Source organism: Solanum dulcamara, chromosome 11 (genome assembly GCF_947179165.1).
Source record: "Solanum dulcamara chromosome 11, daSolDulc1.2, whole genome shotgun sequence".
NCBI lineage: Eukaryota > Viridiplantae > Streptophyta > Magnoliopsida > Solanales > Solanaceae > Solanum > Solanum dulcamara.
The window spans coordinates 58,092,282-58,209,159 of NC_077247.1; the positions used below are offsets into that span (position 1 = coordinate 58,092,282).

Here is a 116,878-nt window from a genome sequence, read left to right on the forward strand (position 1 = left end):
AATTTGGTTGAGTTAGCTGATAGCCAAGATGATACGGAGCTGTTACGGCTTCACGAAATTTCGATTGGATGAGTAAAACTCCCGAAATTAAATTCCGCGTGAAGGGTACGATTTAAGATCTCATGGGATGGGAGTGTGTTGTGAAATGGGGTCTGGAGCTCAAGTTTTGAGCTCTCTGTTTCTGTGCAACCCGCTAGAGCGGGATTTCTCCCGCCAAAGCGGGATGGTCCCATCAGAGCGGGACAATCGCGACTTAAAAACGAAAAAAAAAACTAAAACGATTATTTTGACTCCTACTTCGTTCTTAAGAGACCAAAAATAACCTAAGGCGAATTCTTGCTAATTTCCATCATATTTTACGTCCAAGATAAGTAAATCAATCCCTTAGTTCATAATTTGATTCCTAGAACCTAAAAACTATGGTTGGTAATCATTGGGGAGTGTTCTAGACGAAAACTAATAGTGGGAAATAGTCCTACGGTGGGGTTAGGATTATGGGTTTTGTCCTAGGAGGGGAATTATTTTATAATTCATGTGAATTAGGCCATTGTATTGATCCTTTGTATATATATGACTTGTTTTACACCAAGAACAAGTAGAACGAACACGAAAGGGGAAAGCTCTTGCATCTTAAAGTGGTTGAAGGTCGAATTCGAGGTAGGTGATGGTTTTGTTTCTTATATGGGTTTCATGTACTTGCTAAATTACTTCATGGTATGCATATGTGTATACGAATAGGGAAACATGTTAAAAATTATGTGAAATGATCATTTACTGGCTTGTTTTGTGATGAACCTATTCTTGATGACATAATGTTGATTCCTAAATGTAATTGTGGCTGCTTACATGTTGGATCGAATGTTACGTTTCGACACATAATTAGAACGAGTGTCACCTTCCAACATACATTTGGATTGAGTGTCACGTTTTGATACAAATTAAGTGTTTGCAAGTCATATCATGAGTGGAACCTCACATGAAATTTCATGATACTGGATTGATGAACTGTGATCTAGTTGAGTATTATTTAAGATGAAAATGGCTAAGTTATTCTGTATATATGTACTTGTTATGTTGGGTTTACTTGTCCATAACTTGCTTACTGGCTAGCCGCGTGATCCTACCAGTACACTGTTGATTTTGTATACTGATACTACACTTGCTCTGTCTTTATTGAGTACATGACATATTCAGCAGGCTTCGGAGAGACATCACTTAGAAGAGTGAGAATTTATTCGAGTTCAAGGGTGAGCTAAATCTTTTAGGCTGTCGTGAACTTTCTATTATTTCTAGTCTTTCTTCCGGAACTTGGATGTTCAGACACTGATTATTTCTTTAATGGTTTTTTTGTGGGAATTTTTCTCCCTTTCTAGACTTGTTGGTTTTAGAGTTTTGGTACAGATGCCTTTCAGTTTCTAGGACGTTTTCCGCATTTTAAGTTTGTTAACTAGATGGTTTTCTGAGTTTATGGGAACTCAGTATTAATTATTGATTAAACCTGCTTTCGCATATTTAAATTGTTTATATCTTGCAAGTATTATTAACTTGGACTGTAAAAATGGTTCTTCCACTGAAGAGTTAGTGTGGGTGTCAGTCACAACAGGTTGAGATCGTGACAGTTTCAGTAAATACTGAAAAAAAATAAAAAAATTAAAGAACCTATTTCTCAAACTTGTTCACAAATAGTAAGATCTTGATAGGAAATGCTCACATAAATACAAAATGTTTGAAACTTTTAGGCACCTAAGTGGCAAAAACATAAAATTCTGCAACACCTTTCACAAATGACTTATTATTTTCAACATAAGTTTACAACTTTAGTTATATAACGACTATAATGTAATTGAGATTTAAATTTGGAATTGTACTTTTATAATTTAAAATTTTCTATTTTAGATATATATAAAAGCACAAATTTCTACTCTAAATTTAATAAATTGCATGAATGCTTACCATCCGAATAATTCCCACTTGTTGAGCTGAGAACTTCTAATATTACAATTACTGTGTTTTATTTTTGGCAGCTTTTTCTGTAGTAGGATTTGCACTTGGTAATCAATTATCGTTTTACTATTAGGGATCGTTTGGTTTGAATAAAAGTTATGATGAGATTAATTATGACAGAATAAGTTATAATGGGATTAGTTATGATGAAATTATTTTTTATCGAGTGTTTGTTTGTTGCATTCAAAATAATATGCATTATATAAATTTTAAGAATAAATTATTTGTTTACAAAAATACTCTTTATGAATGTGAAAAGTGATGTATAAAAAGAATTTAAAGGGATACTTTTGTTATTTACCTACTTTATCCCGGGATAAATTATCCCGGAATTACTATACCACTTAAGGAGAAGGATAATTTATCTCAAGCATAATTATTAATCCTGGAATAAGTTATCCACATTTTGTAACCAAACAAACAATTGAGGGTTACTAAAAATCTATCCCAAAATTATTTTGCCTAATCCACCACACCAAACGACTCCTTAGAGTTATACTATTTATTTTTTAAAAACATATAACGTGTATTAGTATTGACAAACTTTAGGTAAAAATGTATTTACTCCTTCACTGCTTCTACATCTTTTTCTCCTCCTTTTTCCTACTTGTATATCTTCCAATAATGGTCGTCGAGCTGTAACATTTCAATTACTATAATTTTTATTTTCTTGATAGAGTGAATATAAATTCCATCACAATTAATTGGTTAATTAAACTAGAAAGTACAATACGAACAAAATTAATAAGTCTTTCTCTTTCTCTGTTGTACTTCTATCCACTAAACTTGGTAGAAATGATGATTTGTAAGATCAATTTGTAGCAGTAATTATCATATATAATATCTAGAAGATCGTAACAACAAAATATACTTTAAATTATTATTATTTTCCTAAAATGCATTGGAAAACAATTCACATCTAGTTTTGAATGTAATATTATTCAAACTTCATACCCATATATGTCTGAAGTTGTAAGTTCACCCCCAATTTTTCAATTTCAATCAAACACAATTTTTTGTTGATTGTATGTACAATGCATGTATATCAGGGGGAAAACAATTGATGTGTGTATACCTATTGTTACATGTAAGGCTACAATCGTCAATATTAGTGGGATAACCTGTTTTCAACAAAAAAAAAAAAAAAAAAAAAACTACTCACAATTTTCATAGTAAATGACCCTTTTAATTAATGAAGTCTTCTGGAAAACATTGTTAAATATACTAAAACAGCATCTTCTAAAAGGTGTGGGGGTGGGGAGGGGGGAGAGGGGGAGAGAGAGATCAATTGAAAAATCGACAATACCGCGTTGCACAAAAAATTTTGAACGTGGAAGGATATTGACATTTCAAATGCAGCACGAGGCTGTGAGTGAAAAATTAAACACTTGAGCAGTGGAGTTACCGGTAGGCCGTAGGAGCTTTCTAGGAAGCTTCCAAATGCATCGGTGGCCCCCAATTTCTCTCTTCTTTTTTTTTTTTTTTTTTTTTTTAGGATTTTCATTAGATTTTGATTTTAATTTTTTCTCATAATTATAATTGTTGGATCTAAAGAAAAGAAAGGAGAAGATGATGATAGTGGGTGCGATTTTCAACTTTGAAAAAAATTAAAATTAATTTTGATAAAATTAATGACGATGGTAAGAAAAAAAGAGTGAGAAGAAGAAATAAAAAGAGAAAAAATATAAAATAGGGTGTTGGTATCCATTTTTCCGACGAAAAAAGTGAAGGGAGACTGGTAGATTTAGAAAAATAATACAATAAAAAAAAGGCTTAAAAAAGAATTTGAATAAAAAATTCGACCTCCATTGAAGGAGTTTAAGCTTGAAAAAAAGGTGGGACATGGTAGCTTGAGAAATGGAGAAGAAGAAGAAAAAATAAAATAAAAAATGGTTAAATAAAACCTTTCACGCGCTATTATTGAGTGTATCACACTCACTTTGCCATATCAGCAAAAAGTGTCAAAATGATACAGCGAGATCCTACTGAGGTGTCTAAAGTGAACATCGCTATTTAAGATGTCTAATTGAAACTTGATGCCAACTTTAAAGGCCACCAATGGGTTTGGCCTTTAGAAATGAGAAGAAAAGTTGCACAAATAGTTCAACAAACTGAGTAATATAAACCTTCCCAAAAAAGTAGCCAATTTGAGTACTATTGGATTTAACAAGCATTTCACTTACTCAAAAATTTAGCGTAATCTTAAATCGTTAGCATCGATAGGTTCAGATTATATAATAATTAAAAGCAATGTTAATTGTTTCTTGTTCAAGTTTTAACATTCAAATTCTGTAACTTTCAAATAAATAGATTGCTTATTGTAGTTTTAACTATATTGTCGCCGTGTGTTTGGAATTTTGGAGGACTAGAATATTAATTCAAAAAGACGTAATTTTAGGCATGACGTTTTTTGGAGTAGTAGGTGCTTGGAAAGTTTCCTTTTTATACGAACCTTCATTAGATCCTTCTCAATCACTTACCATCACATTATCTGATTCTACAAGTACATGATCATACTCATCACAAAAAAGTACTTTCCTAGTATTTTATACTAAATCCAAAAAAAAAAACAAAAAACTAGCTAGTGTGCTCGTACGTACGGCGATAGTACTGATCAGATCAAAGGCCAGGCAAGTATATTATAGCTAGGATGATGGAGGTGGATCATGAAGGTAATGGATCAGAAATTCACGACATTGAAGCTCAGGGGAGTTCGCCGCTGTTAATGAATGGTAAATCTAGTTTGATCATGAGGAGGTCGGTGCTCATTTTCCGATCTACTTACAAGTTCATTGAAGCTGGAGCAAGAATAGCATCTCTTTCTCGAGTGTCGTCGTCCTCCTCATCCTCCAACACAACCTTTTATACTCCTCTTCCCAGCTTTAATCATAAACATGGAGTACGTATATAAACAAAAAGACATACATTATCTCTCCTTCTTTATCAGTACTATATATACGTAAGTAGTTATTAATTATATATACTCGATCTCTGTCTAATTAGGATGCGGAAGGTAGTGAAGATGAAATCCAGCTTGTTGAAATTGTGGCAGCTTCACCTGATATTATTACTTTAGAATCAAACAATGATCTGAGTACTCATCAGCAATGCTTACAAATTAGTGAAGAGATTGTGAAGGAGAAGAAGTTGGATTCGCTTCACAATTTTGGAGGAGTCGAGGGGAGTATTCATGATGCTGACAAAGGAAATGACGTTTCTAGTCGTCACAGGCTGATCTTCACAGAGTATGGCCAAAACATGATTCGACAATTCGTATGCAAGGAACCAACTATTTTGCTCCTTGCAATTGCTGCAATATTGTCTTTTATCTTTGGAATCAAAGAAGAAGGTATGCAGAATGGTTGGTTTGAAGGAGCACTTTTGGTTGTGATCATATTTGTGATTGTTTTGTTTAAGTTTGCACGAAATTGGTACGAAAGACGCCTTTGGAAGAGGCAAAATGATCGGAAAGCAAGGAAGAATTACCAGCTGTTGATTTCTGAAACGGACTCCATTTTTTGTGCCTACATTGATAAGTTGAACAATTACATACATATTAGTGGGCTGTTGATTGGCATTTTGATCTCTGTGGTGGTGTTTGTTCGCTTTAAATTGGGCCAAAAAGATGATGAAAACGGATACAGATTGGAAATCAAGGAAGAACCAGCTGAAATTGCACGGATAATGAATGCCGTGAAGAAGGTTTTAACAGAATCAAAGGGAACCGTAAGAGTTCTGATAACTTTACTTGGTGTCACACTGGTAGGGATGACTGAAGGAATACCATTTCTTATTTCACTTGCAATGGCATATTGGTATCCGAATTTTGATGTTAAGATGGAATCAGTCAGCACCATCTGTATAGAAAATGTTAGCTGGTTGAAAGAGCCAAAATTGAAAGTTACCCAATTTTTTCTTGACAAAAAAGATGTTACCAAGATACCCTCGCGTGTCTGCAGAGTTCTCTCTGATGGAATTGGTTTGTCCGCTCTTTCTCAAACACCCTACCACAGAGTAGAAGAGCCAATACTCTGTTGGGCAGAGAAGAACACGGGTATGCAGAGAGACACTTTGGATCAGCAGTTCAACATAGTGAAGGACAATGATAATGAGATGAATCCTTTTGAAGGAACTTGTGGAGTCGTCATAGAGAAAAATGGAGATAATAGGAAGGAGTACTATTCACATTTCAAGGGCCCGGCTGATTCAATATTGTCAATGTGTTCAAGTTACTATGACATGAATGGTGAAGTGCAGGATTTGGATAACGAAACAAAGAGTGACATTGCTCAAGCTCACAACAACAACGTGAACGTAGTTGCATTTGCCTGCAAACGTACTCAGGTTGTTGAACTTGATAAAAATGGCCTAACATTCATTGGTATGTTTGTCTTAGAAGATACTTTCAATCTAGACAACATGAGGCAAGGAATTGCGATTCTGAAAGAAGGTGGAGTGAAGATGATATTTGCCTCGGAAGAAGATGTTGAAGTGCTCCGTTCCATTGGTGATGAAATAGGATTGCTCAACTCACATGATGCTCTAGTAGTTAGGGGCGAAGATGCTACCAAGGAAAATGTTGAGAAAATTTGCATTACGGGAAATTCCTCTCCCGCAGACAAGCTTCATTTAATAGAGGGGTTAAAGAAAAGGGGTGAAGTGGTGGCTGTGGTGGGAGAACAAGCATCTGAAAGTAATGTGGTTCTTGAAGCAGCTCATTTTGGCCTGCCCGTGGTGACTAACTGGCCTGAAACTATGACTTACGTGATTAACAGCATCAAGGGAGGAAGAATTGTTTGTGAGAATCTGAGGCAATTCATCCAAGTTGAGGTAATCTTGGCTATCAGTAGCTTATCAATAAACTTCATACTGGTTATAGTAGACGGAGATGCCCCGTTAACAATCATCCAGCTGGTATGGGTTAACCTTCTTGTTACATTTATTGGAGGGCCAGCTTTGCTAATTACTCAACAGTCCACAAGACAACTAAGGGATGAGGTTTCTATCAGACCAAGAAAACCGCCAATTACCAAGGTTATGTGGAGAAACATATTTTTTCAAGCTTCTTATCAGACTGGCATTTTTGTATTCCTTCAATACAGAGGAAATGCACTACTGGACATCACTCCAAAAGCTAACAGATCTACAGTCTTTAACGGGTTCGCTTTATGCCAGCTTTTTAACATATTCAGTGCAAGGGATTTGGAGCAGAAGAATTTCTTCAAAGGTCTTGGTCAAAATTACTTGTTTTGGGCATTGTCTGGGCTCTATCTTGTGTTGCAGTTGGGATTCATTGAAGTAGAGGTTGTCATTGTCTTTACCAACACAGCACGACTGAATTGGAAACAATGGGCTGAATCCATTATAATTGGAGCTGTTACATGGTTGCTAGATGTGATAGTAAAATGGGCATCACAATACATAAAGATGAAGAAATATTGTGACCGTGAAGTTCTTCACCTAGCTAGAAACTGGTTACAGTATTGGTTTATCAGAATCAATTGCTGTAACTGTGGACCAAGAAGTACACCAAACCCAACTCTTGCTTCCTTGGATTCTTCAAGATCCACTTGTGGAAAGGTACAATAAAAATTTATCCATACTGCCTAATTGTAGTAAAGTTCAAATAAAAGTCTTTCCTAACATTTTGGATTCAAGATCTAGTTGTTGTTCTTTTGCAGGGCTGGATAACAAATATCACACGTCGTGTGAAACCAACCAAACATAGAGCTAGTATTTTGATAAATTAATCAAATGTTGCAGGAGCTTCAATGTTTAGTACATATTTTCCACTGCTTTTTAGAAGGGTTAGATACAGCAACTGTAAAGTTGTCCCATATTACAGATTCGAACAGTACTGAAATCAGCTTTTGATGCATCAAGGTAGATCGCCTACATCACACCATTTATGGGTGTCAGGCCCCTTCCCAGATCTATGTAAATACGGGATGATTAGTGCACTAGGCTGCCATTTTTAGTCCGTAGGGCTAGTTAATTTATTTCATCAAGTTTTTCGGTTATTGTTCTTGCTATTTGCCCTTTTAACTAAATTCAAGACTGCAAACTTATTATATAGTTCTACTAATATATACAGAAAGCAAGAATTTTATGAATTTCAAACACACAGAAATTTGCTCAAAATCATTAATAATAATTATTAAAAAAAAACTAGTCAGTACACATTCTACTAATTGGCTGGTACAAGAAGATAAATATCATACATATTGGCTGGTACAAGAAGACAAATATCATACATATGCAAAAATTTAGCTTAATTACCTCGAACTAGTTTTTCTCAAACTTGGTGTAATGTATTAGGCAAAGCTCTTGTTGAGACAGCAAAGTCAACTGCCAGTGGTCGTTTCTTTACTATATAAAATAAAATATATGGTCCTCACAAATATCCCAACATGGATTTTGTAAGATTATTTTTCTTTAATTTTGGACACATTTGTCTTTTATCCAACACGTCTTTAATAAATATTCATGTGTGAGTAGGTAATTTAGAAAATATTAATTACCATAAGTAACTTGTTACTCAGCTATTTCAATTTATGATAGTACTTTTCTATAGATATTTTGAAATAATTTAACTTATAAAAAAATCTCTTTTTATTTTTAGTGAGATGATTTATAGTCATAAAAATATTTATGATTAATTTTAAACTGTAAGTTTCAAAAGTCATTTGAACAATATTTTAGTCATTTGAACAATAATTTAGTTGAAGATGAAGAAAAAATTATGTGAACTTAAAACGTACAATTTAGAGGTTAGAAGTTGTAGTTAATTAAACATGAACTCAAATTGAGAACAAGTCTTGCGGAAATTGAAGATATGAAACTTCGTTTGCTTCAATTACATATTCAAAATCGCTATTTCAACTTAAAATAATATTTCACTTGAAATTAATGTAAAATTTCATAGCCAAATTTCAAGTTGAAAATTACCATTTCATTATTTGCATGACCCAAATTGGGTCGTCCATATAAAAAGAATTTTTTTTCAAAACAACAACATTTTAATAGGACTTTTTAGCTACACTTTCACTATTCATTAAAAAAAGCTATACTTTGATTTGTTATGTGCCTTATATATGTATTTTTTTTGGCTGGTATTGAGGAAAAAAATACAAATACAAACTAACTGTAACGACCCATTAGGTCGTTTTGAGTATTAAAAATTTTTAGTTCATAAAAGACTCATCCCGTAAATTTTTAATTAGGTATTTTGGACTTTTCTATAAGTATGGTTATTTAATTGAGGGGTAAATTTAAATAACTAATTTAATTAATGGGCTAAAGTGGTAATTTATTTAATGCCCTATACCACTTGTTCAATACATATAAAAATATATTAATGGAATTTAATTTTTATTTATTTATTAATTTATGATTAGTTGCCCTAAAAGATTAGAAAGGAAAAGAAACTGGGGAAGAACTTACCGACAGCGTCAACAAAGCGATTGCACAGGTAAGCGTTTCAGAATTTCCAATCCCTTGAATACATAAAAAAAAATAAAAAATTGTTAGGTTCACAATTCATTGATGCAATATTACTTGAGGATAAGGATAGGGAATACTATATATATATATATTATAACTGTAGATGTTAGGCACAAATCTAGTGTCAATGTGTGTATTAAATAAGAAGACATGTGCAAATAGTCCATGTGTATGATTCAGCTTTTTGTTTCCACACGGTGTATGATGCTTTTGTACTTTCTGACTAAAAGGTATAGTTCCATAAGTAATATTGATTTTCGTGTTTAACTACAATTTAGTATAACTTTTAGAATTGTAAACTAGAGCATTGCAATTGGATGCTTGGTTGGAGATTGAGGCTAAGGATTGAGAGCAAATCATTGGCAGTAATGAGAGAGTTATTAACAAATGATAGAATATTTATTAGGATGGATGGTTAATGGCTTTTGTCTAGTTCAAGTTACTGTCATGTAACTTGAGGATAATTGACAGTTTTTTTTTGTTTTTTTTATTTTTTTATTTTATGGGTACTCTATAAAATTAAGTTTTTGGTGTATTAAAATAGGTAATTAAATGTTAGGTATATTATATTATATTATATTATATTATATTATATTATATTATATTATATTATATTATATTATATTATATTATATTATATTATATTATATTATATTATATTATATTATATGAATACCATTAAAGTTATGTTATTTGAATGAATTAAGACCTAACCCTAGACTTGAGATATTAATTGGTATCAAAATTTAAGAATTGATTATAGAGTTGGGGTGAGTTGTTGGGTCTAGGTTAAACATGAATAATATTGGTGTCTACGGACTAGTTTATTTATAAATATTATATATTTGGTAGATTGGAAACGGTCTGAGGCATTGAAGAAAGGAAGGACATTGGTGGATTAGCTTGCTTTACTTCGGTTCTTCGGTTGAGGTAGATTATGATTTTTATTCTATATCATAAATAGACTCTTAATAGTGATTGATATTCATTGGGTAATATGTGTGAAGTTTACTACGCATTTAATTGTTGTGGTTTGGATGATTGATATGTTGTTGTGATTGGCCTAAAATCCCGAGGCCATGAAATCCATAATCTTGAACTTGCCCTATCAAAAATGATGCCTTGAATAAAGAAGGCTTGGTGAAATATTGTTAATGAAGTAGAATGTAATCATGAAGAATGATAAATTAATTATATTTGAATCGGATGTCACATTCCGACACGGTATATTTGGATCGGGTGTCACGTTCCGACACGATATATTTGGATCGGGTGTCACGTTCCGGAACGGTAATATTAAAAAAAAAAAAAATTAAAATGACTTAATACTACCCAATCTCCATAACTCATTTTCCAAAAGAGTGTGATGTGGAGGCTTGAGTCCTCATGTGTGATTTTGACATTGTTGACTGGTTATGTAATTGTTCATTGGTTGCCTCCTGTTAAGTGTTGTTGTTGATTTCCCGCTATTACTTTATGTATATTGATTTCTATTTTGAGTCGGCCGATAATACCTACTCAGTACATGTTGTCCTGTACTGACCCCCTACTTGTATCTTTTCTTGTTTTATTTTATGGAGTGCAGCGAATGTTCCACCGACTTCGACTCGACCTCAGCTCAAGTCAGTCTCAAGATCATCGGATTTCAGGGTGAGCTATCCTTCTAGCTCGTGATAGATTTTCTCGGTTACGGCATAGTGTCTTTAGTTTTCGGACACATATTGTTATTTGTTTATTTTAGTGTTTGATACTTCTAGACTTAGTTTTATAAATTAGATGTCGTTAATTGATGACTTTCAGATTTTGGGGAACGTTATGTAGTAAACTCTTGTGGATTGTTATTTCTTACTTTATAAGTTTGAGCTTCCGCGTTATTATTATACTTTATAAGTTGGGGTTCACATCGTTGGTTTTCCCACCTAGGAGGTTAAGTGTGGGTGCCACTCATGCCCAGTTTGGATCGTGACACTAACTAACTATAGTAGATCTCGGATGGAATCTCTTCCAATATGGTAAATTAGCTACAATTACTCCCTCAAATCTTTCTTCCCTTATGCATCTTTCTTCTTTTCTCCAAAAGCAATTGAAATCGATCCATCAATCTTATTCTCTTTTTTAATTTCATTCCATTTTTTTCTTCAAAAATCAGTCCAAAATCGTGTAATCCTCTTGCAAATCGAATATAGTTTTTAATGTGAATCTTCAACAAACTCAGAATTTCATATAATCAGGTAACTTTTTTTTAAAGGTTTGTGTTTTTGAGTTAATTCGTTATTATTTAGGTTTTGGCTTTGTATTTTTGTGTTAATCCCTATTTATTTTATATTTGAGTCTTTTGATTTCTACAATTTTAGTTAGGTTTAAGCAAAAGAAATCCTCAAAACTCATCATTTAATGACTGATCAAAAGATGTAAAATATTGTTTGCTCGAGAAAATTAGAAATAGATGATGAGGTAAATATTGTTTGTTTGAGAAAATTTTGGTTTATTATTATTTGCAGTTGTCTATATTGGTATTTCATTATATTTGTATTAACATACGTATTATGACTATTTCACTCATATGTATTCATACCTATTTTGTATTTGTATTTAGATTTAGACGAGCAAAGTAGTTTCATATGTGTTGTATTCAAAATCAAGTACCATTTCTATTTCAATTATATTAGTACATTGTATTTATTTATTTATTTTCAAAATAAAGTACCATTTGTGTTTTGCATTCAGTTCAATAGTAATTGCATTCAGTTAAGTAACAATCGTATTCAAATAAAGTATCATTTGTATGTTGTATCCAAGTAACCATATTGTATTCAGTTATATTCGCAATCAAACACCATTTGTATTTTGTATACAATTGAGCACATTGTATTCAGTTATATTCAAAATCAAATATCATTTTGTACTTTTTTTAATTTATTTAATTAAGCACATTGTATTAAGTTATATATTATATGTCTAGATCAAAGTTACATGTCAAGCTACCATATCTATTTAATAATATATATTTATTTTATATTTATTAATTTTTTATTTGTACGGATTACAAATCTTTTTATGATTGCCTATGCAGAGTATCTAACTTGTGGTAAAGACATTCCGACAGTTAATTTTGATGCTAAATTACTACGTTCCAGATATGTTGCACTTCTTTAAAATTATGGCCAACAAAAGATACAAGATGAGTACATCAGTGACAGTGAGATACCTCCAAAGATTAAAAACAAATATATATGGTGTTAAAAATAGAATAGATGAATTGAATACAACTTAAATTTGAATGCAAATTTGAGAAAAAATGATTACAAGAAAATTTTAGGGAGTAAATTTAGCTCATGTATCATATTATAAAAGATCCATCCGCGATTTAGTCCAATTAGTTAGTTTGTATTTTTATTTTTTTCTGAAAATCAATGACAAAATATAACGAATACAATACAATTATTGATTGAATATGAAGACAAATAAATATATTTATGCTTAACTGAAATATAACCTACAAAAAATATCTTGAATTCAAATATACATATAGTTAGTTTTGAAAATTTCTCCTTAATAAATTTCAATATAAAATACAAAAATGATAGTTTGAACACAAATAAATACATTTTTCTTAATTAAAATACAACACACAAATATACCTTGAATTTGAATACAAGTACAAATAATGATTTGAAAATAACATGTAAAATACGGTTTGTGATTTGACTTTGAATACAAATGAATATATTTTATTTACCTGGTTACATTTTTACTTTGAATACTAAACTAGTTAATTAATCACTTTGAATAAATATGAATATGTAATGCTTAAATGAATACAAATGTTATTTGTTTATGAAAATTCAAATCAAATGGGGACCATACGTATTAATACATATTAGTTAGGTATGTGTATGTAAATGAATTGCAATTACAAAAATATAATTAACATGCATAAATTGAAAATGAACACTGCATCAAATTTTTCGGAAACAAAAATGAATAACGAGATTAAACTCAAAAAATACATAATACAAAAATAAAATACAGAGGATTAAAAGTATACAATATGAATAAATATGCAAAATACAAAATAAAATTAAATAATACCAAGATTACCTCAATGAATACATGCACAAAAGAAAATTACCTGATTTAATGAGATTCTAATTTTGAACAATCAAAATCTAATTGAAACATTGAAAAGAAATTAAAATAAAAGGAGAGAGAAGTGTTTAATAAAAAAGAATCAATTAAGAAGCGAGAGTAAGTAAAAAAAAATTAGAAGAAAAGGAGAAACAGAAGCGGGAATAAGAGAGAAGCAAAAAGGAAGAGAGAGAGTGTGGGGTTGAGGGGGAGTGAAAATAAAATGTATTTTAGAAGAATAATTATAAATATATAATTTGCTATAAAATCTACATATAGTGATTTTATATAATATTTTTAAATTATAGCTATTTGCTATAAATAAGTTGAATTTTTTGCCTAATTCCATAATTTTCCCATATAAAAACTCTTCGAGGATACTTTAAAGAAGACCATAAATTTCACAAACATCATTCCAGAAGTGCCTTTGTAATATTAAACTGTAGAACTTTTAATTTTTAAAAAAATATAATTATCATGTTAATTTGTACCTCCATACAACTGAGTGTATATGTAGTGTATACTTCGACTATTTGATAAATTAGATGTATCGAATGATATGTGTTGATAACTATCCTTTTACTAATCCATTCATATTTAAACAGATTGGGTAAGTGATACTAACAGGGTCAAATATGGTATCAGCGCATATTCAATCACTTGGGTTTCAAGGGCCAAATTCCAAAATATGTCATCAAAACGAGCAACCATTGTTGTATAAATTAAGAATGATAAATACTTATCTGCATCGAATGTTTATATTAAAATAATATAATTTAGTATGATTTAATAATTTAATATAGTAAAAAATATGTATTAATTAATCATGGTCAAATGATAAAAAATGTATCTATCAATAAATGTCATGCATCTATTCATTTGGCGTAAACTGGCGTAAACAATCGTTCTGAATAATTGGTTGGCATTAAGAACTTCATGAATTAGTCTTTGAGATCCATTCAATTTAAAAATAAATCTCCATTATCTTTTCATACAGATTATATGATCCAAGTATCAAACAATTAAAAATTGTATTTTTTGATACGATTCATAATTTTATTTCTTACGGGGAGGGGTAAATTACGTTTTGTGTTCTCTTTTTTTTTTAAAAAAAATAATAATAATTTAGATTTCACATATAATTCTGTAAGAAATATGGAGAAAATTAGCCTATCTTATGACTTGTTCTATTCGTTTGTGTGTTTTTTCTAATAGAGAATACTCTTAAAATTAAAAAGTATATCACACACAAAATAATTGCTCACGAAAAATAGAATTTATGTTTCATGTCCAAATGGATCTACAGGATAAAATTAGAAAACTTTTAATAAATGAGAAATCAATAATATATGATACATAAACAAATGGGTTGGTTGATTTTATTTCTAAATATCTTGGATGAAATTAAGCTATACTAAAAGGTAATACAAGAACGAAGAAAGAAAAAAGCTAGATTCACAACATCGACTGCAAAGTTGTCGCTTGCAAGATAATTACAACATTTTAATTAATCAGTTTATAAAATATGTATAGAGTATATACATATAGGCGGATTGAATTTAAACTCATTTTTACTCAATTTATTTTTAATCTGTTCCAATTCAATTCAACCTAAATCATTTGCCAACGGTGTCCAACCGGTTTGGCAAAGTTACAAATCAAAGGCGTGCACCTTTCTTTGTTTGGAAATTGGCAGAATATAAGTGGTGGACAACTGGGGTGGCCTATCCCTTTCAATCTAGGGAGTTGGGTTCTTTTTATCTCTATGCATCTATCTATATATGAATTGTGCTCATAACTTGGGAAAAACTCACATGTAATTTCTGACATCTGTGTATTTTGTGGCCCAATTACCTATTCCCTTGGCTCAGAAGGTTTTCTAGTTTACCTAGACGGCAAAAAGTTGTACCCAACTTCAATACTTCCTTTCTTTTAAGTTAAGTGATAGTATGATTTTTCCTTTCTTTAAATATATAGAAAAAAAATCAAAATTACTTTTTAACTTTTCAAAATAAAAAACATATATTATTTATTTGTTTTTTTTTTAAAACTATTCTTTCCGTCTAACTAATGAATCACATATATTTTTTTTTGTTAATAAATTGCCACTACTCACTATGTGACGTCCGACGTATAAAAAAAAAGTGAAACACGACTGTCCACTAAAACATCCAAATGGACAGACCATCCACCCATTAAACGGAGGGAATATGTGCTCTAAAACTGACTAAATAAGAAAATACTAGTCAAAACTTTTGGTTGGTTGAGCTCCTCCAAACTCTAAAGTCTAATCAAAGAAGCATATGTTGGAGGAAACTTGGAATTTAGCCAAAGGATTTGGGCCTTTTGGCCTATCAAGGAACTGGATTTTAGTCATGACAACGTGGATTACATAAGCAGGCAATTATTCACTGCTTGATATTCATATTACTATAATCCAATTAAATTCAAAAAATCTAGCATTTAATTAAAAATACTTCCTCATGAAAATAACTCCATACCTAACCAAATTCAAACTCAAAACTTCTAATAACCTCATTCACTTTCTCCAAAATGAAGTTGTTTGCTAATATTATGGTACAAGATGTTTTACTCACAACCAGTTATTTGGTTGTCTGCATCCTGCAAGTGGTACATAGGGGGGTGGGGTTCAGCTGAATGATAAGTGGGACAGGTTTCTCTGTCATAGTTTACTGCTGCAATGTAATTTTGTTAATTAAGAAAGTGGTACTGCATCTCTTCTTTGGTCCTTATTATGGCAAGTGGTACTGCGTGGGGCTCATGGTATCCATAGTCAGCAATCAGATTCAACCGTCTATCCTTCCTGCTCTATTTATTTAAAATGGTTGTACAAATTTTAACATGATTAAAAAATAATTTTATAACTGAGATGTTATTATAACGAATAAAATCAGTGCCTGCCTATAAATAAATTTAAACTCAACTTTTTATTCGGGCGAACAATCTTAATTTTCTCAATATTACCACATAAGAATGAAAAAAGATGACAACAAATAAAAAATTGATTACACTCTTTTCACCATTCACCATATATTTAATACGATCCTAACTTAATGTGAAAGAATAAAAAGAAAAAAAATAATTAATTTTAGGGACCAACACTTTATTAATGAGAGTTAATTCATACTACTCCTTTGACCCACTTTTACTTGTCTATTTTTATTAAAATAGATGGTTGGTTCAAAATAATTATCATTTTATAAAATTAAAATATAATTGAGTATATTCTTTCCATTATGGTCTTATTATTAATTATTCTTAAAAGTAATAAATATTAATTAATTAGCATAGAAAGCCTACTGAAAAACATATACATATACATTTGCTTAGATTAACTCACATCCATTACTAATACAATTATAATAAATAATGATATAATAATTAAAACGCGTAAATAAAAAATGGGACAAGTAAATTGGACAGGAGGGACTAGTTGACAGCAGCTCAATCATTAGGACGGAAGTGAGAGTCCTAGTCCATATACTTTCTTTACACATTACCTAATTTGGAAAAGAAAATTCCTCCAATTAATTGCCTCTTCTATAGGAGGCAGCAAAATTCAGAAAGCGACATAAAATTCCCCCACCTATATACGTATACACATACGGTGGATTAAATTCCTTCAAAATAGAGAAACTTTTTCAGCTGAACCGTACCTGCATTTGATTTCGGTTTCATATATTAATAAGAAGATGCAGACCATGGCAAGTTCAGCCTCATCCAGAGGCATAGCCGCCATTGTGGGCGTTGGGCCTAAACTTGGACGCTCCATCGCTCGCAAGGTCGCCCACGAAGGCTATACAGTTGCTATACTCGCCCGTGACATGGGTAATTTGTCTTCTTTTCTATTTTGCTATCTACGATTAAATTTTTGTGAATTTCACAACTTTCCATATATATAAGTTCATCTTTCGAGGTTGCAAATTAGAATAGAGGGAAAATAGTTAGTGGAGCGGTTTCTCATTTTCTTGTGGGAGTGGTTTAGCACACTATAACAACTGTTTCTCCTTTCATAGTATACTAGTAGTGTGAGCAATATTCTCTAGTTTCTGCTAGTTCGTTTTCTATTACTACATGTTGCTTCGGTTATTTCGTTACTAACATTGTTTTAAATGGCAAGTAATGCTTTCTCAATAATATTTGTTTTGTGTTTTTTTAATCTTCGATACTTTGAGCTGAGGTGTTTCGAAAATAGTATATGTGATATTGAAATAAGGTTTTCGTATAGATTCCATTCGTGGCATTTCATTGATGAGTTTGTTGTTGTTGAATTGAAAATTCTATTGTCACTGTGTAAAAAATGACATGGGGGGTTATTGGAGATTTTTATATATATACTTTGTGTTATTTACAGATAGATTATCTAGATTTGCTGATGAGATAGCGAGAGAAGAAAAGTCGCAGGTATTTGCTATCCGAATAGATTGCTCCGATTTACGCAGCGTAAGAGAGGCATTTGAGGGAGTTCTATCACTGGGTTTTGTGGAAGTCTTGGTTTACAACGCATATCAGCCAGTATCTTGGAATTTCACAAATTTTACCGACATTAGAGTCGAACAATTTGAAAAATCTATTGCCGTCTCCTCCGTCGGTGCCTTCCACTGCGCTCAACAGGTCCCTAAACCTTACATTACATTGACCCGCGTAAATTTAGTTGTTGTAACGAATCTCTATTTCAATTTATTTATCCTACTTTTTCTATTAGTTCATTTTAAAAGGATTAAAAGGACATTTTTGAGTCAGGTCTTTTAAAAACAGTTTTTCAAGACTTCTTTGTGGGATTTCACTGAATTTGTTATTGTTGTTTGTATGTTCTATATCTCTTTAGTTTAAACTGCAAAATCCAAAATTATTCCTTACTTTTTGAAATTATGTGCCATATTAAAGTTAGACAAATAAATCAAAAAGGAAAGAGTAGTAGTCATAGTAATAAAAACTCTATGAATTGAAAGTTTGTGGTATGTGAATTTTTTATGCCAGGTACTACCAGGAATGGTGGAAAGAGGAAGAGGGACGATTCTCTTCAGTGGTTGCTCAGCTTCTCTTAATGGCATTGCCGGCTTCTCTGAATTATGTAAATCATTAACTTCTTTTTGCTTTTGAAATTTTCAGTTTTTGGTTTGAACTTTGATAATAATATTAATTAATGAACAGGCTGTGGGAAATTTGCAATGAGAGGCTTATCTGAATGTCTGGCAAAAGAGTTCCAGCCACTTGGAATACACGTGGCACATGTCATTATCCACGGCATCGTCGGCGCACCTCGGTACTAATCCACTTGTCCACTCATATAGACTTTTTCTCTGCTTACTCAAACTTCTCAATCTCTCTGTTTTTATACCTTTAAATAAATATATTCTCTTTTTATCCAAGAAGATGCAGGAATCTTTGTTGTATTTTGCCTAAGCAACAATGACAACTTAGTTCCAAATGATTAGTGCAATTATTAATGATCTAATCTTATAGCAAGAATATGAGTATAAATGAATCCATCAAGTGGTGGAAAAAAAAAGAAGTAAGCCTTTATAAAGATTGTGGACCAGAAAGATCTAGTGAAATTCTTTTGCAATAATGAGTAGAATGCTGATCCTACCTACTAAAAAGGCTTTAGATGCCCCATAAAGCAATTTTAGCCTAGTGGGGCATGGATATTAAAGGAACAGTTGAGATACGACTATTGGCAAATTTGGATTTGGACTCATTGACTGGTTATGTATGCAAGGGATCCAAAAGTGAATCCAGGATTTATGGTAGCCGGTTAGAGTTGGTGATATATGTATTAGTTATGAAAAAAATTATGTGTTATTTCATATATGAATTAGTTATGAATAGTTTAATTATTAGTTATTCCATCTTTTATTCTACATAAAATAGTTCAAAGATATCCTCGTATTACTTATATATGTATTAGTTATGCAAGATTCTAAATTGCATATTAAATATCGTATTAATTTTATACGTGAATAACTCATCTCCAAACCAGCTACCAAACGTGGTACTACCTATGCAGCATTTAGTACTTGAGAAGATTAATTTGATAGTTGATTAGAATCATGTAGGTATTAGTTATTTCATCATCTACTCACAAAAAATTCCCTCATAACATATACATGTATTAAAATTTCTAAAACTGCAAACCAACGTATGAATAAACAATAATGTTAGCATATGTGAAGGTGCTAGTTGTTGCAGATTAGCCAACTGTGGTGATTTGTGTATGCAGGGGGGCAATGTCATCGACTTCACAGCAAAGATTGTTGGTTGGGGAACAAAGCGAAGGAAAGGATGGTTCCACGATGGACCCGGACGCGCTGGCGCAGACCTACTGGTACTTGCACATTCAAGATAGATCTGCTTGGACCCATGAGATTGATCTTCATCCCTCCAATTAAAGATATTATATGTAGAAACAAGAAATGAACAACTAGAAATGGCCTGCTAATAAGTTAAGACATTTTCAATTTAGTGTGGTATTGTGTGATTGATTGGGATTTTATGTACATTTGATTTCGTTTGGAATTGCAACTAGTGAATTTGAAGGAATATTGTGAATCGGTGAATAACATCTTCGCATGAGTTTTTAGATCTTCAATGTTAGATCCCATGAAATAAGTGGGAAGGATATGGTGTGGCAGTCAGCTTTTCAGGTACCCAATTTTTGTCTAATTTTAAGTGGAAAATGATAAAATCTGTTGGCATTTAAATTCATATTCCATGAAATGATCTGATTGTTTCGGCAAATATTATCAAATTACATCCCCTCGAAATAACTATGAACTATGGATGAAATAATAAAATTATTGAATCATCAAAATTACTTCAATATATCTTTTATACTTCAATCTATTTAAGATCTAAAATATTACAATTCAAACAACAACAATAACAACATACCCAGTGAAATTTCATTAGTGGAGTATGGGGAGAGTAAAGTGTACGCAGACCTTATCACTACCTCGTGGAGGTAGAGATGTTGTTTTCGAAAGACCCTCGACTCGATTGTATCAGCTCCAAGCAAAACAAAACAATAGATTTAGCATAGCGTCTAAAACGAAGAGTAAAGTAAATACTACACCGCACAAACAATAGTAGTAGCAAAATAATGTGGTAATCGAACATCAACAACACAACCATAAAAGGCCCGACTAGTCCTATGGCCAACCTAAAACCTTCCTACCCTACTAGACTTCTATCCTAATACGCGACCTCCACACCTGTCTACCTAAGGTCGTGTCCTCGGTGATATGAAGCAATATCCTGTCTAATCACCTCCCTCCAATACTTTTTAGGTCTACCTTTACTCCTCCGCGTAACCCCTACAACCAATCGCTCGCACCTCTTAATTGGGACATCAACATATCTCCTCTGCACATGCCCAAATCATTTCAATCTCGCTTTTATCATTTTGTCTGTCACTGGGGCCACTACCACCTTCTTTCGAATAACCTCATTTCTAATCTTGTCACTTCTAGTAAGGCTCCACATCCATCTCAACATCCTCATCTCCGCAACATGCATATTTTGAACATGTGAGTTTTTGACTGGCCATTACTCCACTCCATATAACAGCGTCGGTCTAACCACCGTTCTGTAGAACTTACCTTTAAGTTTAGGTGATATATTTTTATCACACAACACACCAGAGGCAAGCCTCCATTTTATATATGCCGCCCCAATATAATGTGTAACATCATCGTCGATGTCCCTACTACTCTGGATGGCGGACCCAAGATATTTAAAGCTATCCCTCTTGGGAATAGGGTGACTGGCAATCCTTACCTTCATGCCCTCTTCATCCATCGCCACATTGAATTTGCACTTCAAGTATTCTGTTTTGGTGCTGCTCAATTTGAACCTTTTAGACTCTACAGTTTATCTTCAAACCTCTAACCTATCATTAACTCTGGCCCGAGTCATATCAATCAATAATATGTCGTCCGCAAAAAACATACACCATGGAACCTCTTCTTGGATTGGCCACGTCAGCTCATCCATCGCCAAGGTGAAAAGAAAAGAGCTCAATATCGACCCCTAGTGAAGTCCCATTTCAATAGAAAAGTACTCTAAATCTCCTCCCACCGTCTTAACTCAAGTCTTGACTCGATAATACATATCCTTAATCACCCTAATATACACCATTGGGACCCTTTTTGCCTCCAAGCACCTCCAAAAGACATCTCTCGCAACTTTATCATATGTCTTTTCAAAATCAATGAACATCATATGAAGATCCCTCTTACTCTCCCTATATTTCTCCATCAGTCTCTGCATCAGATGGATTGCTTCAGTAGTCGATTGCTCCGGAATGAATCGGAATTGGTTCTCTGATATGAGCACTCCTCTCCTCACCCTCACCTCCACCACCCTCCGCTAAAGCTTCATAGTATAGCTTAACAATTTGATACCCTTATAATTATTACAATTTTGAGTATCACCCTTGTTCTTGTACAATAGAACCATTGTACTCTACCTTCACTAATCGAGCATCTTAGCTGTCTTCAAAATAACATTAAACAACTTAGACAACCATTCCATACCTTCCTTGCCAATGCTCTTCCAAAAATCCATTGGAATCTCATCAGGATCGGTAGCTCTCACTTTGTACGTCCTACTAATCGCACGTCTAACCTCTTCAACCCTAATGCCCTACAATATCCAAAATCTCGAAGGCTATGGGAGAATGCCAAATCACCCAGGACAATGTGTAGGTCCCCTTTTTCATTTACAATTCCTTTTTTTTTTAAAAAAAATAATGTTCAGTTAAACTTTATCACAAAAATTAAAATCGATGAGTATAAATTAGGTAGGTACGGCTCTCTCAATGGTTAGAAGTGGCATTCGTGTTCTAATTGAGAACACAGGTCACTGACTTTCTTATGACGTACGTGAAGCCTCCGACATATATGTGGCTCATAAGTGTTTATAGCTCGACACAAACCCAACTGATTAGTCTTATCATTGCCAGTCTAATCTCAAAAAGGCAAGGATGCCAACATCAAAGACATGTCCCGATTAAAAAAACATTTGTTCGGATGGTAAATAATCTTCACTTTTAACTCTATAATTATGAATTTGAGTCACCAAAAGAATAAAAATGTGAGAGATTCTAAGGAAGGGTAAAAAGGAAACATATCCCTAATCTTTCATTTTCTTAGCTCCAAGTTCACTTTTGAGGTTGAAACTTAAAAATTTAATATTATTTAAACATGAATCTTGATTATTTTTTTTGAAGTTTTGTGGTTGAAAGTTCTAACAAACTCATCAGAGCTAGTTTTAGAGAATTTTAAAATATTTGAATAAAATCTAATCAAATTTCATGACTAGACAAATATTGAAAGATAAATTCTCTAAAATCTAATTCAAAATTTATGGACAAACGCCAACTTACAGTTGTTTGATGCTGCCGTTGGTGAGCCTCAAGGGTTAACGGTGCTGTTTCAGAGTAAACGTTGCATATCATCATCATCCTAATAGATATACCAAATTTCTTAAAACGGTTATAGTTTATTTGTATACTATTTCCTGTGGGCAATAGTTCAAGAAAAAACATTTCAAACTTATGGTATAAAAAAGTTGTGTAGCTATAAATCTCCTCACTACTGATAAATGAGAAGTTTCTTTAATTTATTTTTAAAAATAGAATTGTATCCTTTTGGGGGGGGGGGGGGGACACACTAAAAAAATGCTAATCAAATGAATTGAGAGATGGAAGTAGTAGTGTTCAGTCATGTAAGTAAAACTCATACATAAAAGAGGATTTTGATAATAATAATTATAATTAATTAATAAGAAGAAAAAACAAATTAGTATTCATTTATAGTATATAAAATTCTCAGTCAACCGTAAAGCAAATAATAGGAAGAAAATTTGTCCGGTTGATTTTAGGGCAAAGAGCTTGATTTATTCTGAACTTTATGATATGGAGTTGATATATCATTCATTTAAAAACTAACTCATATATACCTCGGTCGTTATTGAAATGACACATATATACTCCATTGTTACAAATTATTTTTTACTGAATTAGAAATATATTTTTTTACTAACCTATAGATAATCTTTTTCACAAATGAATTATTTTTGAAAAAATATATATATAACATATACCCATTTTTTCTAACAGAAGTGAAAAAAATATTTTTAAAATTATTTTTTAAAAGTTTTTTATTAAAAAAAACAATACATATAGGGGTATATTTGATCTTTCTCACACATAATGTTTTTGATTCAACGGCTAATTTGAATTTATTATTTAGATGGTCAACTTTATTTTTCTCACTACTTTTATTGTAAAATTTATTATACATGCCCCAATTTTTTTTATAGATATAAAAACTAAATTACAATATAGCATCAAAAAAAATTGTTTTAAATTAAAATATAGCTGCAAAATAGTTTTAAATTTTTTTCTTATTTTTTCCATTCATACTTTTTTTATTTCTCTTATATTTACACCAAAGAATGAAAAAATAAAAATAAATTAAGAATTAGAAACTCAAATAATAATAATTAAAGAAGTCAAAAAAAAAAATTATGTGGGAAAAAGATTATATATACCCCTAAACTTTGCTATTTTTTTTTTTTTACATGTATGAGTATATAAATTTTAATTTTTTATTTTTTTACTTTCTCAAAAAAGATATATACCCATACATGAATTTTTTTAAAATGAAAAATCAAAAAATTAATTTTTTCACTTGCTTATGAAAAGGGTATATGTGAGCTATTTTTAATTTGCAACGGTGGGGATATATATGCGTCATTTCAATAACGACAGGAGTATATATGGGCTAGTTTCCCCTTGATTTTATATAAAATTGAACGGGAATATGATTTTCACCTCTAAGCAAATAAGAGAAGCTCAGCTAAAATATTAAACAGGAATAGATGAACAGGATTCAATGGTTAACTCTTGAATACCAAAAAAGAACAGAATTTTAGTATACCAATTAAAGACAAAACACTTCTTCAAATTGCTGTACAGATATTTGGAATTCGACATTTACTACAAGGCAATGTTCCAAATGTCAGTTTAAGACCCCTTACACTATTTTGTTTATGTAAACCCCTTGCTGCTGCTATGTGCAGAGCACAAGCCAGAGCAAGAGAAAGACAAAAAGCTAAGAGTTCCATCTACGTTCATAGTTTACAAATGGGATTGAGCCAGATGATCTATGAGTACCCACCATGGCAGGGGAATGAGGATAATTACTAGGCTGAGATACATACCTAGTGTATGAAGAACTTGGATAACTTCCATGACCATATTGTTGATGTTCTGGAGCAGGCAAAGTATGAGAGGAGTAAGAGCTTAAATGTGATCTTGGTGCTGAGCCCCAGTTAGATGAATGGGAATATGGTACTCTTTGTCTGAAAGAATCTGATTCAAAATGACCGAAATTATTTACTGAAGGATAATTGAACTGCAATGAGATCTCCCTAATGGCAGGTACAAAGTTTGGATTCCTCATAGGGGGTCTACTGTTTCTGGACTCTGCAAAATTCAATCTTCCTGGTAGATGAGGCTTTCGCTGATGGTTTTTCGTTCTTTTGCTTCCCGCCATTGCTTTCCCACGTTCATCAATAGAATACTTATGTTTCACATTGCTTGTCCGCATCATTTCGCTTGGCTTCCTATGATGATCAAGTTTCTGGCGCTTGTTACCTACATGTACCAAAAACTACATCTGAGTAAACATAAAGTTTTAGTGTGTATCGAGTGAAAAACTGGTGATGCGTCAATTTAATTTTCGTAAAAGGCACCTTTGTTTTTAGAGGATGCTTTTGTCGGCTTTATTGATTTTGATTTTCTTGTTGCTCTAATAAATCTTGCTTCTTCTCCACGTTTGTGCTTCTCTGCAAGCACTTCTAGTCTTTCCTCTTCATCCTTCCATCTCTGATAAACCAGCACCAAATACAGTTAAAATGATAGAAATATCTGATAAAAAATAAAGGTACTCCAGAATAGCTGCAGGTTCACCTGTCTGAAAGTCTTCAATTTATAAAGGTTTCGTCCCTTCAGGAGCAACGGAAAAAGTGGAGGTAATTGTTTAACCCCTTGGCTCCATAGCACCTCAACCTTGTTAATCACAAAAAGTAGATGGAGACGTATTTAGAAAAACTTTGCATATGAAATTGCACAAAAGGGTTATTAGAAGAATGATAGTGCTAGACTGCTAGGTGTTCAAGCACTACAAGTGGATGTCCAAAGTTGCAAGCTTATATCCACAAACTCTCAGTCTCACTCAGAATAGATTTCTACCCTTATAATCAGACATCTCTGTGTGCACAAAACTTTCTCTTGAGCCTTACCGTAAAGGTATGCTGCTGTTTGGCAGCGCCATAACTCTCCTTCACAATCCTACCAGTGATGGTTCTCTTCCCTAATTGTTCTCCACCCCTTGTCATCTTGTCAAAACTTCAAAACACGACATGGTTAATCCAGAATGCAATGACCACTCTACACTGACAAAATGTGAAATAAACAGGAGAATCAATTAGGTGAATACTTTTTGTACACTCTCTGTGTGAATAATACAACATCACCTTTACATACATCACCTGCACATAGAATCACCAGGCTAAATACTCATAAGATTCAAAAGGGAAAATACAAGAAGCATGGAGGAAACAGTGAGAGATTCGGAGGTGTCATGGTGCCAAATATTAACTACCGGTACAGTCTATGGTAAAAGATGATCTGGGATACTGTCTTTGACCATTTCCATCTTTCAGCCTGTGTACAAATCAAGCAATAGGGATTTCCATTAGCAAAGAAGGAAAAGAATAAAAGACTACTGGGAAAAGGAACAATACAGTTCAAAAATTAATCATATTTGCAATTAATCCAATATCAAGTCAAAATTGTTATAATATTTATCCTCAAACCATGAAAAATTAATGAAGCGTGGTGGAACTTCAATCACTTATGCTGCCTTCTTTTACTTGTTTTTATCGAGTGAAAGGACCAAGCTCGCAGGACAATAAGCTATTGGAAGTAACAAAAATGAATCAATATCTCTCTATATGCAATTTTTTAGCACATTGATTTGAGGTGTCAATAGAAGAATGAAGTTTATGATTCCAGAGTCACTGTGGAAATGTGCCTGGAACTAAAAGAACATAAAGTCAAAACAAAGAAGCCTAAAGATCAGATGTATTGGCATATTCAGCATCACAGCCGACAATAAAGTGTATGACATCAAAAAGAGAAAAGCCATTTATACCCACATACTGGTAATGTGAGGGTAATATTCGGAGAGTAAAGGAGGACCAAAGAGATAAAAAAACAACCATGAACACAAGTGTGAAACTTCAGCTTTAGTAAGTACAAAAATAAGTGTAGCATATTCTCAAGATAATATCTTAACAAAATTATAGTGCAAATATCTGAAAAGGTTAAAATGCTCAAGGGGAGAAATTAATTTATTTGGTTGAATCTTCAGAATGATTCAGAAATTAATTGTAGCACATAGAATGAAACTTTTGCTTTCAGTTGCAAATTTAGAATGATGAAGTAGGAACAAGATCATGGAGCACTTCTAGGTCTCACTAATGAGACAAACCAGGGTTTTGAATTTGCTTAACTATATGCACCAGTAATTTGCTAACTTGTATCCCTTTTTCTCAAATATTTGTATGCAATCTAAAGCTGGCTGCTCATAATCAGCAATCTGAATCCTTGCAACTCTAGCTATTAATGAGATCAATCCTTGCACCATTAAAAAAAACATAACAGGAAACAAAAAATAAACAAAAAAACAACAATGAGGTTTACATCTTACACTAAAACATACCTCCAGTGCTCTATGATCCTCTGTATACATTCTTCTTTCGTACCTGATAACCTCAACCCATTCAATCGCAAATATGCTTTATAGTCCGTCAATGTCAGCTTCCCCAATCCTGCCCTTAGCTTCCTCAATTCTTCACCACCTATATAACACACAAAAGGTTATATGTTGATATATTCATATATTTGAAAGACCATAACTAGCCAATTTATTCTGTTTGAAATTATTAGAGTCGAAATATAACAAAATTTGCTAATAATTGGAAAATCATTATGCATTTGCCTACTCCTCCACCTTGAAAAGAGATCAAGTTATGAACCCCTTTGAAAAATATAGAAGTCCATCGTGTATAAATGTCAGGATCCACAGTTACATTATATTGATAATACCCCAAATTGTCCATTGAATAATGGGTAAATTTTCTTCACGTCTCATTTTTACTAGTTCTATCCTCGCCAGTGTCAGGACATAGGATCCTTTGCACCCTTCCTTTCCATGTCCACAAGAGCTCGTGTGGAGAACTAGTATCAACTGGAATTCCATATAAAAAAATTATTCCTGCTCAACTGGCGGCTGGCTCCAATAACACAGGTGTTGCCTCACCAGAATAACCCTTTCCAGGTCATGCTGGCAAAACACCTAACAAGAAGAAAGCATGATCACGCATTTGTGCCAAATTCATGGACAAAAAGGTCCCCTTTATAAATGGGTGATCAGCCCAGATAGTTGTCGCTGCTAACCCCAACAAACCTTTTTAGTAGCTCTCAAAGACTCAGCCCTTTCTTTGGCTTATCAACTTGCTGATTTGTAACTCATGCACTAGGTGCAAAGACTAGGTCCATGGTCAGTCACCAATGCCATATTCTAACTTGTACATCTAACAAAATTGACAGCTCGGGTTGGTTTTCGGCAAATCAATATGTACTTCAACGTTTAAAACTTGCCAGTTGCCATATCAACATCATAGGTACTAGTTATGATGGCTATGCACTTTCCTTGATGGGGTATAGAGTCAAAAAAACAACACATGACCTTTTTCCCCAACATTTAACCCAATTGAGCAAAAAGCAACTGACAATAAACATAGGGATTTAGTTGAAGAGTTAATCAATTTTCCCCAAATTGTTAAACTAATTAATGCTAACATTTTATTGTAGTAACAGTGCAACTTAGTTTTCTTTAGTTTATCCATACATTTCCAGAAGCATAAGAGCAGAAAATCCCCATACCTTGGAGAAGGCGAAGGACTCTATCGCTTCCCGAATCCTCACCTTCCTCTTGGATATCCTCTAGAGACCCGGAAGAAAAAGACTCCTCCTCATCTTCGGAATCACCGTCGCTCTCGCTCTCGCTCTTGCTGGCCGAATCACCCAAAATTGATCATCATTAAATTTACAATAGATATGAATATAAAATCATTCAAACAGCCCAGAACAATCAGTTTGGAATTGAGGCGTAATATCGGAAAGAATACCTTGAGGCGGAGGAGTCAAAATCGTCATCCGATTCTGATAATGGTTCTGATTCTTCTGAACTTCCTCCTTCTTCTTCTTCATCATCGCCATTTCCTTGTTCGGAAGAAGAGGAAATCTCAATGACACTGCGTTTTGCTCTACTCCTATTCGCCATTCTCAATGAGACTATTATTTGAGCAGAGTACCCATTTCATTCAAAATGCCCCAATTATAAGGTCCATTATTCACGAACGCGATTTTTTAAGAAGAAAGCTGTGTAATAAAATCAAGATAGTTTTTTTAAAAAATATTTCGAGATGGGTTGATTCTATTTAACTTTCCGTAGCTAATTTCTCGTGAAATAATTCAAAATGGTTAGAAATCACGTCAAATAAAGGGTAATCTTAACAATTTAACGCTCAATAATTTTTTTAAAATTGAATTTGATTTATCTTTTGTCAAGATCAAGTTACTTAAGTTTCAATGAAACATTATTTAGGGATGGAGGTGTTAGGATATTATGACGTTCAAACTTCCATCAGCATATGATGGATTTATCCAACTTGTATGTTTGTCGACCAATTTTTCAATATCCTCCCTACTTAAAATAAAATTCGAGAAAAGGTAATTGCTTTCTCTCCCTAGTACAGGCACAAGGTAACAATCAGTTAAAATTTAGGCATATGGAAAAAAACCACCTAGTATTCCATAGTTGAGTTGATGACTCTTGCGAGGATAGGTCATTTCGAGTCACATATACTCCAAGATATAGTTGAGAAGCAAGAAAAGAAACTGGTGGAACTTCTAAACTAGAAAGACATGTAGACAACATTATACAAGGCAATAGTAGACATCAGTGCATGTCCAACAGGTTGAAACATCTAGTGTGTGACCAGCTGAGAAGTACTCTCACCTGCAATCAAACATAAACTAACTACAGCTTTACAGTAAGAAACTCTATATGCAGGGATGCCACTGCTCTGATAACACACGGCTGCCAAACCTCTCATCCTCTCCTGGAAAGTTGTTCACTGGAATCTAATATTAGCCCCTGAGAAAATAATGAGATCTGTGAAGCACCAGAACGAGGGACATAAGTTGATCTTTATCATTTCTTCCCTGCTAGCTCATTTGTCTGCCAAACAATGCATTCAGAACGAGAATGTGGACAAACCAAAAGAATCATTGAAGTTTTCTGATTCAGTGGAGCTTGAATTATTGAACTTTTGTAATTGAACGGCTAGACACTCCATGCAACAACTTTGCAAAACCAAGAAAACTGAGCTTTCCGTCAGTGTGCCTGAGCCAGTCATGTAGAACAGCATGGACAGGAACCGAAGGGCTAAGACCAAGTTCCTGGACCACCAATTTAAAATACATTCAGTTAGTTTCCTTCCCCAATTGCTTGCACATTCCTCTCTCCCGAAGAGGAAAAACGAGACCCGTTATGTAAAGAGACTAAGACATGGCAATCAATATTCAGAACAAAAAATGAACACAAACATGATTACCGAAGCTAATTCTTCTATCATAATGGCCCTATTGCCTTCTTTCTCAAAGATCTCATAGGCACAACGTGCATGTTGTTCCCACCGGTCAAGAGCCTCAAGCTGATGAACACTTAATGCAGCAGCACAAAATTCCTCAAAATCCATCCTCCTGTACTGTAGCGCATTAAGCTGCATGACAAGAACATGGAAAATTTATTAAACCCTTAACAATGGCAACACCAGTTAAACATTTGAAGACAATAGGATCTCAAAATCTACCGATGCAAGAAAATCATGGATGCGAGCTTCCTTCATTGCATCTGTTGCATGTTTCATCAGGGCCTGGTAAAATCATGAAGATCAGCAAAAAGATGAAAGATACTACAAGAGACTATTAAATCGTTCTTTTTTGCAAAAGACAAACCGTTTTAACGTTGTCGAAGCTTATGGTTCCATTTTTGGTTGGTTGTAGCAGTGAAAACTGCTCCTTCAAATAGAATAGCTCATCTACTGTCAATGTCTTTGACAAAGCCTGCAAAAATTGTAGACGTGACAAGGCAATGAAGCCCAATGCAAAAGATAAGTAAGAAATATCAGCAAATACTACAAGGTACTAATCAGAGATTTTATTACTCGACATGTAGTATTGGACTCGGAAGATAAAATGGGAACAGAAAAACTGTTCACAGTAGCATCATACACACCCGTAGTGCAGCTTTCCTAAGAGCAGAGGACCGCATGTAAGCCTTCATTAATTTGAATATCAAAATATCCAAAGGCACCTCTATGTTGTTACTATTCTTTATCCATGGATGACCTGAGACAGTAAGTTGTTCAGCAGTTTGGAGAAATTTAAAGAACAAAAAGATCTCCTTTTCCAACATAATTCAAGAAACTCACCCAAAGCCTGAGCTGCAGTCATTCTTTTCCGGGGATCTTTATTCAATAGACGTTTCACAAAATCTTTCGCCTCAGAAGATAATGTAGGCCAAGGCTGTTCTTCAAAAGTTGGATCAGCTTTGAGGACAGACCTAAATATCCCAGATTCTGTTCGAGCCCAAAAAGGACGGCTTCCACACAATAGGATATATGCTATGACACCTATACTCCAAACATCAGCCTCTGTACTATAAGATCTATGTAGAACCTCGGGAGCGACATAATATGCACTACCAACAATATCATTAAGTCTTTCATCTGCAAAACAGTTGAGCAAGGCACGTAAACAATTTGGTGAGTTTCTCAAATTTTATGAAAGTTTTTTTTTTTTACTCTCCTTTTTTTGGGGTGGGTGGGGTGGGGTGGGGAGTGGTTACAGAGATGCAGTACTGGACTAACCTGGCTTCACAAAATCAGACAGTCCAAAGTCTATTGCTTTAAGTTGTGCATTTTCCTCCTTAGACGTGAATAAGAAGTTCTGGTCAATCAGAAAGCTAAAATTAGACAACGAAGAGTCTGATAGAGAGGAAGGCTTATTAAAACAGATGGCATAGATTCTCTAACAAGTGATGGATTCAGCCATGGCTGAATATTTGAGCTTCTCTGTCACTTCTAGGCTAAATAAAGAAGTTCCTAAACTTTAATACTAGATGAAACAAACATTAAGTCTGCCTGATGAATAATAAATCTACGCAACTTGAAACTGAAAGAAAAATCATTGCATTTGGAATATTAACATAATCAAAGATCCAGTAAAGAAAAAGGCTTTGCAACAAAATATTTCCTCTCTTCTACACAGGGTAAAATAACTAGATATGATGAAATGTTGTTCGCTCAAAGCAATCATGGAGTGAGAATTTTAGTCCTCCCACCTCTGGCTTAAGATCCCGGTGCACCACACCTTGAAGGTGGCAAAATGCAACAACTTTCAGTATTTGTATCATTACAGCCTTTGCATCATCTTCTGAGTACTTTCCACCTCTGCAGGACAAGAACATTACTACTTAGCACCCCCTTATCACGAATTCTTGATTCCATGAAAAAAGATACACCATCAAATAAAACACAAGGTTCAAATACAAAAATATTGAGACATAGGAAAGATCAAGCACTACCTCGAGAGTATTCTATCCAAAAGCTCACCTCCTTCACACAGCCTGAAATTTAACGAGATTAATCAGCAGCATTTCAAAAGAGCGCTGTTATGAGGAAATTAGCAGATCAAGCTCCTGATAAGAGCAAAATATGATAATCAAACACATATGTTTACTGAGAAAATAAACAAACTGTCATGCTACTTGAAACTCTGGTTGATAACCAATAAAGTATTCTCTCAAGCTAAGTTTGAGACTGAATCCCATTGCAAATGAAAATGTGATGGGAGTTGAGTGACGAAGCTTACTCCATGACTATGTAGACATTGGTGTGGTCTTCATATGAATCATAAAATTTTACTAAATTGCTATGTCCTGTCAAAGCTCTTAATATCTTCACCTCTCTTCTCACATCCTCAATGGCTATTGCAGTAGTCATCTGGAAAAGGAAAAAACATGATCACATATTTCAGATAAAACACCAAAAGAGAATTAAAAAAAACCACTGATGCACATTCCGAACACAATAGGCATACATCAACTTACATTAGGATACTCAAGCAAAATAGAAAGATCAAGCTAGAAACACCAGAAAGCAGCTAACTGAACAGTTATAAATTCCACCAAAATTTGGAGGGGGGAGAGGAGAGAAGCACATGCCAAATATATCGCAAGCTCTCATTAGCACACCTAGACAGACTTTCCAACTACAGATAAGATAAAAATGTCCATCCACAAACTGTCAGCTGCCTTGACTAGACAGACTGAGCAACTGATAACTTTATTCAAGAAGATTTTGCTGCTGTAACAACGACGACAACAACATACCCAGTGTAATCCCACAAGTGGAGTCTGGGGAGGGTAGGATGTGCGCAGACCTTAAGATCCCATAAACTCAACAAAATGTATGATTTTGGAGAGGAAGGGGAGGGGGTTGTGGGAGGGAGTGCTGTTGCCTAACTTATTGAAGTAAATCCTTCTCCTTCTCATGTTACTTGTATAACTAGAAGGCAAACAGAACACATTTAATTCCATCTCTCCATTTACTTTTAAAAAAGGAAAAGCTACTCTAGTCTAGATTTTGTTCCTTTTCTATCTTACTTCTAAACCAAATAAGCAACATGAACGTCAGATGGAACTTACCATTCCCTTCAGGAAGAAACAAACAAATCAAGCTATCCGACATCATATATGAACCCACTTGAATCAGCTTTTGTAAAGTTTGTGAATTCTTTGGGTAGGACAAGTACTAGTAGTCTCAACTCAATGATCATGTCGAAAGTTGGGGATTCCTAAACTCAAATTGTAACTTCTGGACATCAATGATCAATGGAAAAAGAAAAGGGACAATAACATCACCCCTCTTCCTTGACTTCCCTTAGTACCTTAAGCTGTTCATCCCCTTTTCATCGCACCCAATTATAATGTCGATACTCTATCAATCACAGTTAATGCCAACTCAGTACATCTTATGGACAATTTAACAGATAATTTTCAGACTCTAAAAACAGTTCAGGAAAAAATCAGACTTTAGTGCACCGCAAAGATTAAATAGCTTCCTTGAAACAGTCGCCAGCATAACAAACATAATCACAAACACCATAAAGTATGCCACTGCAACAGCAGCTGCAAAAAGCTTCCTCATTCCATCACTTCACAGCCTTTAAATTTAACTGCCAGGAAAATTAAGCTTTGAACTTAAATCATCAACTATACCACCTAAGGAAACAGTAGATGATGGATCCATTTGGAAAACAAAAAATATTAAGTGATACAAAAAAGACATTTTTTGAAAATAGAAAGATACAAAGTCAAAGACTACAATCTGTAGTGTAGATCTGACCACTATTACTCGAGTAGTAAAAAGGAGAAAAATCCAACTAACTTTGACTACATAGATGATAGATCATAGCAGTTGAATCAAACTTGAAAGAGAATTGAGAGTATCACAAAATGCCAAACCTTTGATTTGGGGATGACTTTTACAGCAACTTCTTGTCCTTTGACTTCACCCTTCTTGAACTTAGCTTTACAAGTATATCCAAAATGCCCTCTTCCAACTTCCTCTCCCAGCTCATACTTGTTCCCAAAATTTTTTGAAAATCCAAAACTCTTATCAAGCCCCGCGCCTCCGCCTCCTCCACCGCCGCCGCCAGCCTCCGTTTCATTTACTTCGGGGATTGCAGACTCGTTCGGTTTCACAGTGCCGTGTCGCCGGGCCAACACAGCACGGATGTGTTTCGCTGGAGAAGGCGGAGGAAATGGCCGTTTAAAAAACCTCCGGGGAGTAGAATTAGAGCTGGCATTCGCCGGAGATCTCAACGGAGATTTCTTGGAGAACAAATAATGCGCCGGACTGGGACTGTAGAAAGGGAAAAAAGGTGATTTTTTACCCACATCAGGTTCGTCCTTTTTCGTCCTTTCTTGCTGATGGCTGCTGTCGTCCTCATTATTGTTGGGAGTAGATTTCACCGTAAGTGTAGCTCCGTTGGCGGCGACAGTAATGTTGTCGCCGGAATAATTTGAGGGTTTAGAAGTGCAAGCACCCATGGGGGAAACAACGCAATGTACTTGAAGAACAAATTAAGGCAAAAAAAGATCAGTTAGCTCTCAAAGTTGAGAAAATTGCATGAAAACTAAATTAGAAGTATAAATAAGTGGAAATTTGTTTAGTTTGAAGTTTGAATTTTTGTTGAAGAGAGATGAAGAAGATGGATCTGCACACTGCAGATGGCGATAAAAAGGAAACGACGAGATGTTCACTTTTTTGTCTGAAAATAAGTTGCCAGTAATCTTTTTATATATATATAGCTTTTTTATTAAAAAAAACACCAAGTCCATAAATCCTCTAAAAAAATTAAAAGTAATTGAAATTTGAAAACAAAAGTTTTATTTGTATCTGTGGTGTAGAAGACTTCAATATGTTTAGTAATTTGACTATTTCTAACAAATATAACTTCTTCTTTTTTTTGTTAAGTTACAAATCAACATCTAGAAGCTTCATCTTTCCTTTGTGGTCGTCTTTCCATATTAAGAAGATGAGATTATATGAGGTGAGTGTATAATTATTCAATAACGATTTATTAAGAAAAAAAATACTTATCTCTTTATTTGAGATCACATAATGTGTCGAGTTTGAAGGTAAAAATTAATATTTTTTTGACATAGATAAAATGAATATTGACTGCAATTGAAAACTCGAGCTCTCAATACCTTACGTTTGGTTATAGGAGAACATTTCTCGGAGATAGTTTGAAATTGTTTAATATGCATTGTAAGGTGAATATTTGGGGAATAAATTTGAGAGTAAATTTGTATTCAAGGATTTGATCTAGTAGTCAATAAAGTGGTTGAAAATTCTAATATTTGTTGTTGGTGGGAGGTTACAACTATCCCATAAAGCTAGACGAAATACACTAAAGCTGGTTCGGACACCATGGTCATTAAAAAAAAAGAATTGAGATTAGATTAATATTATAATTGGTTGATAATATTATTTTATCTTGCTTAAAAATGGGATAAATTAGTTTCAAAATTATAATCCTATAACTTTAGAATAATTTGGTCCATGAACCAAACAATCCTTTCATAATTTTGTCAGTAAATCAAGCGACCCTTTCATGTATTCATATCTTGTGCTATCAGTGATAATTAATTACATAAGTATCGTGTATGTATATATATTACACTTTCGATTAATACAAATTCTAAATTTATTAAATGTTAGAAGTTTATTTGAACGTGGAGGTATAGACAATTTATTCTATTCAATACAAGAAAAATCCTATTCACTGTTAGAATTGGTTTAACTAACAAAACGTTGAACGTAAAACTAGTCATATGATTGGTTGTTTAAAATGACGAAAGCTATTAACAGTGACAAAATTAATGATTAAAGCATTGTCGTCCAGAAAATAATACTCCACAGGAAGAAAAAAAAAAGATTGCTTATATTGGAACTATCCAAAACATCTTGTTGACCTCCACGTGTCGATATTATGATGGGTTTCAATCATAGAAACTTGAATATTTTAAAAGAAAAATCAAACTTGTTTAGTTAGTTAGTAGCGAGTGATAATAGGTTTTATCACGGTGGGACTGCTTCACCATTAATCAGAGGTCTGGGGTTCGAGCTTTGGGTATGGAAAAATTCTGTTTGGAGCGTCACTCTCTAATGGGTTCGGACCCTGCAATGTGCGATTCGAATTTAATCAAAGATCCACGAACTCCAGACATCGAATGAAAAATCAAAAAATAAATAAATGATAATAGGTTTTTCTAATGGATAAATAAGGATTTATTAATCATAACTTAGCAAGTCATGGCTCGTACGTGTAATACTTTTTTATTTATTTTTAACAAGGGATCCAACGGAATAAATCTCACTCCACTATAATAATTCACATAATACCCTAGAGAAATTTAGGGTAAATTTTCACTCTGATGTAATAGATCGTAAATTACATAAGGCAAATTGTATTAAACAAATTATGTGCAATGAATTCAATCAATATAGAGAGAGAGAAAAAAAAATCAAATTCGAGATTTTTGTTTTGATGATCGTGGTGTTCGGATTAGCTTTCGCGCACCTCGACTAATTCCATGAGATATTTGTCACCACCCACCAATAACAGGTACTAGGTAACTCTGTACATCAAAATTATGACAGATGAAAAGAATCAACTAGTATTTTTTGTCTCTATTAAATTTTGAATCTGAGATTTTAGAGTTTTCAACAATTTCATTAACCACTAGACCACATCTTTGGATGCTAAATTTGAGTCTTTTATTTAAAAAATTCTACGAGATATTTGCCACCACCCACCAATAACAGGTCCTAGGTAACTCTATACATCAAAATTATGACAGATGAAAAAAATCAACTAGTATTTTTTGTCTCCATTAAATTTTGAATCTGAGATTTTAGAGTTTTCAACAATTTCATTGACCACTAGACCACATCTTTGGATGTTAAATTTGAGTCTTTTATTTGGAAAATTCTATGAGATATTTGCCACCACCCACCAATAACAGATCCTAGGTAACTCTGTACATCAAAACTATGACAGATGAAAAGAATCAACTAGTATTTTTTATCTCCATTAAATTTTGAATATAAGATTTTAGAGTTCTTAACAATTTCATCGACCACTAGATCATTGTTTGAATGCTAAATTTGAGTCTTTTATTTGGAAAATTCCTTGCTCAAACCAACTGGATTGTGTATTAGGTTGGTTTATTGCATTAGAGAAAAGACAAGAAACGTGAGATAAGATTGCGACAAAACTAACCTACGATTTTGTGTTTAAAATTTTGTCTGTTAGTATTTGGGTAAAACCAAAGATGTGGAATATTATAGGGAGAATTCTTCTGTTTTGTCATTAAGCAGCAAAAGAATCCACACCCTTGCAAGTTTTCAAAATCCTTTCTACTCCTCGTTTTCAATGCTATGGCCTTTTGAATTTCTTGGAATTTACAAGCTCTTTCAAATTTAACTTCTCTGTGTTTGAATTTCATTTACCAAATACCAATAACAAATCAGAATTGCTCCTTCGCCATAATTAATTTGAGTTCTTTTTTTCTAACAGAAATTTAGAAATGGATTGAAATCTCATTTCCCTCTTAGCTAAGCATTTGAATCAAAAACAACTTTCTGCTCAAATATATTTTATTTTTTGACATAATTATCTTGTTGTCGTCATCATTAATATTATATTATAATTAATTATCATCATCTCATTTTTAATCATCCCCTGAGGTGGCAATTAGCTGTGGACTAAATTGACAGACTTTTTTTCATCACTAATACGTACGTGCTTAACTAGTTATTGTACTAATTATAATTTGTTTGTCATGAATGATGAAACTGTTATTGCCGGCCGAGTACGTACTTTCTCCAAAACATATTATTGTAAATAAGAATATAAATATAAAATTGAACATAAAGTCATATATTTAACAAAGATGACGCATTCATCTTAACTCGTTAAAATTTTATTAGCGAGTACTTAACTTTATTAACTTCATTAACCTTTTGACAACAAAGGGAGGATATTGTAGGTACAACCTTATGAATTTATCCAAAATTCAATAGTATGCTTATTAAAAAAAACCATTTAATAGGTAAGCTATTACTTAATAAAGATCGAATCCAATAAATTAAAATAAAATGCTTTAGATTTCCAAACTCAAACATATGATATTCAAATTATGAATTTGTAATAAGTACTCAGACTAAGTTTACAATAAGAGATTGTCATTTCATACAAAATAAGATTATTCAAATTATAATTCCACAATTTCTAGATGGAATAGATAATTTCATATATAAATTTTTATTTTGATTAAGTTGGTGGCCGACTTATCTTTTCCCCTAAAATAGTGGGACTAATTTATCTCCACATCTTTTTAGTCAGAACTCCCGACACAAATAGCTTGTTCGGTTAGGAAATTAATTATTTCATAATTGTTATTTCACTGTGAATGTAGATAAAAAAAAATAACATTATAATTTCGAAATAAATAATTTTATAATTTTATCCAACCAAATATGAAATAAACTCATCCTAAAATTAATTTTAATATTAATTATCCATTATCTCTCATACCAAACAAGCCTGACTTACATCAAAGTGCTTTATCTCAATTATTTAAGAAAACACTTGTTAATTAATTGAGAGAGGATTTTTTATTGATATATAGGACCAAAAAGGAGAGGGGTAAGACAACCTTATTAAACCTTAATATGGAAATTAATTAAGAGATGGAGTACTTAACACATATATTGCTGCTAGCTCCCTATTTGAAACCTCATGTGCTGTTTATGATATGGCAAAGTGGTGCTGGGAGATTTTCTTTGTCCTTTTTCCTTACTTTTTCTCAGTTTCATTGGCTTTGTTTTTCTTTTTCTTCTTAAGAATCTCTTTTTCCTTGTCTTTTTCTTTTTCTGGAAAGCATGCATTACAATTTCTTTATTTTTTCTTCCATAAGTATGCATGTACATCTTAGTATAGGAAAAAAGAAACTTTGCGATGGTGATTAAAGCATATATAAATTTACTAATAATCAGTCATTAGGTCAATTTTTTTTTAAGGAATATTAATTGGAGAGCGGCATTTGATATTTAAAAAACGGAATGTATATAGATAATTTGGTTCCTGTAGTTCATCTTGCCAAGCTCATCGTTTGTGAATATACTGAATATCTCTTTAATCACTTGTACAAATTAAAGTAAAATCTTTGCAACTTTTCTTTAATCATCCAGTCGGATGATGGACCTCGATAGATAGAATGAACGCACTTTCCCATAAGGATTCATTATTAGCTTATATAATCCTCCGGTCTATTTATTTTACTTTGACGCTCTGAAGAAATAGTTATTATGAATTTATTTTATTAAATTTATTTTATTAATTATAATTTGATTAGTAATACTTTGTTAGACAGTTATTTAATGATAAAAATAATATGGAAAACATCTAATAAATTTTTCTTAATTTGCTAAAAAGGTAGTAGTATAATATATAATTTAATTTCTCCTTAAAAGTGAGCGTTGACCAAAGCAATTACATGAATGAATTCCATCGAGGAGGACAGCAATGATGTCCTCCACTCCATGTCCCATATCTCAAATGCAAGTAAAAAGAGAAACAACTAGTGTGCCCCGCCATCTCATACTCTTTAGCTCTTCACATCATACAAATGTCAATGTCATTACTTTTCTCATTGCAACTATATCAGGGCAACTGGGATATTACCATGATAATAGGTCCTTCCAAGTGTTTTTAGCCAAAATTATTCTTTATTTTTGGGGGTAGATTTAATTCTGTCCTCCAAATATAATCTTGAACAAAGTTGGTAGTTTAAGTTTGCAAAATTTGAACACATTTATTAAGCAGGCGTTTAAACATGTGATTTTATTTCGTGAGATGGAATCAGCGTTTGGACATATGGTTTTCATTTCATGATTTGAGATGAAATCCAAAATTCTCCAAATAATTTGATTTGTGAATTTCATATCATGATTTCACATTTTTCAAATACAATAGTTGACCCACAAGTTTATATTTTGCAAAAATATAATACCATTTTAAGTCTACATTATTTTTTGCTAGAATATCAAAGGAGTGATAAAATATTCACGGAATATGAACATAATGATATTTAAAGTTCGACCAATAAATGTTGTAATTTTTTAAAAATATCTTTGTGATATTGCATTATACTTTTATTATGAACTTTTGATTATTTGATAAGATTGTATAAAGAATTGAGGTAATTTTGATCATTTTCACAAGTTATGATTTATGAGCAAAAAAGGCAACTTAAAAATTCAAATTATATTCCCAAACAAAACTTCAATTCCATCTCATATGTTCTTCGTATTATGATTTCAATCTCTCATGTGACAAAACGGACCGTTAGTACGACTATGTGCGAAATGCCCACTTCTGTTAGAAAACTAACAAACCCAAGTCAGTCAATTTCCCTGATTTTTCAATTTTTTACTTACCATTCTTGATATTTGCACTGGCATTTTTCATAAAAGTTCTGTTCCCTTGCTTGTTGTTTGCTTTTAAGTGAATATATACGGTATATCATTATGAGAGTTTTCAGTTCATCATAAAACTTTATAATGCTAAAGTGACTAAAGAAGGATAAAAGTGACGAAAAGAGTTAGCAGCAACTAAATTTGGTGCGTGAAATTTAGATCTCCTGAAATATATAGGTACAAAAGCTTAAAGCTTGAATACAGTTTTAGATGTTTACCACTTTAAATCTTTAAGGCTTGAATCTGGGATTAAATACATTGTTTTCTGTTCTCATAACTCGATCAGGCATTAGAACTAGCAGACGACCGTAGAATTAGCTTTCAAAGTGTTAGAAATATTGTAAGAGCCAACAAAGAGAAAAGAAATTAAGATAGCTTCATTTTTATACCTTTATGAGTCATAGAAACATTATTGGAGGTTAGATTGGAGACTGATGATGTAAACTAGAGCAACTAAAGATATGAATATGTTTCCATATCTCAGAAAGCAAGAAACAACACCAAATGTTTGAGAAGAGGAAAACCGCAGTTAACAAACTCGGTTATCATTTCTCGTTAAACGAACCGGAATCTGAGGAAAACCCAAATCGAACCGAAATTATCTGTCAGTTTGAGGAGAGGAAAAACCGAACTGAACCACAGTTAGAACTCGGTTTTGATTTTTCCTTAAAACCGAATCGCAAATTATCTGTTTCGGTTTGAGAAGAGGAAAAACCAAATCAATCGCAGTTATCAAACTCGGTTTTGATTTCTCCTTGAAACCGAACCGAAATCTGCTCTGGTTTGAGACGAGGAAAACAGAACCGAACCACATTCATCATATTTAAGAACTCGGTTTTAATACCAAACCACAGTTATCATATTTAAGAACTCGGTTTTGATTTCTCCTTGAAACGGAACCGAACTGAAATTATCTGCTTCGGTTTGAGAAGAGGAAAAATTAAACCGAACCGAAATTATTTGCTTCAGTTTGAGAAGAGGAAAAAACAAACCGGACCACAATGATATTTAATAAACTCGGGTTTGATTTTTCCTTAAAACCGAATGGAAATTATCAAAGAAGAGGAAAATCCAAATCGAACCGAAGTGTACAAAATTAGAGTGTTCTGTTTAGGTGTATCGTCTAGAAATGAAATGAGGAATTATGAATAAAAGAAGCTATGTAAAAATTCCAAATTGAATCGACTGATCAATAATACCTCAAGCTAAGAATTCAATCAACACTTCCAGTATAGTATGCACATCCATCCTAAAGGAAAAAAAGAAAAATAGAATGTTCACAATGTAGGCTAATGAAAAAATGAAGAATCAAACCGAACTAGAAAAAGTTGGTGTTTGTAACCAAAACCGAGAAAAGTTCAACTAACAAAATCGAATCCAATGATCAAAAACTCCCACTCCAAATCAACATTATTACCCTTGCATTCCATGATAGATGACTGGAAGAGATTTTAGGTGCGGTTTTAGTCTTCCAAACTATAAAACAAAACCGAAAAAATAGAGAAACAAATTACTGTGAAAAGAGGAAGAACGAATCTATAAATTCAGTTTGGGTTCGTCATTAGAAAACCAAAAATCAAATCGAACAACTGATGAATAATACAACCAAGAATTTGAATCTTTCATTGCAAGGGATGAAGCCCAAGCTTGATTTGATGTGAAGATTGAAAATTCAGGGGCTCCATCTCGCTTTAAGAGTGGCGGAGAAACATAAGAATGTGTTGTTAGCTTCGGCCTTTGACACTCCATTTTATACTTCACTAATACTCGTGGTTCAATCTAATGTAACAGGGAAATGGATCGAAAACTTGTTTGGGCTAAGGCTATAGGAGTCTCAACCAGGCCTTCTTGTACTTGTTAGCAGTTAACACTTTTTAAGTGGAAATGGCTAGCAGATTTTAGGGCCCTTTTTTGAGTCAGTCTCGTGTTTAAAAGTTACCACTCGATCATCTACTTTATTAAAAATTGCCAAAGTATATATTACATATTATATTTTATATATTTATAAAATTAAATGACCTAAAAATATTGGCATGTAATTTTCTCTTAAAAGTTACAGACAAATTGGCACAGTGTACCAACACACCAAATTAACATATTTTAGTCATGTTTTAAGAAAGAGACATTTTCTTAAATAATATATATCCTTTTTTTTCTTCTTTTGTCCGTTGTATTTTCCTTTCTCCATCTCTTCCCCCATCCGCTTCTTTCCTTCTTCTCTTTTTTTTTTTTTTCAGTTTCTCTCTCTCTCTTTATCTTTCTCTTTTTAAAGATAATAATTAATTATTTTAATTTTAGATTAGATATTACGAAAATTATGTGTTTACTACTTATTAAGTTAGATAAAAAAATTTCATGTAAATACATATATAATACATTTCTAACACAATAAAGAAAATAAATAGAAACAATAATTATAATACATTTTGAATTCAATATATTATACATATTATATGCATGTTTCAATGTACGCGCTGAATATATAACTAAAATATTTTTAATACAATAATATATTCCATTAATAAGAGTAAAAAATAAAAAATAATTATAATATATTTTGAATTCAATATAATATATTATAGGCATGCACGTGGTAAATATATAACTAAAACACTTTTAATACAATAATATATTTTAGAACCGTTAATAAGAGAAAAAATTAAAAATAATTATAAAATATTTTTTAATTCAATATATTATACATATTATAGGCATGTTTCAATGCACGTGGTAAATATATAACTAAAACATTTTAAATATAAATGTATTGTGTGAATTTCAAAAATTTTAGTACTATTCAAATTAATTTATGTTGTTAGAAATGTATTATATGTGTTGAAATAACAACAATCGAATTCATAAAAATGTATAATATTGAATTTGAATTGTAATGCATTTTGAATTCAATATATTATACATATTATAGGCATGTATCAATGCACGTGCTGCATATATCACTAAAATATTTTTAATATAATAACATATTTCGTTAATAAGAGAAAAAAATAAAAAATAACTATAATAGATTTTGAATTCAATATATTATAATTAAAATGTGGTAAATATATACATAAAATATTTTAATACAAATATATGATAAGTATTATGTGTGAATTTCAAACATTTCGATATTATTTAAATTAGTTTTAAATTAGGATAATTAAAAGTGGGAGAAAGAGAAAGAGAAAGATAGAAGAAATGGAAAAAAGAAAAGAAAAAGAAGAGAGTGACCCAGCGAGAGAGAGAAAAGGGTAATGGAGTGATTTTAGTGATTAATTAAGATAAATATACTATAGATCATAATTAAAAAAAATATCCTAAAATAATAATTATTAATATAAAAATATTCATTTATGTAAAATTTTCTTTAAGAAATTGGCATAAATAAGTCATTTCACACATTTTGGGCTAGTAAATTTAGCATTACATAATCCAAAAATCAGAAAATAAACATCATAATATATGGATTTCTCATTCTCTCTTAATTTCCCCTATCTCTCTAAATATTTCCCTTTCTTATTTATGTTGTGATATGAAGATGTTATTAAGAGTTAGTTAGAGTGTGAGGGTAGAATGGTCAGTTATGGTAGTTAGTTATAATAACTTGTAACAACCTTCAGTTAGTTAGTTAGAAAGAATTAGTTACTAACTAAGAAGGAAGAGCTATATATGCAACATCTCTTCTCTTGTACAAGTTAACTCATTCATTCAATGAAGGATGAAAGTTCTCTAAGAATAGTTTACTCTTCTTCTTCATTTTACTGTTTCTGTTTTACTGCATTTACCTTCATGGTACCAGAGCTATCACAGTGATTACTGTGAAAAGCAATTTGATTAAAGGATCAGAGAATCAAGTAATTGATTCATCGATTTAGTTATACTCCAAAAAATTTGAGTAGATGATCAAAGAGGTTGAATCTACCTTCAACAGCAGAGGAGTTACTTTCGCGATTGATTTGTGAAGATTCAGCCATGGCAATTGGAGATGTAGCAGGGGAGATGCCTAACAATGGATAAGTTACTGGTTCGGTATCTCTAAATTGCAATTCTATGTCAAGCCAAGGTATCGACTATAATCACCCTCTTTTCCTTAGTCCTACTGATGTAAGTGGAGTTAGTCTTATCTCGTTTCAATTGCTTGGAATTGAGAACTATACCTTGTGGAATCGATCGATTAAACTAGCCTTACTAGAAAGAAATAAGTTTGGATTAGTTGATGGTTCATGCAGGAAAGAGTTGTATGGTGAACAACTATGGGGACAGTGGAAAAGAGTGAATGCAATTGTTCTAACTTGGTTGATGAATTCAATTTCTAAGAGTTTATTGAGTGGTATTGCATTTGCATCTAGTGCACTGGATGTTTGGAATGATTTGAAAGAGAGATTTGATAGGAGAGATGGATCTCAAACCTATTATCTACACAAAGATATTGTATATCTGTAGCAGGGTACAACTTCAGTTTTTGCTTATTACATCAGGCTTAAAACCCTGTGGGATGAGTTTAAAGTTTGGTTCCATATCCTTGTTGTAAATGTGAAAAGTCCAAAGGTTTTGTAGCTCACATGAATAGACAAAAACTCTATCATTTCTTAATGAGCTTAAATGAGTCATATCAACAACCTAAGAGTCAAATTCTAATGATGGATCCTTTGCCAACTATCAATTATGTATATGCCTTGATAGTAGGAGATGAAAGTCAGAGGGCTATTGTCACTAGCTCTAACAGTGTAGGAATGAATACTGTGAGTAATAGTATTGGGTTGAACTCAAGAAGTATGGATCCTCTTGCTATGTACTCAAATATTAGTAATAGCTCAGGAGTTCATAGCGACATAGAAGAAGCACATAATAAGAGAAGCAAATATGGCTATGTTTAAAGTTTTGGCTAAATTTTATAATAATCTATAAACCCTTATTAAGACTTAACAACGTGGCTACTACAGTTTAGGTTAGAAAAACTATATGCACAACGGAAGCATACCAAAATCTATATTGCTTACATGAGTAATAGATAACACATATGTTTATGTTAGAGCACATACAAGCATGCTAGAACACATAAACTTTCTGAAATTTAATTCGATAAATACCTCTTGAAGCGTGAACAGATATCTTCAAGTGAATCCACAAGTTAGACTACAGTTCTGCAGTCTTCTACAGTGATCCCAAGTTCACAGCCAAACTCTCTCAATACTTGGGTGGGCAAGTATCGTATAGAAAACTTCTTCTTTTTTCTAGGTTAGACGAATCTCTACTTATAGAGATTTCTTCCCAGTCCAAAAAGAAAAAGAAAACCACACATTATTCTTCCTTTTCCCTTAAAAATAAGATTCTGAGTTCGAGTTAAATATGAGCTCTGTAGAGAGCACATAATTAATTATTGAGGCTTCCTATTATGGAAATAATTTCAAATAATTAATTTAAATTATTCTTACAATAATAAATTACAAATCATTCCACTAGAAATTCGTAATTGTACTCCTCTATTTATATTTCAAAATTTCTAATTAAACACTTATGTAATTCTCCATGTTAAGATTACAGGTACTAATCAATAAATTAAGTTACTGGCGAATTTAACTTAAAGATTAATTTCCTTTAAAGCACTACTTAACTTATTTCATGTGTCGAATTCATAAATCCACTTGCAAGATTTGATACAATGAAAACTTATAAGCTTCTCAAAAGTCATATTATCAATCTCTTTATCATGACATAAATTTCATCAACTAACTTATTATTTCACCAATATTTATTATTATCATCCAATCTATCATGCATATTGACCAATCTCAAAATGTCACATTTTAATAAATCAAAATGATAATTAACATATACAGATCATAATAGTTATATTAGAATTTGAGAATATAAGTACATTTAATAGTTTAAAGAATGTGTTTTTGTCAGTCAGTCTAAAATAAATATCTCTACTCGGTCCCGTTCAATACATTACAAAATGCACTAGCACAAGAAGTTGGAAATACACCGCTCTCATAATCTAGATAAATTATATATAATCCTGTGCTACAATCATACCGATGACTTGTCCAATTTCTATCTTAAACTGTGAATAAAAATAGTTTATACTTATAAAAACTGATGATTTAATCCTCTGTGTATAAGCTAAAACTCTATACACTAAATCATCTACTATATAAGTAAAATAGACACATAAACGAATATATGATCTATTTAAACTTTTATTAAAATTGAATAAATAATTATTCTATAATAAATATTATATCTAAACTCATGGTTAATACTATATATTCCATGGTTAATAGTATATATCCCAACAGTTTATAGTCTAGAGAAGGAACAAACAAATGATATTAAAAAAAACCAAAAAATAAAAACAAAAGAAAGGAGAAAGCGTCGATGGCTAAGGCTTCGTTTGATCATTAATTGAATCATCATCAACTAAGAGGTTTGAAATACCAAGAGGTAGTATCAAAGTGAATCATTTAGCATTTGCAGATGATATGATTATAATGTGCAAGACAGAAGTGAGAACAATGCACATGATTATAAATATTTTGAAGAGATAAACAAGGAGAAGAGTGTTATTTACATGCATCATTCTGTAGCAAGAGGAGAAGCAGTGATAACTGAGGTAGCAACAAGAATCCTAAGAAGGGAATTCCCTTTTACTTACTTGGGATGCCCCATATTCTATAAAAGAAAGTAGAAAGCATATTATCAGCAGATTTTATAAAGAATTAGTTCTAAAATTCAGGCATGGAAAGGATAACTACTATACTATGGAGAAAGAGCTATTCTAATAAAATATGTGCTCCAAAGCACTCTTATTTATTTCCTGTCAGTCATGAATTCTCCCACGAATATACTGAATCAAGCTCAAAAAATGATGACATAATTTTTTTGGAGCAGCTGTGTTGGAGGGAGAGGAAGAAATTGGTCAAAGTGGAACAATTTATACTTGCCAGAGAAGGAATGGGGACTAGGATTCAGACTAATGGAAGATGTATCGATGACCCTATTTTGCAAACTATGGTGGACTTTTCGAACAAAGCCATCACTATGGAGTAAGTATATGAGGAATAAGTATTGTCGAAAGGAGCATGCAAATGAAATGGTGTGGAGAATAGGAAATGAAGGATCACAAGTGTGGAAGAAAATGCTATAGGCCAGAGATCTTATTGAGCATCAAATCTTTTGGCTACTAAGAAAGGGATCAACATCAGTGTGGCATGATAACTGGATGAGAATGGGAAACTTGTATACCATTACAGGAGAAGATTATGAATGAGAAAACAATTACAAAAGAGTTGATGAATTAGTAAAGAAGGGAAAATGGGACATAGAAATTTTGAATGATATACTGGCACAGGAGCTAGTAGAGCATATCAGTCATAATATTCAACCTTCTGGACAAATGATTAAGTCAGATAAGCCAGTATGGATGATGGACAATAAAGGAACCTTTTCTGTGAAATCAGTTTGGCAGTATATAAGGCATAAAGAAGGAGAAAACAAAATTTATAAGTGTATCTGGACAAAATACATTCCTTTTAAAGTGGCATTTACAATGTGGAGATTATGGAAATTCAAACTACCTGTAGATGACAGAGTGAGAATATGGGGACTGGAAGGCCCATCTAGGTGCTGGTGTTGTGAAAAACCTACTCATGAGACACTTGCTCATGTGTTTCTGAGATCTTTTTTAGCTAACAAGACTTGGTCCTATTTTTGTTCTTTTGCAGATTTTAACATTGAAGGACTGGACTTGAGAAAAGTGATAATGCTATGGTGGGAGACAGATATTAAAAAAGAAACGAGACCATACTATAGAGCTATTCCTAGCTTTATAATATGAGAACTTTGAAGAAGGAGGAATAAAATGAAGCATGAGGAAAAGAAGACATCAATTCAGAGAGTCATTCATAATATTACCAGGAACATTTTCATGACGATACAAATGAGGAAGCCTAATATGAAATGTCCTAGTTATTGGCCAGATATGATTAAAGAATTGGAAGGTTACAGTCCCAAGATGAAGGCAACAAGAGTATTGTGGCATTTCCCACCGGTAGGCTGGCTAAAATACAATATAGATGGGGCTTCGAGGGGAAATCCAGGTATAAACTCTTATGCCTTTTGTTTGAGGAATGAAAAAGGGGATTTACTGTATGTAGAAGGAGCTATTATTGAAAACACCACTAAGACTGTAGCAGAGGCGAAGACGATTCTAGAAGCATGTAAACATAGCAGGCAGGAACAACACAATACTATAATCAATCAAACAGACTCTATGCTATTATACAAGATTTTAGAAGGAAAATGGTCATGTCCCTGGATAATCACAAAGATAGTGACAGAAATCAAAACATTCTTACAGGACAAACAACATACATTCCAGCACATTCTTAGGGAAGGAAATCAACTAGCAGACTACTTAGCAAATATTGCAATCGATAAAGGAGGGTGCAACTATCAAGATTTCAACAGTTTGGAAGTAATAGGGAGAAAGATCATTAACAATGATAAACTAAAACGTCCCTATTTGAGAGTAACTCCAACAAAGGGATAGAGGGGATAGGGATGTTCAAAGTGTTAGGTGTTTTGTTTTTGACTATTTGTTTATTTTCTTCCTAGTCGAATGGACCATGTAGAAAATGGGTTGTGCCCGAAGTGGTGTAAGATGGTGTTTTATACTTATTAATTCATCAATAAAATAAAAAAAAATTAACCAAAAAAAAAATCATCAGCTAAGAATTATCCAAGTTGGTATCAAGTGGCCGATGGCTGTTTGATTATTTAGATATGTCCAACAATTATCTAATTCCTAAAGAGGACTTGACTATATTTATTGGTCTAAATATTAAATGAATAAACAGTTCAATATTTTCTCAAATTATAATCAGTGAAAATTAACATCTAGTAATTGGTGTCGTTTGATAATGAAAACTATTAGGTCTATCTGTTAAATATACAATTAAATAATAAATATATATATATTTTTCAATAATTTAAATTTTGAGATAGAGATATGAGCTTGCATGGAAATTCCTCGTCATTCATTATAGAAAGAACTTCCCCTTATCATCTTCAAATACTTCCCCTATTTAAAATGGTCAATTCCTTCTTTTCACACACATAGATTTTCAGTTTTTAGATCTGGTGTGAAAATCAAGTTTGGAGGCTTTCTGGTCCCATTTTCCTGTTTGACGCGTGGAGTGAGTAAAGAAGTTAGACCATTGGGTTGTTGTAACACGATAACGAAATTTAATGGAGTCAAAAAACTAATTTATATTTTAAAAATGCTCATTGGAGACAGGCGATGAATATAATTAATTTCAAACGAAATTTATTACCATACCTGACCACGTTGTAATTATTAAAATAATTTACAAAGTAAAAAAAATGTAATTAGCATATATGACACTTTTAGAGACTTCTATTTTATTTTGCCCCATAAAATCGCACCATATATTGGCCAAGGTTTTCATAACATGCTGAAAAATAAGAAACCTTTAACCATAATAATAATAAAATCAATAGGGTTATTACTCTTCCAATATAGTAATACTTTTTTCGTTCCATATTAAATGGGTATTTTCAACTTTGCACGGTGATTAAAATATTATTAATATATTGAAGGACTTTACCATTTTACTCTTTGTTTATATCAATGCAACACACATAGAGTATAAAAATAACTAATATTGAAAATTATTTACATTCAAAAGACCATATTAATTGTAGGGGTAAAATAGAAAAAATTTAATTAATTCTATCTTGATTTAGTAAGTGATCAAGTAATATGAGACAAACATTTTTAGTAAGATGCACATCTAATATGGGATGGAGGGAGTAAGTTCTTGCAATAAATAGGCAATAAAATATTTCTCCTAATTAGTTGCAGAATTCATTTGCGATAGTTTACATAAACCGGTTATTTACACCAAATTAATTAACTGATGATTTAATGATATAGTAAAAATATGCAATAGTTAATCATAGTTAAGTGATAAAAGTATATATACTATAATTTTTTATCGTAAAAGTAAATACAAGGACATAAATGAGGATAAATTTACACAATTGATAAAAGCTACATATAAAGACTCATATTAGTGATTACGATAATGCCAAAACTGGATAATAAAATCACATGTGAAATACTAATTAAAATTCCTCAAAAAGTACTCATTCAAAGTCAGGACAAGAGAAAAGGACTTTGATAAAGTCACCTAACACTATTGCGCAGCCAAGATAGGCAATGGGCTAATATTAGTAGTATAAATACTTGCCTTCTACAAGGAGACGAATCACTAAGTTTTCCCTTTCTTTTTACAAAACAATACACCTTTCTCCCCCCTCTTTCAAATATCAAAAAAAAAATATATATATAAACACTTTTTTTTTGTTAGGTTACTCAACATGGGGAGGATGGTTCTTATAGCTGCAGCAATGACTCTTTTTGTGACCCTTCAAATTTTACAATCTCCATTAATGGTTTCTGCCGCCACCAAAGGGAAGATGGTAACAGTTTTGAGTATCGATGGAGGTGGTATTAGAGGCATTATTCCTGGAACCCTTCTTGCCTTCCTTGAATCCAAACTTCAGGTACCTATACTTTATAGGTCGTACGTTTTATTTCATATGACAGTATATTTGACTGTATGTTAAAAAAATACTTGGAACTTGCAAAAACATGTCATTCTTTTTTTCTAACTGCCCGATTAAAAAGAAAAAAAAGGTGTCGTATAAACTGAAACATAAGAAATACTAGTAGATTACGAGTTTCTTCTGATGAAGTAATTATTTGTGTAGGAACTTGATGGACCAAATGCAAGACTTGCAGACTACTTCGATGTAGTAGCAGGAACAAGCACGGGTGGATTAGTAACAACTATGATTACTGCTCCTAATAAGGATAACCGCCCTTTATATCAAGCAAAAGACATTTCCAATTTCTACATGGAGCATGGCCCTCAAATTTTTCCTCAAAGCAGGTTAACAACAGTGAATTAATTACTCAAAAGAGTTTCTTTTATCTTTCTAATTTAATTTATGCTTAATACTGAAGGCAAGTGTTTAATTATTTGTGATTCAGGCGTATGAGCTTCTTAAGAAGGGTCACAAATTTGTTTGGGGGACCAAAGTATGATGGCAAATACTTGAGAACAATTATTAATTCAATATTAGGCAATCTTACAATGAAGCAAACGTTGACTAATACAGTCATACCAACTTTTGATATCAAACGCCTTCAACCTATTATCTTCACTACTGCTGATGTAAACTTCTATCCTAATAACAACATTCTTTATCTTAATATATTTTCTTCCTATCTAATATATTCAAATTAATTTGTCTACAGGCAAAAGCAAATATCTCTAAGAATGCTCAATTATCAGACGTTTGCCTTAGTACCTCGGCAGCACCAACTTATTTCCCAGTGCACTATTTTGAGACTAAGGATGCTCAAGGGAAAACACGTACGTTTGATCTTGTCGATGGAGGTGTAGCTGCAAATAATCCAGTGAGTAGCCGTTCAATTTACCAAATTAATATATTGTTAGTGCACAAAAGCTAAGGTTTATACCTTATTCTTTATGAAATATCAGTATTGACACACTACTTTTTTGACTCTTATTATAGACCTTAATGGCAATAACACACGTTTCAAAACAAATCATGATGGGCAACTTTCAGTACGAGGATATGGCAAAGATGGACTGCAAGAAAATGTTGGTTCTATCACTGGGCACGGGTACAGGCAAGCACGAAGAGAAGTACAATGCTACGGTGGCTTCCAGGTGGGGGATGCTAGGCTGGGTGTACAACAATGGTGCCACCCCTTTGATAGATATTTATGGTGATGCTAGTGCTGATATGGTAGATATACATGTTTCCACCATGTTTCAGACCTTTGGCAGTGAAAAGAATTACATCAGGATTCAGGTAAGAATGACTCGATTTTTCTTAGTATTTTCAAAATACATGATGATCATATATGACCTAACCTTTTTTTGTTTGATTGGTACAGGACGACAATTTAACCGGGGAGGCTGCGTCTATGGATATTGCAACTACAGAAAACATGGAGAAACTTGTACAAATTGGTAATGATCTATTGAAGAAGCCAATTTCAAGGGTCAACTTAGAAACAGGCCGATACGAACAAGTAGTTGGGGAAGGCACCAACGAAGCTGCTATAGTCCGCTTTGCTCAGTTGCTTTCAGAGGAAAGGAAGCTCCGAATAGACAACTAAGAAACACACTTCAAAGTTCATCCTTACTTGGGAAATACTAACAGAATTTATCACATATTTTCTGGATGATTAGAAGATTGATATCTATTCTTTTACCTTCAATAATTTATGCGCCTAAATAGTAGGGCATATTGTAGTGTTGTAATATCAGAATAAACATCCCAAAAGGAAAACAAAATATATGCAATTGTTCTAATTTTTTTCCATAATATACTCTTATCTGTTCTTGCACACACATAACAGGAGCCTAGTGCCCATGCTGCCCTTTTTATAGAGTAAGGTGGCAATTGTTGCATAACCTCAAGGAAGAATGAATTCAAGCACAATTTAATTGCAGCTCTTAGTAAATCCATAAAGGACAGCCCGGTGCACTAAAGCTCCCGCTATGCGCGGGGTCCGAGGAAGGGCCTGACCACAAGGGTCTATTGTACGCAGCCTTACCTTGCATTTTCTGCCAGAGGCTGTTTCCAAGACTTGAACCCGTGACCTCCTAGTCACATAGCAACAACTTTACCAGTTATTCCAAGGCTCCCCTTCCTCTAAGAAATCCATAGGAAGATAAAAATGAATCCAGGAAACTAACTTTGTCCTAGAAATATTGCACATCAAGAGGTTAGAAATATTCAAGTAAGCTAAGACAAAGGGCTTTTGCAGAAGCCACAAATAACTAAGTTTGGGGCATTCAAACATCCATATCACTATATTAAAATGGAAAGATACTTTTCTCCTGCATTAAATTCCCTTTCCTTTCTGTACAAAACACGTTGAGGTATATTCAGTGCTATATATTTTGTATTCAACAGAAGAATTCCCATTAAGCAGAATTAAAAGTCAAGTCAGAAATCAACTCAAACTTTGATAACCACAGTTAGTTTTTGTACTCCATGAGAAGTAGAGAACAAACCCTTCGTTTTTGTACTCCATGAGAAACAAATCCTGCAAAAACTCAATTTAGAAATGGAAAAAAGATCAATGATAGTGAAGGATAAACAAGAAATTGATGTACCAAAGTTTCTACTACTTCTATAAGATAAGAAATGACAGATTGATGTGATAGGATAAAATAGAGAGAAAGAAGATGACGAAGGAGCACCAACAGTAGTAATGGTAAAACAAATTTATTAATTTCTAGAAAGTAGCACATCAGAGCGAAATACCTGATTATAGCTGTTTGAGGCCCATAAGTTAACTTGCATCACTATACGTCTATTGTGAACTGTGCCAAAAAAATTCAACTAACAAGTATTACTAGCAGCATGCATTTGATATCTCAGAGCATCATAAATTTTGGATACAACAACAACAACCCAGTGAAATCCCACATCGTGGGGAAATTTTGGATAATGATTGAAAAATGATTGCAGATTGACGTTTGAGAAAAGAATTAGGCATACCGCTGGAAATTTTACTGAAACATTTTAGCATAACCTTTCTTCTCCTGCTCTAGTTTATAAGCAATCTGTCATAATTTTTAACAAATTAGAAAACGTGTAATATGTTCATACACTTGAAGTTGCAAAAGGAAGTGAAGATGTTGGATCAAATATTTTGATCTGATAATGACTAACCTTCTTCATTGCAGCAGCCAGCTCCTTCTTTATCCCCCCTGAAAGTAAAATGTAAGAAATAAGGATGGCACTTTCTCAGTTGTGGGGCTGATATTCAAGGAAATATACCAAGACAAGATGTGAATGATATTTATTTCCTTTATTCGTACAAAATATAACCAGTCAAACAGAGTTTAATGTGAAAACTTTATGAGTATCTCTGAGGCTTCTATATAATCAGTTTAGGCAAAACATAATGAGCACACTTTTTTCAACTGCTACTTCTCCTTTTACAGATTAAAAGTTCCATTGGATGTAAAGGACTTTTATATGTGAGTTTGGATATCCAAGTTAATAAGCCTGAGAATCATAGCTAAAGACTTCAACCTTGTTTGGCTCCAAGCGAATCATCTAATACAACTTAGAATATACAGGTAGCCAGGAAATAATACAGAAGAATGTAAAAAAGGAATGGTAGCACATGTATTAATCAATGTAGCAAAGTATACTCATTTTACTTCAATGTTTACCAGAGTTGCTTCCTTAATACGTCAAAGATGAAATTGTACGTCACTAACCATTGTTTGGCTCTAACTGCAGGGCCTTCTTAAAACTTTCAGCCGCTGCATCTATAGCATTCATTGCCATATATGCCTGAAATAGAGAAGATGATGGTTCAAAGTTTTGGATATGTATAATAACCCACAAAGTGAAGTATGAAGACATTAAAGTATAAGCGAATCAGTAATCCTACACTTCAAGTAAATATTTTCGAACTGTGGTGTCCGGCCGGCTTGCGCACACCTGCTACCTCCCACCAGGTGTCGACTGATTCAAGGGGTACCTGCTACCTCCCACCAGCGCAGGTACCAAGTAACTCTGTCCACCAAGGCTTGGACAGATGAGAAGAAATCACCAAGGATTTTTGCTTCCACTGGGATTTGAAGAATATAAGAGATATAATGCTATGACCTAACGCTTCTCCTGAATATAATAGTACAAAGGCCTGTTTAATGAGAACTAAGATCAGGATTAGTAGGTGTCCAGGTCCATATTGATATGCCAAATTTGGTGTAAAATTAAAGTTTGACAGTAAGCCTAAGTTCTGTTCAATGGATTAGAAGAGGATGCAGAGCATGCAGTTGACAGGAGCTGTACTTGTGTTTATCTAAACGTATTAAATTTACATAGCAAAGTGATACTCCAACACTAAAGGAACTAAAAAAAATGTGAGACAAGCTTGAGAAAGGAACTTATGGTGCAAACATTGGATCCTAGTGAAGCCTAATCACCTTCATCATGAAAGAAAAAATTCATTCCGACTAGGAAGAAATATAAGGTCGGTAGACAATCTTAATGCAAAAGAAATAGAAGTTTGTTTAGCACTATCGAAGACGAAGATTGGAAGGTATGCTGTAAGTTATTCTTTACACTCAGACTTCTAAGTCCAAGAACACTGAGGAGAATGATGTTACAGGCACTTTTTATCATAATATTGCGGCTGTGCAGTAGATCATGTTATATGCTATTCACCGTTCTCTATCCTTTTACAAATCAAGTCAGGCTTTCTTTCGTTCAGGAAATCTAGAGACTTGAACTACATTTTATAGCTCAACACACCAACCTGGCCTTGACGGTAAAAAGCTTTGATATTGTCTTCTCCATCATAAATTGCATCATTAGCATCCAACAATGCTCCAGTTAGATCTCCTAACTTTAGTTTACAGGCCTGAACAAAGATGTGAACATGATTTCGCTGAGCAAGAGAAAAGGATATGCTACATAGTCAAGAATCAAGAACAAAGCGTAAATATTTATATGTAATCAGCCTGAATATCCACAGTAAGAAGAAAATCGAAAAGTTAAAAAGGACCATAGTATTTAAAATGAACAATGAAGAAGTTCAAGGCATCGTGTAAAGAAAACAAAGAAGAAGTTGAAGGCATTTCAAAGATATCTAACTAATGGAAATATTTGAGTGTTTTCCAATGCAAATAGGCATTGATGGCCAAAACGTATAGACTAAAACAAAGTTGCTTTTTTATTTATTTATATGGAAGTAACATTAACAATGCTAATTTCTTCAGGAAAGTTGCATCCTCAGGATATGTTCTCACCATAAAGCTCAGAAAAGGGACTAGTTCTTATTTTATGCAACTGAAAGTCCTACTAAGTCCTACAAGATTCTAACAGCAAGAAAATCATTATGTAACACCAAATGGTTGCAAGAGAATTTAGGAGAACTTACAGAACTATTTGCAAGTATCTGGGACTTTGTCTTCCTCAAATACTCGCTTGTTACTGTATAATGAGGCAAATAATTCCTTCAGACAGATGTCCTATTATGAGACTCTAAATGATAGAAGCAAAGCAAATCAGATAGTCATTTATAGCTGCAGTTAGAAAGTTCACCTTCATCAATGTCTTCCTTATCCCAGCATAAGTCTGTATAACGAACAGCCTTCCTGTACTTTCTGATAGCCATCTTATAGTCTTCCTTCTGTCGATGACAAATACGAAGGTGATATACAATCTCATTTTGAAATAGACAAAATGAGCATCTAAGTCTAAGTCCATGGATAAAAAATTACACAAAAGTGGAAACGAAATGGTGTTACATAGAGTTTGCTCTCTCTCTCTCTCTCTCTCTCTCTCACACACACACACACACACTCTCTCTTTATTTATTTACTTATTCTTTGCAGTAGATATCATTTCGTGTTAAGAACAAGCTATCAATCCAAGCTTACTTTATACAACAACACAAGGTATACTTGAAACAAACAGGAAATATCCATTAATCGAGTACCTTGTAATGTTCATTGCCAAAAGCTTTGATACAATCAACAGCATTTATCCACCAAGTAACTTCATCTGGTTTCACGTCAAGATCTATTGGCCAATCAGGGTAAGTGTCACCATCTTTAAAGAAGTTAGTTGTGCCATCATCTGCTCCCTCTGGAATTTCTCCACAGTCCACTATTATCACAGGAATATCAGGAAAACCATTATCACTTGTTTTGACATGTTCAATTACACGAATCATCCCCAAACCCCTGATTACTCGCCCAAATACAACATGCTTTCCATCTAGAACATGTGCTTGAGAAGCAGTGATGAAAAATCGAGACCCATTTGTATTTGGACCAGAATTAGCCATGGAAAGCATCCCTTTTCTTTCATGTTTGAGTTTAAAATTTTCATCTTCAAATGTCAAGCCATAAATTGATTCCCCGCCAGTGCCGTTTCCAGCAGAAATATCCCCACCTTGTAACATAAAGCCTCTGATGACATGATGAAAACAAGAACCCTGCATAAGAAGTAAAGAATATTACAATGAATGGAACAAAAAGATAAAGGGAAAGGTTAAAATGGAAAATCACATACAGAGTATCAATTTATTAGGAGTCCGCAGCCTAAAGGGCAACTTTTTTTTATCGAAAATTCCAAAGGGGTAACAAAAAAGGGAACAAACCGAATGGGTAAAGGACACGACTTATCATAAAAAAGTTAACGGCCGTTAACTTTTTATGGTAAGGCATATGGATGCTCACCTATTTACTCAAATAAGGCGATCAATAGCCTGTTTGGCTAAGCAATTGATAGCTTATTGTGAAACGTATTTTTTATTTAAATTTAATTCTTAAAAAAAGTAGTTTACGAGAGCAATATTTTGTGTTTGGTTAAATCAATTTATAAGTGTTTATATGGGTTAAATTATCAGAGATCGTATTGATGTTTATTAAAGAAAGAAATAAGTAATTTGTGTTTGATCAATATTTTTAAAGATACTGATGCATGACTAATTATGAAACAGGAACAAGTTACTACTGATTTTAAATTAGAAAATATGAATGATTGACATGTGTAATCTTGTCCAAAGAAATAAAAAATACACTGATGGTGAGTGAGGGGAATACAGTGGGAATGAGGGGAATACATTAAGGGAAGGGACTGACAAAATTAAGGGGAAGGTGTGGGTGGCTGAACGCCTTACAAGGCGTGGCCATCCACACGCCTTACCATAAAAGTTAACGGCTGTTAACTTTTATATGATATGGTGGTGTGCCCCCACGCCTTTACCCATTTGGTTTGTTCCCTTTTTTTGTTACCCATAGAAATTTTTGATAAAAAAAGTTGCCCTTTAGGCTCCGAACTCAATTTATTTGGATCACTGAATAAATAGGATAAAGTATGAAGTAACAATCAGTCCTCCTCCTCCCTATTAAATCATCACTGGCACTAGATTGTTTGACAATTCCAGAATACCATGTCCTAATTCCTATAACCAAACTAAACTGACGGTCAGTGATCCATTCCCCACCCAAGGTGAGAATCGTTTCCATATGTGCAACCAGACTTACTTTCCTACTTTATATTTGCTGGGTGGTTGAGAATCTTGACTAACAATCCATGAAGTTGTGAGAAGAGCCCCATTCTCCTGTATTCTTTCCTAATCTTGATAGTAAATTCACACACTACTTCCTGGTACAACTGTAAAATAACGCAGAGAAACAAATACACAGCAAATAAATTCCACCCCTTACTGGCACAAGAAGATCAGAGTTTATGACGCGATTCGTAAACATCAAACCTAGCGATGCATACTACTATTTTCAAGTAAAATAGTATTGAAGTCTAACCAACATCAACTCGTACAATATGATCACATGCAACATGCCGTAATCTTACTCATCATCATATACGCCATAAAAATAGATTACAAATAGGAAACTGAAAGTGTAGGAACTAAAATACACCCAACAACTACTATAAGTTTACAAATAAGCCTCAATTCCAAACTATCTGGGATTTGACTGCATGAATCATCTATATGACCAGATACATTCCTCTATTAGGCCCATTTCATTCAAAAACTCAACTAGTATGTGTTAAAAAGAAAAAAAGAAGACAAATGCATAAACATAAATCAAGTGTTACAGGATGCATAAACTATTTACGCATAGGCAAATAGAAAAACGAAATAAAAACCTTGAAATGAAGGGGAACGCCGGTGTTAGGGCCAATGCCTTTTTCTCCAGTACAAAGAGCCCTGAAATTTTCAGCGGTTTTAGGGACAATATCTTTGTAAAGCTCAATCACCATTCTTCCTTCAAGCTCTCCACCAAGGCTTATGTCCAAATAGCATCTCGGATTCGCCATTTTCTCTTAAACTCGAGAAACGTTTCAATGGGATAAAAAAAAAAACCAAAACCCTTGATGAGTTTTTGAAGGAACGGTTTATGCTACAAGTACGCGGTGGACAGCATGCGCTTTTCCTGTTTCTGTCAATACCTGTGGACTGGTGGAGTGTGGAGGATCATTTTGGACTGTTATGGGCTGAAACGAGCCCATGGGCCCACTACCACCTACTAAGCCCAGTTTCCTTCCATGATGACAGCTGTCACTTTTGTCAGTCTACTTTTTGTTGTTTTCTGTCGCTGAATAAAATTTCGCATCCTATGCGAAAAAAATACTTGCTCAGAAGAATTATTTTTCCAAATCTTATATGTTTGTGCTAATGTTAAAAACTTAATTTGAAAACTATGAATAAGATTTCATTAAATAAGGTTTATTACATACGAGAAAAATAATTTTTTTAGTAAAAATTGAAAAAAATTTATAAGTAACATTTAAAGTTCATTGTTTACGTCTTTTAATCATCCAATCTTCTCCACCTCCGAACCCCCACTCCCCGCCCTATTCCAAGCTCCATATTATTTTATTAGATTAGCTATAAATGTTCTCGTGATGATATTTTTATTTACTTATCCAATATTTTAAAAAATAAGTAAATTGAGATCGGATCTCTTAAGGAAATTGTGAGGCCCCAATATGGTCATTATTGATGTTTTTTTTTGTACCAAATAACTTCAATTGGAAAACAGCATGTTATTCCTATTCAACCCACGACAAATTTTTGGAATATTGAGAAAAACTCTTCTGCATTTTATATGTAAAAATCTCTGAGATCGAATTTCAACCGTTATCTTTTTACCCTTTTCGTATTAACCATAATTTGAGTCTGATTTGGGGAAACTCAAATCAATGCCCTCTGAGAAGCCTCTCCCTTTTTCATCTTTTCTTAGTGCCGACAACACTTGAAACTAATAAATATTAATTTGGGACATAAATAGAAGTCTATACACCATCACAATCTTTAACCCAAATACAACAACAACAACCCAGTGAAATCCCACAACGTGGAGTTTGGAGAGGGTAACGTGTACATAAACCTGACTCCTACCAAGATAGGACGACTGTTTTCGAGAGACCTTCAGCTCAATAAAAGCATAAAAGAAGTCAGATACGACAAGAAGTACAAAACAATATGAAAAAAACAAATAACGTAAGTGAAACAGATAAAATAAAATACTGAAAGTACAAAGGGTAATAACTAATAACAGAAATCATAGCACAAAAAAATTCACACTGCGCTAAAGCGACTACTAATAAGACAGGGTAACGAGACTTTGTATTAGCCTTCTACCCTAATATGGGCTCTCCACACTCTCCTATCTAAGGTCATGTCCTCGGTTAGCTGTAACTGTGCCATGTCCTGTCTAATCACCTCTCCCCAATACTTCTTCGGTCTACCCCTGCCTCTTCTGAAACCATCCATGACCAACCTCTCACAACTCCGCACTGGGGCATCTGTGTCTCTCCTCTTCACATGCCCAAACTATCTTAGTCGCACTTCCCGCATCTTGTCTTCCACCAAGGCCACTCCTATCTTGTCCCGAATAGCCTCGTTTCTAATCTTGTCGCTCCTGGTATGCCTACACATCCATCTCAACATTCTCATCTCGGCAACTTTCATCTTTTGAACGTGAGAGACCTTAACCGGCCATCACTCGGCCCCATATAGCATAGCCGGTCTAACCACCACTTTATAGAACTTACCCTTAAGTTGTGGTGGGACCTTCTTGCAACAATAGATCAACGTCTTTTGCGAAAAATTCGATAAAAGAAATAAACTCATTTAAGGTGCCATTGATTATAATGATCATCTTATGGTGTTACTTTTGTCAACAGATCTTCTTATTATGATTTTTGTCTTTGAACGATGAGAATCATCTATGTAGCATTTACATCGAGAATTTAAGTATGGTATTAGTTATTAGTTTGATCCTCTTTAGGAACTAACGAACATGCAAAATAGATCTGCTTATTATAAAGAGATTCGTTGTTACTTATCCTGTTTCACCTTAATTGTTACTCATCTGAACAAATAAAAGTTCTATCTTGGTCCGGGATAGCTCTGTTCATGTAACAATTTTGGTCAAAGACAACGAAAAGTATCTGCTGCCATTCTTGCATCAGGTTAGTTAATTTTCATGTCATGTGCTATTCTATGTTGTCTCTACATAAGTTGCACATTTGCCCAATCTGCATTCCAGGTTTCCAACTCGACCGGTTTTAATTTCTAGCTATTTTAGTTGTCCTGTTTGCATTGTTTAGGTAATAGATTGGACAAACTTTGTGGAAGCCATATATAACAAACATTTTTACTATTAGAACAAGAAGAAACTTTGCTTTGTCGATCTATGCCACATAACTTAGTTCCAAATTAAAATGTAAATGTGACAGTGAATTTCTTTCTACTAGATCCAACATGATTTCTTGTACTACATCAAACATACATTGATAATATATTATTAGCTAGCATAGCTAATTATCTCACAATAGATTGGAACTTTCTAATTCACCACCCTACAGTTCTTTCTGATCTCTCCATTTTGTCCTGTTAACACACCTATATTGGTCAGCTTTACCATTGATGCGGCGAACTCCTTGAAGAAAAGATACGGATACTTGCTGTAGTTTGACACCAGTGCAGCAGTCGTAGTGTCATTCATGAGAGCTTGATCTGACTCAAGAAGCCCTGAATTGTTCATTAGGTTCTTGAAATATACATTGTCAAACTTGTTAATTGTGACTGCATCCAGAGGAGCCAAGTTGGAATCTGAATCATTCTGGTTGGGGCATACGCTTCGCAGACTGCCTAGCAATGATGAATCTAGCGTTGGATCAGGATTGCCTGATCCATCAAAATTAAATAGCCTTTGCTTGAACGTGGAACATTGAGCAAATCCAATGGTGTGGGCACCTGCATCAAACGTATGTTCTACTGTTATAATGGATAAAGTTAACTGATTATACGTGAAAGTAGCGTGAGAGGAAAGCCACAAGGCTCTTTTAGAAGGAATTAGTAACAAAAAGAGAAGTTGCATCTTGTTTTAGGTTCAGGTACCTGAAAGCACCACAACATCTTTTACATCAAGACCCTTAGAAACAAACTTCTCAGTAATGTTTTCTAAGGGCTCGAAAGGTGATGGAATCTGATCATTAGCTGCACTCTGACTTGCAGTAAGACTATCTCGACGGCCCAAGGACACTGACCAATAGGGTCCTCTAGTCTGAAAACATTCCACAAAACAAGTTAGATCGATTACATGGTAGCAGTATCAAACAATATGATACGAGACAAAGTATATAATATATAGATCAGGAATTTGAGAGCCCTTTGACAAGAAAAAAAATCTTACAAGATAAATAGCTTCTCTAGCTGCTAGAGTCAATATGTCAGTACATGAAACTGTAGATGGGCAAGCTTTCTCCACATTAGTTTTTATTGCATCAATGACTTCATATCCTCTGGCTGAATTTCGATTAGCAAATGCATTCTTCTCTCCTGTGAATGTACTCGTATCATCAAGCAGCACTGACCCATCGCATCCCTACACAACATAAATCAGTAACCAATTAGATTAACTGGCATTAGCGCTATGTTCTTAACAAATTGTAACATTAAGAATGGGCATAAAAAGATTTCATGTGTATACATTGACAAAACAGTCATGGAAGTGCAGTCGCAAAAGAGAAGCAGGCATTCTGGTGTCATTAGAAATAGCAGACCAGACGCCATATCTAACGATTTTTGTGAGGTTAGGACAAGTGTAATCGTAGTATTTGTAATCAAGTTGGCCATACACAAAGGAACTGAGAAACAAGCAAAGCAAAGGGTTAGTTAAAAGCATATGGCTTTTCATGCTCATGATTGCAGATGCAGTAAACATTGTTCTTTTCTCTATAACATCAGGAGTAAGTAGTAGGTATTATTTATAAGCAAACACAAACTCATGCTCAGTACAGAGTAGAGTGGCAGGGCCACTAAGAATTGACGATGTCCCTTTCAGTAAAGTTTGGTACTAATCCATGATTTTTTTTTAAAATATCAGCTGCTCTTTACAAAGATAAAGTAGTATATGTGAGTGCAGGATGAGGCATCCTTTTGAAACTGAGCAAACTGATGGAAATAAAATACTTCACAAGTTGACTTCTCTACACCATTTCTTTGAAAGTACAATTTCCTACTTCCTCCAGCTGTTCAGAATTTTGGCATACCCTTTAAGAAAACCGTTTAATAGCATTAAATCATATGATGTATTTGAAAAAAGGCGCACCTCTGGTGTATTAGTTATCGTGTCCAGGGTACACGTTGGGTAGCCAAGGGCGGGGTGGATGACTGCTAAAAGCATCTAAGTAGTAAGACCACACCAAGATGAGTGCACTCATATTCTGACTTTCCCATAGCCTTTGATAGCCCAACCAAGACAACGACGAGTTCTCTGAGATGGAGCGACAAAAGTTTTTTTGAGAATCCAAGAAAACGTCATGACGAGATGAGACTTCATTATTTACGATAGATTTCAAGTGGAAGTGCAGTGATGTATACATCAAAGGCATTCTAATGTATCGGTAAATTTGAACCTTATTCCTTTATGAACGGATCAATTCCACAGGGCACTCAACATCTAATTCATTGTTCAAATCTTTGACAACATAAAAAACCAAATGCTCTACGCCCTCTTTGTCTTTCTCCGTCGATCCAAAAGGAAGAAGGGGCAGAGGCCTTTGGCTTCCCCTCCAGTCAAGAATTGAGGCCTGACAATCACTCGCCAATATATTATTTTTTTTGTCATATTTTTCTTCGTTCATGGTCTAATTATCTTATCTCCCTTAAATGATTAATTAATGACTATATTGCTTTTACCGAGTATTATTAAACGGTGCTCTGGAATTTGAATTAACTTCATTTTAATATTAACTTGGTGTAAATATCCGGTGCAGGTAAGTTTTAACGACTCGACGTACAAGAATGCAATCTTGTAATAAGTGCTCTAAAAGGGAAAAAAGGTAAAGATGGTGGAAGAACCTAAAAGGGGAAAAACATCAACGTGCTAGAGTATAAAACACTTGTGCCATTAAGAAATAGATCATAGCAGCCCTGCACTACACTAGTGGGAACTATGAGGAGTGACGCATGCCAGCAATAAGGTGGTGTTGGTGTTCAAATTGAACCACAATCTACACTACTTACTCACAGTTGAATCGTATAATATTAGTACATTTCTCTAAGACTAGTAGACTTCTGACCAGATTCATTCGTATCAGCCTTATTTATGCATACGTTGAACTTGCATGACATGTCAATCACTTTGAGAAATAACAAGTATATTGTGTACTAGTGTAATAAGAAGGAAGAAAAAGAGTGCTTCATTGTTGTCATATGTATACCAATCAATATATACAACAGAAAAAATATCATCATTGAGTATTGTAACTAGAGGCGGAGTCAAGATTTGAAGCTTATGGATTTTGAATTCTTATTTTTTTTTAAAGTTTTTGGGTTCTAAATTAATAGTCTATACATATTCAATGGGTTTTAAAACAAGCATAGAGTTTGAATTAAAGCTACTGAATTTTGGTCGGACCGTAGCCGATACTCTCTCCCTTGATTGAACAATTATTACAAGTCTGAATACAACAGAATAAATGCAGATTTTGAATATTCTGATAGACAAACTCGATTAATTTGGAATTGAGACGTAATCAGTTAATTGATTGATTTATTCTCGATTAGCTTTCACTTGACTGCACTTGGATAAAGCTAAGAATAAATAATAGTGCAATTCTAGTCATCATATGTGAACAATGAATTTGGTCCCTGCTGTGATAATCCAATGAACAATGTGTGGCTAACAAAATTAATGGTCTACTCTACTGGCAATAATTAATTAAATTACTGCAATTGTTGTTCCTTATCTCTTCTTTAAGGGAATTAATATGCATTTCTCCATATCGTCTTCATCTGCAAGTCAACTACAATCTGATAGTCCAATGCCAAGCCTAGAAACCACTTTAAACTGCTACGTATTGGTGTGCCGGCATACGATTAGACACGTGCATTTAGATTTCTTTTTTTCTAAAATAACATAAAATGAGACTAGTGTTGTCCTCTGATTCGGAGCTCAACAATAATAGATCGTACCTTAATGAATGTGATCGGATGTTTGAGTTTGTTTTCATCATTAATTAGAGATTTTATATTCAAGCTTTGAAAATAATAAAACATTTTGAAATGAAGCACTTTACTTATATATTGGATGACCCACCCCAAATCATTTATCAATTAAGCCTTGCAACTGAAAATTTCACCGCTCTACTGGTCCAGAATTTCTTATCAGAAAAGTGCCAAAAGAACCAACGCTTCTTCGAATATTAAAATTGGTTATACACTAAAAATTGGGGTTCAATTTTAACACACTATCTTATATGGACGATAAGCATATAATATAATTAATTGGAAAAAGACAACAATAAAGAAGACATGGACTATCTCATATTATCATTAGATCTTTAATTACAATATAAGAAGGATAAATAACTTTGATCTAAATGGACTAATGCAATGCTAACCAAAAGTGAAAGAACATAATTAGTTCATCTAACAAGTTCCCGACTACAGAGCACTTATGTAATGTGTATCCCTAAGAACACCAGAAATCATAGCAGCACAAATACTCCAACAAGCTATCTGTGCAGTCATAAAAGCAAGAACAACTGCAGAATCAGAAACACAACCAAAAGATCAAAGAGGTAAACCAAATGGGTCTGGTCTAATCAAAACATAAGAAAATAGTACAAGTACTAGTATATACTAACAGAAATAGTCGTACGAACTAAAACAGGGCAAATTGGGAACAAGGGAAACAAAATTACCACTGGTCTACTATTTTGTCTTGCTCATCTTCAATTGGGGGATAGTTTTTGCTGGAGATGTCCATGGCCTCTACCTGTGGTGGATCCATCCCTCTGTGTCTCTCTCTCTCAAGATGAAGGTTTTGTTTATGGGAATTTTGGATTAATGAAAGGAGATGGAGGGACAAAAGGAAACGGCACTTTGATTGGGGGGTGGGGGGTTGTTTGGTTGGATGGGGGAAAATATATATATCTATATATGGTAAGAAGATCAAAATCTTTCGACATTCTGTATTTATTCTACAGCCTACAGCTACATACTTTATTTTATCGTATTTTTCTCTTTTTCATTGACGTTTCTTCCTTTTCTGTTGACCCAACTTTTCCTCTCAGCTATAAGCAAGGTTCTAGTAAGTAGTATGTGGCACAATAATTTGTGCTTATTTTGTGTCATTGTCACTATATAATGTTCAATTTGTTAATGAACTTAAACACCAAATAAAGGTTTCATTTTCTTTATTTTTTAGCTGAAAATAATACAGACCATGATGAAATATAACACACTGAAAAATCTAGCCAATACATACACAAGCTAAATTAGCTTGTCCCAAGTTGCAATTTAAGCGACCATGAGATACATGCAAAAACACTTGACATGATTGTGAAAAGGAAAAAAAAAACAGAATACGAGATTCAGTAACGAATTGTATAATTTATCAAAGCATTTCATTTTCTTTTGATTGTTGTTGAATCTCCTGATTTGGAAGTCATTACAGAAAACCTACTTCTAAACTTCAAGGTCAGCAAGAAAAAACTTCCCTGGAAGATAAACGTATGTTCCTCTCGAAGTGTTAATATTGACAACAAGCCAGAACACCTTCTGGCTTCAATTCAATTTTCGGTTTCAAGCTATCTAAACAGCACATATATAGATGTCTCCATTGTATTCACAATTTCAGCTCTCGTTGAAAGAGAAACCAAAAAAATGACCGCTACTTCCATCCCAAAATCAGTTGAGGTTTTGTAGTTACACCCGGTTTTGGCAATGACTTTACATTTGCAATAGTGCTAAACACCGAGCAGGGTGGGGATTAAATGTGGACAGGGCCATACGAGCGAAATGATCGGGCTCCAATTAAGTTGGAATTTCACTGATGCACAGGAAGGGAGCCTTGGAGCAACTGGTAAAGTTGTTGTTATGTGATCATGAGGTCACGGGTTGAAGTTTTGGAAACAACCTCTGACAGAAATGTAAGCTAAGGCTGCGTACTAGACCCTTGTGGTCGGACCCTTCCCCGAATCCTGCGCATAGCAAAATTTTAGTGCACTGGACTGCCCTTCAATGATGCACAGTTGGGCTGTCCCGATTGCACATAAGAATAAATGTCCAGGCATGAAGAAATGCAGATCTCATGAATGTGTTCACGTAAGCAGTCCATCATTATGAATCTAATTTTCACTTCATGGACAGTTCTTTTAAGAGTTACCTCTCTAGCGATAAACGCCCTTGGTCAAGATTGTATGTTATGTGCTCTTTTTGAGAATTCAACTTTTCCTGTTAAAGTTATATTATTGCATTAAAGATCACAACTCACAAACACGGAGAAAAGGAAGAAAAAGAGCTGGAGAGGAGAGGAATTGAAGGTACTTACTTTGACTCGTATCGCACCAACTGGTTTGAGGAAAGAAGGTACATCTGGCTGATGAGAGACTCTCATAAATCGATGTTCTAATAACATGCTGGCTGAGGGCCTCTCTGCTGGGTTCCTACAGAAACAACAGCGCAAGAAATCTTTCCCTTCAGGTGATAATGTTTCCGGTATTGGAGGCGTATCTTTTAGAACCTTAAACATGGCCGCAGCCTGCAAAAATGAATATGGTTAATGTGGTGCTGCTCTTTATAGTCAGTCTGACAAGTTGCTATACCAATTAAGCCTGCAAAAAGGGGATAAACTAACATTCCACTGATTCAAGTGTTGTAAGATTTTGTAAAATGGATATGGTTAAGTGTTGACTTGTGATTAGAGGAAACTCCAGGATGAAAGAAACTCTTGAACTCTCTGCTTTAGAGCAACGACACAAAAGGAGGGGCAACTACACAAGTTGCTTGAATTTGTTGGTTCTATGCAGACAGTAATGTATCTCTGCAATGATGTACTTATGTAGTCACTGCACTGCCTTTATGGCAGATTTTAATAATGAAAGGAAATTACATACTAATATTTGTTTGACATCAATGAATAGGGAAACTATACAGAGCCATTCACTACGAAACACAACAACTTAAGGGTAATGAAATCAAAAAAATCCCCCATACACAATGCAAAAGTAGCATCAGTCTTCTTTAGCATAATTACAAAGATAAAGTAATATATGTGAGTGCAGGATGAGGCATACCTTTGAAACTGAGCAAACTGATAGAAATAAAATACTTCACAAGTTGACTTCTCTACACCATTTCTTTATAAGTACAATTTCCTACTTGCTCCAGTTGTTTAGAATCTTGGCATATCTTTTAAGAAAACCGTTTAATAACATTAAATCATATGATGTATTTGACGAAAGGCACACCTCTGGTGTATCAGTTATTGTGCCCAGAGTACACGTTGGGTAGCCAAGTGCGGAGTGGAAAATTGACAAAAGCATCTAAGTAGTAAGCCCACACCAAGATGAGTGCACTCATATTCTGACTTTCCCTTAGCCTCTGATAGCCTAACCGAGACCACGGCGAGTTCTCCGAGATGGAGCGACAAAAGTTTTTTTTGCGAATTCAAGAAAAGGTCATGATGAGATGAGACTTTATTATTTACGATAGATTTCAAGTGGAAGTGCAGTGATGCATGCATCAAAGACATTCTAACGTACCAGTAAATTTGAACCTTATTCCTTTATAAACTGATCAATTCAAAATAGGGCACTCAACATCTATTTCATGGTTCAAATCTTTGACAACATAAAAAACCAAATGCTCTACCCCGTCTGTCTTTCTCCGACGATCCAAAGGGAAGAAGGGGCAGAGGCCTTTGGGGTCCCCTCAAGTCAACAATTGAGGCTTGACAATCACTAGCCAATATACTTTTTCTTATCATATTTTTCTTCGTTCATGGTCTAATTATCTTATCTCCCTTAAATGATTAATTAGCCTTTATTAAGTATTATTAAACCGTGCTCTGTGATTTTAATTAACTTCATTTTAGTATTAACTTGGTGTAAATATTCGATATGGATAAGTTTTAAAGACTCGACGTAGAAGAATGGAATGTTGTAATAAGTGCTCTAAAAGGGAATAAACATACAATGGTGGAAGAACCTAAAAGGGAATAAACATACAGATGGTGGAAGAACCTAAAAGGGAATAAACATCAACGTGCTAGAGTATAAAACACTTGTGCACATTAAGAAATAGATCATAGCAGCCCTGCACTACACTAGTGGGAACTATGAGGAGTGATGCATGCCAGCAATAAGAAGGTGGTGTTGGTGCCCAAATTGAACCACAATATACACTACTTGCTCACAGTTGAATCGTATAAAATTAGTACATTTCTCTAGACTAGTAGACTTCAGTCCAGATTCATTCGTATCACCCTTTTTTAACTCAACTTGGATAATTTATGCATAAGTTGGACTTGCATGACAAGTCAATCACTATGAGAAATAAAAAGTAAGAAAGAGTGCTGCATTGCTGCCATATGTATACCAGACAATATATACAACAACGGATAAAATATCATCATTGAGTATTGTAACTAGAGGCAGAGTCAAGATTTGAAGCTTATGAATTTTGAATTCTCTTCTTCTTTTTTTTAAGTTTTTTGGTTCTAAATTTATGGTCTATACATATTCAATGGGTTTTAAAACAAGCATAGAATTTGAATCAAAGCTAGTGGATTTTAGCCAGACCATGGCCGATACTCTCTGCCCTTGATTGAACAACTATTACAAGTCTGAATACAACAGAATAAATATAGATTTTGAATATTTAGATAGACAAACTCGATTAATTTGGCGTAATCAGTTAATGGATTGATTTATTCTCTATTAGCTTCAACTTGACTGCACTTGGATAAAGCTAAGAATAAATAAAAAAGAGCACACACTTTTTCAAATAGTGCAATTCTAGTCATCGTATGTGAACAATGAATTTGGTCCCTGCTGTGATAATCCAATGAACAATGTGTGGTTAACAATATTAATGGTCTACTCTACTGGCAATAATTAATTAAATTACTAGAATTGTTGTTTCTCATCTCTTTTTTAAGGGGATTAAAATGCATTTATCCATATCGTCTTCATCTGCAAGTCAACTACAATCTGATAGTCCAATGCCAAGCCTAGAAACCACTTATACTGCTACGTATTGGTGTGCAGGCAGACGATTAGACACGTGATTTTAGATTTCTTTTTTTCTAAAATAAAATAAAATGGGACAAGTGTGTCCTCTGATTCGGAGCTCAACAATAATGGATCGTACTTTAATGAATATGGTCGGATGATTGAGTTTTCATTATTAATTAGAGATTTTACAATCAAGTTCTGAAAATAATAGAACTTTTTGAAATAAATCACTTTAACTCATATAATGGATCACCTACCCCAAATCATTTATCAATTGAGCCTCGCAATTAAAAGTTTCACCTCTCTACTGGTTCAGCATTTCTTATCAGAAAAGTGCTACAAGAATCAACGTTTCTTCAAATATTAAATTAGGTTATAACAGATAAATTGTAATATTCAATTTTAACACACTATTTTATATGAACGATAAGCATATAATATAATTAATTGGAAAAAGACGACAATAAAGAAGACACGTACCAACTCATATTATCATTAGAACTTTAACTACAATATAAAGACGGACAAATAACTTTGATCTAAATGGACTAATGCAGTGCATAATCATGCTAACCAAAAGTGAAAGAACATAATTAGTTCATCTAACAAGTTTCCCACTACAGAGTACTTATATAATGTGTATCCCTAAGAACGCCAGAAATCATAGCAGCACAAATACTCCAACAAGGTATGAGTACAGTCGTAAAAGCAAGAACAACTGCAGAATCAGAAACACAACCAAAAGATCAAAGAGGTAAACCAAATGGGTCTGTTCTAATCAAAACAGTAAGAAAATAGTGAGTTCGGAGCCGAAAGGGCAACTTTTTTTGGCAAAAATTTCAAAACATCGATTGATTTCAGGATGAAACCAAAAGGGTAAAAACGCACGTGCGACTTTTCCTTTGTCAGGACGGATACGACTTACAAGTCGCACCACAGCCTGCGACTTACCTTTAAGTCATGGGCCCCTGCGCCTCTTCCCACCCCCACACCATCCTCAACCCCCACCCCGTTGCCCACCCCCTAGCCCACCTCAACCCAAAACCTTTTTTATAAATTAGGTGTTACATTTTTTATAAATTTGTATAACTATACATGTTTTAGCTGATACGAGGTTTGTCTCTTTCCAATGAAGTTTGCTATTGATTTTTTTGTTCTTGAATTGCTTAAAGTTCTAATCTTTTTTTTAAAAATGATTCAATAGCAAACTTTAAGCAATTCAATAACAAAAAAATTAATAGCAAACTTCATACTTTGGAAAGAAACAAACCTCGTATAAGCTAAAACATAATATATACAAATTTATAAAAAATGTCACACTTAATTTATAAAAAGGATTTTGGGTTGAGGTGGGCAACGGGGTGGGGGTAGGGGATAGTGTGGGGGTGGGGGTGGGAAGAGGCATAGGGGCACGACTTAAAGGTAAGTTGTAGGCTGTGGTGCGACCTGTAAGTCGCATCCTGCCGTGCACTTATTTAACTATTGACTGACAAAGAGAAAATCGCATGATAGGATGCAATTTTACCCTTTTGAAATAGTGTCTTAGAAATCTTTATTTAAAAAAATTGCCCTTTCGGCTGCAGACGCAAAAAATAGTACTAGTATATAATAACATAAATAGTCGTACGAACTAGAACAGGGCAAATTGGGAACAAGGGAACAAAATTACCAATGGTCTACTTTTTTGTCTTGCTCATCTTCAATTGGGGGATAGTTTTTGCTGGAGATGTCCATGGTCTCTACCTGTGGTGGATCCATCCCTATGTGTCTCTCTCTCTCTCAAGATGAAGGTTTTGTTTATGGGAATTTTGGATTAATGAAAGGAGATGGAGGGACAAAAGGAAACGGCACTTTGATTGGGGGCGTCCGTTTGGTTGGATGGTTGTATATATATATATATATATATATATATATATATATATATATATATATATACAACTTTCCATCTCAGCTATAAGCAAGGTTCTAGTAAGTAGTATGTGGCACAATAATTTGTGCTTATTTTGTGTCATTGTCACTATATAATGTTCAATTTGTTAATGAACTTAAACACCAAATAAAGGTTTCATTTTCTTTATTTTTTAGCTGAAAATAATACAGACCATGATGAAATATAACACACTGAAAAATCTAGCCACTACATACACAAGCTAAATTAGTTTGTCCCAAGTTGCAATTTAAGCGACCATGAGATACATGCAAAAACACTTGACATGATTGTGAAAAGGAAAAAAAAAAACAGAATACGAGATTCAGTAACGAATTGTATAATTTATCAAAGCATTTCATTTTCTTTTGATTGTTGTTGAATCTCCTGCTTTGGAAGTCATTACAGAAAACCTACTTCTAAACTCCAAGGTCAGCAAGAAAAAACTTCCCTGGAAGATAAACCTATGTTCCTCTCGAGGTGTTAATATTGACAACAAGCCAGAACACCTTCTGGCTTCAATTCAATTTTCGGTTTCAAGCTATCTAAACAGCACATATATAGATGTCTCCATTGTATTCACAATTTCAGCTCTCGTTGAAAGAGAAACCAGAAAAATGACCGTTACTTCCATCCCAAAATCAGTTGAGGTTTTGTAGTTGCACCCGGTTTTGGCAATGACTTTACATTTGCAATAGTGCTATACACCGAGCAGGGTGGGGATTAACTGTGGACAGGGCCATACGAGCGAAATGATGGGGCTGCAATTAAGTTGGAATTTCAACTATGCACAGCTGGCCTGTCCCGATTGCACATAAGAATAAATGTCCAGGCATGAAGAAATGCACATCTCATGAATTTGTTGTATGTAGTCCATCATTTGGAATCTAATTTTCACTTCATGGACAGTTCTTTTAAGAGTTACCTCTCTAGCGATAAACGCCCTTGGTCAAGATTGTATGTTGTGCGCTCTTTTTGAGAATTCAACTTTTCCTGTTAAAGTTATATTATTGCATTAAAGATCACAACTCACAAACGCGGAGAAAAGGAAGAAAAAGAGCTGGAGAGGAGAGGAATTGAAGGTACTTACTTTGACTCGTATCGCGCCAACTGGTTTGAGGAAAGAAGGTACATCTGGCTGATGAGATACTCTCATAAATCGATGTTCTAATAACATGCTGGCTGAGGGCCTCTCTGCTGGGTTCCTACAGAAACAACAGCACAAGAAATCTTTCCCTTCAGGTGATAATGTTTCCGGTATTGGAGGCGTATCTTTTAGAACCTTGAACATGGCCGCAGCCTGCAAAAATGGATATGGTTAATGTGGTGCTGCTCTTTATAGTCAGTCTGACAAGTTGCTATACCAATTAAGCCGGCAAAAAGGGGATAAACTAACATTCCACTGATTCAAGTGTTGTAAGATTTTGTAAAATGGATATGGTTAAGTGTTGACTTGTGGTTAGAGGAAACTCCAGGATGAAAGAAACTCTTGAACTCTCTGCTTTAGAGCAACGACACAAAAGGAGGGGCAACTACACAAGTTGCTTGAATTTGTTGGTTCTATGCAGAGACAGTAATGTATCTCTGCACCGATGTACTTATGTAATCACTGCACTGCTTTTTATGGCAGATTTTAATACAACAACAACCCAGTGAAATCCCACAACGTGGAGTCTGGGGAGGATAAAGTGTACGCAGACCTTACTCCTATCAAGGTAGGACGGTTGTTTCCGAAAGACCCTCGGCTCAATAAAAGCATAAAAGCATAAAAAGTGGTCAGATAAGGCTAAGAAATTCAAAGCAATATGAGAAAGCAAATAACGAAAGCGACACAGATAAAATAGAGTAATCAAAGTACAAACAGTAATAAATAAATAATAACAGAAATCAGAGCACAAGAAATTGTAATACGCTTACTAATAAGGAAGAATAACGAGACTATGTACTAGCCTTCTACCCTAATGTGGGTTCTCCACACCCTCCTATCTAAGGTCATGTCCTCGGTAAGCTGTAAGTGCGCCATGTCCTGTCTAATCACCTCTCCCCAAAAAAATTTCGGCCTAACCCTACCTCTTCTGAAACCATCCATGGCCAACCTCTCACACCTCCGCACTAGAGCATCTGTGTCTCTCCTCTTCACATGCCCAAACCAACTCAGTCGCATTTTCCGCATCTTGTCTTCCACCGAGGCCACTCCCACCTTGTCCCGAATAGCCTCATTTCTAATCATGTCGCTCCTGGTGTGCCCACACATCCATCTCAACATTCTCATCTCGGCAACTTTCATCTTTTGAACGTGAGAGATCTTAACTGGCCAACACTCCGCCCCATACAACATAGCCGGTCTAACCACCACTTTGTAGAACTTGCCCTTAAGTTGTGGTGGCACCTTCTTGTCACATACCACTCCGGAAGCGAGCCTCCATTTCATCCACCCTGCCCCAATACTATGTGTGACATCATCGTCAATCTCCCCGCTGCCTTGTATGATAGGCCCAAGATACTTGAAACTACTTATGGCAGATTTTAATAATGAAAGGAAATTACATACTAATATTTGTTTGACACCAATGAATTGGGAAACTATACAGAGCCATTTACTACGAAATACATCAACTTTAAGTGTAGTGAAATCAAAAAAATCCCCCATACACAATGCAAAAGTAGCATCAGACTTATTTAGCATAATTACTACTGCACGAAAACCTTCACCACATTCTAACAGATAGGGTTGCAAAAAAAAAAGTATTCATAAGAAGGGCCAGACTTCTTGAAGACCTCATGAATCTAAGGGAGCATGGCAGCATGCAAAAGAATCACATCTCCATCAAGTAAGATTACATGTGAGCTTAGCATGATGAAAAAAAATAAAGATTATGTGTGAGCTAAACATGAGCAAATCAAAGTCCTTACTGCTTCATATTCACTCCAAGGTGGTCTGCCATTCAGCATTTCAATTACAGTACAACCCAAACTCCATATGTCAGTGGCAAAGGCAAGATCAGTGGTAGTATCTGTCTGTATAACTGACTGCAATAGCTGCCAAGTAACAAAAGGTATAAGCATGACTGCATGAGAGGAAAGAGAACATAAGAAAGAAGTGAATGTTTCAAAGGAAGTACCTCAGGAGCCATCCAGTAAGGACTTCCCTTTAAGGAGAGATTAGCTGCTTGCCCATTGAGCTGCACAGAAAGAGTAAAGGTTCAAGATCAAATCTAAGACTAGCAAAAGTCAGCCCACAACAGATTAAGTATCCTTGTTATGACTGTTAAGAGTTGTCAATCTAAACATTATTTTTCCTGTTGGGCGTTGTTATTCTTGGCATTCATTCTGTAGTCACAGTGATAGGTTATGCTACATGTACAGGCTTCCAGGGAAAAGGGAATCTCTTAACGACATGTTTACTTCCCTATTTTGAGTTGAGAACTTACATGCTTAGCCATCCCAAAATCTGCAAGCTTTACAACCCCATAAGCATCAACAAGCAAATTAGCCCCTTTTATGTCCCTATACATGTCAAAAATTCAAACTTGTTCTTCAGAAGTTTCTGTATAACCAACCCTCCATCATAACTGAAATCTCAGACTTTTACCTGTGAATGGTTTTTTTGCTATGCAAGTAAGCCAATCCACAGAGAATATGGCGAGTGAAATTCCGTACAATGGATTCTGTAATTGTTTCACAATGATCACGGATGAATTTATTGATAGAACCAGGATGTACATATTCCAGATAAATGTAAAATCGGTCACCAACCTGCACAATCAAAGAAGTAAAGATCTCATTGAAGACAACATGCACGGATAAATCAAATCCATAACTTAATTGGAGAATAAGAACTACTTACTATTTCACTGCCGTAATACTGGACAATATTTGGGTGCTTGAGATGACTGAGAACATTAATTTCCTATACCAACATAAAAGTTGGAGACAGTTAGAAGTTGAAACCATTTGACAACAAAGATGTCTTTATGTGCCCATGATAGTGGCTAGGCGGTTGTTAATTTAAGTGTATTCACATTCAACATTTCATACTCAATGTGCTTGGTACTACTGCTTTAAATGGTCAATATGATCCAGTTCATCAATCAAGATGCAAATATTTATACTCCTGTCCCAAATTATATGGTACGTTTCGCTTTGCGAGATTCAAATTATGTAAACTTTGACAAACGTTTTAAAATATATTTTTTCATCTTATTGACTTGAGAAGAATTGCAACTTATAGTGTTTTTCATATATTTTTTGAATATCTAAATTTTAATTTTGAAATATTGAGTTTATCTAATTCAATTTAGCTTCAAAAATTAGTCAAATTGACTCTCAGGAAGGGGGAAAAGGCATATATATTGGGAGGGGATAATAAATAAAGTCAAGGGTTAAAGGACTAAAGAAACAAAGAGAATGAAGGAAATATAACCTGCTCTAACTGCCTTATGCTCTCAGCATATTTTGGGTCATCTGGTAATAATTCAACTTCTTTCATCGCACATAAAGCACCAGTTTCTCTGGTTAAAATAAAACACTGGGCGACATTAGAAACTTACCGGTGTATACAAGAGGAGAAACATATTCATGCGCAATGAGATCTATTTGGAAATTATACCTGTTTGATGCAACATATACACTTCCAAATGTCCCACGCCCAATAAGCTTCCCCTTTTGCCATTGGCCTTTGATTGGTGTCAACTCTGCATTAGGGGGAACTGGTGGAATGGAAATAGGGTGTAAAGGAGTGGCACCTAAAGGAGGAAGTGGCAGTGGATGGACATTTCCCTGAGCACTACTCTCATGGCGTGCTGTTGAGCTCTCATTTGGTAATAATTGATGCAAGGGCGATGTAGGTCCACTTGCGATCTTTCTACTCCTCTGTGGACTTGCTCTTGGACTGTGATGAGGAGAATTATCAACACTAATAGCATTTTTCTCCGGTAGAACATGGTAAGAGAAACCTGAATACTGAGAGGTGTCTGATGGAGGCATCTCTGGGGCAGAACAAAATTGAAAAGCACCAGGGAATGCCATGTAATTATGACCTAAAATATCCCCAGCTTTTAGTGGGCTGAGTCCAGGACTTGCATAAGGAGTTGTAGGAGCACTAATGGGTGCGCTGATCCTGATATCAGAGACTCTATCAGCAACATGCAGCTTCTGAGGTGTCTTTCTAGACAACCGGCTTCCCAAGTGCTCTTTTTTCTTCTTTTGAGCATCTTGGCTTGATAATCTGCTAAAACAAGATAAAAAAAGAACACAAATACAGGTAAGTCTAATCCAAAATTTACACGAGCTTGCTAGCTTAATGAGTAATACCACAACCATGCTATGAGAAAAGGGGAATATCCTTCCAAAAACATTTTTTATTTTTATTTTTTCGCAAATGACCAAAAGTGTCAATCTACCAACCCCAATCATATTTTTTATGGCAAACCCACCCGTACTAACGAGTCAACAGTAGCCCATTTTGCCGAGTCGAACCCCCAATCTCATCATTAGAGGTCAAGGGTCATTTCATCTCCAGCATTGGCTTCTCTTCCTTTTATAGGACGAGTTAAGATCTATCCATAAACCAGACAATCTTCTCTAATTCATGAGTTTAATTTCCATGAATTTTAACTCTCTCCTCCAAATGTGGAAGACTATTAACCCAGAAAAAATGTAGCCTGAATAAAAGGCTAAATTTTACAAGGAAAACCAAATAAGTATTAATGTAGCCTGAGTTATTCTTTTGTGAAAAAGTAAACCAAACATCCAATTCGGGATATTCCCAATTGAAACAAAATTAATTGGAAAGAAACAAGTATTCATCTAATCCCATATGAAAATTAGAACAAAACTAAAATAAAAAGCTCATCAAAGATTACATACCTCCCATGGGACGCTAAACCATCCTTACGGGTATCACCGTTGAAAGAATCCTCTCCACTTCTATGATGCGAATGGGCGTCTGAGGGCGATGGCAATGGTACATTGGGCTCATTCGAAACCGCTTCGGACTCGTGGCGGAGCACAAGATGCAGTTCCGGCAAAGGCAAAGGTTGTGGAGGCGGACGGTCGGAGGAACATTTGGACGGAAAATTCTCGTTGGAACAGTGTGAACGCCAGTCATCACCGTCATTTTCCGTAAGATTTTGGAGTTTTTTCGCTCGAGCGTGTCGACGCCTGCGGGCGAAGAAAAAAGCCGATTTGATGGTATAACGAATGCCTCCACCGGAGGAAAGGAGGCTATCGTCAGAGTATACTTTGGAAGAGGAGCATGACGACGAAGAGGAAGACGAACCGGCAGAAGACGAAAAGGCGCTCTGCCACCAACGCATTGCCTGTAGTAGTTTTGGTTACAAAATGCATGGTACGTTTGAAGCCTGAAAGAGATGATAATACTGTACAAAACCTGAGTTCAGGGGCATAGCTTTTATGAGGCGAAGGAAAACAGAGGATCCTCGGAGAAGGGGAAAGAGGCGGGAAACTCGCCGGCGTCGGTGGGTTCCCGGAAAAATTGTAATAGGAGGAAGGGATGGAGAGTTATAAGGAAAAAGACAAGAAAACTATCTTCATCCTGAGGTCAAAATAAGCTCTCTCCCTTTCCCTCTTCTATTCTTCGTCGTCGTCTTCTTCTTCCTCTTTTTATTCTTTCATCAAGTACATTTCTGTTATTCCAATTTTTAATTAAAAATATTTCAATAATAATAAAAATACAAAAATAGTATATTCAACTCCACCTAATTTCAATTTTCTTTCACGCTGAGCAGGACCCACCTCTTTCGGAATGGCTCTTCGAATTCAAAATTTTTAATTAAAAGTGAAACAGTCTTATTACTGTATCATAATTCATGTTGGTGAGTTTAGACATATATTTATATGAAACTTTATCTATTTCACCATAGTTAATGATTTAGAAAACAGGTTATTTTTATTTATATATTTTGCTATGTCACCTTGTACTTACAAAAGTATTAAATTCAAGAGTTTTTATTATGGGAGGATGAAAACATAATTTTTACGTTTTATAGATCAACTTATTTCATAAGATAATAAATACTTCAATATAGAAAAGTAAAATATTTTATTAAAAAGAAGGACAATTTTTTATTTTGTGGTTGATGTAATAATTTTGAGCAAAATTTACACTCCCTAAACTTTTGCCGTAAATGGAAATTTTCATGTTATTTATACTTGACATTGACATCATTAGTGAAATAACTACATTATTCTTTTATTTCATTAGAAAATGTGTAATACACTTCTAAACGCCCTTCTATTTTGATATTGTTAATAATTCAAGTCGCAATTATTTCTCATGTGAAAACATGTATTTTGTACCCTCTTATACTAAATTTGTTGTTTGTTCTTTGTTACAAGAGTTTAAAGTTTCAATAAGCTTATATTATTTTAATAAAAAAAATACTATTGTTCGATAAAATCATGAAAAATACTATTGAATAAATTATATTGCATATTATATATATATATATGATATTTACTTTTAAAAATGAAATTCATATTAAAATTTGATTTTAGACCACAAATTTTATCAAACACCAATTATAAAAAGAATTATTATTTTTTTGGGAAGAACAAGCAAATGAAGAAATAACGTAAAACGTATCACTTCACAGTTCATAGGAAAAGAACAACCAAGAAGAAGAAATAATGTGTTACCCATTTTTTGTTTATAAAAAAAGAACAACCAAGAACAAGGAACAACGTGTTTCCCAATTTTTTTTGCCTGGATAAGATAAAGAACGTGTTTTTCATTTTCACTGATCTATTTCAATATGATGAGGAAATTGCAATATTCAAAAGGACAAGACCTCGTACGGAACAACCACTTGGAGGTATGAATGTCAACACCTACTTGGGGTGTGTTTGGTATGAAGTAAAATGTAATACTAGAAAATATCTATTTGATGTTAGTTAGTAAACATTTGAATAGGTTACTATTTTTTATTTTTTTATTTTTACATAAATTATCATATTATTTAGTTGGGAGTTAATGAAAAATAATTTTTCCACTTTCAAGATAAGGGTAAAATTAACATACATGATATATTCTATTGTTCTAGACCCTACTATACGCTCCAAGATAAGGATAGATCTTGCATACATGATACATTCTATCCTCTCAGGCTCCACTTTGCACTCTAAAATAATGAGATTTTGTATACATGATACACTCTATTCTCTCAAACCTCATATAGCACTCCAAGATAAGGATAAAATCTTGTATACATGCTACATTATATCGTCTGAGGCCCCACTTTGCACTCCAAATGATAAAATCAGCATACATGATACATTTTATCCTTTCAGACCCCACTTCGCACTCCAAAATAAGGATATGATCTGAATACATTACATAGTCTATTCTCTGAGGTTCAACTTTGCACTTCAAAATAAGGAGAAGATCTGCATACATTATACATTTTATCCTCCGAGGTCCTACTTTACATTTCAAAATAAGGAGAAGATTTGCTACATTCTATCCTACGAGACACTACTTTGCACTCCAAGATAAGTGTTGAGATCTTGCATACATACTATATTCTATTCTCTAGGCCCCATTTTACACTCCATGACAAGGATAGCAACTTGCATATATGATAAATTCTATCCTCCAAGGTCCTATTTTGCATTTCAAGATAATGATAAAATCTTGCATACATGATGCATTCTATGCTCCGAGATGCCACTTTGCACTCCAAAATAAGGATAAGATCTTGTATACATGATACGTTCTATTTTCTGAGTCTCCACTTTGCTCTTCAAGATAAGAATAAGATTATGCATACATGATAAATCCTATTCTTTCATGCCCAAGAAAAGCATAAGATTTGCATACATGATACATTTTTCGTTCACTTTTACTTGTCCATTTTGGATTTTGTATATCCTTTAAAAATAATAATTAATATTAAGATTTACCTTAATACTCATAATGATTGATGTTTGGTATTAGGTCTTTAAAATATTTTGAAAAATAAGCAATTAATGCTAGGGTAAACTTGAAAAGAATAATTATAGTCTTTTCTTAATATGTTGAAAGTAAAAATGAATAGAAGAAGTACATTCTATTCTCCCAAACCCCACTTTAATACTAGAGTACATTCTATCTCCCAACCTCCAATTTGCACCGAATGTAATGTTATTGTAGATAGACATAAAATATTAATATATCAAGATCACGCATATATAAAAGCAAACACGATGAGGAGAAAAACCTCCCTTATATTTGAATTAAGATTCAAAGTCATCCTTGAATTTTCACATGAAGCACTAATAGTCCCTCATATTTGCAATATTAGTGCACTTTTGACCCTCCCTCAAACTATTGCCTATTTTTTAAAATTTTGTCCACAATTTTATGTATAGAATGTTCAATCGTCTTTTTATATATATTTAATAGTAATAATAACTCCATGAGAAGAAAAAAAACACCTTATTTTATTCTGAATAAAATGTTAAGGATGATTTTGAGTCTCGACTCAAAGATGAGGCTGAAGGTAAGGGCTGTGGATATAATTAACCCTTATTTATGGAACTTTATTTTCCTACTGTTAAGATGCTTTTGCTGACCAACTGTCCTCTCCCTCCCTTGACCTGTTCATTTCTATGCATCAAATTTTTTTCTTTTCTTTTCTTTTGACAGCTATGCATCAAAGCTTGAAACTTGTCAGTAGCCAGGTTAAATTTGACTACTTAGAACAAGTCATATAAGATTATCAAATTTCAATATAGTACAATCATCTATCAATTTTAAAAAAATATCCTCGAGCACCATTCCTACTTAAAAATAAATTGCTTTCATGACGCATCCACAGGTGACCCAAGCTCAGCCTTTGTGTGCATTCCTAAAAGCTTTGAAAAGAATGCAGTTGCATCTTCCATTTACTCATTAATGCACAAGTTTATTATTCTAGAACAAGTCCCAAAGTAGCAACTTTACTACTACAGTATAACAAAAGCTTCTAATGTCTTTTGACCGTGTCCTTATACACCACTACGGAGCCTGGTCAAATTAGAAAAAACAATGTTGAACTAATGGACTTCAGATGCATCTAGCCGTTGTAAAATTACCTATCAACTGGTGTTGCCTTAACCTTACAAACAGGGATGGCCTCGTTCTTGCTTAAGAGCTTCCAAGTTGGATGAACATCGATATCATGCAGGTATACTTTGTCTTCAACATCTAGCTGACTTACGTCGACCTCAAGTTTTTGAGGTACATGCTCGGCTGGGCACAAGAACTTTAGGGTAGGTCTGATCTTGTTTAGATAACCACCTGCTTTCATATAAAAAGCTAAAAATCATTTTCGTTGAATATTTTAAAACAAATATTTGCATGTTGGATAATCTCATGGAACAATTAATTGCAAAGGAAGCAACAACGCTGTTTCAAAGCACATCAATCAGCAGTAGTGAGATTACTCCAAGCCAATCTATGCATTAAAGCTTTCTTTCCATTAACATTTCTAACACTTGACAAGATAACAAATAAGCATGCCAAGGAAACTTGAAAATGATGCTACCACAAGATTTCTGATAAAGAATTGCCATTAGTTTAAGATGTCTAGACAACAAACTGACACTTTTTCTTAATAAAAAAGAGTAGCCACTATTTTTATTCAACTTAAGAAGGCATTACTTCACATAATTTGAACAGAATTAATCCCATTAAACAAGATAACCCTTCCGTGTGCTAATATTAGAAGGCTTTTTTTCTGAAGCATAGACAAAAGGGCTTTTGTGACCAATCATAGTGTACACTTTAAACGAAATTTAGTTTATCATGGAGTTCCATTAGAAGAAGTATCAGGCTTCACAGCATCTTAAGTGAACTACTTGAAAACTCTTCTTGAAATATTAGTTCCTCTTATTATGTTCTAAAGATACAAAAACAGGAGCTTACTAGTGCTGGTACTGGAATTCAGAATAGACAAAGACAGAAAAGTGATAAATTTGCAGAGCCTAGACCTTCTTCTTCTTTCGTTATTTAAGTTAATTGTTTCAAGATGTTTAATGCAGTTCAAATCTCAAGATTAAATGAAAGTTTGCCTGAACTAATTTGACAAGCAAAAATAATAGGCTGGAATCTAGGACAGACGGAGGCCGATATAAATCTTTTCAATCACCATTTACTCAAAGCATATATCTAAGAAGGCACAAAGAGACATTAGCCTAGGTTCAAGACGGAATTCTCACAAAAATGTTCTTGAGAGGGAGATCTCCATTGAAAGCAGTATTTTATCACCCAAAGGTACTTAGTTTAATTTTCAGATAATGCTAGACATGAATTTGCATATTGAGCCGATAAGTTGATAGATTCACTGAATCTAAGGATACCAAGTCCACGATGATATGTTACAGACTTACAGTATAGGTTAAAATATCTTATTTCTTAACTTGCAGCTAGCTGGTGTTACCAAATGTATGCTCCTAGAGTATTTTTCCTTCCGTAATATAAAGGCTGAGTATAATAACAAGGGCTGGGAAGGGATTCTCTTGAATATTGGATCATGTAATATTGATATGTGGAGTCTCCTCACTAAGCAGCTTCAATCAGTTTCCTGAGAGTAAGATAGTGTTGGAAGGATAATCCAGAGAACTGGGTAAAGGAAGTAGTACTTATTTACAGATGCCATGCAAATGTAGAATAAATAACTCGCGGATTTTGCAGCAATAAAAAGTATTCTCCTTGATACCCTTCAAGATGGCATATATACCATGATGTTGCAGAGTAAATAAATTCCAAAGTTTACATGAGTATTCTCAGTACGGTTATATCACCTCACAAGGGTATTAATAAAGAAAATAGAAAACCTCCTCTCTTTCAAATGATCTTTTTTTTTTTGATTTGCACCGGGTGTCCGAGTCTCTTAGAGCCCCGACTAATCCCTGGGGTGCACAGTCCCTCGGCAAGGATTTTCAAGCAAGTGCACCACGGTTAATTCAGGTTTTACCCAGTCCGATGGTCCTCAGAAATTGTTTGCACTCAGTGGGTTTCGAACTTGAGACCTTGAAAGGGAGCAAACCCCAAGGCTCAAGTCAATTGCCACCAGGCCAACCCCTGAGGGTTCTCTTTCAAATGATCTTTGTTGGTCAGAAAAGGAAATAGGAATTTTAAGTATTTGGACTTTCTGGCATTGAAAGTTCAAATCAGCCTATATGGTGTTTCTGACAATAGTTTCCTGTCAAAGGTATGCATGGCTATAATTTATAAGTCACTAATCATATTTCTGTGTTTAATTTCAGAACCACAACTAATTAACAGAAATCACTCAGAAAATTTGTCATTTCACACATTCAAGAGGAAACTCAGCCAGCAATGGAAAAGATGTAAGTAATAAAATGCATAGAATGTTATGTGAGCAGTACATCTCCCAGGTCGGCCTATGTTGAAGCTATTGTATTTTAATAGTAAACTACTTCTCCTTTAATGGAAAGACAAAAAGAAGAAGAAAAGCCTTTACCTTTCTTGAGACCAGGGCACTCGTGCTCCCCTTTGAACACAACAGGCACGTCGACCCTTAATTTTGTTCCATCTTCTGCCCATACAAAGACCAAATTCAATATCTTCCCAGTCTCTTCATCCTTATGAATCTATACCAAATAAACAGAAAGAAAACATGAGCTTAAACTAACACTAAATACAATTCCGATGACACTAAATCCATTTGCAACTGTCTAAAATGTTTGATATAATTCTATTTTATACAACTTTCTAATTTGAATTTATTAATCTGTTTAAATGTAAACCTTAAACATACTTTTCTTCTGTCAAACTAATTCTTTAACCGTTCTATAATATTTTCACATCACTAGTATCTTAAGCTCTGTATACTGACAAATACAGTCATTGTAACACTAGAACAATAATAGAATACACAGGAAGAAGAATCACTTGCCTTAATGGGAAGTACTTTTCCAGACTCCAGTAAAGTTGACGAGCCCGAACCGGCTCGAATCTGAATTGGGAAGGTTGTCGAATAGAAGAAAGGGAGATCAACCGAATCAATGATCGTTTTAATCTGCTTCCTTTCAGTGGTAAGGAGGAACTTTCTAGAAACAGAACTTGCAGCGACAATGGAATTTGTATCGTTAGGTTTTGACTGGACGTAGTTCTGTGAGAAGACGACCGCCGGAATACGACCTTGGGCTCGGTCCCTACTGGAAACTCTGCTTCCGCTAGCCTCCCTAGGGATCGCTTGGATTGTAAAATACGATCTCCTGCTAGTCACCTCCGTCGACCTCAGACCTCCGGCGGTGGTTGCCACCGCACGCCACAATTTCGACATGTTCTTCCCTGTGAAAGATGGGTAAGTTCCCTTGGGGAAATTCGGGTTTAGGGTTCTACTACTGCATACCATTTGGAGGGTTTAAGCTTTCTGGGCTTTTAATGGGCTTTTTCTAAGCCCATTGTGTAGTGATAATGGACTATGGCATCTACTTGGGCCTACTAAATACATAGGGAAACCCAGAACTGGAGCCCTTGCATCAGACCGAGCATAGCCCACTAGATGAAACCAAATTAGCTCGGGTTTAGAAATGGGATTATTTTCACTTTAGGCCTTAATCTTTGCTGCTCTTTAATTTACGTCTCTCCTATCAAAAATAACATTTCCGTGGGGTTTAAATTTATATTTTTGTACCATAACATTTCATAAGTCATGTCTGAATATAATTTCAGTTTCTAAAGAACTTATGCTCCACTAGACTTAAATTCAATTGCTAAAGGACATAAATTAAATATCAACTCATTTAAATGACAAAATGTATCATTTATGTTAGAAATGCTAGCACATAAATGTGTAATTCTTTTAATCCGTTCAAGCTTTGATGATTAGGTAACCATTCATTTTAGGTCCCTTTTTCATCTTTGAAAATAAAAAACAATCTTGCACGATCGTAGTATTAGCATAGAATGGTTTAATCGTATTTACATACATTCACCAAAAAGCTATCGATTTAATTTATTTGATATACTTTTATTTATAGTTCTTTAAAAAATGACTGTTTTTGTTTTTAGCAATTTTTTAATTTTAACTTTACACATGAAAAATTTAAGGCTATAAGATTAAAGAAAATTTTGATATATCTTTAATTTAAGATTTCAAGATTTAAAAGATACTTTTATTTTTTAAAATTTATTATTAAATTAAAATAGATCAAACAAATTAAATATAATTTTTTAGAATGATTGACATTTTCAATGAAACTTCACATCAACCTAGCAAATAGACCTCGTTTGATCTGTCATTCATAGCACTTTTATTTTCGTTGCCAACTACTTCAAAAGCATCTGCATGCATTAACTTTTTATCCCGCAAATTAATGGGGATTTTACTGGATATTTGCCCACATATTATAACGTAACACTGCCATGCATGGACAAGCTTCTACTTTTACTGTATCAACAAAAAGAACTACTAGCATACATAGTACAAACATTAACTAAACAGTAACCAAAACTCTCTAGTGATATATCAATGCAAGGGTTAATAAAAGCATTTTATTGTTGTGATCAATTCCTCTCTCTTGTTTTTTTACAGTCTTGTAATTATATTTCAGGTAATATGATAGTGCGAAGTTTTTTGAAACCGTAGGTACTGAGTTACAAAACAATAAAGATCACTTTTTTTCACTTTACGCAATCATTAATATGTCATAAACTTTAATATTTTAAAATTGTTATGCTTTTAACTCCAATAACAAACTACTTTAAAAATTATAAATTAGGATGATTATTTTTTGAGATGGCTGAACGAAATTAATTCATTATTACCTTTCTACCTGAAATGTAAATATTATACATAATATAATTTTTTAATAATTTAACATTTAAGTATTACATTTTAAAAATAAAATAAAACAAGGAAACAGTTCATATGCATGAGACACATAGTCAACAATTATATATTGGATGCAAAAATCAAGTGTGAATACATTTGTATATGTAATTCTAATGCCTCGCAGCTAAAAAGCTGAAGCGTGACTTATCATGACATATCCATCGATTAAACTCATATGTTATATGTACAGACATGATCCAACGTGTTCCTGTAGACAACAGTAATAATAAGGAAAAGATGGAGTACTATCAATAAGTACATGAAATATTAACCGATGATAAAAATGATTCAAGTATATTTTGAACCAACCTGCACATTCATTCATTCACTGCAATATCTTTTATATATTGATTGATATTATCAACGAAACTTCACATCAACTATATATTTATATGTTCAATCTGCTCATCCCTCGTCTCTATCTGTCCCCCATACATAAAGCAATTAGCAACTAGCTATAGCTATAGCTTCTCGTTTTCGTTGCCAACTGCTCTAAATTTAATTTTGAAGGGATAGAGGATGTTTGCCCTCACATTTGTGTTGGATTATATTATAATAATACTACATAGATAGGCTTTTACTTTTTGGGATCAGTAAATGATCTAACACTGTTATAGTAAACAAATATAAATAATACTTGTTGTACCAATAAGGGTCGTAATGGAGTGGTAAGTATTTTTTCGTCCTTAATCAGAGGTCTCAAGTTCGAGTCCCTTTGGTACGGGGTGAGTTTGTTGGGTAGCGCTTTACCCTCAATGTCGAATCCAGATTTAGTCGGACTCCAATGTGAATACCGAACACTAAATAGAAAACAAAAAAAAATCATCTTGTGATGCATGGGTTTGTACTTCGTAGAAATAGTTGTCCTTGTTGCCTCTAATGCAAGGGAGAAAAGCAGAGAAGGTGTAGGAGTTGCTAGTAGAACTAGGCAGTGAAGGATTTAGAATTTTCACTAAAGAAGTTTATTTAATAAAAATATATTGCATGGAGTTTAAACTTAAAATTTCAATGTGCATTTTGAAATCTCTATACAACTAGTTCAACTTCTATTCTTGAGTTTAAGAAATTCAAAATCTATATACACATAAAAATAAAAATACTATCTTATATATATAATGTAATTTTTTGTCAAAGTAATTGGGGTGAACATCCAGGTAACCGTAGTGCTAATTAACTAGAATGAGTTTATTTTGGCAACAGTATATATTAATGTCAAATTGAAGTATTGTTCCATATGTGACAGTGACAGTACAAAATTGGAAATTATAAAAGGCCTTCATCATATAGATACGACAAGTTTTTATATGTGATTAGAATTTTTCATCAATTTTGAATCTTCAAAATGAAATCTTTTTTGGCCACTGTACTCTGAATACAGAATGCTTAAAATAAAACAGGAAGAATTTGTTTTCTCTCCAACCAAGTGACCAACTATACCACCCCCGGAAAGTTATTTTGAAAAAAAAATGAATAAAAAGGAAATTAATTAAGTTGATTTTCCAAATAGAAACATGTCAATTACTACAAAGTAAAAAAATAATTTCTTTAAGAAAAGAGAATTAAGGTCAGATACTATATACACCCTTTTTGGGATGACAATGATATCGGTAGCCGGATATATACGTGTGCATGAAAAATAAAGGAAGAAAGAAAAAGAAGTACTATGTAAGTAAGACAAATTATAAAGGGAGTCAGTGAAAAATGGGTAAATTGCTCAGAGATTGTGAAGTCCATAGAGTGATTCAGAAATGTACCTTTTTTTTACCTCATATTCAGAGAGTGTATAATATCTTGACTAAATTTTGAATCGCACATTTGAAGATGGCACTCCCAACATAATTATCTACATACTCAAGGCTCAAATCTGATACGTCTGATTAAAAATGAAACGGTCCTCCTCACCGCTACCCAAATTGGTGATTCAGAAATGTACCCTGTAACTGCTACTGCAAAGGACAAAAGAGGAGGAGCATGTATTTAGTGGAATAGGGAGAGTACTGCACGCAATTGCTCACCAACACGCTGCCACCTCTCGCCTATACTTTAAATTTTGCCCTCATTCTCAGTGACCATTTAATGAAATACTCAATGACTTAAAGCATATACACATAATTACTGTTAAAAAAAAAAAATCAGATAATATAGAGGATACAATTTTTGTTCTTTCCCTAGTCCACAATAAGCAATTCTTTAAACCTTTAAATTGTGGTCCAAAGAAATATTCTAAAAAAATGCTATGCTTATGTACATTTTCCTATAAGTAGATTAGAGTAATTTGGTCAAATAATTATTTTAATAATTGTTATTAAGTGTTTTGAGATGGTCCCTTGACCCATAGTTCTTAACACAAGGTTAGAATTCTAGCTGTTTAGTGGTGTCTCTGCATCTTTACAAACATGTCTATTTCATTGAGCCTCTCTCCTAGATAATGTTCAGATCATTACTCCTTTTGTACAGGTCGAAACTTATCCAACAAGAAATTTCGCTACCTTAGAAATTGATGGAATTGGCCCTAAAAAAGCCATTCAGGTTTTTTTCCTATCCGACACCGGTAATGCCGCATCAAAGATCCCCTCACGAGATGGGATGAAGACAGTGACACAGATCCATTTCTGCTTTCATTTCCTGCTAGTTTGGTTGCACTTGGGCTTAAAAGCGACTTTCGACACTAGGTAGACGTCATCCTCCATACATGGTCTTACAATTTTACAGGTGTGGCAATACTTTTAATATAATGGTCCATAAAACGTGAAACAATTATCTAGAAAAAAAAGGGGACAAATGCTTCAATTTATTATTAATTAATTTAATAAATTACATTATACTTTCTATATTCACTTTTATTTGTCCACTATTTTAAAAAAAATCACTTTAACTAGTCACTCTTAACTTATCAAGAAAATAAAAGACAATTTTTTTTTATGTTTTTCCTACCCTGACTTTCACACTCTCATTATTCATATTTTTATATTGTTTTTGATATGCTTGGCTCTACTGACCTATGTCTTGTTTTCCTTGTTTCTCCTCTCTTGTTCTTCTCTCTTAAGCCGAGGGTATTTCGAAAATAGCCGCCCTACCATTCAAGGTGGGGTTAGGTCTGCATACAATTTACCCTCCCCAGACCCACATGATGGGACTATACTGGGCTTGTTGTTGTTGTATCTTTAACGTCAATTACTTATTATTTAAATTATTATTATTTTCAATGTATAAATTAATTCTAAATATGACAAAGTAAAAGTGAACCGAGCAATAATAAATTGATCAATTCCCAAGGATGGATGGTTCGTTGCCTCGTGCACTCACAACTCAATCCTTTCCTTCCTTTTTTTGTCTCCCCAAACACCAACGTATATTAGTTCCCTACTTATGAAAAAAAGAAATATTAGGTCCTACTTAATTCATTGACACAATTGATGCAAAAGGTAACAACAGGAGCTCAAAGTTATTTTTCCTATTTTAACCTTGATGACATTTTAATCTATATTTTAACCACTAGATAATTTAAGGTCGGTAAAATCGCCCAATATCTCCTATTATTTTACGTATTTAAAAAATAATTGTTGACAAAAAAATATTATTATAAAATTTAACCTATATTTTGATTATTTCAATCAAATTTTTAGTATAAATAAATTATTGAAATAAAATTTAATCAAAAACATTCTCAATTAATGTTGGCACTAATTATTGAAACATACACTTTTATGTTATCAGGGCCGGCTTGATGCCTTTAACGATAACCCATCCGCCATAGGCTTCAAAATTTGAGGGGCCTCATTTTTATTAATAATAAAATTATTGTGTTGATTTTTTTAAAAAAAAATTCCGCATCATTTGAATTTGTTTGTCTTACTTTTTTTAGTCGTTTCAAAAAGAGCGTTTCTTTCTTTTTTGTCATTTTTTTTTAATTTTAACTTTTCATATTACATATTTAAGACCACAAAATTAAATGACATTTTGGTGTATAATACATATCTTTAATTTAGGAACATAAGTTTTGAAAATCTTCTTTACTTTTTTTAAAATTTTGTATCAAGTCAAAATCCGTCAAATGATTAAAACAGATTGAGTTCAATTTGAAGAAAAAAGTAAATATTTTCATTAAAAAGAAAGAAAAGAAATATGTTATCTCGAAAATAATTTCCAATATTTTATCAATTCTACCTCTTAAAAAGCTAGAAGAATAGACTTTCAATAAATTTATTTTAAAAAATAAAAATTTAAGGCCTCCGATTCATTTTTGACTTTAGACCACTGAGATGCTTGAGCCGTCCTTGTATGTTGTGAATCTCTTGTGAAATAACATTTAATTATTTTTTACTATTACATAATGACATAAATTTATTTGGAATCGAAGTTAATGTATTTGTTAGATTAAATTATACAATAATTATAAGTCATTGTGTGTTACTATCTCAAGAATCAATATTTCAAATTTATTGCTCATGAGTAGAAACTATTAGAACCAAGAAACACAAACATAAAGTTCAGAATATAATATATCTTAATAAAAAAAATCTTGCATATATAATTTTTATTTATTTATTTCCCCATGTAGAATGATATGTAGTTAATAAGTACTTTTATAGGAAAGGAGATTAAATTTTTACTAAATATATAAATATGTCTTTTTTTTGTGATGGAAAAAAAAAGACAAAGAGTCACATAAATTGAATGGTTTTTGTGTGCTATGACATATTAGGGGTAAATAGTATTAAAAGTTTATATTTGAAGAAATAATTAAGTCTTCTCATAATTTGATCGAAGAGAGGAAGGAAATTTTCAAAAATTCATGTTTGAATGATAATTAAGGCTTTTCATAATTCAAGTATTCATTAAATAAAATGTGCTTAAGTTTAGGGGTAATTCAGCACCACATTTTTAGATGTACATCTGATTATTTTTTTTACCTTTTCATTGTATGGCCATTAGAATATTTTAGAACTTGGATTGGCTTTTTAGGATATCTCATACACTCTTTGCATAATGTAAGATTAATTACTTTAAGCATTATTTTTTTAATTAATTTTATCAAAATGCCCTTGATCGTCCTAGTTAGGGCTCTTCTATAGAAATTAGATCATTTTCTCAGTTTTAATGTATGACATATTTTTTTTAGTTAATGTCAAAATGAATGACACATTACTATATTTAATAATAATGTGATTTTAAATATTTATTTTGAAGGGGAGCCTTGGAGTAACTGGTAAAGTTGCTGCCATGTGACCAGGAGGTCACGGGTTCAAGCCTTGAAAACAGCCTCTGGCAGAAATGCAAGGCAAGGCTGCGTACAATAGACCCTTGTGGTCAGGCCCTTCCCCGGACCCCGCGCATAGCGGGAGCTTTAGTGCACCGGACTGCCCTTTTTTAAAAAAAAATATTTATTTTATTCTTAATAAGACAACTTATAGTCACATAAATATCTATGATTTATTTTAGATCACAAGTTTCAGAAGTCATTTTTTTAAACCTCCATGTTAAATCAAACAATATCACATAAATTGATACGGATGGAGTAGAAACTTTAGATCAATATTATAATTAGAAATTTTACATTTTTGTTACTATTTTGCCTATTAAGAAGATTTAAAATGAAAATATTTAAGTTATTTTAAAAAAAATTGTAGCATTTTGATTAATATTCTGTTGGGCTTGATAAACAAAATTAATACGGTAATAAAACAATTTAATATAGAAATTCAAGTACTGATATCAATTGTGTAAACATTCATTGTTAAGTTGTAGAGCATTCATAATCTAAGATTTAATCTACTTCTTACTCTCGCATAATGACACTAGATTATTACAATTCAATTTTAAAAGTAGTAGAAATTAAAACTAAGAAGCGCATCTCACTATTATATTAAGTTCAATCTGTCTAAACTGGTCATTTAATCTACGTATAACCAAAAAAATTTAATAATAAGAAACTATTTATGTTAATTAATTTTTAAATTGACTCGTTCTTTTATCATTTTGAATTGTTTTTTGTTAAAAAGAAAATTTATCACAATTTTCTTAATTTATCACAATTTTCTTTTACATCAACAATATATAATATAGGAAATATAACTTAAATTGACGGAGTGAGATGTGCAGAAATTACGATAATTGAAAATCGTTGAATAACTATTTTGTTATATAAAAAAAATGAAGTAACTTTTTGAGATAATTATCATTATTCGAGCGATTGTCATAGATAAAAATCGTAAATTGAGTGATGGTTTGAAAAATGAACTTCAAAGAAATCGTATTATAGATTTGAGAAATTAGACCTACAAGAGGTACTATTTAAATGCGAGGGCTGTTTTTGTGAATGAATGAAACTTGGAGCCGTGTTTCAAAGCACATCCATCATGAAAGGGGGTAATTTGGGAAATCCAATAAATTTGCACAGGGACAAATAGGTAACTCTGAGTCGAATTTATTCATTATTCAGGAAATTTGCACAGGGACAAAGGGGTAACTCAGAATCAATAATAAGTTGTAATCGGACGGTCAATACAGGATATTTTATCCCATCGACGGTCCTGAATAGACGAGAAGCCGTGTAGGGGTTTCTCATCCATCATTCAACCCTAGTAAATGGATTTATTTATAAACTCTCCCATTCTTGAAAAATCCTTCGCTTTATAATCACTTCTATTTCATCAATCTTGTTTTTTCCTTTCATTTTTTACTCCCCCCCCCCCTCTCTCTTTCTCAGTCATATTATGGATGATGAAACTATAAAAAAATAGCTGCGTTTTCTCATTTCTTGATATTTCTTGTTCTTCTGGTGGATTGTGAAACTTAAAGATCGGATAAAGAGCTTTCGAATTCCAACCCTAGACAGGTTTTTTTTAGTGTGATTTAATAGGGTTAAATTATGTCAATTTTTTTTTCTATTTTAAAAAAATAAATCCAGCCGACATTCTTTGTTCACTCCGTTTTCTTGTTAATTCGCAGATGAAATGAGTTAAAGAGAAGGAGAGAGAAGGTTAAAGAGTGATCTGAATAGGGTTTGTACCATAAGAAAGGTGATTGAGTTTTCTGATTTCATATTTCGTTTGTATTCTACTTCTATTTTAATCCTCTCTTTTTTTTCTTTACTCTTTTGGACTTGTTTTTGATTTGTGATTTTGTGTTGATTTGTTTCTTCATTGGTTCGATAAGGAAGGATCTTAGCGTTTGGATTTCTCTGAGGAGAAACCAGTGGGAGTAGTGCGTGATTTTGATATAAATTGATATACAAGAAAGTCCTTAATTTGATACAACCCAGAGAGATATCATTGATCTAGATAGATCCGTAAAAGAATAGATTTCTTGCATTCCAAGTTTATCAAGTTAGAGAGAGAAAAGCGAGAGTAGGGTGAAATTTTGTTTTCATTCAAGTCTCCTTCGGAAACTTGGTATCTTTCTTCATCACTGCAAGTTTAGCCTGTTCGTACCTATATCCTGGTGCTTTCGTTTTTTTCATTTTTTGTTTGTATTGGCTATGGTTTGAAAATTTTTGTTTTAAATTTTAGTGAATAAGTTGTTATTGTAGGGTTTTTATTGGTTCCAATACTTGGATATGATTCTAAATCACCCTACAGCTGCTATATTTACGCTTTCTGACTTCCTTTTATTATAGCAATGAATTAAACTAAGTAAAGAAAAAGTCCTACTGTATATATGATTTTATTAACTTACCATGTCTGCTTCGATTTGCTAAGCCATTAATGGCTTACTGTTTCTTTAATATCGGAAAATGAAACTTCGTTGAATGCCATAAATCCTTTCTTTATTTTTTTTCTCTGTGTATAATCATTTCTGATTTATTTATGCTCCATTTGTGTGTAAATATATTTGGAATGCGAACACCTAGATATTCTCTTCCATTTATTAGTATTCATTTATTGAGATCGCTGCTTTTGTGGGATTGATGTGTATGATTTTTAGGAACGAAAGGATGTCATCGACCAATTCTCCATGCGCAGCTTGCAAATTCTTACGCAGAAAATGCACCCAAGAGTGTGATTTCGCTCCCTATTTTCCGCCGGATCAGCCGCAGAAATTTGTCAATGTCCACAGAGTCTTCGGCCGCAGCAATGTGGCGAAACTCCTCAACGAACTCAATGCTGCTCAACGGGAAGATGCAGTGAATTCCCTTGCCTATGAGGCTGAGTATCGCCTTCGAGACCCAGTCTATGGGTGTGTTGGCCTTATTTCATTACTTCAACATAAGATGAAGCAAGTTCAGGATGATTTGTTGAACGCTAAAAAGGAATTAAGTACCTACATTGGTCCATCAGCAATGCTACCGATTAATCTTCAACCTCCAGGGTTTATTCAACAGCATCATATGAATGCTCCCTCTTCTAGTACCATGGAGCCTTTCAATATGAACCCAATGTCAGGAATGCAAACAGGTGTTCCACATGGTGGTCAATTGATGATTCGTGATCCACAGCAGCAACAGCAGTCAATGGAAGCTCAACAATTTATAGCAGCCATGGCTGCAAGGGAACAAAGGGAGCAACAGGAGATGCTTAGGAATTATGAGCAGCAACAGCAGCAGCAACAACAACAACAGCCTTCTCAACAACAAGATGTTGTCAGGTTTAACAGTGGGTTCGATTCTACGGACTCGGTTACAGCTACTGGATTTCATCAAATGAGTTCACCCATATCACCTTCGTTGGTTCTGGCGGGAACTTATGAAAATCCTTATAATCTGGTTCCGCCGCAGCAGACCCAACAGGAGCATTCTCATCCTTATCACCAACAGATTCATCTTCAGCCTCAACAACAGCAGCAGCAACCGCAGCCACCAGAGACCCCAAGGCAGCAACAGAGAGCCACAAGCGATGAGGAAGGAAGGAGTGCCGGTCCTTCATGTTGATGTCTTCAGTTCCATGCTGATTCTTTTCTACATTTTTTATCTTGGTAAGTATCTGTGTCATTAAATGTTTTGCATTTTCTTTATATATATATATATATGCTAAAGTCCTTGTGGTTTGGCTTGCATTTATAGAATTAATTGGGATGATTTCTCTTTCGGGCATTTTAAGTTTTGCAACTTATTAATTATAGTTCGTGTTTGCATTGGACCAGTGTGAACAAAGTATCCCCCAATAAAGTTTTGTGTACTAGTTCTTGCATTTTCTGTTTGTATCTTTAAAATATACTACGTACATAAATTTGTGTTGGGAGGAAAGCTTCATGTTTTATAGTGTCATCAGTTAACAAATTCTGAGTTCAAATTTTTGTTGCAACATTTCTTCGCCGGACATAGATACTTGCACTTAGTAATATATCAGTAACTAAGCAAATATCTTCTCTAACCTCTCTTTATGTATGTTTTTTTTAACTGCAGCAAGTTGACGTGTGGGGTATACAAGCGTACAAAGAGACATCAGATAGAAGAAGAGAGATTATGATATGTACAAAGAGACATGAGAGGTAGTCGGAGAGAGGAATGAATATTTTCAACTTGAACGTTAAACTTCTTAGGTATTATATATAAGGTCTTTCTTAGATTTGTTTCCTTCTCCAAATTTTTTTATTGATCAAGATCCTTTTGAAGTTTTGAAGGTACATGCCATTAATTTCTTATATAAAAACAGTGTTGTCTTTCTTTACCTGTAGATGCTTACTTTGTCTGCCTAGCTCCACATAAAGTTAATACGTACAGTTTATATGTGTGAATTAACTGTATTCTTTAATAACTGGTACAGTCGCATAATCTCAATTAATTTCACTCGATCGAAAACATATATAATTTGAAAAGGAAACACTGTAAACTGTACATGTTAGCTTAAAGTATAAACAATGCAGTCGACGTAAAGGCTCAAATACATTTATCTTTATTCTAGATAAATAATCAACAGAAAGAATGATAGCATTATATATACTATGAGTACATGATGCATCAGCGCCAAGTCATTCAATTTGTGAGATAGATTCACATGCACCAAGGGATCTTAGATCGTTGACCATGATTTCTTTATAACCTTTACTAATGTATATTGAAATTTAATACTGTTTCTCTTATAGTTTTAAGAGCTTTCATGGAATATAGAAGTATTATGGAATATTTTTTTTAACTTCAATCACAGTTGGGCTCATAGATTTCGTGAAATGGCTTTGATGGCCATGTGCTATTTGACTTATAATATATGTATATGGATTCTAGTGTAAATTAACTAGTAGTTACACAAGTGGGATACTTGGCTAACATTGAGAACTGGAATCTCTAAAAAATATATAGTGATAGAATTTCTTTGGTGATAACATGCACATGGCCACGTTTTCAGATTTGGAAGAAAAAAGGGGCTAGGTACCTACCTGTCATGTGCTATTAGGTGATGTGAGATTTTATTGGTAATGTTTATGGTTTGAGGGAGACTTTCCAAGTTATTTGGCCACCTAGGTCCCTACCTAACCAACAAGGGGTTTACTCAAGCCCTCGGGGAAGCCTGCCTTACCTTATTCTGATTTGGGGAACTAGCAAACTGTTGTTTTGAATAATGACATATGATGTTGATATTGATTAACTCTTTAGTAGATAACAAAGTTCCAGACAACCATACGATGAACCTTCTTAGGATTTGACGTGCTGTGATTTTCTTGAAAGAGATTGAACGTCTTCAAGAATACAAACACAATGTGTGGTACAAGATCGTCGCCAGATCATTTCAAAAAATTAAGGTTAAGTGTCATAACAAGCTCAATATATATTGTATTTAGTTACCATTATTGAGTCTGAAATTACCTTGAAGAGATTGTGTGTGAGAAGTCAAAGAAAATTAAGGATTTAGATATATATAGTGACAAAGTGAAAGTATATTCTATGATTCAGTTATTTATTTTTGACAAAACACCACCTAACAAGAAACATCATGAGGAATCCTCTCGTAGGACAAAGAAAACTTACTGTTATATATATATATATATAGTAAATCTACTATGTGACCACCTTGGAAGATGGGCTATCAGTTCCAACAAGAAAAACAAACCTGCTTCAAAGACATTCCTGTTACATTAAAGCCCACTAGTAAACATGAATGCATAGATGCAAGAAAGATACGTATTATAGCAGCTCACTTACCATTAATTCTAGGTGAAGGTAGTCAAACATGGCAGCTACGTACTTTAATTTTCGTTAAAAGATTGCCTCCTCTTGGTTAGCATTTCCTGTTAGAGTGCATTCACATAGTAGGCTATTGCTCCTTGTTGTACTAACTTTTGGTCATTAAAATATAAGGTAGAGATCAATGTCAGACTAAACCTATCAAATGAGCCGGTTGGCCCCCTAATCGCCCCCAAAGATCGGCTCATTAAGGGTTCGGCACAGGGGAGATCGGATCAAATATCGGCCCAATACAAAAGAAAATTGGTCCAGTTCGATCTGTTTTTGGCCTCGGACCAGTAAAACCGGTCTGGTAAGGGGACTAGCATAGGCCCACCGGTCCATTGGCCCAGTTCGAATTTTTTTTTCCAAAAATTACAGATTTTCGGCCAGATTCAAAAAGAGTTGTTGGGCCCAACGACTATATAGCCGTTGGCCCAATGACCAAATCTGAATATATGCCTATTTTTTAAAAAAAAAATTATTTAATTAATCAAAAAAAAATTCTATAAATACCTACAATATTTAATTATTTTTTTCCACCAACAATCATCTAATTCTCTCAATTCACTCTTAAAGTGATATCAATCTTTTAGTATTTTTTGCAATTAACAACATGAAGTGGAAGTTTTCAACTTTCAAGTGTTCAACATTTCATCAATTTTACGATTCTTTGTTTGATTCCGGTAATTTGGTATAATCGTTTCTTCTCTTACTTTTATTTAGTAAATTAATTCTAGTATATTTAAATATTTAATTTTTGTGTTTATAATTTTTATTAGTTTAATTTGCATAATGGATAGATTAAAAAATATAGGTAAAAGTATTAAAAATTTGTGTCCCGACGGAGATAGTGGTAGTAAGAAAAAAAGTGTTTCTAGTAGAGGTAGTACAAGTAAAAATTATTCTCGTATCCCTAAAGCACCACCTAGTGAATTTGGAGAAATAGGTGTATGTGCACATGATATGAATGAAAATGAATTTCAAAAAAATGCGCATAGCGGGAGCTTTAGTGCACCGGGCTGCCCTTTTTTATGGTGTAGAAGAATCAAATGAATTTGAAGTAGAAATAGAACAAGATAATAATGATGATGTGGATGTTACACCAACTAATCTTGATGTAGATTTAGGTAATGCTCAATCTATAACTGTTAATCTTCCTCCACGACTTGTAAAAGAAAGAAAGAAACTAGTTTAGTATGACATTATTTTGAACGCATAGCCGGAATAACTAAAGTTCAATGTAAAGAGTGTCAAAAAAAATTCGAGCGTAACACCGGGGGTAATAGAGGTGGAACGAGCCAATTGACTAGACATCTAGACAATGAGCATCCTGGTTGGAAAGAACGAATAGGGGGTGCTACTGGGCTAGTTCAAGGTAGAATAAATCCACAGACCAAAAAATTAATGGGGACGTATAATAAAATGAGAGACCGTGAAGAGATAGCGAAAATGATAGTTGTGGGTTGTCTACCTTTTTCATTTGCTTCTTCTGATGTTTTTATTCATTATATACAATCAATTTATAATCTCATGTTTAACGGTATTCCAAGAAGTACTCGTAGATCAGATATTTTTAGACTCCATGGACAATATGCATATTATTTATATTGGTTATTAACCAATCTTTCATGTAGAGTTTCACTTACTTTTGATCTTGATCGTGCTATAAATAAAAATTCAACTGTTACTTGTCATTGGATAGATAGTGATTTTATTATGTAAAAACGTATTTTAGGTCATGGGCTGATTCTTTTAGGGTAAATTACCCTTTTACACATATTCCCCTAATATATTTACTTTTATTCCCATATACATCAAAAAATTTCCAAATTCCCTCTTTTTCCTTTCTTTCTCTATACCTCACTGATACATCCGCTTCTTCCTTCATCCTTGCCCTAATTTGCTCTAGTTAATTTGTTATTCTTCAACTGTTAATCAATTTCAAGGTTCCAAATAAGGTATATTTCAATCTTCCCTTATATGGAATTTTACTTCATCCTCATTCAATCTGATTTCTCCTAAAATTTGTATATTTTGATTTCTTCTGAAAATCTTTGAAAAATCTTCTAAATTTTTATCATTTGCTTTCTTCTGTAAATCTTTCTATTTTTGTTTCTCATACCTTCAATGATACATATGGAATCCGTTCATGGTCTCAAACAGTCCAATAAAAATCAACGAATTCTTGTTTCTCCTGGTTCTGATTCGTCTTGGGAAGGTTACGACGAAGTTAGATCCAAACATCGTAACGATCCAGCAGTGATGAATAAGCTACGTGAGAAATTGAAGTCGAAAGCTACAGTTAAACATGCACCCAAAGAAATAGACAACAAGATTGAAGGGGTTACAACATGCCCTAATCTCCCAAAGGTATGTGTTCAATTAAGTTTTTGTTTTAGAATGAAAATTTTGTGAATGTTTTAATGATTCTGATACATATCATTTATGTATCAGATACATAATGTCTTTTTAAAAGGAATTTTTTTTGGAGATTTTCTATTTCTGATACATCATGTTTAAGTGTCAGTTTCTGTTATTTTAATTTTTAATGATTCTGATACATATACATTTATGTATCAGATACATAATGTCTTTTTCAAATGTAATTTTTTGGAGATTTACTATTTCTGATACATCATGTTTAAGTGTCATTTTATGTTGTTTCAAGTTTTAATGAAGCTGATACATATCATTTATGTATCAGATACATAATGTCATTTTCAAATGCAATTATTTGAGATTTACTATTTCTGATACATTATGTTTAAGTCTCAGTTTCTGTTATTTCAAGTTTAATGATTCTGATACATCTACATTTATGTATCAGATACATAGTGTCTGTTTCAAATGCAATTTTTTGAGAATTACTATTTCTGATACATTATCTTTAAGTCTCAGTATTTGTTATTTCAAGTTTTAATGATTCTGATACATATACATTTATGTATCAGATACATAATATTTTTTCAAATGCAATTTTTTGGAGATTTACCATTTCTAATACATCATGTGTAAGTGTCATTTTTTGATGTTTCAAGTTTTAATGATTCTGATACTTCTACATTTATGTATCAGAATATAATATATAACTATTTCTGATACATCTTCTGTATGTATCAGAATCTCATCTCATGGATCAGATATTTTAATGCATATGATACATCGTATTTATGTATAAAGTTCAAGTTGTATTTAACCATTTTCATGCCAATACAGGAAATGAAATACGTCATCAAGAAGATCCCGTCCCACCCATTGAGATTCGGAACGGCATATAGGGCTAATTTTCTTGATGATTTTGAATCATCAATAGGTGAAGAAGGTATAAAGTTATTTAGGATGGAATTTCTATTCCAAATACTAGACTACATGCCGAATTCTTCTGTTCAAGATATGCCACACTGTTGTGGAATTTTGGTTGTCGAAAGGTCAAGGATGGTTATGTTAGCGATACCGAAGATCCTAAAAAATCTAAGAGAGATTTCATATTTTCTAGTCAAGGAGAACCGATGGACGTCGAGTAGTTTTTTTTTTGAATTTTGTATTAGAAGAATGTACAATTACCAGACTTTAAAGTTTTTCTCATGTATGAAACTCTAATATAAGATGAAAGTTTATATATCATATTATCAAGCATCAAACTTGACTGCTTCTTGATTCTGATACATACTATTAATGTATCATATTCTAATGTATAAAACTTGACTGCTTCTGATACATATTGTTAATGTATCATATTCTAATGTATAAAACTTGACTGCTTCTGATACATACTGTTAATGTATCATATTCTAATTTATCAAACTTGATTGTTTCTGATACATACTGTTAATGTATCAGATTCTAATTTATCAAACTTGAATTCTTCTGATATTGTATATGTATCAGCATCTCATGTATCAAGATTTAGTGATTCTGACACATCTTATTTATGTATCAGAATCTCATTTATCAGCTTTAATGAATATGATTCATCTTGATTATATATCAGATTATCATGTATCAATATTTAATGTTTCTGATACATCTTGTCTATGTATCAACACCTCACGTATCAACCTTTAATGTGTCTGATACATCTTGTTTATGTATTAAAATTCTCATGTATCAAAATATAATGATTCTGATACATCATGTTTATGTATCAGATTCTGATACATCTCATGTTTCTGATTGAAATTTTTTTCGCACTGATGCTCTGTTTTTAGAATTTTCCTTGATCTTCATAACTATTTTATTCTTAAAAGGATTCTTTACCTTATTTAGCACTTTAATTGATTGAAACAATCAATCATAACTTAAATTACGTTACTATCCATAAATAACTCACAAGCATTAATTATTGTACACCCAAAAACTGATGTATCAGGAAGGTGAGTAATGTATCAAAAATTTGAAAAAAAAAGGGAAATCGGGTAATTTAAGAAAAATGAGGGATACATTGTAATTGAGCTTTTTGACTATGGGATTTAGGTAAAGTTTACATTCTTTTATGTGATCAGCCAGCCTCTTTAAGGATCCAACCCAGCCCGGCCCAATACTCCCGCTGACAAAAGAAGTTGGACCGGGCCGGCCTACTTAACGTTATGTCAGACTCCCGCTATCATAGGAGGTGAAAGCAAACACTATTATATATAGTTATTTGAGTTATATTTGTGCATAGAAGTTAAACTTCAACCGTACATTCTGTTGTTCCTACTTCCTATTGACAAAGTTGGTGATACTCTTGCGGAATATACATGAAAGGAAGATTCGTTTACAAACTTTAATCAATCTCTAGAGGGAAGTATTGGAATTGTTCACTTTTTTTTAGCATAAAGGAATAATTACATAAAACTAAACCTCCCGAGAAAACTCTACACAAAAACCAAGTACATGACTAGAACCGTAGTCATCCCTAGAAAACTATAGTCTCAACTTTCTCAACCCGCACGCTTTTTAATTCGTCTTCTGCCCAATTATGCGGTATTTCTCATTTTTTCGTTCTCATTGAATTTACCTTGTTTATAGGTCAACTTCATAACAGCAAGAAAAGACGATTCTTGTTCTATATTTCGGTGATATCTTTTCTATTGAAACTCCCATCGTATCTCAGATAATATTTTGTGAATCCAAAGGAAAAGCCTACTATCCTTATTGGAATTGTTCATAGGTTTGGTACCTGGCATATTTGGCACCGCACCCTGAAATGTTGCAATTAAGTATATGCAGGTTTAAGTGTTTGCTTTTCCGGAATGTGACATCACTAATATCGGATTGGCACTAGTAAGGAGTTGAATATGATTTGTTACTCTTACCGATGAAAACGATAGCTTGTCTTCTTTACAACAGTGATTGACTATTCCTATAACTTCTGTACAAAATTTGCACTCTAAAGTTAGAAAAGTGGTATCTTAAATTATTAGGAAAAGTTTTTCTTAAAAAAAAGTGCAAAGGGGAAATCAATTGTGATAACAATAGGTGGGCGGCAGTATATATTTAAATAGAACTATTCATCATGCATTACAATTTGAAATGAATATTTTCTTGTTGGTGTACCAATTTTAGATTGTTTCATGTTTCTATTTTGCCTCTAGGTAGCCTTTTTCTTTTTTCTTTTTTCTTTTTTCAACCTCTAGCTATTGTCTTATGCCCCCATTGAAATAATATTGGCGTCAATTTATTATGTTGTCAAGTGTTCAGAAAGATGCTTAATCATATTTCACTTTTTTACTATATATTCTTGAATGAAAGTAGTTTGGGAAGCACACATGGCTTCGTATACTAAAACACAAAAGAATTGCACCCAATTATGTTACGAGAGTTTATAGTACGAAATGGAAAAGTGAAAAGCAAGGACAAGGACTTACCTTGTCATAATAAGTTGATAAATACTCCAAGAAATATGATTATCAAGTTGTCTGTGAACAAAGAATTATTTTCAAAATAAGTTGTTAAGCATGTTATAAGAAGTAGACTTATATATGATCGAAAAGGAAAAATACGGATATATACCATTCGGTTAATTAGTTTATCAATATGATCGAAATATGATAGTGTGTAGATATGTATATTATATATATAGTATTAAAATGCGATCTATACACTTTAACCATATTTTATGAACTAATTGGTCGGAGTATTTAGGGCCGTAACTATCGCTATATGATATATGAGTTCAAGCTGACTATGTAACGAAAGGAGGAAGATGGACTTATATAAGCTCTTGTTGCCTTAAAAGCCTATCACCTTTGCACTTTGGATCCTTAAGAATAATCGACCCAAGCGTCGTGTGACCAATTAAAGGAATTGGGCCAAAACACAAATTGTGCATGGCAATCTGTTTGAAAAGTTCTCGTTTTGAAAAACATTCTCATTTGATTTGAAATGGTTGGAGTAAATAACTACAATTTGTCCCTTGATTCAATTCGAATTATTTAAATTTCTACCTCCTTTTTCGAAAAGATTAATTTGAAATTGAAGAAGTATGATTAGAAGTTACTGTTGAAGAGTTTCATATTGGACAATATAAAAAAAAATGAATGATTTTTTTATATGGTTTTAGACAGTCCTCACCTCAAGAGTTAACTTTTGGTTGAATTAGATCTAAGATTCATTTCTTTACATAGTATCAAAGCTTGATCCATTCAAATTATTGTCCATCTCAGTTATAACTCTGGGCCTCATGTTAAAGTGTCCATGTTCCAAATGTCCGATCCTGGTTGTGAGGAGGTGGGTATTGAAGAATGATACATCAAATGAAAAATGATGATTTATCTCCTAATATGATCTTAAACAATCCTTCCTTATTACCATTAGCCATCTATCTCAAAGTAAATACCCTATTACACTTTCAAGAGTCAATTTGGTCGAGTCGTATTGGAAGGTGATTTGCTTAATTTTCAATTATAAAATTTAAAGAACTAAGCTTATTTACAGGACAAATATTTTGTGTATATTAAAAATTAAAAAAAATGAAAGAAATATATATATATATGAAGCACATGAAAGTATGATTCCATCATCAGGACTAGGGTGGGTTGAACAAAGAGCCCGTTTGGATTGACTTATAAGTTGTTTTAATCTTTTTTGAGTGTTTGACTGGCTAATTTAACGTCATTTTATGCTTAAAATAAGCCAAAATAATAATAATTGAGACATTGACAAGTCATTTGGGCTTATATAGCCAATTTATTTATTTTAACTAATAAACTGCTTAATAAATTAAGCCAAACAAGCGCTAAGTAGACATTGACAAGTCATTTGGGCTTAGCCTAAAATGCATCTAAAATCATGGGCTAATTTGGGCGGCATATGTAACCAGTTGGACCATAAGAAAACTTATCCACAGAGAGAAGTGTCTTTTTATTCTGGATTCGGCTTGTTTGTACAGTGACAAATAAGGCTTGATCAAGCGACCACTTCCACCATCAATCCACTTCCACCATCAATCCATAGATTGAAGTTTCGAGTCACGTTGAGAGTAAAGTGGGAGCACTATTGATTCTCCTAATTATGGGGTGGGAAAAAAAAGTTTATTTATACTTGCTTCAGCCAGGGCATTTTTGGAAAAAAAATTAAAAATTGTTTCTTTTATTCTACTTTAATTTAATTTATTAACTTGATCTAGTTATAAATGAATTGTCAAAAGACCAAACAAACAAATGAAAATGAAGTTATGTTGGTCATGCAGGCTTATGACCCATTCGTCAGCTCAAATTGATTCTTCTCGCATATTCAACCAAGCAAACATTGAGAAGGTTATAATTCAACTTATTTACTGATTGTACCTGTTTTGATCAGTCCATAAATAATCCAACTCGCTCATTTGACACCTTTTAACTCATAAGGGCAGTGATATGACAATAAATGGAAAACAGATAACACTTATTAGCTCTCTGACGGAGCAAACCAATAGGCCCCTTGAGAAAAATTGTTCTACGCTGGGCCACTCCAATTTGAAAAGTTCCCAAGTTTCTATTAACACAATTTGGATATGTGGCAGACCTGGTGCTTAAGCAGGCACAAGGAATGGACATAAGAAAAAAAAAACTTATAAACAAAGTAATTGGACAACAACAATAATAATAATAATACCACACCTAGTGCAATCCCATGGTTTGAGGAGGGTGGTGTATATACAACCTTGCCCTCGATACTCAATCAAATCCTCTTTTTTGATGACTGAATGCGTTTCTATCTGTTTTCGATAGACCCGGATGCAAATAAAGAATATCAAAAACAAGTATGGAAAAAGAAATATAATAGTTAAAAGAAGCATTTCGAACTGTATATAGAACTTTAATATAGTTTGTAAATTGATATTCCCTCTCTAGTTTCACAGGTCCCTACCAGCTGTATCAGTATCAGACTATCCAAATCATTAGTCGTACTCACAATGGATTGTAAATCAAAGATGTCAAAAGTTAATTAAACCAGATTTCACAAACAAACATGTTAAAATCAGCAAATTCCTATTTCCTATTTTTCAGAAAGAACTCATCAGCACTTCCCTCATATGTTATTTGTTATGTTTTTTGTCTGTCCTATTTCTGTAGCTGCAAAATTTATGGCTACTTTTGATCTTATACATGAGCTTCAATACTCTTTTGAAGCTGTCCATTCCAATTATAGCTTTCTGATTTATTATCCTCTTCTTCATTGATAGACACCCCTTTGGCTGAACCTGAACCAGTAAAATGAAGAGGCCCTTCAGGGGAACCAGATTGTGTACCATTTGTCTTTGAATCATCCATGTTAGACCATGAACAACCAGATATTGGGACTCGTCGCACATGTAGTCTATATTTCTGCTAATCACAAAATAATTTTTTTGATCAACATATAAAGAAAATGAACTTTGGAGCTGACGCAACAAAGAGACAAACACTCAATATAACCGGAAAAATATACCAGACAATTAGGGTAAAAACAAATTTTTATATAGTACACATTTCTTTTTTTGAAATTCCATTATTAAAAGTGTTGGCTCCGCCACTGGACATACTAATTTCTAACACAAGTGTCATGGAAAAAAAAACATGAACCTCTTATTTGTTGAAAGAGCAAAATTAAATACCTGTAAATGGCTTTTCACTTCGTCATTGGTCAGGCCATCCACTTGCATGATATCTCTGATCTGTTTTGGTGTCGCCACTGCAGGATATTATTTCAAAATTATTGTTAATGTTTTGTTGGATTATAAAAAGTATATGTGACATATATAATAATTGTAGTACAAGATGAAAGAAATGATCAATGAAATAGTAGCATGTTGTTGGTGATGTTAAATTAAAGATTGATAACAATATTTTAACCATTGGTTGCGGCGACTAATATTAGTAAAAAGAAAGACTTTTGTAACGAGAAATAGAATATTGAATTAACTCAATTCAAAAGCTAGCTTAATAGGAAAGTATTGTTCAAAATCATATACGAAAGCCTTCCCTAAATAAATGACAGAAAACAATAAAATGAGATAAATTTAACTTTTATATTATGATAAAGAACTTTCCATCTAATTCAATCTCAAAAGATAGCTCGTGACAAAAGATTTGCTCAAATCATACGAGAAGACCTTTGCACTCCTAAATGAACAATGTGAGACTCCAACATTAGCACTATTATTTTTTAATCAGATATTTTCAGCAATTCAACAAGACAATATATTGAAAAATGATTGTTTTTTAAAAAAGCATTTGCTATCATAGTAAGCACACTTTATATGAATAAATTTAGACACAAAATCATGATTTCTCTTTATCTAATATCAAGACATTGCTTTCACTCAATTAATTAGTCTGTTTGATACGTGAAGTAAGTATAATAATTCTGAGATAAAGTTTGAGATTAATTTTATTCTACTATTTGTACTAAAATAACGGAATTATTATCTCATACATGATAAAATAACCAATTACTTATCCAATTATGCGCAACAAACAGCCATTTAGTATATATTTATACGATGAAAGATAACGGATATTCGATAGAATAATTAAATATGAACGCAAATTGATCCGAACACACAAGCGTTACCTTGTGCACCTCCAAGTTGATGAAGAGCATCAACAAATCTACGATGCAATTCTGGAGACCAACAACGCCTCTGTTTCCTCTGTTGTGATTTATCCTGTAAAAAACCACTTGAATTTGATGGACCGTTATCTCTTTTCACACTTGCATCAATTGGATTTTGACCTTTTTCTCCTTCACCCACTGCCACTGCCACTGCCATAGACAGAGATAAATCCTTCACTGCCAAACCATTTTTTCCTTCCTTCAAACCTTGTTCTTGAAATGGCAAAAATGCCCCTCTATCACTTTTCAATTTACTTACTCCTAACTGGTACCGCTTTTCTCTGTCTTTCTCTTCTACGCCACTCTGATTGATCAACAATTTTATAAAAATGTCAAAAATTTGCGATTTCATTAAAAAATCTGAGGAAAAAAAAAGACTTACAGATTTTAGGTGTAAGAAATGTCCCTTATTTTCAAGATCAAAGCTTTCATACTGAACTGGAGTGCTCCATAGCTGAGCAGAGCTCATCCAGTTTTTCTTATCACTTAAATCATTTGACTTTTTTACCCTTCCACTTTCATCAGAATTACCCTTCTTCAGTGGGATGAATTCCTCCATCACTGGCCTTTTATCTTTCTCCTTATACTGCAAAGCTTCCTCCTTTAATCTCTCAATAGCTGCCACAATAATTAAAAAAACAAGAAAATAAATAACCTCTAAAAAAAGGGATGCAGAAAATTGAAAAAAAAAACAGAGAAAAAAAAAGCAAAAAAAATAAATCAAAAATTAAAAACTGACCATCTTTTAGAAGAACCATACAAAAGGGCAGTTCACGTTTAAAAGCTTCGATTTTTCTGAGTTCTTCTTCTAAAGAAACAAGAAACTGATTAAGCTTTGTTAATTTCTTGGAGATGTCATCCATGGCAGAAACTTCTGTTAATACATCTGAAATTAACTTGGGCACATAAACAATGTTCAAATCTATGTTCATTTCTTTAGAATTTGAACCCATAATTTTTTTTCTTCAGATATTTAATTCCTCTGTCACTTTCTCACATTGCCTAGATAGAATGAATAAAGAAAGGTTGAAGAAGTCATATTTATAGCACAGTTACACTTTTCAACGAAAACGAGGGTAAAAGTGGAAGGTTGGATTCTGAAAGCTTGAAGAGATTCGATATTGTTTTTCACATTCGGGTCGTCGCATATTTGAGTTAACTCCGAAACGCGGTTAGTCATATAATGAAGGAATCTTTTGACTCTTATAAGAAGAAAATTGAATTAAATTAATTTTACCTTTTCTTACTTTTATCATGTGATGTTTTTGACTTTTTGAAAAAATAATAGTAGTTTAGAAATATTTATCATATAATCTCTTAAATGTTAATTTTTAAATATTAAGTTATCTAAATCAATTTAATTTTTAGAATAGTTACATTGATTTTGAAAAAGTGAAAAATATTACTATTTTTTTTGTTTTAATTTATTTATTTCTTTTTAACCAATACGAAATTTAAGATAATAAAGAACATTTTTCAACTTTATAGTCTTAAATTAAAAGTTATGTATAAAGTACTAAATGTTATTTAAATTTATGATGTTAAACATTTCATGAGGAAAATTAAAATTAGATTCAAATAAATAAGATGAATAAATTAAAAATAAAGGAGGAGTACACAAATAACATGAGTCAAGAGTAGACAATTTTATTTATTAAATTATTAAATATTATTTTTTAAAATTAAATTTTAAAAAATAAGATGAATAAATTGAAGCCAAAGGAGGGAATACATAAATTAGTAGAGTAAAAAATGTTTATTTATTTTATTCTATTTTTACTTTTCAAGATTCTGCGTCTTGAGGCGGTCGGCTATATTTGTTGACTTGAAATTCCATTTTCTTGAAATAAGAATGGAATGGAATATTTAATTGTTTGGACTAAATTACCCTTGTTAAATGACTTTTTTCCAACATGCTAATTAAAAGAGATTAATGTGATCTGATTCTCTGTTTTTGGAGGTTCACTTTCAACTAATGCCTTAAATGCTAAATCAGTTTCAACAAAAGGTTCACAAAATATAACCAAAAACACAACAGTTTTGGATTCTACTTCCACTCCATGCATTAATTTTCTTCCTTTTGGACTTTAAACATCTATTCTTTCTACGCCATGTTGTATCAAATGGACAATTTTTTTTTTTTGAATTCTTCAGGTTTTGGTTCCGAGACAAATTTATTTCCAAATTAGTAGTTTATATCACACGTATAACATCAAATTTGAGGTATAAATTTATTCTAAAATGAGTTGTATATATTTTCAACTAAAAAAGGGCAGTCCGATGCACTAAGTTCCCGCTATGCGCAGGGTGTGAGGAAGGGTCCGACTACAAGGGTCTATTGTACGCAGACTTACCTTGCATTTCTGTCGAAGTTATTTTCAAGGCTTGAATTCGTGACCTTAAACCTTATAAATTTAACTAAATTTATTCTAAAATGAGTTATATATACTTTCAACTAAATAGAATATAAATTTAATCTCAAAATTTTAAAATATTTTACCTTATCTCATGAAAAAGTCAAAGTTAAGGAAAAGTCCTTGAATATTTCATTTATTAATCGTGATTCTTTAAATATGACATGGACTAATTAATATTTATGAGAATTATTAAACAAAAACAAAAAAAAAGTTGTGCGTTAAAAAAAAATGATGCCAGAAAACAGTAATAGTATCCACCCTTCAAAAAATGGCACCGATAACATGCTTATAACTGCCTAACATATATATGTTCCTTGTTTCATTTTCTATAGTGGGTGATCGAGTCCAAAAAGTTATTTTAGATATATTTTATTTTTTAAATGATTGCTCCGTTTTAAATGAGATCAATCCAAGATAGGTTACATCATACATGATGTCCAAAAGACCCACTATTTTCCTTCTTGCAGTTTATTCAAAGTCTCTATCTCATTCATTATTACTTGGTCTTATTTCTTTGATGCATGATCTGTTTAATATTTATGAGAATTATTAATCGTTTTAAAAGCACAATATATGTCAAATTGTTAAAAGTTTTTTTTTCTTTGTTAAACTTAATGGCCAATCAAATAAAGGAATAAAAAGAATATATTTTTTCAAAAACATGATAAATAAAGAAGGGGTCACAGTGTGAGTGTGTTGATCGACCTTTGTGGATCTTCAAAGTACAAGAATCTCTAACGAAAATTTTAAATTAAAAAAAGGAACGGCAAATAATGAGTCTATTAATAGAAGCAATATATTGTGAGGTGGTACGGTCCAATGAGGTTCCAAGAGAATCATTTTCCTCTGTTTATTCCGTTACAAAAAAGGAATCGTCTCTTCCACAATTTCTGCTCTATTATTCTTTTTAGAATAAAGTATAGTACTACTATTATTATTCGAAACCTGAGGATCCGAAAATCGCCTGGGGTTTCATTATTTTTTTTTAATTTTAATTTATGTGATATTTTTTAATTTGATATAAAAAAATTTAATAAAAATATTTTAAATTTTTTTATTTTAAAAAAATTGTAGATATTTATATGATTATAAATTATTTAATGATAATCTTTTTTAAAAAAATAATTATTTCTAATTATAGTAAAAAATAATTAACCCACACAATATAGTACGTAAAAATATTATTTTTTTTTTGAAATTGATTGCTTTAAAATCATGGATGGTGAGTGGTGACTCCTCAAAAAACTTGATGCATTGATTTAGTGGATAATCCTTTTCTTGATCAAAAAATGTTTGACGTGATTATTCTTCACATTTACACATTCTTTTTCAAAATAATTAGGGCAAATAATATACTTGTAGAAGGTCCAATATTTATTTATATAGAATCGATAATATTTGAAGATATATGAAGAAAAATGTCAAGATAATGTTACAAGCATTTTACTCTTACCATTACAATATTATTTGATCATTAGGCTGTATGTTGTAGCTAAATTTTCAATTGCCCTTTCCCTTCATACGTGTCAATAAATAAAAACTAGTAATATATATATATATATATTTTGATTTTATATTTTGGTCTAATTCACAATTTTATTTTGGAGATAAGGACGAATTAAATAAAACAGCCACCTTAAAATAAAATAAATAATATTAATTCTCTTTTGCGTTCTCATTGCTTCTATACCTCTCTTCTTCTTTTTGCTATTTGTTTTTTTTTTCTGTGGAAACGATAAGAGTTTTGATTCACTTGATCATCCCTACATCAAATTCGATAAAAGAATCTTTCTCCTTTTCCAAAGAAATAATCCCAAAATTTTATGGTGACTTTTTGTTACAAAGTGCAAATGGGGAAAGTTCCACTCCTACTTGTCATCATTGCATTCAACACCTTTTCAATGTGATATTCCTCCGACATTTTAACGTGTTTGTATTAAAAATATTTATTTATTTTTATTTATAAAAATTAAAGTATAATTTATTATTTAATGTTTAAATTATTTCATTATTAATTATAGTTATTTTAAATATATTTTTTAAAACATTAAATTTATTATATTTAAATATTAATATAATAAAATTATTATTCTACTTATTGCTCTTTAAGGAATATACCCAATAAATACTGAGAGTAAAATGGCTAAAGAGTTTTTATCGACACATTACATATTTTTTAGTATAAGCGACGATATTGATGACAATAAGCGTAGTTTTATCAAAATCATTTCAAATTGGGTTCCTTCATCCAACTCACAAGATTATTCAAAAGTCAAAAATTCTTACTAAGTTATTTGGCTAAACTTTCAGCGAAAAATAAAAAATAATTGAATAATAGTAATAGAAGTTGTTTTCTAGCCAAGAAAATATTTTTTTCTAGAAACACTTTTGAAAGCTTAATCAAACACAAATGAATGCTCTAATATTGATGAAAATATCTTTTATATTAATTAGAAAACAAAAATACTTTTTTTTTTTAAAGTACTTTTTTCGAAAACACTTCTACCAAAAAAAAACAATCAAATAATAGATTTTGATAATTTAATCGAACAAGCATACTTATATTACTATTCACTTTTTTGGTTGATATGTTCTACACGCGTCCATGACTCTTAAATTTCTTTTGAAATTCACACACACATGCCTATCTACCTTTTGACTTGTTGGGTTTCAAGTGCAAAGGATCAAAACAATGGTTATGGTCCACAAGTTGTGAAGAACTTAATTCCTAACGTTCAGATGGAAATTTATATACTTTGGATCAAATTGGCTGGCAGATAATTAGCATTCTTTGATGAAGCTTTAAAATTTGAAAAGAAAAAATAAATGAAAAAATTTAGGCATCAATTTAAATAGTCATGTAGAGTGGGCCAAGACTTTATAAATTCTTCTCATGGATGGTTCAGTATCCCTCCACCCTTAATCAAAATTTCAAATTCGAGCATGAGAACGAAAAAAATTATGTTAGGTGTTGCCCCAAAAAATGAGCGCTTCTATGTGTGTAATGGATGAAGTAACCAAAAATACTAGAGACCCTTCTTTCAGGGTTCAGTACTTGTTTAATTTTCTCCTGTTTGTTATTAAATCTAAGTTTTATACATTTAAGAAGTTAGAAATATTTACATGCTTAGAGTTGTTTCACCAGCTCCAACTAATTAAATACCAATTGTGTTAAGTATGGACAACAATATGTATAATTAGTTTTTAATTATACACATCTGTAGAAAATTCTGCAAGACTTGACTCGATCTACGCCAAAAAAAAAAAGTGGACACAATGTTTTAAAAAATGATGTAATCGACAATATGGGAACACATGGTTTGAAGTCAAATATGAAAAGTACGTTATTAATAATTTCCTAATTGACAAAGTGCTAAAATGGGATAAATTAGTTTTAATGGGAGTGAAAGAGACAAAGAATAGTTGAGGTATTATTTTTTTCACAAGTTTAGGATAAACAAGCAAGTTTTATATATCCTACCTTAGCCAATTTATAAACATATATAACTTTTTGGCTTTGTGAAATGACTAAGTGGACGATTTTATTCTTAAGAGTTGTAATGGTTGAATTTGATACATTAATGTAAAGTATGAGAATCAAGCTGATTCAGAACCAACTAAATATTTATTTTTATACTACACAACTTTATTCTCCTTTTTCTCACTTAAAGGGAAAAAAATGAAGATGAAGCAGAATAGTTCTGATTCTCTATAGTTGTCGCTGATATGTGATTATTTTGAGTACTACCATTTTGATAGAATCTTCAAAGACATTTATTCTAAAAATGATAAAAAAGAAAGACATGCATCAGTTGAAATAGTATATAAAAAACAATTACTGAGATAGATTTAACTTATCTGTATTATAATTGTGAGAAATTTATAATGTTGGCGCATGAGTGTCCATGAGACTATCGATTAATGTTAGAGTGGGTTAAAATTTCAATGAATAAATTAGTGATTTGCTTTTATGAACTTGAACAATCCATAAAAGACAGGGTATGAAAGCAGTTTTTGTAGATGACACACTAAACATTAATTCTCCTATGATAGTCCTATTTATTCTCTATCTCAACCAACAGTACCACTGACTAGGAATAACTTGTGCATCCAATATCAATGGACGGTTCATAATTTCTTCTACCTGTTTTGTAAGGATTGCTAATATTTTGCAGATATTCGTCCAACTTTTTTTTAAAAAAAAGATTCATATATAACAAAGGTCCATGCGCTACTCGAAATTGTTATATTATGCTCTCTATTATCTATTCATATTTTTGTGATCAACATATCTTCGGATCTTTTCTATTAATGAAATTCTAATATGAAATGGGGACTTCAGGTGTTCAAATTCTTAGCGAACTTGAATTTTATCTTTCAACAATTTACTGTAATTTAAAATTGTCCTTTATCGGAACTTGGAAGTTGGAAAAAATTAAACTTTTTTTTATTGACGGAGATATATTTTATGGAGGGAGGTAACTCAATTACAGATAATACAGTACAATTTGACCCATATTTCGTTCAGTAAATTATTAAATAAATATATCCACAGCCTCTTTTGAAACCAGAACCACATCTGAAAATAGGACCAAATTAAAAAAATTTAAATAAACTCACTTCTTTCTTCGAGCATATTTAGTTGGTACAGTCTTTTTTTACTTACCGAGACAAAAAATGTCCACTGTTTTTTGAAAAAGTTTCAAAAATGTCTTTAAACTATGTGAAATGAATAAAAATATCATTCGTTTGTAATTTGATCCAAAAATGTCTTTATTGTTAGTAAATGAGTTAAAATGCCCTTTTCCGAATGAATGCATTATTTCTTTTCTTTTTAACATATCGAGTTCCTAATAAAAATATTACTTTTAAAGAATTATTTTTTTTAAATCACTTTTACTAATAAAAATGTAGGAAATTAATTTTTTTCTTCTTAATCTCATTTTATCAATTAAAATAGAATATCATATCCTTTTAACGAATAATATATGTCATATATATAAGATCATTGTAAACTCATCATTAATTTTTATTTAAATAAGAATAAAAATAATTATAATAAAATAAAAAATATTTTAATTTTAATTTTTTTCGAATTAATGTAAGGATAATCCGAAATGGCTTATTTTATTTTAGCTTTGACACCTGCTCACACTAATGGCTTAAGCTCACTTTAAATAAAGTTGGTCACACGCATGGGAGGACCCATGTAAAGTGTATCGGGTGCTTGAGCACCCATTGACTCCAACGGAAATTTGATATACGTATATAGAAAATACTGAAAAATTGATATAAGCTATTCGTGAGCACCCATAAATCAAAAGGTCTGATGGGTACTTTGATTTTGAAGCTGAAGTTAGAGTGTTCTAATGCCCTC

The 116,878-nt window shown here is 33.2% G+C and overlaps 12 protein-coding genes and 2 long non-coding RNA genes across 19 annotated transcripts; 5 read left to right on the top strand and 9 right to left on the bottom strand.

Moving 5' to 3' along the window:
* Positions 1-4,337: 4,337 nt before the first annotated feature.
* Positions 4,338-8,012, top strand: LOC129875257 (calcium-transporting ATPase 12, plasma membrane-type-like). The gene is made up of 3 exons (XM_055950710.1): positions 4,338-4,903; positions 5,008-7,584; positions 7,686-8,012. The coding sequence occupies exons 1-3, from the start codon at positions 4,655-4,657 to the stop codon at positions 7,752-7,754; spliced, it is 2,895 nt and encodes a 964-aa protein (XP_055806685.1). The 5' UTR covers positions 4,338-4,654; the 3' UTR covers positions 7,755-8,012.
* A 9,124-nt stretch (positions 8,013-17,136) lies between these two features.
* On the top strand, positions 17,137-20,318 carry LOC129873706 (uncharacterized). The gene is made up of 5 exons (XM_055948843.1): positions 17,137-17,484; positions 18,011-18,270; positions 18,637-18,730; positions 18,811-18,922; positions 19,880-20,318. Exons 1-5 carry the CDS (start codon positions 17,349-17,351, stop codon positions 20,046-20,048), a joined length of 771 nt encoding a protein of 256 aa, XP_055804818.1. The 5' UTR covers positions 17,137-17,348; the 3' UTR covers positions 20,049-20,318.
* Positions 20,319-24,546: 4,228 nt separating this feature from the next.
* Positions 24,547-29,182, bottom strand: LOC129873962 (zinc finger CCCH domain-containing protein 62). 2 transcript variants are annotated; one of them, XM_055949162.1, is made up of 9 exons: positions 28,924-29,182; positions 28,679-28,806; positions 27,441-27,591; positions 26,331-26,392; positions 26,166-26,217; positions 25,969-26,074; positions 25,637-25,735; positions 25,420-25,552; positions 24,547-25,321 (listed from the first exon to the last, which is right to left on the bottom strand). In XM_055949162.1, exons 1-9 carry the CDS (start codon positions 29,076-29,078, stop codon positions 24,777-24,779), a joined length of 1,431 nt encoding a protein of 476 aa, XP_055805137.1. In that variant the 5' UTR covers positions 29,079-29,182; the 3' UTR covers positions 24,547-24,776. The 2 variants fall into 2 exon arrangements, with proteins under 2 accessions (XP_055805137.1, XP_055805138.1); XM_055949163.1 differs by having other exon boundaries at positions 27,453-27,591; positions 28,924-29,181.
* A 505-nt stretch (positions 29,183-29,687) lies between these two features.
* Positions 29,688-35,188, bottom strand: LOC129874100 (CDPK-related kinase 5). Its single transcript, XM_055949327.1, has 11 exons — positions 34,389-35,188; positions 32,735-32,865; positions 32,448-32,489; positions 32,205-32,313; positions 31,732-31,810; positions 31,294-31,590; positions 31,098-31,210; positions 30,818-30,925; positions 30,673-30,735; positions 30,415-30,582; positions 29,688-30,259 (listed from the first exon to the last, which is right to left on the bottom strand). The coding sequence occupies exons 1-11, from the start codon at positions 34,974-34,976 to the stop codon at positions 30,119-30,121; spliced, it is 1,839 nt and encodes a 612-aa protein (XP_055805302.1). The 5' UTR covers positions 34,977-35,188; the 3' UTR covers positions 29,688-30,118.
* Positions 35,189-51,291: 16,103 nt separating this feature from the next.
* LOC129873445 (patatin-like protein 3) lies at positions 51,292-53,430 on the top strand. The gene is made up of 6 exons (XM_055948544.1): positions 51,292-51,570; positions 51,778-51,959; positions 52,061-52,244; positions 52,328-52,489; positions 52,609-52,911; positions 52,997-53,430. The coding sequence occupies exons 1-6, from the start codon at positions 51,385-51,387 to the stop codon at positions 53,219-53,221; spliced, it is 1,242 nt and encodes a 413-aa protein (XP_055804519.1). The 5' UTR covers positions 51,292-51,384; the 3' UTR covers positions 53,222-53,430.
* A 424-nt stretch (positions 53,431-53,854) lies between these two features.
* On the bottom strand, positions 53,855-60,108 carry LOC129873446 (peptidyl-prolyl cis-trans isomerase CYP40-like). The gene is made up of 10 exons (XM_055948545.1): positions 59,761-60,108; positions 57,578-58,078; positions 57,181-57,268; positions 57,017-57,069; positions 56,393-56,497; positions 55,347-55,422; positions 54,790-54,827; positions 54,616-54,680; positions 54,379-54,437; positions 53,855-54,157 (listed from the first exon to the last, which is right to left on the bottom strand). Exons 1-8 carry the CDS (start codon positions 59,929-59,931, stop codon positions 54,627-54,629), a joined length of 1,086 nt encoding a protein of 361 aa, XP_055804520.1. The 5' UTR covers positions 59,932-60,108; the 3' UTR covers positions 53,855-54,157; positions 54,379-54,437; positions 54,616-54,626.
* Positions 60,109-62,365: 2,257 nt separating this feature from the next.
* LOC129874207 (peroxidase 10-like) lies at positions 62,366-63,851 on the bottom strand. Its single transcript, XM_055949459.1, has 4 exons — positions 63,615-63,851; positions 63,318-63,509; positions 63,023-63,188; positions 62,366-62,878 (listed from the first exon to the last, which is right to left on the bottom strand). The coding sequence occupies exons 1-4, from the start codon at positions 63,846-63,848 to the stop codon at positions 62,469-62,471; spliced, it is 1,002 nt and encodes a 333-aa protein (XP_055805434.1). The 5' UTR covers positions 63,849-63,851; the 3' UTR covers positions 62,366-62,468.
* A 2,581-nt stretch (positions 63,852-66,432) lies between these two features.
* Positions 66,433-68,517, bottom strand: LOC129872870 (uncharacterized). Its single transcript, XR_008762611.1, has 4 exons — positions 68,466-68,517; positions 68,301-68,368; positions 66,835-68,115; positions 66,433-66,675 (listed from the first exon to the last, which is right to left on the bottom strand). It is a non-coding gene; the product is annotated as an uncharacterized LOC129872870 (long non-coding RNA).
* A 118-nt stretch (positions 68,518-68,635) lies between these two features.
* On the bottom strand, positions 68,636-79,688 carry LOC129872869 (mitogen-activated protein kinase kinase kinase 5-like). 3 transcript variants are annotated; one of them, XM_055947813.1, is made up of 11 exons: positions 78,947-79,688; positions 77,688-78,305; positions 77,502-77,589; positions 76,926-76,988; positions 76,671-76,834; positions 76,510-76,585; positions 76,201-76,260; positions 75,992-76,117; positions 74,169-74,378; positions 74,004-74,071; positions 68,636-68,675 (listed from the first exon to the last, which is right to left on the bottom strand). In XM_055947813.1, the coding sequence occupies exons 1-11, from the start codon at positions 79,393-79,395 to the stop codon at positions 68,651-68,653; spliced, it is 1,947 nt and encodes a 648-aa protein (XP_055803788.1). In that variant the 5' UTR covers positions 79,396-79,688; the 3' UTR covers positions 68,636-68,650. The 3 variants fall into 3 exon arrangements, with proteins under 3 accessions (XP_055803788.1, XP_055803787.1, XP_055803789.1); XM_055947812.1 differs by having other exon boundaries at positions 77,688-78,308; XM_055947814.1 differs by lacking the exon at positions 68,636-68,675 and having other exon boundaries at positions 73,256-74,071; positions 77,688-78,308.
* Positions 71,625-73,027, bottom strand: LOC129872871 (uncharacterized). Its single transcript, XR_008762612.1, has 2 exons — positions 72,821-73,027; positions 71,625-71,869 (listed from the first exon to the last, which is right to left on the bottom strand). It is a non-coding gene; the product is annotated as an uncharacterized LOC129872871 (long non-coding RNA).
* Positions 79,689-82,934: 3,246 nt separating the features above from the next.
* On the bottom strand, positions 82,935-86,437 carry LOC129874781 (uncharacterized). The gene is made up of 3 exons (XM_055950138.1): positions 85,981-86,437; positions 85,546-85,675; positions 82,935-83,357 (listed from the first exon to the last, which is right to left on the bottom strand). The coding sequence occupies exons 1-3, from the start codon at positions 86,368-86,370 to the stop codon at positions 83,149-83,151; spliced, it is 729 nt and encodes a 242-aa protein (XP_055806113.1). The 5' UTR covers positions 86,371-86,437; the 3' UTR covers positions 82,935-83,148.
* A 7,852-nt stretch (positions 86,438-94,289) lies between these two features.
* On the top strand, positions 94,290-97,536 carry LOC129873949 (LOB domain-containing protein 36-like). 2 transcript variants are annotated; one of them, XM_055949147.1, is made up of 4 exons: positions 94,290-94,762; positions 94,876-94,946; positions 95,851-96,837; positions 97,268-97,536. In XM_055949147.1, exon 3 carries the CDS (start codon positions 95,861-95,863, stop codon positions 96,791-96,793), a length of 933 nt encoding a protein of 310 aa, XP_055805122.1. In that variant the 5' UTR covers positions 94,290-94,762; positions 94,876-94,946; positions 95,851-95,860; the 3' UTR covers positions 96,794-96,837; positions 97,268-97,536. The 2 variants fall into 2 exon arrangements, with proteins under 2 accessions (XP_055805122.1, XP_055805124.1); XM_055949149.1 differs by lacking the exons at positions 94,290-94,762; positions 94,876-94,946 and adding an exon at positions 95,012-95,318.
* A 3,383-nt stretch (positions 97,537-100,919) lies between these two features.
* On the top strand, positions 100,920-103,005 carry LOC129872751 (uncharacterized). Its single transcript, XM_055947662.1, has 3 exons — positions 100,920-101,395; positions 102,242-102,453; positions 102,966-103,005. The coding sequence occupies exons 1-3, from the start codon at positions 101,153-101,155 to the stop codon at positions 103,003-103,005; spliced, it is 495 nt and encodes a 164-aa protein (XP_055803637.1). The 5' UTR covers positions 100,920-101,152.
* Positions 103,006-107,266: 4,261 nt separating this feature from the next.
* LOC129874999 (transcription factor HHO5-like) lies at positions 107,267-110,125 on the bottom strand. Of its 2 annotated transcripts, none has more exons than XM_055950424.1 (5): positions 109,824-110,125; positions 109,467-109,702; positions 109,043-109,388; positions 108,084-108,160; positions 107,267-107,817 (listed from the first exon to the last, which is right to left on the bottom strand). In XM_055950424.1, the coding sequence occupies exons 1-5, from the start codon at positions 110,035-110,037 to the stop codon at positions 107,590-107,592; spliced, it is 1,101 nt and encodes a 366-aa protein (XP_055806399.1). In that variant the 5' UTR covers positions 110,038-110,125; the 3' UTR covers positions 107,267-107,589. The 2 variants fall into 2 exon arrangements, with proteins under 2 accessions (XP_055806399.1, XP_055806400.1); XM_055950425.1 differs by having other exon boundaries at positions 107,267-107,814; positions 109,824-110,107.
* Positions 110,126-116,878: the final 6,753 nt, after the last annotated feature.

Bases quoted from the DNA above. Each gene is read 5' to 3' on its own strand.
- LOC129875257 (XM_055950710.1), top strand. From the start codon at position 4,655: ATGATGGAGGTGGATCATGAAGGTAATGGATCAGAAATTCACGACATT. The intron at 4,904-5,007 runs GTACGTATATAA...CTGTCTAATTAG, and splicing joins GCTTTAATCATAAACATGGA to GATGCGGAAGGTAGTGAAGA. The intron at 7,585-7,685 runs GTACAATAAAAA...GTTCTTTTGCAG, and splicing joins CAAGATCCACTTGTGGAAAG to GGCTGGATAACAAATATCAC.
- LOC129873706 (XM_055948843.1), top strand. From the start codon at position 17,349: ATGCAGACCATGGCAAGTTCAGCCTCATCCAGAGGCATAGCCGCCATT. The intron at 18,271-18,636 runs GTCCCTAAACCT...TTTTTATGCCAG, and splicing joins CCTTCCACTGCGCTCAACAG to GTACTACCAGGAATGGTGGA. The intron at 18,731-18,810 runs GTAAATCATTAA...ATTAATGAACAG, and splicing joins TGCCGGCTTCTCTGAATTAT to GCTGTGGGAAATTTGCAATG.
- LOC129873962 (XM_055949162.1), bottom strand. From the start codon at position 29,078: ATGGCGAATAGGAGTAGAGCAAAACGCAGTGTCATTGAGATTTCCTCT. The intron at 25,736-25,968 runs GTAAGGCTCAAG...GTGATTAACAAG, and splicing joins AACAGCAGCATACCTTTACG to GTTGAGGTGCTATGGAGCCA. The intron at 25,553-25,636 runs GTGAACCTGCAG...CTGGTTTATCAG, and splicing joins AATTGAAGACTTTCAGACAG to AGATGGAAGGATGAAGAGGA.
- LOC129874100 (XM_055949327.1), bottom strand. From the start codon at position 34,976: ATGGGTGCTTGCACTTCTAAACCCTCAAATTATTCCGGCGACAACATT. The intron at 30,926-31,097 runs GTGTGTATGATG...CAATTTTTGCAG, and splicing joins TTAGGAAAGCTGCACTACGG to GCTTTGTCAAAGACATTGAC. The intron at 30,260-30,414 runs GTAATCATGTTT...TTGGTGGTCCAG, and splicing joins TGATAGAAGAATTAGCTTCG to GAACTTGGTCTTAGCCCTTC.
- LOC129873445 (XM_055948544.1), top strand. From the start codon at position 51,385: ATGGGGAGGATGGTTCTTATAGCTGCAGCAATGACTCTTTTTGTGACC. The intron at 51,571-51,777 runs GTACCTATACTT...TTATTTGTGTAG, and splicing joins TCCTTGAATCCAAACTTCAG to GAACTTGATGGACCAAATGC. The intron at 51,960-52,060 runs GTTAACAACAGT...TTTGTGATTCAG, and splicing joins CAAATTTTTCCTCAAAGCAG to GCGTATGAGCTTCTTAAGAA.
- LOC129873446 (XM_055948545.1), bottom strand. From the start codon at position 59,931: ATGGCGAATCCGAGATGCTATTTGGACATAAGCCTTGGTGGAGAGCTT. The intron at 57,070-57,180 runs GTGAACTTTCTA...CTCATTATACAG, and splicing joins TAAGGAAGACATTGATGAAG to TAACAAGCGAGTATTTGAGG. The intron at 54,828-55,346 runs GTTAGTGACGTA...TTTTACTTTCAG, and splicing joins GCAGTTAGAGCCAAACAATG to GGGGGATAAAGAAGGAGCTG.
- LOC129874207 (XM_055949459.1), bottom strand. From the start codon at position 63,848: ATGTTTACTGCATCTGCAATCATGAGCATGAAAAGCCATATGCTTTTA. The intron at 63,510-63,614 runs GTATACACATGA...TATGTTGTGTAG, and splicing joins TCCATGACTGTTTTGTCAAT to GGATGCGATGGGTCAGTGCT. The intron at 63,189-63,317 runs GTAAGATTTTTT...GAATGTTTTCAG, and splicing joins CTAGAGAAGCTATTTATCTT to ACTAGAGGACCCTATTGGTC.
- LOC129872869 (XM_055947812.1), bottom strand. From the start codon at position 79,395: ATGCGTTGGTGGCAGAGCGCCTTTTCGTCTTCTGCCGGTTCGTCTTCC. The intron at 74,379-75,991 runs GTAAGGACTTTG...CCATTTTTGCAG, and splicing joins CTTGGAGTGAATATGAAGCA to GCTGCGGCCATGTTCAAGGT. The intron at 74,072-74,168 runs GTAAGTACCTTC...TAACTTTAACAG, and splicing joins TTGGCGCGATACGAGTCAAA to GAAAAGTTGAATTCTCAAAA.
- LOC129874781 (XM_055950138.1), bottom strand. From the start codon at position 86,370: ATGTCGAAATTGTGGCGTGCGGTGGCAACCACCGCCGGAGGTCTGAGG. The intron at 85,676-85,980 runs GCAAGTGATTCT...TATTTGGTATAG, and splicing joins GAAAAGTACTTCCCATTAAG to ATTCATAAGGATGAAGAGAC. The intron at 83,358-85,545 runs GTAAAGGCTTTT...ATATGAAAGCAG, and splicing joins GTGCCCTGGTCTCAAGAAAG to GTGGTTATCTAAACAAGATC.
- LOC129873949 (XM_055949147.1), top strand. From the start codon at position 95,861: ATGTCATCGACCAATTCTCCATGCGCAGCTTGCAAATTCTTACGCAGA.
- LOC129872751 (XM_055947662.1), top strand. From the start codon at position 101,153: ATGATACATATGGAATCCGTTCATGGTCTCAAACAGTCCAATAAAAAT. The intron at 101,396-102,241 runs GTATGTGTTCAA...ATGCCAATACAG, and splicing joins CATGCCCTAATCTCCCAAAG to GAAATGAAATACGTCATCAA. The intron at 102,454-102,965 runs GTCAAGGATGGT...TTTATGTATCAG, and splicing joins GGAATTTTGGTTGTCGAAAG to AATCTCATTTATCAGCTTTA.
- LOC129874999 (XM_055950424.1), bottom strand. From the start codon at position 110,037: ATGGGTTCAAATTCTAAAGAAATGAACATAGATTTGAACATTGTTTAT. The intron at 109,389-109,466 runs GTAAGTCTTTTT...TTGATCAATCAG, and splicing joins ATTTCTTACACCTAAAATCT to AGTGGCGTAGAAGAGAAAGA. The intron at 107,818-108,083 runs GTATTTAATTTT...TTTTGTGATTAG, and splicing joins AAGTGAAAAGCCATTTACAG to CAGAAATATAGACTACATGT.